The sequence below is a fragment of the Schistocerca nitens genome, chromosome 2 (assembly GCF_023898315.1).
Source record: "Schistocerca nitens isolate TAMUIC-IGC-003100 chromosome 2, iqSchNite1.1, whole genome shotgun sequence".
Lineage (NCBI taxonomy): Eukaryota > Metazoa > Arthropoda > Insecta > Orthoptera > Acrididae > Schistocerca > Schistocerca nitens.
Window position 1 is genome coordinate 720,881,934 of NC_064615.1, and position 132,934 is coordinate 721,014,867.

The window sequence follows — 132,934 nt, forward strand, 5'->3', positions numbered from 1 at the left end:
GAGCCATTTGAACCATGCAATCCATATCCATACTTCTAAATGTTCCCACACTAAATCCTACTACATAGCTCGTTAAACAATTACCTTCATATTAACCTTAAACCACACTTACGCATCATTCATACTGCTAAAACACATTTATAACATTTTACATACACAAAAAGAAATAATAACACTTTATGAAAATACTACAACAGTTTATGAAAAACATTCTATTACTGTAGTGCACTCTAGTGGTCACAATCGAAACTAAAATCACAGTCCCCCTATCCAATATTGTCCTCTATCGGCTGATACATGATGCGAAGGTTACTTTCGTTCGTAAGTTATGCAGCCCAGAGTATTTGTCGAATATATTCCATTCTATGTCTTTCCCTACATGTTCCATACCCTACAGCTCCGTCTAATGCCACAGAAGCTCTTCCCTGATGTCTAACACACGCCTAACATCCTGTCCCTTCTTCTTGTCAATGGTTTTTACATGTTTCTCTCATCCCTGATTCTGCGGAGAACTTCCTCATTTCTTATCTTATCTGTGCACCTAATTTGAAACATTCTTCACTTCAAGTTCTCTTCTACTCCAGTTTCCCCACATCCGATCCCAGTTCCAAGTAATTATCAGTACATAAAATTGTCACTTCTACAGATGAAGAATGGTGTGAGTACGTGTTGGCTAGCAAGAGTAACGTTGCTGAAACTTTTCAAATCGAGATCGCAACACAGCATGCCCAGATGACGTGCACGTGCTGCTTATCGCCACCTTTCTGACCCTGAGAAAAGGTCGAATTACTGGCGTAATGGACATGGGAGGCCTAGCCGACAGGTCGCGCAGACAGGTGGCTGCAGTGTAATAACTGCAGAGCGAGTCGTAGCGAGGATTCAGGACAACAGAGGGGCTAGAACAATAGGCACTGATCCTTCTGAAAGGACTACACCACGGAAAGTTAGTAGGATTTTTCCGTTAGCTCAGACGAATGGATGGACGGCAAAAGCTGAAATACGGGCAGATATTAAAAGTGTCAGCACGAACCGTCGTAAAGCGACTACTGGAAGCTGGGTTGAGGTCTCGAGTTGTGATAAGTAGATGACACCAATCATCCTGCGGCAGCCTACTTACAAGGTTTCAATACCCAGTAATAAGTGAAGAATGCAGAAACATATTTCAGTCCGCTACGTATTGCTCTCGTCTTATCGACGATATGAAACTCATCACACACGTTGCATTAAACAGCAAATTTTTGCTGGTGTTCATCACGTGTAAGGTACTGAATGATTAAACTGTTCATTTTTATTTTATCTATAAAACCGTCTAGATTGCTAAATTATGTATTACAACGTTCCGCCATCTACTGTCATCAGATTTCAGACAACTTTGTACTTGCGAAACAAGGTTCAGTATCAGTTTTAAATTACACTGACGGAAAAAAACGCCACACCAAAAAGTAATTAACGCAGAGTATTTAAATTTCGGGCATACATTTATCCAGGTAACGTATTTAAGTGATTAATATTACAAGAGTACAAGATTATGTATGCACGAGGTATGTCATTGCAAATGTGAAGTGCTGGTACATTAATAACCATTGTAACTGCCAGAATGTTGAAAACAAGCTTGAAACCTTGAATGCATTGGGTTGTACAGGTGCCGGATGTCAGTTTGTGGGATGGAGTTCCATGCCTGTTGTTCTTGGTTGATCAATACAGGGACAGTTGGTGGAAGACGCTGGAGATCCCATGATGTCCCACACGTGCTCCATTGGAGACAGATCTGGTGATCGATCAGGCCAAGGGAACATGTCGAATTCTGTACAGAATGTTGGGTTACAACAGCGGTAAGTGGACGAGCGTTATCCTGTTGAAAACATTCCCTGGAATTCTGTTCATGAATGGCGGCACAACAAGTCGAATCAGGAGACTTCCGTACAAATTTGCAGTCAGGGTGCGTGGGATAACCGCGAGCGTGCTCCTCCTTTCATACGAAATCGCACCCAGACTGTAACTCCAGGTGAGTTGCAGGCCTGTAACTGGCCACACGGCCATCGCTGGCACCGACGTAGAAGCAACATTAATCAGCAAAGACAATAACCTCCACCCTGTCCTTCAATGAGCTCTCGCTTGACACCACAGAAGTCGCAAATGTCCGAGGCTTGGGATCAGCCGAATGCACGCTACAGGCCGTCTGACTCGGAGCTGTTCTTGAAGTGAGCGATGCAACAGTTCGTTGTGTAACTGTGGTGTGAGCGATTTGCAACAGTTCGTTGTGTAACTGTGGTGCCAACTGTTGCTCAGACTGCTGCTGCAGAGGCAGTACGATGCGCCAGAATCATACGCGGAACACGGCGGTCTTTCGTCTCAGTAGTGCCACGTGGCCGTCTGTAGTCAGGTCTTCTTGCGACTGCACACTCTCGTGACCACCGCTGCCAGTAGTGGCTACTTGCTGCCAAGTCTTTCCGTAGTATCACAGAAAGAACATCCAGCTTCTCGCAGCCCTGTTACACGATCTCGTTCAAACTCAGTGAGGTCTTGATAACGGCAACTTTGCCGTCTTAAATGCGTTATTGACTAACTTCAACTCACTATGTCCTATCTCAAAGGTAAATAACGCTCACGATCTTTACAGCTTTCATTTAAAGCAAACATGACTTGAATCCTCATAGTGGCGCTACTAGCTCCACTCTTATGCGATTAGCGCGAAAATTTTAATAGGTGTCATTTTCAGGTGTCTGCCAACCTTCATTTACGTCTCACAACTTCGTCTTGGTGCTGCGATTCTTTTTTTTTTTTTTTTTTTTTCGTCAGCGTATATACCTATTTGTGGCGTCAACTAACACCTACGTACAGATTTTAATATGGACACTGGACCGTGTATCGAAAGTCAGTAACGACAGTGTGAGGTATGATCAGCACGATCGTGAAAATACTCTTTTCTTCGTTGTGGTGTGGAAGGAAACAGACTTCGAATCTCACCTTGAAGAATTTCTTTCAGTGCCTGGAACACATGAAGCTGGCTGACTTGAGGCCGGTATGACAGTACACGGCCTTCCCTCGCATGCTTGACATGCTCTGTATGTGACCATCAGGGGACTGGGTGCGCTAGGACCCGTACATTCCTCAAGTCATTTGTGGGGTCTTGCTCTATCCAACTAGAATGCATCATTTCATAGCTTGTCCTTGATTGGTATGACAGCAGGATCCACGGTTCTTGCCACATAAGCCTACCTTCAATTATTACCAAATGACTTCTATAGTTATATGCTGTAGCTGCCCACACCATGGCTCCGAGAGATGTAAAGATGTGGGTCTCGAGAATTGCTGCTTCCGGTGGCCTCTCAGCAGGTTCTCTATGGACAAGTTGTTGTCGATGTGACAAATGTATTCCCGAAATGTCATTACTCTACATTAATTACTTTTTAGTGTTGCGATTTTTTACCTTCGTCGTATTATAATACTGACACTGAACCCTGTTTTGAAATTTCAAAGTTTTATTTTTTTAATCTGATAATGATGGACAACGAAACGTTATAATAAATAAAGATATTTTATTTAAGGATGTAGACAATTTTATAGATAAAATAAGAATGACAGTTAATCATTCACTACCTGATATACACTACTGGTCATTAAAATTGCTACACCACGAAGATGACGTGCTACAGACGTGAAATTTAACCGACAGGAAGAAGATGCTGTCATATGCAAATGATTAGCTTTTCAGAGCATTCACACAAGGTTGGCGCCGGTGGCGACACCTACAACGTGCTGACATGAGGAAAGTTTTCAACCGATTTCTCATACACAAATAGCAGTTGACCGGCGTTACCTGGTGAAACGTTGGCGTGATGCCTCGTGTAAGGAGGAGAAATGCGTACCATCACGTTTCCGACATTGATAAAGGTCGGATTGTAGCCTATCGCGATTGCGATTTATCGCATCACGACATTTGCTGCTCGTGTTGGTCGAGATCCAATGACTGTTAGCAGAATATGGAATCGGTTGGTTCAGGAGGGTAATGTGGAACACCGTGCTGGATCCCAAAGGGCCTCGTATCACTAGCAGTCGAGATGACAGGCATCTTATCCGCATGGCTATAACGGATCGTGCAGCCACGTCTCGATCTCTGAGTCAACAGATGGGGACGTTTGCAAGACAACAACCATCTGCACGAACTGTTCGACGACGTTTGCAGCAGTATGGACTATCTGCTCGGAGACCATCGCTGCGGTTACCCTTGACGCTACATCACAGCCAGGAGCGCCTGCGATGGTGTACTCAACGACGAACCTGGGTGCACGAATAGCAAAACGTCATTTTTCCGGATGAATCCAGGTTCTGTTTACAGCATCATGATCGTCGCATCCGTGTTTGGCGACATTGCGGTGAACGCACATTGGAAGCGCGTATTCGTCATCGCCATATTGGCGTATCACCCGGCGTGATGGTATGGGGTGCCATTGGTTACACGTCTCGGTCATCTTTTGTTCGCATTGACGGCACTTTGAACAGTGCACGTTACATTTCAGATGTGTTACGACCCGTGGCTCTACCCTTCATTCGATCCCTGCGAAACTCTACATTTCAACAGGATAATGCACGACCGCAGGTTGCAGGTCGTGTACGTTCCTTTCTGGGTACAGAAAATTTTCGACCGCTGCCCTGGCCAGCAAATTCTCCATATCTCTCCCCAATTGAAAACGTCTGGTCAATGGTGGCCGAACAACTGGCTCGTCACAACACGCCAGTCACTACTCTTCATGAACTGTGGTATCGTGTTGAGGCTGCATGGGCAGCTGTACCTGTGAACGCCATCCAAGCTCTGTTTGACTCAATGCCCAGGCGTATCAAAGCCGTTATTACGGCCAGAGGTGGTTGTTCTGGGTACTGATTTCTCAGGATCTATGCACCCAAATTGCATGAAAATGTAATCACATGTCATTTCTAGTAAGTTTATCATCTGCATTTCTTATTGGTGTAGCGATTTTAATGGCCAGTAGTGTATGTTGAACAGCCACGAGGTCTAATGCGGGCTGTGACGGTTCGCGCGCCTACCCTCGTCGGAGGTTCGAGTCCTCCCTCGGGCGTGGGTGTGTGTGTTGTCGTTAGCGTAAGTTAGGTTAAGTTAGATTAATCAGTGTGTAAGCCTATGGACCGATGACAGCAGTTTGGTCCTATAGTTAACACAAATTTCCGATATGATGAACATCTGGACAAATTTCCTGCTTAAATGCAACGTGTGTGATGAGTTTAACCGTGAATTTCGTGGAATTATTGCTTCTGTTTGGCATGTCTTACCCGTTTCTTTCCACTTATTGAGTGATGTTCGACTGCATTTTGGCAAATTTTGGGAACACTCCAGATACCAGTAACTCTATCTTCACATGCAATGCACTGAAGATGTTTGATTTATGAAATACTTATACAGTGGTAGGAGCGAGTGCCTTGAAGAACATACTAGAAATCCTAACAGGTGGGCAGTTGAATGTGAGTGTGGGGATGCATTTGAAGGACACTTTTGAACTTTTTTTCTTGAATAACTAGAAAACAACGGCCTCTACTACAAAATTTAACTAGACTAAATTTCCTACAAAAAGGTTTTGTTCATTTTTGCTGTAGGACTAAAAGAAAAGCTTACAAAAATTTTTTGAGAGAAAGTCAAATGTTTTGTGTAATGATTTGTCTAAAAGGAGGAAATAAAAAATAGTATTGAAACGTTTGGTGCGCCTCATTTTCTGCTCATGATTTCGAGCATCAATCGAAGGAACATAGAACGTTTCTCTGATCTACTTATTTCTTTTATACAATCATTTCATAAAAATATTTGACTGATTTCTTTCATTTTTTAATTTCAAGTTTTACTCAGGTAGCATGATCTTACTGACTCCTCGTTTGCTTACTCACGTACTTGATTCGAAGGAAGCATTTTTGACATTTAAATACCGCACCAATATATCTTTTTATGTGCAAAATGGCTAGGTCTTGAACGGATGAAATTTTTGACACCTCATTTACATAGCTTGGCGGCAGCTTTTCGTGAAATATTTCAATTTTTCCTCGGCTTATTAATTAAGATGTCGTTAATTACCCCGATTACTTTCAAGCAGTTAAATATTTTCATACCAAACTAGACCTCATGCTGGTCACTTTGATACCCCGTTTACCTGTTTCTCTCCCTCTGTTTGGCTGTGAAAATTTGGACACAACCTCATGATGTAATTTATAGGGAGTCTTGCTTTCGCTCTGCTCACGCGTTTACAAAAACGTATGAGTGTTAATCCTATGATAAAATAGTCCTTTCTGTGTGCTGTCATTTCCAAAATTCGTCATTTCGATATCTTGAACCTTTTATGAGATACGACGTTTTTTACGACCACTTGATTCCCGAAGCGCAGGAAAGGTTCGGACGCGCTGCAAGCGACCAGTCCGCGGATGTAACAACCAATATCTAAAGAATGAAAAGAGATATCACTCCGGTCTCAACTTTAAATAAAATTTAGATATATTGGTTACATTTCATACGCAATAATGTATGGCCTCAAATGAACTATACGGAAAGTCTACACAATGTGATCTTGTTGTTGTTGTTGTGGTCTTCAGTCCTGAGACTGGTTTGATGCAGCTCTCCATGCTACTCTATCCTGTGCAAGCTTCTTCATCTCCCAGTACCTACTGCAACCTACATCCTTCTGAATCTGCTTAGTGTATTCATCTCTTGGTCTCCCTCTACGATTTTTACCCTCCACGCTGCCCTCCAATGCTAAATTTGTGATCCCTTGATGCCTCAAAACATGTCCTACCAACCGATCCCTTCTTCTAGTCAAGTTGTGCCACAAACTTCTCTTCTCCCCAATCCTATTCAGTACCTCCTCATTAGTTACGTGATCTACCCACCTTATCTTCAGCATTCTTCTGTAGCACCACATTTCGAAAGCTTCTATTCTCTTCTTGTCCAAACTATTTATCGTCCATGTTTCACTTCCATACATGGCTACACTCCATACAAATACTTTCAGAGACGACTTCCTGACACTTAAATCTATACTCGATGTTAACAAATTTCTCTTCTTCAGAAACGATTTCCTTGCCATTGCCAGTCTACATTTTATATCCTCTCTACTTCGACCATCATCAGTTATTTTACTCCCTAAATAGCAAAACTCCTTTACTACTTTAAGTGTCTCATTTCCTAATCTAATCCCCTCAGCATCACCCGATTTAATTTGACTACATTCCATTATCCTCGTTTTGCTTTTGTTGATGTTCATCTTATATCCTCCTTTCAAGACACTGTCCATTCCGTTCAACTGCTCTTCCAAGTCCTTTGCTGTCTCTGACAGAATTACAATGTCATCGGCGAACCTCAAAGTTTTTACTTCTTCTCCATGAATTTTAATACCTACTCCGAATTTTTCTTTTGTTTCCTTTACTGCTTGCTCAATATACAGATTGAATAACATCGGGGAGAGGCTACAACCCTGTCTCACTCCTTTCCCAACCACTGCTTCCCTTTCATGCCCCTCGACTCTTATAACTGCCATCTGGTTTCTGTACAAATTGTAAATAGCCTTTCGCTCCTTGTGTTTTACCCCTGCCACCTTCAGAATTTGAAAGAGAGTATTCCAGTTAACGTTGTCAAAAGCTTTCTCTAAGTCTACAAATGCTAGAAACGTAGGTTTGCCTTTTCTTAATCTTTCTTCTAAGATAAGTCGTAAGGTTAGTATTGCCTCACGTGTTCCAACATTTCTACGGAATCCAAACTGATCTTCCCCGAGGTCCGCTTCTACCAGTTTTTCCATTCGTCTGTAAAGAATTTGCGTTAGTATTTTGCAGCTGTGACTTATTAAACTGATAGTTCGGTAATTTTCACATCTGTCAACACCTGCTTTCTTTGGGATAAGAATTACACTCCTGGAAATGGAAAAAAGAACACATTGACACCGGTGTGTCAGACCCACCATACTTGCTCCGGACACTGCGAGAGGGCTTTACAAGCAATGATCACACGCACGGCACAGCGGTCACACCAGGAACCGCGGTGTTGGCCGTCGAATGGCGCTAGCTGCGCAGCATTTGTGCACCGCCGCCGTCAGTGTCAGCCAGTTTGCCGTGGCATACGGAGCTCCATCGCAGTCTTTAACACTGGTAGCATGCCGCGACAGCGTGGACGTGAACCGTATGTGCAGTTGACGGACTTTGAGCGAGGGCGTATAGTGGGCATGCGGGAGGCCGGGTGGACGTATCGCCGAATTGCTCAACACGTGGGGCGTGAGGTCTCCACAGTACATCGATGTTGTCGCCAGTGGTCGGCGGAAGGTGCACGTGCCCGTCGACCTGGGACCGGACCGCAGCGACGCACGGATGCACGCCAAGACCGTAGGATCCTACGCAGTGCCGTAGGGGACCGCACCGCCACTTCCCAGCAAATTAGGGACACTGTTGCTCCTGGGGTATCGGCGAGGACCATTCGCAACCGTCTCCATGAAGCTGGGCTACGGTCCCGCACACCGTTAGGCCGTCTTCCGCTCACGCCCCAACATCGTGCAGCCCGCCTCCAGTGGTGTCGCGACAGGCGTGAATGGAGGGACGAATGGAGACGTGTCGTCTTCAGCGATGAGAGTCGCTTCTGCCTTGGTGCCAATGATGGTCGTATGCGTGTTTGGCGCCGTGCAGGTAAGCGCCACAATCAGGACTGCATACGACCGAGGCACACAGGGCCAACACCCGGCATCATGGTGTGGGGAGCGATCTCCTACACTGGCCGTACACCACTGGTGATCGTCGAGGGGACACTGAATAGTGCACGGTACATCCAAACCGTCATCGAACCCATCGTTCTACCATTCCTAGAGCGGCAAGGGAACTTGCTGTTCCAACAGGACAATGCACGTCCGCATGTATCCCGTGCCACCCAACGTGCTCTAGAAGGTGTAAGTCAACTACCCTGGCCAGCAAGATCTCCGGATCAGTCCCCCATTGAGCATGTTTGGGACTGGATGAAGCGTCGTCTTACGCGGTCTGCACGTCCAGCACGAACGCTGGTCGAACTGAGGCGCCAGGTGGAAATGGCATGGCAAGCCGTTCCACAGGACTACATCCAGCATCTCTACGATCGTCTCCATGGGAGAATAACAGCCTGCATTGCTGCGAAAGGTGGATATACACTGTACTAGTGCCGACATTGTGCATGCTCTGTTGCCTGTGTCTATGTGCCTGTGGTTCTGTCAGTGTGATCATGTGATGTATCTGACCCCAGGAATGTGTCAATAAAGTTTCCCCTTCCTGGGACAGTGACTTCACGGTGTTCTTATTTCAATTTCCAGGAGTGTATTATATTCTTCTTGAAGTCTGTGGGTATTTCGCCTGTCTCATACATCTTGCTCACCAGATGGTAGAGTTTTGTCATGACTGGCTCGCCCAAGGCCATCAGTAGTTCTAATGGAATGTTGTCTACTCCCGGGGCCTTGTTTCGACTCAGGTCTTTCAGTGATCTGTCAAACTCTTCACGCAGTATCTTATCTCCCATTTCATCTTCATCTACATCCTCTTCCATTTCCATAATATTGTCCTCAAGTACATCGCCCTTGTATAAACCCTCTATATACTCCTTCCACCTTTCTGCCTTCCCTTGTTTGCTTAGAACTGGGTTGCCATCTGAGCTCTTGATATTCATACAAGTGGTTCTCTTTTCTCCAAAGGTCTCTTTAATTTTCCTGTAGGCAGTATCTATCTTAACCCTAGTGAGACAAGCCTCTACATCCTTACATTTGTCCTCTAGCCATCCCTGCTTAGCCATTTTGCACTTCCTGTTGATCTCATTTTTGAGACGTTTGTATTCCTTTTTGCCTGCTTCATTTACTGCATTTTTATATTTTCTCCTTTCATCAATTAAATTCAATATTTCTTCTGTTACCCAAGGATTTCTATGAGCCCTCGTCTTTTTACCTACTTGACCCTCTGCGCCTTCACTACTTCATCCCTCAGAGCTACCCATTCTTCTTCTACTGTATTTCTTTCCCCCATTCCTGTCCATTGTTCCCTTATGCTCTCCCTGAAACTCTCTACAACCTCTGGTTCTTTCAGTTTATCCAGGTCCCATCTCCTTAAATTCCCACCTTTTTGCAGTTTCTTCAGTTTCAATCTGCAGTTCATAACCAATAGATTGTGGTCAGAATCCACATCTGCCCCTGGAAATGTCTTACAATTTAAAACCTGGTTCCTAAATCTCTGTCTTACCATTATATAATCTATCTGATACCTTTTAGTATCTCCAGGATTCTTCCAGGTATACAACCTTCTTTTATGATGTGATCTTATCTCTGCAAATTCTTAAAGATTTCGTGCAGCCAAATACTCAATTTCATGCAGCACAGTAACTATGACGAATAACGAAAATAAATTCAATTCAAACGTCGCCGGTTGCAGCTAGAGACAGGCAGCGACGCAGATGTCGCTCACGTGGGACACTTCCGTAACTACACGTGTGGTTGTGTTTTGTCGCTTGAAGATGTCGCGCACTGTCGCTCGCTTCTGTCGCTCACATAGGACACGGCCTAATAGTTAGTTGCGCGTAGGGAGCGACAGAATATGAGATTCTCCCGCGTGGTTTATGAAGGCTAGCTGTAACACTATGGGTTGCATAAAACGATACCGCTAGGGGCAACTGAATCATCCTATACAGGGTGTTACAAAAAGGTATGGCCAAATTTTCAGGAAACATTCCGTACACACAAAGAAAGAAAAGATGTTATGTGTATATGTGTCCGGAAACGCTTAATTTCCATGTTAGAGCTCATTTTAGTTTCATCAGTATGTACTGTACTTCCTCGATTCACCGCCAGTTGGCCCAATTGAAGGAAGGTAATGTTGACTTCGGTGCTTGTGTTGACATGCGACTCATTGCTCTACAGTACTAGCATCAAGCACATCAGTACGTAGCATCAACAGGTTAGTGTTCATCACGAACGTGGTTTTGCAGTCAGTGCAATGTTTACAAATGCGTAGTTGGCAGATGCACATTTGATGTATGGATTAGCACGGGGCAATAGCCGTGGCGCGGTACGTTTGTATCGAGACAGGTTTCCAGAACGAAGGTGCCCGACAGGAAGACGTTCGAAGCAATTGATCGGCGGCTTAGGGAGCACGGAACATTCCAGACTATGACTAGCGACTGGGGAAGACCCCAAACGACGAGGACACCTGCAATGGATGAGACAATTCTTCGTGCAGTTGACGATAACCCTAATGTCAGCGTCAAAGAAGTTGCTGCTGTACAAGGTAACGTTGACCACGTCACTATATGGAGAGTGCTACGGGAGAACCAGTTGTTTCCGTACCATGTACAGCGTGTGCAGGCACTATCAGCAGCTGATTGGCCTCCACGGGTACACTTCTGCGAATGATTCATCCAACAATGTGTCAATCCTCATTTCAGTGCAAATGTTCTCTTTACGGATGAGGCTTCATTCCAACGTGATCAAATTGTAAACTTTCACAATCTACATGTGTGGGCTGACGAGAATCCGCACGCAATTGTGCAATCACGTCATCAATACAGATTTTCTGTGAACATTTGGGCAGGAATTGTTGGTAATGTCTTGATTGGGCCCCATGTTCTTCCACCTACGCTCAATGGAGCACGTTATCATGATTTCATGCGGGATGCTCTACCTGTGCTGCTAGAACATGTGCCTTTACAAGTACGACACAACATGTGGTTCATGCACGATGGAGCTCCTGCACATTTCAGTCGAAGTGTTCGTACGCTTCTCAACAACAGATTCGGTGACCGATGGATTGGTAGAGGTGGACCAATTCCATGGCCTCCACTCTCTCCTGACCTCAACCCTCTTGACTTTCATTTATGGGGGCATTTGAAAGCTCTTGTCTACGCAATCCCGGTACCAAATGTAGAGACTCTTCGTGCTCGTATTGTGGACGGCTGTGACACAATACGCCATTCTCCAGGGCTGCATCAGCGCATCAGGGATTCCATGCAACGGAGGGTGGATGCATGTATCCTCGCTAACGGAGGACATTTTGAACATTTCCTGTAACAAAGTGTTTGAAGTCACGCTGGTACGTTCTGTTGCTGTGTGTTTCCATTCCATGGTTAATGTGATTTGAAGAGAAGTAATAAAATGAGCTCTAATATGGAAAGTAAGCGTTTCTGGACACATGTCCACATAACATATTTTCTTTCTTTGTGTGTGAGGAATGTTTCCTGAAAGTTTGGCCATACCTTTTTGTAACACCTTGTATATCTATTAGCGCACAGGACCTAATTTTGCAATGATGAAAGTTGTTAGCTTGTCGATAGATTGATTCCTCAAAAGAGCTGACTTACGGGCAAGTGCGAAAGATGGAGGAGGAACTCTTTTCCGTTAGAATGGAATGGGACAGAAATTCCGGATATTATTTTCACGATTCGCCGGCTTAACGAGCGTAGGAAAGTCGTAAATTGCCTCCAGCGTTCGACGAGGCAGCTCTGATAAAGGCGAGAGCTAAGGAAGCATCGCTGCCGAAAGCGGAGTGCGAATGCCTTCCGGTTCCGGTCCGTGCGTGCTGCTATCTGCTGGTACGGAAGCGGGCCGGGGCACGAAGCAGAAAACGTATTTCTGTTCGGCACTTCTTAGAGATTTCTTATTCATTGATAATACATTACCTCGTAAATCACAAAGGAAAAAAAGTCGATTTTCCATATTATGAGTCGCATCTACAAGCCAACTAGTACAAATACTTGGGTGTGACAGTTTGCATGGATATGAAACGGAACAATCATTTGGGCTCAGTAATAGGTAACGCAGGACGCAGATTTGGATTCATCAGCAGAAAACTGGCAAAAAGCAGTCAGTCTAAAAAGTAAACTGAGTACAAAACACTTCTGCGCCCCATCTTAAAATATTGCTTAAATGTGTGGGACCCATACCAAATAGGACTAACAGGGGATACTGAAAGTATTCAAAGAAGAGCAGCACGAATTGTCACAGGTTTGTTTCAGTCAGGGGAGAGCTGAACAGAGATGCTGGAAACTCTAAATTGGCTGACGCTTGAACATTTACACCAATTATCCTGCAACAGCCTGCTTAGCAAGTTTCAATACGCAGTACTACGTGAAGAATCCAGAAAAATATTTCAGCCCCTACATATTGCTGGTTGTGATAATACAGAGGCCGACCGATGTGGCCGTGCGGTTCTAGGCGCTTCAGTCTGGAACCGCGAGACCGCTTCGGTCGCAGGTTCGAATCCTGCCTCGGGCATGGATGTGTGTGATGTCCTTAGGTTAGTTAGGTTTAAGTAGTTCTAAGTTCTAGGGCACTGATGGCTACAGATGTTAAGTCCCATAGTGCTCAGAGCCATTTGATAATACAGAGGTGTTACACTGATCACGTATACAGGGTGGTCCATTGGTAGTGACTGGGCCAAATAGCTCGCGAAATAAGCATCAAACGAAAAAACTATAAAGAACGAAACTCGTCTAGCTTGAAGGGGGAAACCAGATGGCGCTATGGTTGGCCCACTAGATGGCGCTGCCATAGGTCAAACGGATATCAACCGCGTTTTTTTAAACAGGAGCCCCCATTGTTATCACATATTCATGTAGTACATTAAGAAATATGAATGTTTTAGTTGAATCACTGTTTTCGCTTTGTGATAGATGGCGCTGTAATAGTCACAAACGTATAAGTACGTGGTATCACGTAACATTCCGCCAGTGCGGACGGTATTTGCTTCGTGATACTTTATCCGTGTCAAAATGGACCGTTTGCCAATTGCGGAAAAGGTCAACATCGTGTTTATGTATGGTTACTGTGGTCAAAATGCCCAACAGGCGTGTGCTATGTATGCTGCTCGGTATCCTGAACGACATCATCCAACTGTCCGGACGGTTCGCCTGACAGTTACGTTATTTAAGGAAACAGGAAGTGTTCGGACACATGTGAAACGTCAATCACGTCTTGCAACAAAAGCTGATGATGCCCAAGTAGGTGTTTTAGCTGCTGTCGCGGCTAATCCGCACATCAGTAGCAGACAAATTGCGCGAGAATCGGTAATCTCAAAAACGTCGGTGTTGAGAATGCTACATTAACATCGATTGCACCCGTACCATATTTCTATGCACCAGGAATTGCAAGACGACGACTTTGAACGTCGTGTACAGTTCTGCCACTGGGCACAAGAGAAATTACGGGACGATGACAGATTTTTTGCACGCGTTCTATTTAGCGAGGAAGCGTCATTCACTCACAGCGGTAACGTAAACCGGCATAATATGCACTATTGGGCAACGGAAAATCCACGATGGTTGCGACAAGTGGAACATCAGCGACCTTGGCGTGTTAATGTATGGTGCGGCATTATGGGAGGAAGGATAATTGGCCCCCATTTATCGATGGCAATTTAAATGGTGCAATGTATGCTGATGTCCTATGTAATGTTCTACCGATGTTACTACAAGATGTTTCACTGCATGACTGAATGGCGATATACTTCCAATATGATGGATGTCCGGCACATAGCTGGCGTGCGGTTGAAGCGGTATTGAATAGCGTATTTCATGACAGGTGGATTGGTCGTCGAAGCACCATACTATAGCCCGAACGTTCACCTGATCTGACGTCCCTGGATTTCTTTCTGTGGGGAAAGTTGAAGGATATTTGCTATCGTGATCCACCGACAACGCCTGACAGCATGCGTCAGCGCATTGCCAATGCATGTGCGAACATTACGGAAGGCGAACTGCTCGCTGTTGAGAGGAATGTCGTTACGCGTATTGCAAAATGCATTGAGGTTGACGGACATCATTTCGAGCATTTATGTGGTATTTACATGTAATCACGCTGTAACAGCATGCGTTCTCAGAAATGATAAGTTCACAAAGGTACATGTATCACATTGGAACAACCAAAATAAAATGTTCAAACGTACCTACGTTCCGTATTTTAATTTAAAAAACCTACCTGTTACCAACTGTTCGTCTAAAATTGTGAGGCATATGTTTGTGACTATTAGAGCGCCGTCTATCACAAAGCGAAAAAAAGTGGTCCAACTAAAACATTCATATTTTTTACGTACTACACGAATATGTAATAAAAAATGGGGGATTCGTATTTAAAAAACGCAGTTGATATGCGTTCGACCTATGGCAGCGCCATCTAGCGGGCCCACCATAGTGCCACTGCCATCTGATTTACCCCTTCAAGCCAGACAAGTTTCGTTCTTTGTAGTTTTTTCGTTTGACGCTTATTTCGTGAGATATTTGGCCCGGTCACGATCAATGTACCACCCTGTATATAGGTGTGGCGCAGGTGACTGAGGAATTTCACAGCACCAGGACGGAAAAACTTAATCACAACTCGCATATCTTTATATTTTAGCCTGGAAAGTGGAAGGAGATCCAGAATAAAGAACAGAATTGTTCGATTTAGATTACAGTAAACAGAAGATAAGTACAACACCATTGTGCACTAAACAAGTAAGGTATTCTGTAGTTAAATATACTATTATAAGCAGGTGTGGCCAGTTCAAACAGACCATCCGTTCGTTGGCATTGGCGCGGGGTCTTTGTTATGTCATTTTGCATTCGTTTCTGAGAAGTCTGACATTTCAGCATACAGCTGTGACTGGATTTAGATGATATTCCACATCTGAAGATAATAATCTTAAGAGACTGAATTCTGAAAGGTCAGTTTGCAGTGTACTTTGAATTCTACAGTAATTTCCATTTCTTGATCAACACTGATCACAGTCAAAGGAGATGGTTTACATCTGGATGCTTTGACTATTTCCTTGATATCTTCAGGTGTTTCATAATCTGATATTTCTATCACACTCTAAGTACAAATGACTATGCAAAGGGAACGTAATTTTTATCTTCTTCAGGCCACTAATCTGATTAACAGTTACATAAAATGAATGAAGATGACGATAGTGAAGCTTTTATTTTGATCACCAGCAGAATCACAAAATATTCAGGACGTTCCAGGTGGAACGGTCAGTTTTCTGGGATATGAACGGAACGATTATCTGGAGTAAAAAAAGAAAAAAGTAATGAATATATGCTCTAAAATGCATACCTGGAAACCTATGAACAAAGTTACGCCTTCGATAGTGCGATACAAATTTCTTCGACTGAAAGATATTTGCTTTCCATATTTTGTGAGGTGACAGCATTGACGACAAAAAAAATTGTCCATTAATCTTGGTCTTCAAAATGCATACGTTAAGAGATATTAGCTCTTGTTCATCTTTACTACGTTAAAAATGTCTCCTCTAATATACTACTTCCTACCAAAAACGGAAATCAAAGACCCTTCAGTGAAAGAGATTTATTTTACAGTAGGGATCGTGATACTAATATGTGAACACGTAATTGTAGTACCAACTTTTAATGTTCATTGTACAATGGCCAATGACCCTTATATAATTCGAAAGGTTCTTGGCCATAGATGTCCACAAAGATAAAACAATATGTGTATGTAGCCGTTAAGAGTGGTAAAAGGAAAGAGAAGCTTTCACATTCGTAACACTGATGTTACATTCTCTATCAGGCATTAAAATCTCCAATACTTGAACTTCGAAAATAGAAGAGCTATCAACCTCTGCCCTTCGCACCGATCAGGTGCTACGGTAGGAATGACACACAAAAGGAACATTTTGTGGAATCGTGTTCTAGGGGCTCTTATGTTCACATGGTTCATCTGCAGTAAAACATGCTTACCGGGCAGCTACAATGCGACAATTCCTAGATCGATGGTGTTGAAACTAAATTAAAGTCGGAGACAGTATTGTGGTGAGATAATTGGATGTTTGTTATATTAAAAGGCAGAGAAATATTTAACATGGAGTTCTTTTAAACATAGTGCTGGCAGCATGCATCAGATAATTTGCTACTTGATTGTTCAGATTCCTGGTGTTATGGGTCAGAGATAATGACAATAAGTTTTCTTAATAATGTTACATTCATTGTTGTTTCATAATTCCTCTATTGGCAAATACTGAATAATAGTTCCATCTGTTCAAGATAGTACAAAGTAGAATCATAACGAATTTGCAGCTGATGAAAATTGATATAAATCCCAGTTTATTACGTGCAAAGTGTCTAAAAACTGGTGGCGACAAAGACAATTTGTGCTACTCGTGTGCTGCTAAAGTAAATAACTGTAAAGGTATGTCTATGCAATCGAAAGTGAAGAACTGTATACTGGTGCCACATGGCAATCAAAAACTCATAACGGATTCAGCATCGAAAGACGAAATAATTAAAGTAATCATAACAGCCCCAAGCTAGTGGAACTTCTAAATGAAAGCAATGAATACATCTGCTATAATTTAAGGTCAAGACATTAGCTCAAACTAAAAAATCATCAACCTACAAGTAAATAACTTGTTGACAAAACTGAACTTTCTAAATTCTCCTGGTCAAAAGTAACCGGTAACCCTCTCTTCAGTTGATCTAGGTCTACTGTGTATTTCTGATACCAGTCACAGCCCTGAAAACTGCATTTTTCTATACTATCCAACAATTTTTTCTTCGTGTCATTTCTTGCTATACCCTTGCATGTGTTATCGAGTCCCACTGGAAGATAAAAATTGCAGCCCTTCCACAACCACTCAGAAACCAACATTGATAAAGGTATTGAACAATTAAACAAATTTAACGCTTGATCTGTGGTCTAAAATTGGTCCTGTTCTGAACATAATTAGGTAAAGTCACAAACTTGCAGCATTAGTCTAATTTTGTTTGTAATATGCATATGGTAAGCACTAACTTGGGAATGATCAATTCTGATGAAACTTGTCACAGCAAAGGTACATGGTTAAAGGTAAAAAAATAGTTGTACTCCAATATATTCTGAGAAAAAGTTCCTTTAGTAATGTGAGAAGTTACACTTTTTTGTAATGATGTAGTACATTACCATTTACTCATACAGCAATAAATTCTTAATTTGCTTTCAAGAGAAAGAATAAAAGATTTAATATTAATTTCTTGGGAGGAATAATAACTTCCTCATTTTGCCTTTATGTTGAGAATTCTCTTAGGGGCGATCAAGAGAAGGTAGAAAAGATTTAATAGTAATTTCTCGAGAACAATAATGATTTTCTCATATTTAGTCTTTTTGTTCAGAATTCTCTTAGAGGTAAATGACTCAATGATTGATTAGGTACACTACCTTTGGTACTGTAGGAAAGGTGACAAAAACCGGGTGTGGACTTCTTGAATGCGTACTTGGAAATCAGCCATAATGATTTACAGAATCCATTAAAATTGCAATTATGAGTTCTGAATATTAGTTTGGATCATTCTTCTCTAGAATATCAGTTCAGAGTTTTACTACTGCACCACTTTGCTTCTAAGGGGCAGAAACAAATAAAGAAGGGAAAAGGGAAGCAAATAGGTGAAAAAGGAAGCAGAAGCCATTTCACCAAACAAAGAGGAAAACATTTCCTCTGGATCTGAGGTAACAATCTAATCCTCTGTGAGGGAGGTACATGGTCAACAACTGAGAAACTTGTCTTGATGTACCGCCAGGGCTTCTACCACACCCATGGCTCAGATAGCACTGACACAGTGGTGAACAGACACCTGTGATGCATGCTGTCAACGTGAAACAGTAGAAATGAAACTATACTTTCAGTAAAGTCTAAGAAATATCAAGTTAATGTTCCACTTTCAGAGCAACAAATCACATATCTCACCTTTAATTTCAAGATAACAGTGGCACAGATGTAATGTCTCATTCTGTAATAAGTATTCACTATTCAAATATTTATGGCAAGTTAACACTGAAAGGTACACTAGATATCTGCCTTTTTCAATTGACGCATCTGGACAAAATACATCGTCTCAACAGTTGAGCTTGGCACTATTTGCTCACCATTCTTGACTATAATTGTTCAACTAGTAAAACATTGTTTCCCAAAGTTAAGTTCCAGTGTCCAGTCATAGTCAAGTACACAGTTATAACTTCTAACAAATATTCAAAACTTAGAATTTACATATCAGGTGTAAATAATAATAATAATAATAATAATAATGGCTAATTTTCCTCTTAGTTTTAATCCTAAAGTTGTAGCCAAGTCAAAAGTATTCATTGTTCCTCTCTACATATACTACTTGTCTGTCAGATGGAAGAGCTGTCTCAGTGAATTTTGGAAAGACAAGAGGAACTAGAGTGAAGTTAAAGTTTCAAGTCAACCTGTGAGCACCATCTGTGACTCATATTTCTGCAGTCTGTTAGATATACTGTGGCTTGTGAAGTGGCAGAAAGTGATAGTTGCAAAATGCATAAAATACAGTTTGTCAGCATAACAATGTTCAAAAAATGTGGAAGGGCTAAGATGCCTATGAGACGACAACAAGTAGATAATGCATCATTTGATCCTTTTGCAAATGTTATTGTCAGCCATCATGGACAAAAAAAAATAACCTGCTGCTGTTGGGATGTTGATACTCCATTCAGTTTGGTAAGTGTGATGTGTGAGTATTTTTGGCACTGTGGTCTAGTTACCACAAAGTAAAGAATAGTTTGTTAAAAACCTTCATTAAAGATTCTGGGAATTGATTGAAACTTCTATAATCAAATCCATATTAAAGTTTTGTGTGTGTGTGTGTGTGTGTGTGTGTGTGTGTGTGTGTGTGTGTGTGTGTGTGTGTTTTGCTCTGAGCAGGAATACAGATAAATTACATCCTGATGGAATTATTTGTGACTAGTTATAGTTATGTTGCTGAGCAGCTTTAGAAATATTTTTAGTTTGACTACTTTCAAGAAGGAACCTGTGAACTCCAAAACACACACACACACACACACACACACAGCAGGTAATCTGGATTTGGTTTAAGCCATTCCCAGGACACATGTCTTGTGCACAGTGCTCCTCTCCCTATCATACTGACCCACCATGTATCTGTATCTCTAGCTTCCATTACATCTTGCAGTCAGAGAATTTCATCATCCAGTTGCCATTATAAAGCTACATTTATTTTTCAGTAACAAATATAAAACAATATCCACAAATATATGTTTTGTCACATTGAATTACATCTACAAATCACACCATTGGCACAAACTCATTTGTGATTTAAACATAAAGATCTTTCAAAATAAACAATTATAAATGCATCATATTAAAACATAACTAAAAAATTAACATTTGTCATCTTGCTTAATGCTTGTAAACAGATACTGAGATAACACTTCAACATCTGAAAAGTAAGTACACACAAGTTTACAATATCTCTCCATATTAAGTTCACCTATTGTAACACAAAACATTATATTACATATTATATGTTAAAGATGTTCCTTTCACAAAACCCTTATAAAGAAGATCACTGAAAAGTAAACAACACACAGCTTCCTCTGTGAAAGAAATCAAAATTAAAAAAAGCATGCATTTGACAAAATTACTAAAACAAAAATTATAGTTGGAATGTTTTGGACCTATTTCTCTGAGGCTGCCAAATTGACTTAGGTTCATTTTTTTCCACAATTAGTGGCATTTGTGATGGCATCACTCTTCACTTATTATCAGGCAATTTTTACTCCTTTCCCTCGCCCTCCCCCTTTTACCAAATTCTTCTCTCTCAGTGATTATGCTCACGGAAAAATCTGCTTCAGAGCACCATCTGTGACTCATATTTCTGCAGTCTGTTAGGTACACTGTAACACACTGTTTACAAACCTCATGGAAGTGGGAGTAAATTGTGACATTTGTGAAACACTGCTACAATTTTGGTGGAATTTTTGTCCCACTGTGAAGCTGATGCAACTAAGTTTTCCTAAGTTTACCACAGTTGGCTTGAGGTAGTTTCTCAGCACCAATTGGAATCCCCAAACTGAGGCAAAAGCCAAACTATGGTGGTGATACTGGCTGTAAAGCTGTTTAATACTTTTTTGGAGTTGTCCTGGACTTGATTTTGGAGGGAGTTGAGCACATGTTTGTGCAATGTGAATTAGTAAAATAGGGAGTATCCTAAGAGGTTTGTAACTAAGAAGATGGCGATCAGCAGTTCTGTAGACATTTTGAAGATTCTACTCAATGTCCACAGGAATGAGAGTTTTTGGTGTCAGATCTTTGTAAAGGGAGGGTATTAACTGACTGGATGAGGCTACAGTCAAAAAGTAGTTTTGGTCTTGTGGGATTAAACTGCATTATCTGTGATGATCCAGTGAAAATCAAAAGTGTTTATTTTGAATTGACTGACTGGTTCCCATAACTTTTAACAATAAACCAGAGATTTTGCTCCTGAGAATTACAACACTATTATGTGAGCCACTAATAAGCATCTATGCCATATGGGACGTACAGATGGGAGGTGATAAGTAGCATTTTTTCTTCTGCTCCTGTGGTTAAGTCTGTGAGATTTACTGAGAGTGCTACAGGATTCATATTAATGGAATAAGATTTGTAACTATTTAACCTCACAGCACAAGTCAAAATGATGCTGGCAAAACACATCTAAAAACAATTTAACAAGTGGAAGAGAGTTGGAAATTGATCCAATTCCTCTGATGAATACTTCATTCACTAATGCTGGCACACACACATTGTATAGCAAACTCACATATCCCACATCTCCTCTGGTACATATAGAAACTTCCTTTGCAACCAAGTTGAGGAGTGAACATTTTAAAACACTATAAAAAGACCATACAAATTCATGAAAATATACACACTCTAATAAAATTTGAGATATAGAGAGCATGCAAGGTTTGTGATAGAACAGCCACTTTTTCACATAAAAAAAGCGTAAAAAGACCAGTTTTGTAGTCCATACAAAGGTTTTCAACTACAGGAATGAACTGTCAACTCTTTTAGACTTTCTTATCTCCTTTGGAAATTCAAGTTAATTATTTTCTGACCAGTACAAAGAAAGGACTGGACTGAAGCTGATCAATACAATACAAGTGAAGTTGTATGATGTTTCTCCAGTCAATATATATTAAAAAAAAAAAAAAAAAAAAAAAAAAAAAAAGCTTTCACAATTAGGCATTGTGCTTCATAATGTTCATATTTAAACCTTCACCTTAAGCTGATATACTTGACATAATGTAGAGTTATTATACAGTTAACATATAGAGACATTACACAAGTCAGCAACATTATGTCACATGGGAATGAACAATTCTACATTGGTACTTTCTCAAACCTGCAACTCCTGGGTGGAAATGGTGAAAGATTCCGTCTGACCAGATTCAACAGTATGATTCACTGATTGACAGAAAACTGTTTGTGGCTTCAACAGAGCAAAGTTCCCCTAAATAATGAAGTAATTAAAGGTTGAAAAAATTCAAATTTTCAATATTTCATGATCCCAACATAACAAAGCATTTAGTCCCTTTGTTACTTCCACACTCAGTATAAGTGCTATTTTGTATATTAAGAATTTATATTAAAATATGTTAATCTGATAAAATCATTTCTTTTTTAAGTCTTGTTTAAGTCTGTTTGGTCTCTCAACTTTCTTGCATTGATTTCATGAACTACAACATAAAAATATACATAAAACAACGAGTTACAAGTACCTAATCTTACATTTTTAACAAGGAACATAAATTATTACAAAAGTAACTGGTAAGTACAGACTATTATGACTTACTGATTTCCTGCTTACAACAACAATGAAAGTTTTGGTATTTTGCATCACAGAAGTCAAGATATTCCCAGCAGGAATATGTTAAGTCTTAATTATGATGCATCACATTTATAAAACACAAAAGTTAAAATAACATGAGCAAAAACACACAACTTTGTACTATTGTTTTGCATTTCAGAAACTGCAGAAAGAGTATTTCTTACTGTTTAAGTGAAAATGTATGAAAATTCTAATAAAAATAACGATCAGTTTTGTTTAAGTACCACTTAGTAAAACAGTGACATACATACAGACTGACATAAAACACATCATACAGACATTTCCCTTCAACATACTATGTTGTGCTCCAACATGAAAGACTTGTTGGCCTCACAAAAATCAGCTAGCAGCAATTTCACGCAGAGGAACATCAGCAATATTGGTTTCTTCTTCTATAGGTGAACTATATTTTGCTTTCACCCTGTTTAAAAGTTTTGGCCCAGATATATAAATAGCAACAGCTCCAGTAGGAGCAGTTAACAAAATCGATAGCACAGCAACGGTTAGCAACTTTGATGCTAAATCTTCTGAAGCATCTCCTCTTTTTCTTGCTATATCTAGAGCTACAGGTCCAAGAGCAGCCTGAAAAGTGAAAAGTAACACATTCAGAAACCTTCAACATATTCAAGAGAGGAGGTATGAAACATTAACAATTTGTGAAAAATTTAATGATAGTTGTTAAACGTGTTGTGAGCCACCTTTGCCATAGCATAAGACTTTTTTTTAAATTACAGGACAAGTCATTGACCTAAGGGCATTAAGCTGAGTGTTAGGCAATAGGCTTGGTGCATAAGTCGGTAGCATTTTTGATTTGCATGTTGGTATTCTGACTACTATGGGTCTATTTATCAATTGTCACTTTTTATTTGTATTAGCTTGGTGCATACGTCAGTAGTGCTTGTAATTAGCATGTTGGTATCTGGTTGCTAAGGATCTATTTATCAATTGTCATTTTTTATTTGTAGTTTGCTGTTTGAGTTTACATACAGTTATTTTGTCATTTGGAGATATGAGTGGATCAGTGGACCCTAGTAAATGGCGTGCCAACTGGGGAAATCGGAACATTTCTTCTGTTTGAGTTCAACAGAGGGGAGACAGCTGCTAAGGCAGCCAGAAACATTTTCACTGTGTATGGGGATAACACCACTGGACAGAGCATGACAAGAAAATTATTTTCACTCTTTATGGAGAATCTTTTTGACATCAGTGGCACACACCACATTCAGGAAGGGCTTCAAATTGAAGAAGATCATTAGTATGCGCATTACGGTTTGGTTTAGCAATGAAGCCCACTTTCATCTGGATGGGTTCGTAAGTAAGCTGACTCTCATAAGCTAATGAAACTTCTTGCATATGTGCACACAAGCAAAAATACAACCTTTCTCTACATGACAGTTTCAAAGACTAACCAAGAACAGTAATTACAACAATTCTGATGCAAGGATATTACTCTTTGACTCTTTCTGATACAGCCATTTGATATTAACAAACGAGACTTAAGCTTAATAATAAATTTAGATTGTGTCATATCAAGAATCCAACCTAGATCCCTGTCTACTGCAGCAAGTACTCACCCATGTGCACAATTTAAGCATTCTTCTTGGCCTAATTCAAAGCTAAGCACTGAGCAGGCTCTTCTTAATGCTAGGGGGCTATTATCTCCTTTCCAACACCAGTTTACGAAAAAGACATTCTCCTATTAACATAAGTAATGCTGATTCAGATCTTAGCACAAAGAAGAGATACTCCAGCAAGAAATTTCAAACCGGGCAAGCAAGGTATTAAGAAGAGCATTTGTGAAGTTCGGAAAACTGCAAAGAGATAATGGCAAAATCAAATCTGGTAGTTTTGGCTAGCTCATTTGGTGACAGTATTGCCTACCAAATGTAAGGTTCCATGTTGAAGTCCCAGGCTGGCACAGAGATTTAATCTACCACGCCTTAAATCAGTCCATGAAGCTTGTCTCTAAGACTCAACTGAAAGATGTTAACTGAAATATGCCAGCTGAAAGAAGTTAAAAGACATGCTTCAGCATTCTAGTAACACCCTAAAGTACAAAGCAACATACTGTATGTCCAAAATCAGAACATTGCATCTGAAATAGCATTTACAAGAAATAAAGCAGCATTTACCTTTTCAAAGGTGGAACTTCTGACAGTTTTAAGCACAGCAATGAATAACTTTTAAACAGAATGATGGGGATTTTATATATTTTTCCTACATGGAATGTTTCCCGGAAACATTCCACGTGGGAAAAATACAGGGTGATTCAAAAAGAATACCACAACTTTAGGAATTTAAAACTCTGCAACGACAAAAGGCAGAGCTAAGCACTATCTGTCGGTGAATTAAGGGAGCTATAAAGTTTCATTTAGTTGTACATTTGTTCGCTTGAGGCGCTGTTGACTAGGCGTCAGCGTCAGTTGATGCTAAGATAGCGACCGCTCAACAGAAAGCTTTTTGTGTTATTGAGTACGGCAGAAGTGAATCGACGACAGTTGTTCAGCGTGCATTTCGAACGAAGTATGGTGTTAAACCTCCTGATAGGTGGTGTATTAAACGTTGGTATAAACAGTTTACAGAGAATGGGTGTTTGCGCAAAGGGAAAAGTTCTGGACGGCCGAGAACGAGTGATGAAAATGTAGCACGCATCCAGCAAGCATTTGTTCGCAGCCCAGGAAAATCGACTCGCAGAGCTAGCAGAGAGCTGCAAATTTCACAATCAACTGTATGGAGAGTCCTACGAAAAAGGTTAGTTATGAAACCTGAACGTCAACTACCCGAGGCGATGGATCGGCCGCCAGGCAGCCCGTGACAGAGCACTTCATCACTGGCCTCCAAGAAGCCCTGATCTTCCCCTGCGATTTTTTCTTATGGGGGTATGTTAAGGATATGGTGTTTCGGCCACCTCTCCCAGCCACCATTGATGATTTGAAACGAGAAATAACAGCAGCTATCCAAACTGTTACGCCTGATATGCTACAGAGAGTGTGGAACGAGTTGGAGTATCGGGTTGATATTGCTCGTGTGTCTGGAGGGGGCCATATTGAACATCTCTGAACTTGTTTTTGAGTGAAAAAAAAAAACCTTTTTAAATACTCTTTGTAATGATGTATAACAGAAGGTTATATTATGTTTCTTTCATTAAATACACATTTTTAAAGTTGTGGTATTCTTTTTGAATCACCCTGTATATCTAAAAACACAGATGATGTGACTTACCGAACGAAAGTGCTGGCAGGTCGATAGACACACAAACAAACACACAAAATTCAAGCTTTCGCAACAAACTGTTGCCTCGTCAGGAAAGAGGGAAGGAGAGGGAAAGACGAAAGGATGTGGGTTTTAAGGGAGAGGGTAAGGAGTCATTCCAATCCCAGGAGCGGAAAGACTTACCTTAGGGGGCAAAAAGGAAAAAAGGACAGGTATACACATATCCATCTGCACATACACAGACACCAAGTGTGTCTGTGTATGTGCGGATGGATATGTGTGTGTGCGCACGAGTGTATACCTGTCCTTTTTTCCTTTTTTCCCCCTAAGGTAAGTCTTTCCGCTCCTGGGATTGGAATGACTCCTTACCCTCTCCCTTAAAACCCACATCCTTTCATCTTTCCCTCTCCTTCCCTCTTTCCTGATGAGGCAACAGTTTGTTGCGAAAGCTTGAATTTTGTGTGTATGTTTGTGTGTCTATCGACCTGCCAGCACTTTCGTTCGGTAAGTCACATCATCTGTTTTTTTAGATATATATATAACAAAGATGATGTGACTTACCAAACGAAGCACTGGCAGGTCGATAGACACACAAACTAACACAAACAAACACAATATTGCCTCATCAGGAAAGAGGGAAGGAGAGGGAAAGACGAAAGGATGTAGGTTTTAAGGGAGAGGGTCAGGAGTCATTCCAATCCCGGGAGCGGAAAGACTTATCTTAGGGGGGAAAAAAGGACAGGTATACACTCGCACACACACACATATCCATCCACACATATACAGACACAAGCACACATATTTAAAGACAAAGAGTTTGGGCAGAGATGTCAGTCGAGGCGGAAGTGCAGAGGCAAAGATGTTGTTGAATGACAGGTGAGGTATGAGTGGCAGCAACTTGAAATTAGCGGAGATTGAGGCCTGGTGGGTAACGGGAAGAGAGGATATATTGAAGAGCAAGTTCCCATCTCCGGAGTTCGGATAGGTTGGTGTTAGTGGGAAGTATCCAGATAACCCGGACGGTGTAACACTGTGCCAAGATGTGCTGGCCGTGCACCAAGGCATGTTTAGCCACAGGGTGATCCTCATTACCAACAAACACTGTCTGCCTGTGTCCATTCATGCGAATGGACAGTTTGTTGCTGGTCATTCCCACATAGAATGAGTCACAGTGTAGGCAGGTCAGTTGGTAAATCACATGGGTGCTTTCACACGTGGCTCTGCCTTTGATTGTGTACACCTTCCAGGTTACAGGACTGGAGTAGGTGGTGGTGGGAGGGTGCATGGGACAGGTTTTACACCGGGGGCAGTTACAAGGGTAGGAGCCAGAGGGTGGGAAGGTGGTTTGGGGATTTCATAGGGATGAATTAAGAGGTTACGAAGGTTAGGTGGACGGCGGAAAGACACTCTTGGTGGAGTGGGGAGGATTTCATGAAGGATGGATCTCATTTCAGGTATCTTTGACGAGGGCTGTTTGGTTGAATCTGGGAGTGGGGCTGAAGGGATCCATCCTTCATGAAATCCTCCCCACTCCACCAAGAGTGTCTTTCCGCCGTCCACCTAACCTTTGTAACCTCTTAGTTCATCCCTATGAAATCCCCAAACCACCTTCCCACCCTCTGGCTCCTACCCTTGTAACCACCCCCGGTGTAAAACCTGTCCCATGCACCCTCCCACCACCACCTACTCCAGTCCTGTAACCCGGAAGGTGTACACAATCAAAGGCAGAGCCACGTGTGAAAGCACCCACGTGATCTACCAACTGACCTGCCTACACTGTGATGCATTCTATGTGGGAATGACCAGCAACAAACTGTCCATTCGCATGAATGGACACAGGCAGACAGTGTTTGTTGGTAATGAGGATCACCCTGTGGCTAAACATGCCTTGGTGCACGGCCAGCACATCTTGGCACAGTGTTACACCGTCCGGGTTATCTGGATACTTCCCACTAACACCAACCTATCCGAACTCCGGAGATGGGAACTTGCTCTTCAATATATCCTCTCTTCCCGTTATCCACCAGGCCTCAATCTCCGCTAATTTCAAGTTGCCGCCACTCATACCTCACCTGTCATTCAACATCTTTGCCTCTGCACTTCTGCCTCGACTGACATCTCTGCCCAAACTCTTTGTCTTTAAATATGTCTGCTTGTGTCTGTATATGTGTGGATGGATATGTGTGTGTGTGCGAGTGTATACCCGTCCTTTTTTCCCCCTAAGGTAAGTCTTTCCGCTCCCGGGATTGGAATGACTCCTTACCCTCTCCCTTAAAACCCACATCCTTTCGTCTTTCTCCCTCTTTCCTGATGAGGCAACAGTTTGTTGTGAAAGCTTGAATTCTGTGTGTATGTTTGTGTGTCTGTCGACCTGCCAGCACTTTCATTTGGTAGGTCACATCATCGTTGTTTTTAGAGATATATATATATATAAGAAGAAAGCTAATTAGCTGTTTCACTCAAAATAAAATTCTTTCCATAGCTTTTTATGCCTGACAACAAGAAATCATTTTAAAAATTGTTGTACAAGTTACCAAAAACACTCTTTGATGGTTTTCACTGTCTCTTCAACATTTATATTTCCCAAAAACTGCATATCTAAATCCACACTCATCTTAAACCTCCAACAAAATGTCCTAAAAAAAAAAACGGTTGTTAGAATGTTACTATTACTATGCCGTTTTGCGTTGGTACTATTATTTTAGCTCTGTTTACTAAATTTTAGCAAGTTTATGTTCAGTTTGCCACTGTCTTCTGAATTATAATGTTGTTAAGTGCTTGGGTGCATAATCAAATGAAGAACCACCACCCGGCACAAAATTTCTTTATTAACGACTACTGGTGTTGATCCACCCTGCATATCACCCTCAGGTCTGGCCCCACAAGAAGTAGTTTGTCAAAAATGGCATGAATGTAATAAAATTACTTTTCTGTCATTCAAACCACTGTTGCCAAACTGCACCTTGCATGGCTAGACCTGAAGATGATCTGCACAACAGACCAAAACTAGTAGTCCTTAATGAAAGAAATTGAGATATGTGCAGTTGTTTTTAGTTTGTTGTAACAACTGAGATCATGGTACCTAACACATGGCATCAATTATGCTTGGGTAAAGTAATGATCTTAATGATAGAACATGCCATTATCTTGAATAAAACCCATACACTTCTTTTTCTTATTCTGTACATGCAAAGATAAATATAACTTCTGGAAGCAAATGTCTTTTCCAGACATTTCAAATCCATTGGCACACTTTCCCTATCACATAGTCCTCACTATGTGCATCAGCAGAATGAGATAAAAAAATTTTCTGTCCTGGATGATGCCAGCTCATTGCTGATAGATACAAAACGGTGAGAGTGAGTTTTCTGTATATCCTACATCCCAAGGTGCTCTCGGGTTTAATCTGGATGTGGACATCCAAAGAAGGTTACGCTATTGCAATCCAGTATTATTACAAGCAGAGTACACATTACTCAAGTAAAAGAACACTCAAATGACTATTAAATTGGTACATGGGAACAAACAGGACTTCATTTTTTTTCTTCTCTATCGGTCAGATTTTGTAGTCAGTATTAAAGATGGAGCAGAAGCTCAGATCAGGGAAGGATAGAGAGGCACCTGACCAATGCCCTTTCAGAGAAACCATCCCAGCATTTGCTTTTGGTGATATAAAGAAGTCACAGAAAACTTAAATTTGGGTAGCAGAAAGAGGATTTCAATGGCCATCCTCACAGACATGAATCCAATGTGACGAATCTGTGCCAATAGCTCACAGACACATTAAACAGCATCTAACAAGCAATTCAGCAGCAGTCAGTTGGTGAAGTTAGATTGTTACATTGCTGCATCAAAATCCTCTGATTATCTCGGAAAGCACTTTGTGCTTTAGCACTTTTATTTGTTATAACTGCTTTACTCCATCCATGAAACTGGTTCTATTGGTATTTAATTGCACTTTAATTCATTCTTAATCATTGCAGATCATTACTTTTTCTTTCAGACATATTTATTTTCATACTGCATCAGTTCATTTTGGTTAAAATAGCACAAACCCTTCAAAAACCAAAAATCAGGAGATTCAGATTTAAAAATCAGGAAGAACCACTGATCAAAAATTGCAGCTGATTTTCAGTGTAATCCTGAGAAAAAGATGATAGTCTTTCTCTTGTCATGCCACGAAGCTTTATAGCAACCATAAAAACAAATAAAAGCACTAGAACTGTCAAAAATGTCAGTTCCATACCCACATATCCATCCGCACATACACAGACACAAGCAGACATTTGGCCTTTACAAACGTCTGCTTGTGTCTGTGTATGTGCGAGTGTATACCTGTCCTTTTTTCCCCCTAAGGTAAGTCTTTCCGCTCCCGGGATTGGAATGACTCCTCACCCTCTCCCTTAAAACCCACATCCTTTCGTCTTTCCCTCTCCTTCCCTCTTTCCTGATGAGGCAACAGTTTGTTGCGAAAGCTTGAATTTCGTGTGTATGTTTGTGTGTCTATCGACCTGCCAGCACTTTCGTTCGGTAAGTCACATCGTCTGTGTTTTTAGATATACTTTTCCCACGTGGAATGTTTCCCTCTGTTATATAAATATCAAGTAGCATTGAAATGATCACACAAACATTTACAGCACCCCACTTGTTACAGATGAAGTAGAAGCTTCTTCAATAGGAGTAATAGAATAGTAGCTATATCATAGCATCTAAGTTTTCTTTACTCACATCTGGAACAGCAACACCACTGGTACATTTCAATGTACATATTTTTAAGCATATGACTGCAGTTTTTCTCTGATTTACAGAGGTTCCTCTGCTTTATGACTAAAGATTCCACATTATTCATTGATTTCTTAAGCCTATTTCTGCTATTTTCTTACGTCATCTAATTCCTCAATATTTACCTAATGACAGCTCTGCCGCCAGCCGGTGTGGCTGTGCGGTTCTAGGCGCTTCAGTCTGGAACCGCGTGACCGCTACGGTCGCAGATTCGAATCCTGCCTCGGGCATGGATGTGTGTGATGTCCTTAGGTTGGTTAGGTTTAAGTAGGTCTAAGTTCTAGGGGTTGATGACCTCAGCCGTTAAGTCCCATAGTGCTCAGAGCCACAGCTCTGCCTCTACTTCCTGTTCTATTCATTGTGGAAAAAATGTTGTGTAATTTTTATACATGTGTAACTAAATTCACAGTCATGTAATATTCTTAATCCAAAGAGGCTGCTAGAGAAATTTCTTTCCTTTCTACATATTATCTTTTCACACATTATTGATAGGAAACAACTGTAATCTTGCCTATGAGTCCTTTTTCATTCTACCTCATATCTTTCCAGCAACACCTTGTCACTGGCCTTAAATATTTCCCCTATCTTGACATGGAAAAGAGAGTGACCTTCTGGTATGATAAATTTAGTGTAGTCACAATTATGATAAGAGAGTAAACTTGTATCAATTTAATCTCCAACTGCAAGTATACAACTGTCGCATCATGTCAACACTGGATCAGAACTTACACTGAGTGTAATGGATCTTCCACTATTCCCTGTAAGTACAGTAATACGAAATAAAGACAAATGTCAACCAAAGTTCTCACATTATGTTAACTTACTTGAACTGTTGCCTTTGGTAGCCACGCTATGGCAACAAAAAGCTGCTCCTTCAGGGTCAGTGCTCCTCCTAGAGTTGCAATGCAGCTAGCACATACACGAACCTGAAACATGAAAAAATAAAAATGTCACTTACTGTGAATCTATATTCAGTTTACCTGTAGATATATAACTGAGTTATGCAGCAATGAATAACAACTCTGATTATATAATAGCTATTTAAATTGGTTTCTATTACTTACATACATAGATCAATCCCAACAACAAACTAAGATCAGTATTTAATGTCCCGTCAACAACAAGCTCATTAGAATCGGAGGACAAACTTGGATTGTTTGAAGGATGGGAAAGAAAATTGACCATGCCCTCTCAAATGAACCACCCCGACATTTGCCTTAAGTAATTTAGGAAAATCACAGAAAACATAAATCTGGATGGCAGGGTGGGGATTTGAACTCATGATCATCTTGAATGCATGTCCAGTGTACTAACCAGTGCACCACCTCATTTGGTTTCCAACAACAAAAGAGCATTGATGAAGAAAATCACTGGCTCTTACATAAGAAGTCAACATTTAAGCAAAGTGAAGGATAACCAAGGAATGAAATAAAGTATGTTTATGTGATATGTTGTCATCTACTGCTGGATACAGACCATCTCTAGACCTTCTGTACTTATAGTCCTTAGCTATATGCATCCATGTTACTCATATTTGTTTTCAGATGTCATGTATTCAGCTTCCACTAAGCCCTCACCTTGAGCTTCTCTTGTGTCTTGGAATCCAGTAAAGAAATCATTGCTCCATTTATGGTCCATTTGCCTGTCATTGTGTTATTTACCTCCAGTTTATTTTCGTTACAGTCATAATTACTGCTTTCACTCCAGTATGTTCACTGATGCACTTGTATTCTCTCTCTCTCTCTCTCTCTCTCTCTCTCTCTCTCTCTCTCTCCCCACTGCTCAGTAAGCTATCATTGACATCCCCCCCCCTTTTTTTCGTTTTTTTACAGTGCACATAGTAACTCACATGTAGAATAAGAAGACTGCCCAGACATTTTTCCAACCTATGAGTTAGCAACCAAATAGTGTTCACAATTCAATTCACTGAAAGGGCATACCTGTATTGTGTATTTTGGGCAGTCTGTGCAGGACATATTTAGTTTGCAAACAAGGTCTGAAGGTCCCATTTTTTTAGTCATTTGGTCCCAAGAAGGGCCATTTGCTAGTGTTTGATTGCCTACGTTAACCTGCATACTTGTAGCTATAAAGTGCAGTAAAGGTCTGGCTTCTGAGGAACTCTAGTTCATGTAGACCCAGGGTCTAAATGCAGTATTTTACTGCAGATGCGAGCTTAGTTGTACATATAAGCTCTTGGAGAGACTTATTTACAGCAAGTTAGTGGATGTATTTTAGAACTCATTCCAATAGAACCAGAGGGATTTAGACCTCACTGAAGCTGCAACAACCAAGAACTAGCTATGAAAACTTTCTTATGTGCCTATTTCCAAAAGAAACCAAAAACATTTGTGGCCTTAATCAATCTTATGGCAGCATTGACCATCCAGCGGGAAGAAATGATTTGCAAATTTCTAAAAATAATTAAATGCCAAACAAAAGCATGTCTTAATATGATAAGCAATCAATACTTTCTGGTTTGTTTGGGTGAAAATAGAAGCTCAATAAGGCAACTAAATAATAGCCTGCCACAGGGGTCAGTTCTAGGCCCTCTCCTGTTCAGCCTTTATATTTCTGACCTTCCAAAAACATCTTCAAGGAAATTTTGCTATGCGGACAATATCATGCTGACTTGTCAATCAAAAGAGCTCAGTCAGTCAGAGGGAAGGACTCAGCAGCCCTTAAGTCATATTTAAAAAAATTGAGACTGAAGCCCTGTACCAGCAACAGCAAGATTTGCCTGCTTCACCTCAACAAAGAAACAAGCTAACACTGAGCTCGAGGTGCAATTTGATGGCAATATTCTCCATCACAACAAGTGCCCCAAGTATCTTGGCATCATACTCAGCTGCACCCTATCTTTTAAAAAACATCTGGAAAACACATCAGCCAAGACAAAGAAAAACAAAAAAACAAAAACAAAACAAAATGCAAAACATCATTCAGAGGCTGAGTGGCACAACCTGGGGGTTTGAATGGAGACTGTGTTCGTTGGCTCTTGAACTGGTTTTTTCAGCTGCAGAGTATAGTGCTTCAGTGTGACGTAATAGTTGTCATACCAGCCTCATTGATGCACAGCTCAATAACATGATGCGCATCACCACTTGTACAATCTGATCAACTCCTGTCTACTGGCTTCCCTTACTATGCAATATCTTCCCACCACAGATTCACAGAACAGAAACCCTGCTTACAGATTAGCACTATATACAAGTGAATATATATGCTGAACAGCTGGCTACAAATATGACCAAAGCAAGAGGTCTCTGGAACAATAATTGTCAGCACATCGGAAATTACCAAGAACGGGAATGGTTCGAGACATATAACTGTGATATTGTGGGTGCAAACCTGACAGAAAACTGAAGGTCAAATTAAATACCACTCTGACTCACTCTATAATGGGGTATTGTGTGGGAGTCTCTGGGTTGTGATTGTGGTGCACTGAAACAATCTATCAGACATATAAGAGAGGAGTGCATCCTAAGATGCTATAAGGCCACATGGAATGATTTTACGAATGCTAGTGTCACAGCGGTGAAATGGATTAGAAACCTATGTTTTAATATTTAGTCATGTTATTTTTGTTTTATGCAATAACATCATTACACACTATAAATATACTGCATTCCTGTGCCATACAGACAATGAATCATGATAATATACTGTATATGAGATTTAGGCACCTGAAGGAAAATATTCTTAATTAGAACTTCTTCCAGCAATGACTGCTTCAGAATCTCTGACATCTTTATCATTATTCTTGATGTCAGGTCCAGTGGCAATGTCAAACAGGTGTCCTCGAACATCAGTCAATTTCTGCACTGCAGTCACCTTGTTTCAGTTGCTGTGTAGCCTGTGTCAGCTGGCGTCATCATGGTTATAAGATGACTACAGAATAGGTGGAGTTTACCAAGTTCAACCCCAGATCATTAAGACAAAAAGGAATCAATGACATTACCTGCCAGTGGATGTTGATTTAAATCAATGGGGAAAGTTTAAAATTTGTACCAGACCTGAATTCAAACTCAGATCCTATGCTTACTACACAGATGCACTGACCACTACGCCATCTGGACACTGTGGTCGTTGCATCTGCACAGACTACCCTAGCATGCCTCCCATTGGGCTCAAATTTACTGTTGTAGTGCCCCTTGCACATTATCTTCATTACTCATGGCATTTTGCTGATTTCCATGAGAATTTGATCTTGGTATGCATTCGCACTGAAGTGATTAATTGGTCATCGTTGCCTTAATTATATATTTGGTGTCTGCCCTTCCAGACATGTTTGCATTTTGAAAACATTGATTTGTGATAAAATTCATATGTATACTCATTGGGCAACTTGCAAACAACCTGATCAGCACTACTTAATTTTTCGCGCACAGAAGGGAATTCTCTGTGGTTTCAGTGTGAAATCAATTCCTTTCTTAAGAGCCGAGCTGGCACCCACATCAATATCTCTCCCTGTCATGTTGACGGAGGTACATTCTACTGATATTTGTTCTCCACTATGTTGTTGTTACAGCTGGCTGAATTTCCCTTTCAGTTTTTCTGTAGTCCTCTATGATGACCTCAATTATGTAATGATAGCCATGTTGATCCTGTCACAATATAATTGTGTGCAGGACTCAGCTACAGGTGGGAACCAACTCCTGTGGCTGTTTCAGTCTAGCTGCTTCTTGGCAAAATGATCCTCTGCTGCAGCAGGGCAAAACTGACACAATGAAAGCTACCACTCTACAGAAGTGTCGGCGTGATGACTTACCACAACTAACACAGAATAATTTTCTCATCATGATGACGGTATAGCATGAAGGCCAGGAAGCATCACACAAATAGCCAGCTTAATCTGCAGTTCGCTTTAAGGTATTTTTACAAACAGAAATTCCATATTGCCAACAATATATCCAGGCAATGTTGCTAGGCACACAACAAGCAGCCACATGTCAACAACATTACTAACCACTGTTGCCTGGCAGTGTTTGCAGCTAGACATTTCTGGGCCAGATGTGTTAACACAGGCCACTTTACTGCTGCAAAATAGATGAAAGAAAACTATTGGAAGTGAGAGCAGCTCTCTTGCTTTTGAATTCCACTGGGAGGGGGGGGGGGGGGGGGAGGGAGGGAGGGAGGGAGAGAGAGAGAGAGAGAGAGATAGATAGAGAGAGAGAGAGAGGGGGGGGGGTGGAAAAATAAACTGGCCTTTGTAGATGCATTATTTTTTTTCTTTTCGAAGTAAGTTAACTGCTTCCAAAACTCCAACTGGTGAAGTGATGCCTCTTCTGAAATGCTAAGTCAGGATTTTGAATTTATAAAAGCAACTGGTTAGATAACTGGTAATGGCAACAACGATAAGAAAGTCTGTATACCAGTTTACAAACAGACTGGTGATCACTCTTCAGGTTTTGGCTACTGCTGGGTCATACAGAAGCTTGATGTACTACTTCTGAGTGGACTTCTTACCAATATGACACTTGGTACCAGACATCTGCTACACTTTGGTGGCAGGACTCAAGAAATTAATGAAGTCTGAAATAAAAATCAAATTTTTTTCCTAATGTCTTATTGTGGTTCACCGGTACAACCGAGATGCTCATACAGTCATATAGAAATTATGTAAAGAGTCCAGTGAGTGGAATTTTTTAACCCTTTCAAACTGTAATCTGATTAAACATACCATGTATTATACTCAGTGGGTCTTCTTTTTTTTTGTGGGAAAAGTCCAAGATTTTGACAGCACTTGTAAGGGAGACATTACATACTGTGCCACAAACATCCTCTTTCCTTATATTTGAAACATCCCTTACTGAAAAAATTTTGAGACAGCAAAACTATTAGAACTTTTTACACTGTCATGCATATATGATAGAAATATATGTCAGTAGACTGCATGGTCTACATAATCCACAAGCCAAATATCCTCTGATGCTTTTTAAAACTCTAAGATGCTAAGTTAACATTTAACTTTAAGTTCCCAATTGGTACCTCAGTTGCGGAACATGATTTACAGCATCATTCATAGACGCATCAAACTTTTCTCTGATCTATTTTATGTGTTACTTTTAAACAAATCATTTTATAAAAGATTTGACCTTCTTTCCTAATTTTTTTTATTTATTTTAGTATTTTGTCCATAACACGAAATATAACATATGCAAATATCAATAAGTATTCTATTATTAATCTATATTTATATATAGAGGGGAAATGGTATTAGCAAAAATCTCAAAAAGTTCTTGGCTAATTCATTTCAAATTTTTATATGATGTTCTAATAAACATTCGGAAAATCCAGAATGGAATAATGGCAGCATTATGAGAACAACAGATTGCTACTGACCATATACAGGATGTGTTGAGTTGCAGACAGGCACAACCGAAGGACTGCTAAACATATGACCTTTTGGCCAAAAGGCTGTCTTCTAAAGAAAACACCACACACATTCAATGCAAGCATAGGTCAAACACACATGACCACTGACTCTGGCCTCACAGATAATGTTCATGTGTGTTTGAGTTATACTTCCATGAATGTGTGTGTGTGTGTGTTGTCTACTTTATACGAAGGCCTTTTAGTCGAAACCTCACATGTTTAGCAGTCTTTTTATTGTGACTGTCTATGACTCAACTTATCCTCTGTATGCTGAATATCAATCTACCCTATTCATAATACTGCTAACAAGCATTTGAAAATACACAGGCTATATCTTTTTGAAACAACTATGTACACGTTTTCAGTTAAACCTGATTGTGAGAAGGGAAATGGCATTCTGTGCCGTGAAAATGTGTTTTTTCATTTTACTTCTCACTAATGGTATGAAGTGAAACTGTAAAGAATTTAAAACCATTAGACAAATTGTTTCCCGTACATATATTGTTTCTCTGTACATATAACTTTAAACCAAAATTGTACACACAACAATGTGCTGTTTTGCTTTCTTCCTTGTAGTTGGGCTTATCAGAAAACCTGTATATTAGAAAAGTTCTATTGATGCATTATGGGCTTATGATTAGAATACTACTACGCAATCTCAGTCCTTCAAGACTCGATAATGGTAAATTAATACTGCGAGACATAATGTCATAAAAGCTTGTATTCTCACCGGTTCAGTAGCTGTTGAGCTCACTCTCATGCCCCATATACCAGTGACCCCAACCAATTTACCCATTTATTTTAAGTAACTCCAATTCCCAGTTAGTGTTTTGTTTGCAGTAACAATAAACAAGGTCAAGGTCAAGGTCAGACGTTCAAGTAGTTTGGAATTGATTTATGATCAGAATGTTTTTAGCATGGTTAAATGTATGTTGCCCTTTCACAAACTGTTAGTTCAGAAAACCATGACATACTTCTACCATCATTCTGAAATTTTGTAACTGTATTGTCCGCAAAAAATTTAAAAACCTCAAAAACAATAACACCCAAAATCAAATACATAGGAGTCTTTTTCATTCAAATTCTACACGATTTATTATAACTTTGAGTTTCACACCTTCAAAGAGAGGGAAGTGGCAGCAAACAGCCAAAATTTATGTCCTGACACAATTTCAAGGGATATCCCACATTTGGATGTATATCCCATTCCTGTACATATTTAGCAATTGCAAAGCATTGTTGGGTTGCCCTCTAAGATCATATAGATCAAGAGAAACAAGGGAAATTCTAATTTATGCTGTGATGTGGGAGAAAAAGCAAGGCACTGCCATTCTGGCCACAGATGGGTCAATTGGGACCAACTGACAGCTGTGTCATACTCAGCCAATGGCAAAATTTGGTGCAGTTTGGAGGGACAAGAGGGGTGAAAAACTGCTCTCTCTACCACTCTCGTTCAAGTAGCTCCTCAACCCACATCATAAGGCTGAGTGAACCTTGATCCAGTCCTCCCACCAATGAAAAATACTTGGAAACACTGGGAATAAAACCTGGGTCCCCCACATGTCAGTCAGCCACACCGATGACTCAGGTGTGGAGAGGGGCTGCTGCAATTTGACATCTATTTTATTTTCCCCACATGAAAGAAAGACTTCACAATTTATTTTTGACAGTGAAATATCACACCACCATAACATTTTATTTATAACATTTTATTCACAGAAAAGCTATGTCTTTAAGAGATGAATTTTTTGAAACTTCATTTACATAGTTAGCAGTGGCTGTTCGTGAAATATTTCAATTTTCCCTCAAATCACTAATTAACTTTTTCTTAATTACAGTAATTACTTTCAAGCAAATAAACCCTTTACTGCAGAACTAGATCTCACACTGGTCAATTTCCTACCCCATTTGTCCCTTTCCCACTTTTCGTTTGGCTATGAAAATTCGGACAAATATTCATTCTTAAATTTACAGGACATCTTGTTTTTGCTCCACTCACGCATTTGAATAAATGCTTTCATTGTATATGTTACTTCCTACACACACACACACACACACACACACACACACACATGCAAATGCAACTCACAAACACATGACCACTGTCTGACAATATTGTAGCCAGCAAACAAAACTCATGCCCCTTGTTCACATGTCAGCTTTTGAACTGAAGCAAAATAATTTTGTTTCACCATTCAGATTATGTGACTTGGCACTGCAGCACTGTTGGTGTGAAAAAATGGAATTAAGGCTGAGAGCAGGGTGAAAATATTTACAGACAGTGACTGGGATAGAGACAGCCTGACCAACCAAAATATTCTCCACCCCTCTAGGAAAGCACTGGCAATACTTTGGCTGTACCTCAGCAACTGCAACAGCCTGCTCTGTCAGTAATATTGCCAGGCCATACCACATGATTGCCTTGTATTACAGTAAGGTTGGTGGCAAAATAATTGCAACCACACTTTGCAGTAAAATATGGTCCATGCAAACATGTATTTAGATGTTTAATCCTGTGCAATGTTTCCTCACTACAAGGGTATGTAACAGATGACTCTAAGGTTCTGTGGCAGTATGAACTCATAATAATCAGAAAGAGCTGTCTTGGTGCACCATGTGATTAAAATCCCATGAGCTTTAGCTTCTTTTGATCTAGTGTGCACTCTTATTTCCAAATGTGTTCTCAAAATTGACATATCTGATTTTCTGGAATTAGGATAAGTTATTTTTCTTATTTATGGTTACTAAGTTTAGTTGAGTGGGACAGACAAATGTAAGTGCAAGGAAGATAACTTTAAAAAAATCATAGGGTAACAGAAGAAATACTTCAAACTGATCCGTGAAAGAAGGAAGTACAAAAATATTGAAGGAAAGACACAAACACATCAATAAAATTCACTTAGAGATGTAATAAGTATGAAGTACAGGAAAGCCAGTATGAAATGGCTAAAGTAAAGATGCGAAGATATTGAAAAGAAAATAATCACTGGAGTCACTGATTCAGTATTTAAAAAAGTCAAACCAAACTTCAGTGGAATTAAACACAAAGCCATCAACATTAAGAGTGCAAGACGAATTCCACTGTTAAATGCAGAGGAGACACTGGATCAGCAGAAAGAGTACATTGTCCAGGGGATGAACTGTCTGATGACTTGAGAGAAGAAGAAATGAGAGTCAGTATGGAAGACAGAAGGGATCCAGATTAGAGTCAGAGTTTAACAGAACTTTGGAAGACTTGTGATCAAATGAGGCAGAAGGTATAAACATAATTTCCTTGGAATTTGTGAAAGCATTAGGGAAAATAGCAACCAAACTACTATTCAATTTGGTGCACAGAATCTATGAGACACACCATCAGACTTTCAGAAAAATATCATCCACACAATTCCAAAGATAGCAATGGTAAAGAAGTTTGAGAGTTACTGCACAATCTGCTTAACAGCTCATGGACCCAAATTGCTGACAAGAACAACTTAGAGAAGAATGGAAAAGAAAACTGATGATCTGTTGGATGTCAATCAATGCAATTTTTGATATTCTTTTAAAATCACTTTCTCAATTTCATTTAAATATTTTTTACTTTAAAGTCACAATGTAGCCAAAACAAGCCAACCCTGACAAATAAGTGTTTTCAAGTTAAATAAAAAGTGCCTTCCAAGCATAAAGAAAAATATTGTACATGTATTCACTTACAGTATAAAAAATATAGTGAGGAAAAACTTAACAGCAGCAGTAAATAATTTATATTAAAGCATCTGTGAATCATTCACTTGTCCATACATAGTTTTCATACTCACCAAAAGGCCTACAAAAAGAACACCCATTCCACGTAGCACAGTGCCACCATCTAGCTGACTTATGAGAATTTCAGTGCCAATAAGTCCAAACAGTATGGGTTGAAATATTTCCCATATGACTGAAAATATATTGGAAACTGGATTCTGAAAAATAAGCCACATAAAGGACCATACCTAAGCTCACATACCATTTTTTCATTTTTTTTTTTTTTTTTTCAGTAGCAGGTAGAATCTACCACACTGGTGAAAGTTACTGTACTGACAAAATAATGAAATTATGACAAATCACATACTTAACTGCTACATGTTAGTAGCCTTATAGACACTACACAATTATGACAGAAAATACATAAAATTTACATTAATTAACGTATTCTGTTGACAGTTTCGGTGTAGAATTGACATGTCTCAAAACAAAAAGGGTCTAACTATTTTAGAGCATGTCAAAGACAAAATGCTTCACAGATATCACCACCACACTGATTTATTTCCATAATATCATTTTTGTAAGAGCAATTAGATCAGTTTCAACATTTTATGATCAAATCCATCTTTCAGTCAATCATATCAGTGCAAACTCATAACAGGAATCTAGTGATCATGATAGCTGTCAACAGCAATTACATTTAGAAAAGAGATTACATTAGATATACTGTTTGCTACATAGGTCCATAATAGGGAGATCCTCAAGAATGTAGAACTTTTCATTAAACATGAATACATAATACGAATTTTTTAAAAAAAGGGAGAGAGAGATAATGAAGGCTTTTCCATCCATCCCAAGTGAAAGAGTCTTCATAGATGTAGAGTAAGTCCAACAATTCTTAAGCATATTTTTATTTAATAAGCAATAACAAACCTTTCACAAAATAACATACTGTACACTGAGGTGCATAAGATAATTCTTAGGCAATGCAGCCATCATGTAGCATCCCATAGAAAAATAATGTACAAGATTTATTTCACAGTTCCTGGAATATTAAATTTGTGTGACAGAACAGGACTCGTAACTGGAACCATTGCCTTTTGTGGGAAAGTGCTGTGAAATTAGTTATTTTTCCAACTTGAAAGGTTACGAGCAGGAAGCCATCTTCACAAAAATGTTCACATAATACGAATACTGTTGGTCAAAAACATCTTAGATACATCATCCGCTATAGAACAATAACAGCAGTATTATTTTGAGTGATAAACGCTTATTTTTCTCTTTGGACAGTGAGATCAATGGCCTAAGAACATCAAGCCACAGACTTCTCTGACCACCATAAGATGGAGTAAGAAGGCTGTCTGTGGGTTGAACTACTGTCTGTAAATCATTATAACTTTGGATCAAGCAGTGCTACACTTAAAACTCTTGCTGATATCATGCTCTGTTCTGTTTAGCTGTGATCTGGGAATTTCTTGTCATTATTTCTTTGGACTTGGTAGCTGATACGACTCTGCCATGACTACAGACTTTCATGGTGGCTCTTTAGGCTGGCTATCCATTATATTTACTATGTCAAAGCACAGAGGGATGCTAACAGATTTCAATGTATTTTGGTGTTGTGATGTGTTACATGCAAAGACCAAGAACTTATCAAAATGTGAATATAATAATATTCTTTAACTCAAGGGAATAACTGCCTCCTGTCTGTAGAAAGGCCATTTATGAATTACTAGTCCCACACATTCTTTAATATTCTACAAGCGTGCTAACAGCAATATGAAAAGGATAGATTGTTAATCACCACATACCAGTAGAGATGTTGAATTCAGAAGCACAATGAAAAATACTGCTAAAATATTAATCTTATTGGTTAAGTCCTTCTTTTGAGGTAGAAAGCAAACACACAGATTCACACAAGCACAACTCACATACATCTACATCTACATCTATACTCTGTAAGCCACCTTGTAGTGTGTGGTGAAGGGTACTTTGCGTTCCATTGTCACTTGCCCCTCTTTCCTGTTTCAGTTGAGAATAGTTCACAAGACGAATGATTGCAAGAAAGCCCCTGTGTGGGCTCAAATTAAACTCTCTAATTTTGTCTTCATAGTCTTTTTGTGAGATATGTGTAGGAAGAAGCATTGTACTTGTCGACTCTTCTAGGAACATATCCTCTCAGAACTTTTACCAGTAAACCATACTGTGATACAGAATGCCTCTCTTGCAACATCTGACAGTGGAATTGGTTGATCATCTCTGTGACATATTCATGCTTACTAAATGAACCTGTAGTGAAATGTGCAGCTCTTCCTTGAATCTTCTCTATTCCCTCTATCTATCCCATCTGGTACAGATCCCGTACTGATGAGAAATATTCAAGTATTGGTCAAATGAGGGTTTTGTAAGTTACCTCTTTTGTTGATGGCCTAAAGTTCCTCAGGATTCTTCTGATGAATCTCAGGCTGCCATCTGCCTTTCCTGCAATTACTTTTATGTGGTCATTCCATTTTCAATTGCTCTTTAAGCATAGTCTAGATATTTTATGGAAGAAACTGCTTCCAGTGATTGTTCTGCAATCATTTAGTCACTTATGAAGAGATCTTTCTGGGTATGTATATGCAATTTATTACATTTGTTTTAGCCATGTATGGAAGTGAAACATGGACGATAACCAGTTTGGACAAGAAGAGAATAGAAGCTTTCGAAATGTGGTGCTACAGAAGAATGCTGAAGATAAGGTGGGTAGATCACGTAACTAATGAGGAGGTATTGAATAGGATTGGGGAGAAGAGAAGTTTGTGGCACAACTTGACTAGAAGAAGGGATCGGTTGGTAGGACATGTTTTGAGGCATCAAGGGATCACAAATTTAGCATTGGAGGGCAGCGTGGAGGGTAAAAATCGTAGAGGGAGACCAGGAGATGAATACACTAAGCAGATTCAGAAGGATGTAGGTTGCAGTAGGTACTGGGAGATGAAGAAGCTTGCACAGGATAGAGTAGCATGGAGAGCTGCATCAAACCAGTCTCAGGACTGAAGACCACAACAACAACAACATGTTGAAGGTCAATTGCCACTTTCTGCAACAAGCATCAACCCTCTGCAGGTCTTCCTGCATTTCTCTATAATTTTCTAGCATTGCAATTTCTTTGTATACAATAGCATCATCTATGAAAATCCTCAAGGAACTTCTAATGTTGTCTGCTACATCATTTATATCTTGTGGAAAGTAATGGACCCACTGAAGTATGCCTGAAGTCATTTTTACGTCTGAAAAGTTTTCTCCATTGACAATAACATGCTGTCTTCAGTTTGCTAGAAACGCTTAAATCCAATCACACAATTGGTTTTGATAATCCACAGGCTTATATTTTGTTCATTTGTTGGCAATACGGGAGTGTATCAAATGCCTTATAGAAGTCTAGGAACACAGCATCGGGGCACTGGTATCTGCCACCTCATGGGTCTCGTGGACAAACAAGGCAAGCTGGGCCTCATACAATCATTGCTTTTGGAACCCATATTGATTCCTATTGAGGAGATTTTCAATCTCAAAAGGGTCACAATACACAAGCATAAAACATGTTAGCAAATTCTACAACTGACTGATGTCAGAGATATAGGCCTGCAGCTTTGAGCATCTGTTCAAAGACACTTACTGAAAATGGGAATGACCTGTGCTATCTCTCCATCATCGGAACACTTCACACCTCCAAAGACTTACGATATACTGCTGCTAGAAAGGAGCAAGTTCTTTCGCATGCTCTATGTAGAATTGTACTGATATCTCATCGGGTCCAGTGGCCTTCCCCCTATTTAATGATTTCAGTCATTCTTCTATCCCATGGTGACTTATTTTGACATCAGCCATTTTGTCATTTATGTGATGATGTAATGGAGCCACTATAATCTGATCTTCCTCTCTCAAACAGTTTTGGACAAAGATGTTTGATATTTTGGCCTTTTTGTGTTGTCCTCTGTCTCAATGCAATTATGGTCCCAAGTGCCTGAACAGATGGCTTCAATCAATTTACTTATATAACATAAGACCAAAACTTCTTAGAACTTTCTGTGTAGCCAGTAGACAGAATTCTACTTTCAAATTTGTTGAACATTTCATGAATGACTCTCTTTATGCTTACTTTTCATTTGATTTTTGTGTGTGAGGCTTTGGCTATGTTTAAATTTGCAGTGGAGCACTCTTTGTTTTTGTAGCTACTTTCTAACACCACTGTTGAACCATGGCTGGTCTTTTTCATCCCTCACAACTTGGTTCACACATACCAGCCTAAAGCACTAATGCCCTTGAACTTTGTCCATGGAGACTCAACATTGTTAGTGCCAGAGATGAAATTTTCGTACTGGCCACTTAGGTAATCTGAAATCTGCTTCTTGTCACTCTTGTTACACAGAAAGATCTTCCTATTTATGGCTGTATTCAGTCATGCTGTAACAGCCTTATGATCACTGGTTCCCTGCTCTGAGCTAACTATGTCAAAAAGTTCTGGTCTGTTTGTCATCAGCAGGTTTAAGCTGTTGCCTTCATGTGTTGGTTCTCTGATTAACTGCTCAAGGTAATTTTTGGATAAGGCCAGTCTCCAAGTGCTGGAGTCCGACAAGTCTGGCTCCAGCAGCCAGAGATGGTGGTCATGTGTGTGCGAGTTGTGATTGTCAGAATGTACATGAAGTTTCTATTTCAGAAGAAAGACTGTATCCAAAAGCTTAATATTTTAGGAATCTTTTTCATTGTGCCAGTCTGGGCTACAATGCCACCTCTGTGTGGTGAGTAACAATCTATCCTTCCATATTGTTGGAATAGGAATTAAAATTGAAGGAGAAGAAATATAAACTTTGAGGTTCGCCGATGACATTGTAATTCTGTCAGAGACAGTAAAGGACTTGGAAGGGCAGTTGAACAGAATGGACAGTATCTTGAAAGAATGATATCAGATGAACACTTAAAGTAGATTCTTAAAATAGTAAATGAGTTTTTCTATTTGGACAGCAAAATAACTGATGATGGCTGAAGTGGAGAGGTTATAAACTGTACACTGGCAATGGCAAGAAAAGTGTTTCTGAAGAAGAGAAATTTGTTAACATCGAATACAGATTTTAGTGTTATGAAGTATTTTCTCGAGGAATTTGTCTGGAGTGTAGCCTTATATGAAACTGAAACATGGATGACAAACAGTTTAGACAAGAAGAGAATAGATGCTTTTGATATGTGGTGGTACAGAAGATTGCAGAAGATGAGATGGGTAGATGACTTAACTAATGACGAGGTACTTAATGCAATGGGGAGAAAAGAAATTTGTGGCACAACTTGACTAGAATATGGGATCGTTTGATAGTACACATTCCAAGATGTCAAGGGATCAGAAATTTAGAACTCAAGGGAAGTGGGGGGAATAAAAATCATAGAAGTAGACCAACAGATGAATAAAATAAGCAGACTCAGAAAGATTTAGGTTACAGTAGTTATTTGGAGATGATGAGGTTTGCACAGAATAGAGTATGAAGGAGAGCTATATCAAAACAGTCTTCAGACTGAAGACCACAACAACAAGAATAACTGAGAGAAGTATTGCATAATTAATTGCACACTTCCTCAGCGTTCTAGTTACAGGGGAGTTAAATGGGAATATCAGTATTAGGCCCCAAAAATTATGTGTACATTTCACCACAAGTCACCATAAAATTATTTTGCCTTGTAATATTAGTTCTGTTTGAGAACAGCATCTGTCGAGATTAAACCATTAATGTATTTGATCGCAGTGAACGTCCTGCTTCATTGCACACAGAGTACTTACATATTCTGCACTCCAGCCTTGAGCCTTCCAACCACAACATGCTACAAATGCAGCTGTAATACATGCAAGAGCTCCTGCTCCATCATAACCAAGAATCTGACTTCCAAAAACTGCAAATATTCCTCCTCCAGCAATCATTGCAGCTCGATAGTAAACTACATATGGCTGAAACCAAAATCAATGATTGCTTACAATATTGGTAAAATTTTTTGTTGAGAAAAGACTAATTGTAAATACTGCACTTACATCTTTCCTGTGCGGTATGTACGTTGACACCACACCCCATGCAATACCAAATCCCAAACCGAGAACAACTTCCAGTGGACCCTGAAGTAATTGCTGAGTTACATTACCTGCAGCACGTGAAAAAACAAGTGTCACAAAACACTGTAAATAATTTATAATTAATATAAACTATTCAGTCAAGAGGATAAATAAATATTACTATAGCAATAAATTTAAAATTGATCTTTGAAATAAGTAAGTAGAAAAATGAACATAAAAGTCTTCTCTTGTTTTGTGAGTGTAATTCTCCATGAAATACTAGACTGCTGAGTTCTTCTTTACAGGCACTAAAGCCAAGTTTAGAGGTTATAGGTTTGTATCAGCACATTGAAGGAATTAATAGATGTGATATTCATTCCACATATGATGTTTAAGTGATTAAAGTTTAACTGATGCAGCCTCATTACTAACACTAAAATAAGGACTTTGTGGAGCCACTTTAATTTTCCTGTTATCTGCATGCAGTATGGTGTAGGAAATGGGAAACGGTGACAGTATTCCTGCTTGCTGCCTTACCTGAACAGTGAATGATTACCACAAAAATGGATCTGGGTTCAATCTTTCAAAATTTCTAGGTCTTTTCTCTATTCAACAATTGGAAAAGAGTACGCACAGCCTTAAAAGCATAATTAAAGGTAAAGCTATCATCAACCCATAGGTGGATCTGAACTAGGTAAGGCCCTATTGGAGGAGTATGCCAATGCCTTCCCCTCCAGCCTTTGAACTGTGTTATCCAGCCACTTAAAATATTTGATCAAATGAACATCTGCAGCCGAGGAACATATTTATAGAATAAAAATCTGCTTCAGTTGCCAATAATTTCTTAATTTATTCCACGACCATCAGTACTGGTCACTTCCGTGTCATGCTGTCTGAGTGGTTGCTGGTCCTATACCCCTAAGTGTTTGTTTGACATGGGTGTGACCCCTCAACCCCACCCCCACCACCACCCATAACTGAGACTGGCATGACCACTGTACAATTATGTTGCCATCATTATTTGGTGGCACCTGAAGATGAAGCTTTATGCTTTTAAATTGGTCATGGGATAAATTAAGAAATTGCTGGAAACTGAAGCAGATTTTTATCCGATAAACTGCCAGTTAAACACAGACTTTGAACCAGGGCACAACTTGACATTGTTCACATTAATAATTCATTGACATAGATGAAACAGGTGATACATGACAAAAAAAATTATTTGTAATGACTGGGGATCAGAGCCCAGCCTTTTAGATTTGTAGTCTGGCAATTATTCACTGTCCCATCAATAGATATTTTAAACAAAGGAAAATGTCCATTAATTCCTGGAAGAGTAATCTGCATAGTCCATACCTCTCCTGTGTAAGCATTCAGCATCACCTCTGGCATGACATGAAGTAGTTTACTGACCGAACTGTATGCTCCCATGAGTATGACTAGAGAATTATATTAAATTTTCATTACATTCCCATGAGGCTCTCTCTCAAAATAATTCCAGTTTGAAAAAACAATGATGTGGCAATAATGCTAGACAAAATCCGATATGTAAATGAATGTCACCATCATATTAGCTATGAGCTGATGGTAAAGATAATAGCAGTAATTCTTCAGTTTTTCTGACCTATATTCTAAAGGAAAAGTTTTCGGGTAAACAAACAGATCATCAGGTCAGTATTTGCAGTTCTGTTAAAGCTTTAAAGACTGTTGGTAATGAGTACTTTAATGATAATTCATTGGATTATAATAACAAATATGAAAAGAAAGATAGTATAGGCATTTACAATTTCCTTAATGTACCACTTGCTATTTACAGCACAAACAATTTATCCTCTTGGATTAAAATAATTTTCTGATTGATATTTCTACAAGTTAGCTGGTAGCAGTCATCCATCAGCTGTGTTGTATTTTTTAAGTGCACCTTATTAGTCACAGTTTGTTACAAAAGGAGGAGAAGGGAACACTTTTGTCCCGTGTTACATTTACAGCTGGGGCAACATAAGCCAAATCTCTGCAGGGCAGAACAGAGTGATGAGTGGGTACAGAGAAGTTGCTACTTGATAGTGTTTCAGTAGCCAGTGGATGGAAAGCAGAGAGACAAATATGGAGTGATTTCAAGTCATTTGCACCCTTGTATGTTAAGCAAAACTACATCCAAATCTAATGTTAGTTAAATTGGTACACAAATATGAAACACAGATTTCGGAAAGTGTGTGTTTACTTCACTTTGAAGCCTTCAATCAAGCAATTTTATGAAACAATTATTTTGGTCAAATTTATTTATTTATTTATTTATTTTCTATCATGATGCCTCAAAATTAAGTCACCTATAACACTGAACTTCCAGAGTTTGATGTGAATATGTGGGTGCTGATATTTTTATGTTTGATGCATATGAAATATAACAAACATATCAGAAAAGTATTTATATCTCTCCAATTTGAAGTGTCAGTATATAAATTTTATATAGGCGATGTGCACATAATTTTCGTTCCATTTCTGGGTCAGAGAGAGACTCTGCAAATCAATTAGCATGTTTGTGCATACAACAGTCAGTGCAGTAAGTTCATTTTATTGTCTGTAGTGAGAAAGTTTTGTTCAGAAATGGACACCCTAAGACATTACTTTTAAAAATGTATTAATGTATCCATTGTTGAAATAAGCTGTGTGCATCCATTCATAGTATAACCTGCATTCACAATCATTATCACTGCTGTTACTGCATTCCTCAAGAACCTATCTCCCAAAGACATCAGCAGCAACTCTAAGAACATGTTTTATTTTCTTTGTAGTGCACATACAATTGTCAAATGCATGATTATGTGGAATCATGTGTGGCAGCAGGCAATGCCAACCCAGCTTCCATCCTTCTTGCCACTACAAACTGTCAGTCACAAAGTAGTAATAATCAAACTGTAGCAGACAAATGTAACAATAAATGCCCTCTGTGAGAACAGATCATGTACTGCAGTATTATAAACCAAGACCAGTAAGACAGGCTGAAATATAATTTGTGTAAAGAACCTGTTGGCAACCTACAAACCTTTGCCTTTACTTACAGGCTTTTGTAGGCAGTGAAAGGGCTATCAGACACAACTTAGTAACTTCTCTCCAGTTCACTTTTCTCTGTGAATTTCACAGAACCAGCATCATGACTCCTACTAGTAAAAACAAAATAGTACAAAAAGCTTTCTCCTTGTAGACAACTCATTCATTTCCATTAAAATTATGTATTTTGCTTGTATACTTGCCTATGGCATGAATGAGCCACAGTTATTGCCAGTAGAGACATCAAACCTGATTGACAGAGTAAGGCACTTGTCCCATTCATCAAGTACTCATTTATACACCTCTGCAACCAATCAAACCATGTTTTTGAACACTAAACCTGCACATAATCTCCTCTAATCCTTCAAGGAAAACCAAAGAAAACATAATTCAAGAATAACATTAAAAGGACAGAACATATTAATTAAGCCACAAACCTTTTCACAACTTGACAAACCATCACCAGGTATGTTGATGTATCACTAGGCCAATGTTTGTTAAAATATTTTCCTGATGTTCTGCCAGCACAGATTGCTGACATTGTCAGAAGTTAACATTGGGGGTTTAGTCGGCAGCCAGGGGTTACATGTGCCTGTCGCACCAATGTCTGAGGGCTTTGCCCTGGTCATTACCACTGTGGTTCTCTGCGTGCTAACTGCATGAGCATCCAGGACCCATTTACTTCTTTCTTATTGAAGCTATTGCCATGTTTGTGAATTTCTACAGTTTCTGTGAACAAGTAGATATGTTAGCTCTTCTCTGCAGTAAGAACACCTGTGATGGCAAATTTTGTTATGAGGTCAGTCTCACACAGCACGAGCTCCAGCACAGGGTGGATTGTCCAGTCACTCCAAAATAGACTTCTCCACATGTAAGCAGCATATGCCTGACATACTGAGTGGGTCCTTTCTGTCCCTTGTCAATTTGTGACACTCTCTGATCTTGTCAGCTAATTTATAAATAGTTTGATGTCATATTCATGCAATGTATGGCCAGTTCTGTCCTTCACCATGGGGATGTATGGCTCAAAGGTGTTACTGGGCCATTTTTCTTTTGACGTGTCACTTTGTCCAATGTTAGGTTTTGTGGGACTTCTTATGCAAATGATGGAGAACCCACTGGTCCTCAGAACACACTCCAGGTGTTGCATGTCAAACCTGATGTGCTTTGGCTCCACATATTCATCTTGCATACATTATGAGCTTATTAGTCATTTGTCTTTTCTGGTTCAAATAGTGATCTGACAGTTTGTGCACATGTATCAATTTTTTATGCACACTGTGAACTAGGTTCTCACCATTCATTATAAGCAGCACATCTGAAATGGCTAGTTTTTGGTCCATTTCGACCTCTATAGTAAATTCACCTCTATAGTAAATTTTATGTTTGCACAGAAATTGTTCAGATGTCTTACGAAGTCACCAAGCTGTTCCTCATCATGACTCCACATACTGAATGTATTATCAACATATCTGTAACACATCTTAAGTTTACAAGGTGCCAAGTCCAGTACATGCCTTTTGAAATACACCATGAAGAAACTGGCAACCACTGGACTAAATGGTCTATCCATAGTGACACCTTCCAGCTGTTTATAGAAATAGCCATTCCACATAAAGTAGCTCATGGTAAGAAATGTATGAGAGGGTTTGGTGATGTCCTTAGGGAACATGGAACCACTATGTTTGAGAGAGTCATTGACTGATATTTGAGTAAACAAAGAAAGAACATTAAAGCTGACCAGGATATCGTGTGGGCATAATTTCAGTTTCTTCAGTTTCTCAATAAAATTTCCTGAGCCCCTTGTATACATGTTAGTGTTTCCTAGGTGCATCAGAAGCAGAGAGGTCAAGGCTATGTAAACTGCACTACATTGGTCTGCTGAACAAACCTGTTTCATTCTCTGCCTTACGTGCCACTGGATGGCTGCACAGGAGAGGCATACGGTCAGGACACTCTCCAAGATATAGTTTGACTTTGCAAACGAGACCTCATACTTTTCATTTGAAAAGATTTAGTGGTTCTCAGAGGGTTAAATGAGGCTTTCTCCAGGCCTCAAAGCATGACAGTCCTCCATATAAGAGACAAAATACCTACTGATACCTACTGCTAAGCCATATAGATACACACAATACATTTTCTAACTGTATACTTTCATACCAATGGCACTTTCTGTCCAATATATGTAACACCAGGGATACAGACATCCGCCTTTATCACTCTAAATGTTATTAGATTACGCTTAATAAGGTGTCATAGTCTTGCTTAGATTTACACTGTATGTTTAAAGATATCGTTCAGCATTCGCATATTATTTAGCTCTGGAACAGTAACTATTCCTCTTAGCAGATCCTAACATGCTGGGATGGGAATTCAGTATTAAAAATTGAGATCACAGGAAAAAATAATGTCTCTTTAACTGATTTTGTATCTGAGTGGCACAATTTCTAAACAAATGTAACATCATACAGTTTTTTCTCATTTTACTATGAAAATTTTTTTTCTCTTCCATTGTTTTTAAAGTAATTTAGTGAAAGTCCATTAAATGAATAAAGTAGAAGAAAACCATGCTGTAATAAAATACAATGCAGTTGCATACTCATCTTACAAGACACACATGTAGAAGTCCAATCCATACATTTATTTACCAATTTATTTTTTAAAGTTGTCAGACATTAAGGAAGTAAATCTACTCAGATAAGGGCACTTACAGCAGGAAGACTTTATCCATGTTCATATCAGATCCATACAATTTTGATGAGATTCAAAGAGTGAAAGACAATGTTAAGCTCACATTAAGTTTAATACTATACATAAATTATGGACCAAGTATTAGCTTCATCATCAGACCATACCTTCAGAGAAAATGAATCCCAAAATAACGCCAAAACCAGTGATAGCAGCTATATCATCAATACTAGAAGCTGCGATAACCAGTGTAGCTACACCTTTATCTTCTCCATAACCTCTTTCTTGCAGGTGTAATAATGAAGGAACAACAACAGCAGGTGAGACAGCACCCAGAACAAACCTGTAGAGCAAATCAAAATCCCATACATATTTTATAATTTTTGTGAAGAAAAAAAAATATGCCAAAGGATGTTCACAGTTTCAATACAGCTACAGTGCCAAATGATTTCACAATCAAAAATATTGATTACTTCAATAATGACACAGTAGTCTGAAAACAGAATAATCCTAGACCCCAATTCCAATAAGGAAACTACTTTTCTGTCAAACTAAAAGTAGGCTATTACATTGCATTATCTCCACTGTCATTAAACTAGGTCAGTTTTGTAAAATATTTATAATTCTGGGCATGGAACTGCAGATACCCAGAGGCAGAATAATGGTTATGCTCACAGTGGACTAGAAATACTGGCCCGAGTACTGGAAGCTATCTTGTTTGTGACATACACAAAGTAATTCCTTGCCTGTAGAGATTGTGATCTATTCCATGTGAGTTCACTGGTTCATTTGTGTATGTGACTCAGGACTTTCGCAAGGACTTGTCTGTTATTTGTTTATCTTCAGTTGGTAAAGTGAGATTTATGAATTTGCAGTTCTATTAACAATAAGTGCTTGTTAACCGCTTGTTTAGATAGTAATTGTAGTTTCTTAACAATCATTGTGAACGAATATTTTCAAGATTCTTTCAGGTTATGCTTTGAAGTTATGTCACCTTGTGTATATTTATATCGTAATAAATACACTGAAGCGCCAAAGAAACTTGTAGGGGCATGCATATTCAAATACAGAGATATGTTAACAGGAAGAATATGGCATTCCGGTCAGCAACACCTATATAAGACGACAAGTGTCTGGCACAGCTGTTAGATCGGTAACAATAGCAAGCCATCAAGATTTAAGTAAGTTTGAACATGGTGTTACAGTTTGTTCATGAGCGATGGGACACAGCATCTCTGAGGTAGCGATGAAGTGGGGCTTTCTCCTTACGACCATTTCACGAATGTACCATGAATACAAGGAATCCAGTAAAACATCAAATCTCCAACATTACTGTGGCCAGAAAAATATCCTGCAAGAATGGGACTACCAATGATTGAATAGACTCGTCCAACATGACAGAAATGCAACCCTTCTGCAGACTGCTGCAGATTTCAATGCTGGGCCGTCAACAAGTGTCAGCTTGCAAACTATTCAACAAAACATCATCAATATGTGCTTTTGGAGCTGAAGGCCCACTCGTGTACCCTTGACGACTGCACAACACAAAGCTTTACACCTTGCCTCGGCCCTTCAATACCAACTTTGGACTGTTGATGACTGGAAACATGTTGCCTGGCCGGACTTGTCTCGTTTCAAATTACATTGAGTGGATTGACGTGTACAGGTATGGAGACAACCACATGAGTCCATGGACCCTGCATGTCAGCAAAGGACTGTTGAAGCTAGTGGAGGTTCTGTAATGGCGTGAGGCGTGTGCAGTTGGAGTTATATGGGACCCCTGATACATCTAGATATGACTCTGACAGGTGACACGTACGTAAGCATCCTGCCTGATTACCTGCATCTGTTCATGTCCATTGTGCATTCTGCTGGATTTGGGCAAGTCCAGCAGGACAATGTGACACACCACACATCCAGAATTGCTACAGAGGGTCTCCAGGGACACTCTTCTGTGTTTAAACACTTCCACTGACCACCAAACTCCCCAGACATGAAATTTTTGAGCATATCTGGGATGCATTGAACATGCTGTCCAGAAGAGATCTCCACCCCCTCATCCTCTTACGGATTTATGGGCAGTCCTGCAGGATTCATGGTTTCAATTCCGTCCAACACTATTTCAGACATAAGTAGAGTTCATGCCATATCGTGTTGGGGCACTTCCGTGTGCTGACGGGGGCCCTACACAATATTACGCTGGTGTATCAGTTTCTTTGGCTGTTCAGTGTATATTGAACATCCGTTTTCAAATACTAAAAATGCGGAGGTGCTGTAATATGCTTGGTTGTAAAAGTAACTGCAAATCACAAAATGAAAAAGTCAGCACGTCTTCTTTACCCAGTGATGAAGAACTAAAGGTAAAAAGGGAACAGTTTATAGCTTACAGTAAAGCAAAGACATTTGTAAGGAGTTAACAAAGGATGAAACCAGATGCAGTGCCATCAATTTTCCCTGATTTTCCATTATACTTGACAATAGCAGAAGATTATGTGATGCAGAAAGTGAAAATTTCAAAAAGTGATGTAAAATTCCTCAGCATAATGTGCTTGTGTGCTTGTGGTTGTGCTTGTGGTTGTGTGTCAGTAAAATGTAAGCATGCCTTGGATAGTCTAATTACATATGTCAAATCAACAGAGTCTACAGAAGATATCTTAAACAAGAATTTTGTGATTCAGCACATAACATGTATGTTGGAATAGGTTTTCTTTCATGCAATTTGCCACATCCGAGTAATGTAAGAAAGCTGACAGAAAAGTTTGAGTTAGATATTTTAAACGCAGATGGTAGTACAGAATATCTGCAGATTAAAAAAGAATTTCTGAAAGATCATGAATGTGCGGTAAATAGGCTTCTGGATGAAATTTACATTGAGCCTCATTTGCTCTTTAAGGGAGATACAATATACAGGGTGATCTTTTCCACCATGTACAAACTCTTGGGATTGATCAATGGGAAGATATGGAACAAAAAAGGTCTAATGAACTTATGTCCGGAAATGCACAAGACCATTTATTTGACCATACATTGTTACAGAGACGGCAGTCTAATAAGTGCTGTACCACGCAAAAACAGTTACAGTATGTGCTGAAAAAGGTTTCCCATATGCCTCAATGCATGTACGTATGTGCTGTACCATGATCTGTCTCACACGTTCACATTGCCCAGGCTGCATCCAATCAGTGTCAAAGGCAGCATGAATATGGTACTCCAGTGTCTCAACATCTGGAATGAGCTCTGCATACACAATAGTTTTGAGATGGCCCCATAACCAGAAATCACACAGATTGAGATCCGGTGAACGAGTAGACCATGCAACTGGACCCCCTAGTCCGATCCGTTGACCAGGGAAGACACAAATGAGATACGTCTGAATGTTACTGGCAAATTGGGGTGGAGCACCATCATGTAGCAGCCACATAACCCTTTGAATCATCAATGGCACTTCTTCCAGCAGAGGAGGCAAAGTCGCCCACAAGAAATGCTGATAGTTACAGCCTGTTAGGTGATGTGGAAGGAAGACTGGTCCCAAAACACAGTCGCCAATTATCCCAGCCCACACATTCAGGCTGCACCAATGTTAATGGTTTGCTGTCATCATACCATGGGGGGCGGGGGGTGTTCTGCATACTATCCCACAGATGACTGTTATGAAAGTTGAAGATACCACTGTGCATAAAGGTGGCATCATCTGTGAATAGGATGGTCAACACTAATCCCAAAATTGTGGTTGTCTGGTGAAGAAACCAGTGACAAAACTGCTCCTGTTGTGGAAAGTCTATCGCTAGTAAGCCCTGCACATGCTGTAAGTGATAAGGGTAGTAACAACTGTGATGGAGGATGTTCCACACAGTCGTCTGGCTTACCCTGTGCTGGCACGCCAACTGCTTAGTAGTGACATGGCGGTCGCCTTTCACAGAGTTAATCACGTTTTCCTCCAAGTCTGGTGTCTGAACAATTTGAGTATGTCCTTCATGATTTCCTGCTTCCTGAAACAATCTTGTCTCAGACAAATGACAAAACACTGTTGCAAACAATGAATGGTGGAGTTGTTGTCAGTGGGGATATGTTTCCTGATACAACCTTGCTGCCCACCGCCCATTGCCATTTGGCTTTGCGTAAGTAAACATCATGTCAGCAAGCTCTCCATTTGAATACAAAACCATTGTGTACAATGCTGTATGAGATCCACTACAAGGTGAATCAGCAAGAGAAGTGAATCGGACACATTATTACCAATTACTATGGCAGAAGAAGGCACTAGGACGTTACATGTGAGGAACAATAACACCCTCTAGGAGGAAACAATGCATACTGTAACTATGGTTGCATGGTACAGCACATATTAGACAGCAGTTTCTGTAACAAAATATGACTGACTAAATGGTATCTATAATGGAAACCATGCATTTCCAGACATAAATTCAGTAGACCTTTTTTGTTCGGTATCCTCTCATCTATCAATTCCTGGAGTTTGAACACAGTGAAAAAAATCACCCTGCATATTGCCAGTAAAACTGATAATGATGTAACTAAAACAGCTCAGGTTTTCATGCAATCAAAATTTAAAGATGATGTGACTATTATACCTATTAGCAATTTAACTGCTCCACACCTAAAAAGTATGCTATTACATGTATTAATGAAGTAGAGAAAATTAGATTTACTGTGTTAGCTTCAGTATCAGACAATAATGGCAGTAAATAGAAAATCTTATGAGCTACTTACTCCTAATGATCTACTACAGCCTTGTATTGCACTTCCTGTTCATAGTAGTAGAAAGTTATTCCTAATTTTTTACATTGTACATATACTAAAATGTATCCGTAACAACTGGATTGCTAAACCTGAGTGTGTTGAAGTTTTCTGATTTTGACAATGTTGATCTTACTGCAACTTCTGAGTGTTTGGAGCTGATGCACAATAAATGTTAATTTAGCGCTGAAAGTTTCTGATGAAAGTTCAGTAGCTGCTTTAATGGTCTTACCTTCTAGGGACACAGACTTTCCAGGGTCCGAACATACAGCATCACTCATACAAATCATTTGTGATTAGTTGCACATAGTGAATGTTAAAGGTTCATATGAAGGTGAAAGTCAGTATAAGCAACCTATTAGGGTAAATAGTTCCTTACAATTAGATTTTTTAAAAAAAGTAATTATGTTTGAAAAGCTGGAGGCAGAGTGTTCCTAGCTCCCAATCTTTAATCCCTCAGACTTTTCAAATACTCTTGAAGCATTTTTAGTCTTGATTCAATATGTATTTAAATATTCCAAAACAGATTGCACATTGCTTAGCAAGACTCAGAATGACAATCTGGAAGGTAGATTTAGCTGTTACTGTCAATTCAGTGGGGCAAATTACTGTGTAAGCTATGTCCAAATACTTGAGAGTGAGAAAAAAATCAAGATTGAAAGATATGGTGCTAATTCTTTGAATAAAAATGTATCCCTGAGGACTCTGCTTCCATGTGTAAATGTTAACAAATATTCTGAGGTGTTAAGGAAGACTTTTGAAATATCAGAGGCATCAGTACTGATGTACATATCTGATTATGCTGTAAATAAGGAACTTTTTCTAAAAGACTGTGAGCCTTGCACCTCTTGGGCGCAATCTCATAAGAAAGTTATATTATCCATCCCAGATGACTTCATCGCAGAATATGACCATGGAAGGTTGACAGTTCCCACTGAGAATGCTGTTATGGTGATTACTCTTTCTTCATTCATGTTGAAACATATATTGCCTTTCATGTGCACTAAATCAGGCATAAATAATTTAGCTGTCTGTGAGTTATTATTTACTCTTGAAGCGAGAAGTACAGCAGTTTCATTAACGGCTTAGGCTGTGAAGTAACTGAAATCTGTGTCCTCAATGGCACAAATGACGATACTGCTTCATTTGTAATAATAATAATAATAATAATAATAATAATAATAAAAGACTTACAGCACAGTGTGTTATGTGGCAATCAGGAATTTGCTACTTCTGCCCAATCAAAACACACACACACACACACACACACACACACACACACACACACACACACACACACACTTAATCAAATATTCGGGAAATAAAGAATTTCCGTATATTTTTTACAAAATATTTTGTGATGTTCTCAGTTATTTTAACTGCCTACCACTTTGTTTGCTTAACAATCATTAAAACCCAGCATTTGTAAAAGAACGCTTTCATAGAAATGTATATTAGGTAGATAACATAAAATGATATGCACAAATTCATGCTGCCACTATATTTAGGCAATTGCTGTCTAAATGTATCTTTACAACAGAAGAATAAAAAGAATAAGAACATTTTTATGCTGCATCAGCCACTTTCCAAACCATTAAATACTTTGTTTCAGACAAAGCACAGTTTAAACAGAGTTTGAAGAACTTTTTGGTAGGCAACTCCATCTGCTCTATAGATGTATATCTTAACAGGGCCAGCTTAAGTAAACCTCTCTGTTACATTTCAGTTTTGACAGCACTTGGTCACAATAGTCAAAATTAGGTATTTTGTGTATGACAAATTTATTAAAAGTGCATAACTATGATTCATTCTGACAGTGTATTAATTCTGTAAATATTAGCAATTCCAGTTTACTGTAATGTATTTACATATCTTGACAATCTCATGACAAGTGACCACAGAAGTGAGTATTATGTTATACTTTCTGACATGTTCCACACCCACAATAATCATAAATCAACTGTTTGTTTGATACATTTTATGTGCTGTTGTGTGAAATTAGGCCTAACTGACTAATCAGGAATCAATAACACAATATAATTGGATATATCTAAAAACAAAGATGATGAGAGCCAGTGACTCCTCCTTCTCACAGAAAATGTCTTCTGTACTGCCCTGTAACTCTCCCTTCATCTAAGGTTCTGGGTGACTTTTCCATTAACTCTCCCCATTTTCTACGCCTCACCAGTCCTTTTCCTTCATCCCTTTTTCTTCCCTTTCAATACTTCTGCTGTTAGAAGGCATTGGCTCGGAAAGCTAGGATAAATTGCACCTTTCCTTAACCATTTCACTGCTACAACTGTTGCATTCCATGCTGAGGCTGCTTTTGTTATGGCCGTACTGCTGGTGCATGTGCTGAGAGACAGCATTCCAGCTAATATGAAATACATATCATCCAATTTTTCGGAAACTGTTGGTGAGAAAAACTGATTTTTGCACCTCTTACAGTCTGATTCTTCGCTCAATGAAGAACTGAAATCCTTTTCATTACCCATCATACTTACTGTGCTTCATCAGATTATGTACAATGTTGTCTGCTGAGAGAAGGCTTTCTGACCAATAAGAAATCCTTATCATCCAATTTTTCAAAACCTACGAAGTGATAAAAAATTTGATGTTTGCACACCTACAGTCTGATATCTTTTCTCGATAAAGAACTAATTTCTTTGATGTGTGTCGTACTTACTGCACTGCATCAAATTAAATAAAACATAGCACGAAATTTTAAAGAGTTTCCAGAGGTAAACACACATTGTGTAAACTTTGCATATGGTTGATTTTTGCTCATACATTGCAGTGAATGAAACATGGTCAAGCTATCAAAATTTTATTTAAAATGGAGAGTAGAAGGATATCCCATTTCATTCTCAAGATATTGGATTTTATCTCTTACCAATGGTTGGATGTGATGTTCCCAGTTCTGTCCATGTGGACTTGTTGGCAGTTAAGAAACACCAATCATTTGTTTTTAAGAAAATTTTTATGTGCTCTTTCTGAGCTGGCAGTCAACTTATAGTGTTATTATACAGGGTGTATTTGCCGGCCGCGGTGGTCTCGCGGTTCTAGGCGCTCAGTCCGGAACCGCGCGACTGCTACGGTCGCAGGTTTGAATCCTGCCTCGGGCATGGATGTGTGTGATGTCCTTAGGTTAGTTAGGTTTAAGTAGTTCTAAGTTCTAGGGGACTGATGATCACAGATGTTAAGTCCCATAGTGCTCAGAGCCATTTGAACCATTTGAACAGGGTGTATCAAAAATAATCATCCAATTTTAAAAAATCATAACTATTATGTTATTTGAGATATGTGCATGAACAACGTACTGTTGGAAGAGCGAACTCTCAAGTTTTACATGGCTCCCACTAGGTAGCAGCAGTGAGTGTCCACTTCAGTTCTAGTAAAAATGGTGTCGGGAAACACAAAGTGTTTTGTGGTCTACGTCTTGTGCAGTGCAGATCAGTAATAACTATTAAGTATGACCTTCGTATCAGGTATGGTGTGGATCCTCCTACAGCACAGAGCATTTGACAATGGCGCGAACAATTCCAAGAAACAGGTTTTTTATGTACAGGCAAATTGCCGGGCTGTCCCCGAGTGCCTGACACAGACGTAGAACACATCTGCCACAGTTTCACAAGGAGTCCACAGAAATCAGTTCACCATGCAACTCAACAGCACAACATGCCCCCTGATGTCCATCTGGCGTGTGTTGCGTTGACTTCTACATGTGAAACCATACATAATTCAGCTGCTGCAAGCTCTTTGTGAAGGTGACAAACAACGATGTGTGGAGTTCTGTAATTTCGTTCTTGGCACACTGGAGGATAACAGTTTTCTTTGTGAACTGTCACAATGTGAAAATACGGGGGTATGGAAGAACCACATGAAGTTTTACAACATGAGAGGGACTTTCCAAAATTTAATGTGGGTTTTTGCAATTTCATGCAAAAAGGTGTTTGGTCCATTTTACTTTGCTGAGAACACTTTTACAGGAAGTACATGTCTCGATATGCTTGAGAACTTTCTTTTCCCACTGTTGGAGACTGATTTGAACAACCTTATTTACCAGCTGGAAGGGTCACCATCCCACTGGCATCTGGAAGTGTGGGAATTTTTAGATCTATAAAGGATTACTGAACAATGGGTCCGTCACACTGGACAAAATGATTAAGCCTTACATTACTGGCCTACACGGTCACCAGACTGACTGTGTATGGTTATTTCTTGTGGGTGCTTATAAGAAGAGACTCCGTTTATGTGCCTCTGTTACCAACAACAATGAATAAACTCAGACACTGCATAACAGCAGCTGTGGAAGCTGTTGCTCAAGATATGCTCGCTGCAGTGTGGGAATAATTTGAACACCACATTAACATATTCTGTGCATCTCAAGGGTGGGCATTTTGAACACCTATAAAAAGGTATGAAAAAAAAACTTTTTGAGTTTCCTGTTCATCAAGAACAAAATTCACTGTAGTTCTTTATTAGTTTCAGAACAACTGGATGATTCTTTTTGATACACCCTGTATTATATTAATATTATAATAATATGATTGGACAGATAAATTTCCCCACCAAACGGTGGCAGGAAAAAACACATATAAAAGTTAATGAAATGTGCAAGCTTTCATAGCCAGTGGCTCCTTCTTCTGGCAGAAAGCACCTTTCCTTCTCAACCCATCTGGTAAGTCACTCCTGACCGGGGTTCTGAGTGACTTTACCGTAACTCTCCCCATTTCCTAAACATTTCCCAATCCTTTTCCTTCATCCCTCTTCCTTCGCCTTCGACCCTTCTGCCAGAAGAACGTGCTTCTGGGTCCAGAAGCTTCACATTTCTTTAACTCTTATACAGTATGTGTTTAGCACTGCTGCTGCTTGGCGAGTAGATTTTTTATCCACCCAGTTTATTATCTTTTCAGAACCTGATTATTTTCATTAATCGTCAATTCCTTCATCTCTTTGTTAGATGAAGATATATTTTCCCTAATAGCTATTGTTTATATGAGCTTCTGTTTGCATCTGATGAATATAATATCTTATATTTACTTTGTTGTAGTTTACTACATAAAATGTCAGACTTTATGTCAAGTGTATAATACTGCATAAACAACGGAATGAGTAAAGGCAACCATCTACCATAAAGCAATGTCATGAACTGTAAGGTGAACTGATTTATTCTTCAAAGCACACAGACACACAAAGCAACATTACTGTGACATATTGGCAGCTCTAAGGAACAACTTATTTTCTGTGTTGTACTACAGAGGTTCTTTTTTGAGTAACCACCAACCTGTTACTGAGTGCTCAACTATACAGCCCTCTTTACTTATTCCATTGTTTGTAACCCACCCAATACTTTCTAGTTTCATGATATTAATATATAATACTTATAAATATATACAATTTTATATCATACCCCAGCAGAAAACCCCAAAGCCATGGAAAGTCAAGCAGGTAGTGAGAAACCAGACCAACAGTGGATGCTTCAAACAGACATGGTATAAATGCTAGCCTTATAACAACTAAACTGAGACGTTTCAAGGCTTCAGCATCCAAACCAAGACCAGCTTTGATGAGAATGACAGTCATAGCAATTTTCCTGCAACAAAAATATCATGAGAAAGTGTATCTAGTAGCACTTCCTTGTAAAGTAAGGCAATATAATATGACGAACAGCATTTGCAATCATACCTCAGTGAAGAAACAACTTCCATATATACCCCTGACAAATTGAAGAGATGAAGATTGCGAATTGCTATGCCTGTCAGTAGCATTCCTAGTAGAGGAGGCAACCGTATCAATGACACAAGTTGCCCCACAATGTAAGCTAATAAGAAAAGCATCAGTAAGGTGAAAATATTTCCTCCTGGTGCTATCTCATTTCTAATTAAAGTATATGTTGCCCCCCAAAACAGCAGTAAAAGAATTAAAGCTGTTAGTTTTTTAAGTGGCCATATTAGTACAGGGCATAAGTTGACTGGATGTAATGACTCTGTCAGCCATTCCAAATATCTTCTACAACATCCCCTGCAACAAAGCAGAATAAATTAAATGATATGTGAATTAAATTTATGACTCAAATTCATTTTGCTAATTATACTGTAGAGCAATATTTTAGACGTGTCAACTATTTATGAAGTTGCAGCACAGTATTAAAAATATACACAATTAAACTATTTATTTAAAATTATAGACAGTTAGGAGGGGACATCTCATTAGAAAAAATGTACACTGAGAACTTGACGAAATAAGTGGGTTGTGAGACACAGATAACTGTTAATTCACATTACAATGTAATCAAAAGGATTTGTTTCAGTTAGGTAAAAGGAAAAGAGATAGAAGTTACTAAAAAAACTTCAGAAATGGCCACAGGAATGGGGTACCTTGTGAGACGGCATTGCAAACAAATATGACCAGGGAGCAAAGGAAAGCTGAACAGATAGTAGGTGAGAGAGAGTGAATGAAACAGGGGTGGCATAAATGTAGAGACAGTGATGATAATGTGGAGAATAGGTGATAGAGCGGGTGGCAGGTTAATGAAAAAAATAGGGACAGTGTGGGGTAGCAATGAGATGGGGAGAAGAGTCAGCAATGGGACTGAGGGTAAGGCAAGTGAACAGATGGAATGGAGGATCTGGGTAGGACATTATAAATTGTCTAAATGGCCAAATAATGACAGGGGTGGAGATTCACCGCTTGGTCTTTGAAGTTTATGGAGATGAAATGCTGACATATTCATTGGTTCACAAATGTGTGTGTGAAGGATCAGTAGAAATGTGAGACTGTTCAAAATTAACTGTCAACAGCTACTGAAATAGTGATGGAAAGGATTAATGCACGAATTAGATAAGGCATATATTCTATGATGATGATGATGATGATGATGATGATGATGATGATGTCTACAGGAAAGTTACAATGCCACAAAACTGCAGCAAAATGTAGGAAGAGCTGCTGAAGATTGATGATTGGTGTAAGGACTGGAAATTGAGTATAAATAAATGTCGCATATTGCATATAAATAGGCTAAGATATCTATTATCATTTGATTACACTATTGGTGAAAAACTGGGAATAATATCAACCATTAAATTGACCTAAAGTGGAATGACCCCATAAAACTCATTGTAGGAAATGCAGATGCCATGCTGAGATCTGCCAGAAGCCTCATGGAGCGTCTGTCATTATCTGCTAGATCATTTACATATATTGCACATAGTGACAGCCCCACAATACTCATCTTAGGTTGCCTACTCCCAAAATTACCTTTACATCTGTCAATTTCTTCCAGTTAACAAAAACGTGTTGAGTTCTGTCTGCTAAGAAGTACTACATTCCATCACAAATCTGATCCAATACTCAGTAAGTTCATATTTTGTTCAATAAATGACAGTGCAGAATTACATCGAATGGCTTCTGGAAGTCAAGATACATGTTATCAATCTGGGTGCCTTTATCCACAGGAACAATTCTTAAATTGAGGCTCTGTGGAGACAACTCAAGTGTTTCACTAAATCTATGTACATTCAAGAAAGTGGATCAACCCTATCAATGTCAACACATTTTTCATAAAGTGTAATATCAATAGCATGGGCAGTTGCCACAACAAAAATATTTTTTTGTAATACAAATTTTGTTAATTTATTGGTTTTGACTTTCATTAAAAACATACTTTACAAGAAGACACTGATGTGTAAGTTGGGTCGAGAACTTGAAAATATTTAACATAAAATTCGTTGTGAAAAGTCACATCTTCTACTACTTCAGAGCACTGGGAGGGAGGGAGGGAGGGGGGGGGGGGACGAGACAACATTATGACTACCATAATTTCACCTAAGTTTCTTGATTAAGTTCAACTGAAAATGTTTAAATCGATTATAGAACCTGACAGAGGAATTCATTAAAAGTACTTTTTTTAATTTTAAAATATAAAGTGCAAGACTAGAGAACAATGTTTACAAAAGGTAGGCTTAAAGGGGTTAAAAAAGAAACATTTTTATGACATTAAAAAAAAGCTAACCCATAATTACACCAACCAATTTGAGGAATAGCTATGAATGTTACACCAACACCTAACTAGGCTGAACTACCAGGGACCAGACAGCTGTCGTGCACATGGCAAACTCAACAATTAGAGAACAACTACATAAAGCTTTATTGTACCAGGCAATTCAAACTACTACCACAGTCAATCTCACAGTGCATCTACATACATATCAGCCTGTATAAGTCTGTCATCTATCATCATTCTTTGTGGCCTTAACATGTACACATAAAGAAGAGTGGCTGTGTGTAGAGAAGGACACTCTCCACATAACATCTCAACATCCACCCACCCCTATGTTCCCCATTTAAGCAAATTACATAAAAGGCAATGTTTATTTGTATTAATAATTTGAGTTTTATACCTCTGCTGGTAATATTACCAAAGTAAGTAACCATTTAATTTTTACTCAGTCATAAAAAGTTAAAATCATTTTTTTATATTTTGTTGCAGGATGAAGTGGGTAGAAAGGGAATGAACAGGGAGCAGTGAAAGACTGAAAGGACAGTTGGTGATGGGACAGATCAATCCCCCCCCCCCCGTCTCCCAATCCCCCCCCCCAAACACCCACCCCCCTCTCTCTCTCTGGCAAACACACACACACACACACACACACACACACACACACACACACACACACACACACACACACATTTTTACTAATGCAAACAATTTTGAGGCCAAAAATATTAGTAAAGGTGAGTTCTTATGTTGTTGTTGTTGTTGTTGTTGTTGTGGTCTTCAGTCCACAGACTGGTTTGATGCAGCTCTCCATGCTACTCTATCCTGAGCAAGCTTCTTCATCTCCCAGTACCTACTGCACCCTACATCCTTCTGAATGTATTTAGTGTATTCATCTCTTGGTCTACGTCTACGATTTTTACCCCCCACGCTGCCCTCCAGTACTAAATTGGTGATCCCTTGATGCCTCAGAATATGCCCTACCAACCAATCCCTTCTTCTAGTCAAGTTATGCCACAAATTTCTCTTCTCTCCAATTCTATTCAATACCTCCTCATTAGTTAGTGATCTACCCATCTACTTTTCAGCATTCTTCTGTAGCACCACATTTTGAAAGCTTCTATTCTCTTCTTGTCTAAACTATTTATCATCCACGTTTCACTTCCATACATGGCTACACTCCATACAAATACTTTCAGAAACGACTTCCTAACACTTCAATCTATACTCAATGTTAACAAATTTTTCTTCTTCAGAAACGCTTTCCTCGCCATTGCCAGTCTACATTTTATATCCTCTCTACTTCGACCATCATCAGTTATTTTGCTCCCCAAATAGCAAAACTCATTTACTACTTTAAGCGTCTCATTTCCTAATCTAATTCCCACAGCATCACCCGATTTAATTCGACTACATTTAATTATCCTCATTTTGCTTTTGTTGATGTTCATCTTATATCCTCCTTTCAAGACACTGTCCGTTCCGTTCAACTGCTCTTCCAGGTCCTTTGCTGTCTCTGACAGAATTACCATGTCATTGGTGAACCTCAAAGTTTTTATTTCTTCTCCTTGGATTTTAATTCATTTACTGCTTGCTCAATATACAGATTGGGGATAGGCTACAATCCTGTCTCACTCCCTTTCCAACCACTGCTTCCCTTTCATGCCCCTTGACTCTTATAACTGCCATCTGGTTTCTGTACAAATTGTAAATAGCCTCTCTCTCCCTGTATATGACCTCTGACACCTTCAGCATTTGAAAGAGAGTATTCCAGTCAACACTGTCAAAAGCTTTCTCTAAGCCTACAAATGCTAGAAACGTAGGTTTGCCTTTCCTCAATCTATTTTCTAAGATAAGTCGTAGGGTCAGTATTGCCTCACGTGTTCCAACATTTCCACGGATTCCAAACTGATCTTTCCTGAGGTCGGCTTCTACCAGTTTTTCCATTTATCTGTAAAGAATTCGTGTTAGTATTTTGCAGCCATGGCTTATTAAACTGATAGTTCGGTAATTCTCCCATCCGTCAACACCTGCTTTCTTTGGGATTGGAAAATTCAAGGCAAAACTTGTGTGCTACATCAAGCAACAATGTGGTGCACTTTTCAGTTAAAACCATTAAGAAGATTTCAAACATTGGAGATCAAACTTGAGTCAACACTAAAGTAAACTATAATTATCAGTTACATAAGTACATGAAAACAAAAATCTACTTGCTGTTATTATTATCACCACCACCACCATTAACAAAAGAGTCTGAACATATAACATTCTGACATTACCTTGTTTGTTTATCAGAAGTAACAGCTCCTCTTTCTCTGTCAGTTTTATCACTAGGGCCTTCAGCATAAGGCTCATTAATTCCTGCAACAATAAAATTTCACTGATGAACATTTTTGCATTTATTTTCGATGTGCATAAGAAGCTTGTTGTTAGGAAGTACATGCAGTAAATTCACCTGAGCCCTCACAGAACAATTAGGTTTCATTTTACGCATTCAATCTATGTTATACAAATTTCATGTAAGCTGACAGAAGTTCTTAAAAATCAACATATACTTACAAAACAATGTAAATGGAAAACTTGTCTCACAAATGTTTCTATTAAACCTGTAATAATGATGTGCTCTTTCACTCTGCAGTTAGATTTTTGCATGTCTGTTTCTCCCGTGCACATCTTTCAAACTATGCTGATCACTAAATTTTGGTAGATATCTAACACAGAATTTCTGGCTAGTACTTCAGCTCATGAGGCAAAATATTAGTACTGCTGATAGATGCATATAAATGTTTGTGACATTATCATAGCTTTTGGAACTATTAGTTTCTTCCTGAGGGAGGACAGAAGGATAACTTGGAAAATGTTAGAAAAGTAGAGCAGGTCACTCAGTCTCAGAATGAGAGGGAATCACCTTACAGTTAAGCTCAGAATATGTTCTAAGATTCTACAACAAATGGATGTCAATGATTTTGGATGGTACTTTTATCAGTCACTCCTGCTAGCCTACTTGCAGACGGACAAATACTGGGCAGCTTTTTCGTTTGAGGATCTGTGGTACATAATAGTGAAAAGAAACAGCAGTATTTTTTCCAGTGAACTCAAAAAAAGTTGTTTGTTGCAAAGTGCTGCATTCTTTTTTGAACAATAACTAAGAATGTGTGCATAACATGGAGATTATGGACATTTTTGAGTTCACTAGAAAAAATACTGCTGTTTCTTTTAAATAAGTCCTTGCTATAAAATACAAATTGTGATTTATTGAAATTAAGAGCCTTTCTGTTAGCCATGAACCAAGAATGGGAGAACAGATTCTCTCAAGAAAATGATTTGCTATACTATCCAGTTCCTGTTGTAAATATGTAACAATCTTATATCATCTGCATATAAAAAGATATTGAAGTTATCTGATAATGTTGAAGCGCAAGTCATTATAGTATATTCTAGTACTAAATCTTGTTACGTGACAGTGTTTAAACAACCATCGACTTCCAGCTGCTCAGATTAGACTGAAACCAATCCACTTTCTTTTCATTTCTTTTTTTACCAGCACTTATTATCTTGTGCATAGAGGAATGTATTGCCAAGTCACATCGTGTGTGTGTGTGTGTGTGTGTGTGTGTGTGTGTGTGTGTGTTCCGACAAAGGCCTTTTTGGCCAAAAATTCATTTTGGGACAGTATGTTTGTTGTGCCTATGTGTGAATCAGCATCTCCGCTATATGGTGAGTAGCAACTATCCTTTTCATAATATTGTTATTTGACAGGAGATTCATTTCTCAAATTTTAGATCATCTTGTTGCTCACTCATCATAATTTCCTCGTTTTTATTATTCCACTTGGTTTTTATAGCCATTATGAGCAGCAAGGCATTAGTTTCCTTCCCCTCCCCCCCCCCCTGCCCCCCCCCCCACACACACACACACTTCAAATCACCCATCTTTGGGGTACGTCAGATCAATCACTTCTTAGATGCTTGTGCTCTCCTTTTCTCCCAATAGTTCTTCATTCTATTCTTTCTTTCCTCCTCTGATATCTGAATCGGTTTCCTGGTGTTGATCTTAACTTGGAATCTCTTAGTTTTGTCTTTGGTCACGGTCTTTGCTTTACCATGACTTCGGTAATCTGGAGTTATCTCAAATCATTTTCCACTTCCTTGAACCAATTGGATTTAGTCTTTTTTTTGTAAAAGATTTGTTTAGTTAGTCTACCAGGATTCATCCAGAGTATGTGTCCATAGAAATCAATCCACCTTTTCCTCATGGTTTCAGAGAGTCTCTCCAACTTTGCATAGAGGGCTTCGTTTCTATAGAAAACTTGTTTGTTACTTTGAAATTTGGGACCCATGATCTTCCTCAAATTTTCCTCTCCTTGACTTCCAATTTCTCCATTTGCCCTTTCCTCCCCATGACTAGTGTCTCTGCTGCATAGAGTGCTTCCAGCTTAATTACTATGTTACAATACCTTATTTTGGTGTTCCAAGACAGGGCTTTCTCATCGTATGTGTTTTTGGTTTTCTGGGAAGCTAGTTCCATTTTGCTCCTTCTTGCTTCCATTGCTTTCCCTTCAAGGTTGTTCCATTCAATCCATTACCCTAGGTACTTTAAACTCCTAACCACCTCTATATTTTGAGCTCCTACTTTAATTCTGTTAGGAGTATCTAGTATATTTGTCATAATCTTCATTTTTTCATAAGAAATCTTAAGTCCTATCTTCCTTGCTTGCTCTTGTAACTCGACGATTTGTTCTTTAGCCTCCTCCCACATTTCTGAAAAACAGCGCCATGTTGTCAGCAAATGCCAAACATGTAACTGTGATTCCTTTGTTTTTTGTTCTAAGTCTTATTCCCCCTCTCGTTCTTGCATTCCATTCCCTCACAACCTTTTTGAGTGCACAGTTAAACAACAGAGATGAGAGACCATCCCCTTGTCGGACCCCTGTACTGATCTCAAAAGGTTCCAATAGTTCACCCATGAATCTAAATTTAGAGGACGTATTCATGAGCATCTTCTTTATGATGTTTAGAATTTTCCCATCCAAGCTAAACTACTCCAAAATATTGAACAACGACTCTCTGTCTATGGAGTCTTAAGCTTTTTGGAAGTCTACAAAAGTCACTATATACTGTTTTGCTCTCTGCTTCTGATATGCTAAAATGTTTCTGAGTTTTAAGATCTGTTCAGGGCAGGATCTTCCTTTCCTAAACCCTGCTTGATACTCCCTAACCTGGCAACCCAACTGGGATTCTCCTCTGTTTAGTAAAGCTCTGGACAGTATCTTCCACCAGGGAAATCCCTCTATAGTTATTGGGATCAGATTTAGGACCTTTCTTGTGAAGAGGTTGTATCAGGGCCATTTTCCATTCCTCTGGAATGATTCCTTTCTTCCATATCTCCTCAAAAAGTTTCTGGAGTAAGACAATTGCATTTTTGATAGCATACTTCCCTAATTCAGCTGTTTCTGGTTTTCCACTGATGCCTTGAAATTTTCCATATGATTTAATATTGTCTGGACCTCACTTACAGATGGGGTTTAGAGTCTAGTTTGGGAGTTTAATAAGTTTCCTTATTTAAAAAAAAAAAGAGCCTTTGAAAAGTCATGGATATCTCAACTATTCTTCATTCAATTCACAACCTATATTCAGAACAGCTTCTCCACCATAATTTTCTTTCCATGAAATAGCCTGTTGAACAACCATTAACATTAGTTCCTTAACCTTTTTTTCAATAACAATATGGAATGATGAGATATTAAACTTATCACATAATAGTGCTTCCTGATAATGAAAATGCTTTTCTGAATGTCTAATGAGAATATATTTTGGGTTGTAGAATGATTAATATTCTAGGCCTTAGATACCATAACAATTTAGTAATTACAAATATCTTTCATCAGCTGTACTGTGTCCCTTATTTTCCAGCAACTCTTTAGGTTCATCATAGACAATTCATCTTTCACTCTTCATTTCCCCAGAAAAATCTTCTACAAATACAACTGACTTATTTATGTTGTCATAACTTGTTTTGTGTCTAAAGTCACATAATCAAACGCTTATCATCAAACAGCTTATACTGTTGTAAAAAGGCCACAAAATTTGGAAATGAAGGCCAAAATTACATACGCTCATTGAAACCAAGCCATAAGTTGACATGACACTGACCATTACATGCTAGAGTCGGTCCACATGTAAAATTGAAAGCTTCCATCACTGGCCAAATGCTGTTGTCAAATGGATCAGGGAACAGACAGAATAAGATGCTGTAATTCTGACTGTTATGAAAGTAAGTGATGGTGAGCAAAACACAAAACAGGGGGAGTGGATAAGAGTGGACTAAGGAAGTTATTCGATGGATTCTAATCGATAAGGAAAGCCCAAGATTATGAACCAATAAAAGGTGGGTAAATGACAATACAAAATGTGTAGGAGCAACATAGATACATACAGCTGAAGACCATAATGCATGAGAAAACCTAGAGCAGGTCTTTGTCCATCTGTGGATTACAAGTTTGGCATTTAAGTTGGTATATGCACCTTCCTGGAATTTCTCTCTCTTGGATGTTAGGTCATAAGGTGTTCCAGTTACGTTGACCACTCAAATAACTTTTTGTCAGAAGCAAACTAAAAACTGTACCAAACAAATGTGGTTTAACTACCAGTGGGACATTAACCAGCACAATTGCCTTTCTCGTAACTTTGTTCATTATGAAGATATGAACAGCAGTAAGTCTTCATATTCCAGATGGACATTTTCTCGTCTTCTTATGACAATTGAGGAAATGGGAAGTTTCGAACCAAGGCAACACAATCATTGTAGAATTTGCATTCATAAAGCTGTCAAAGTTACTGCTCCAGCTTCATTTGCAATTATTGCACAAATGACCAGTATGCATCTTCCTTGTGTTCCCATTTGTTTACTAGAAAACAATATATCCCACTGAAAATTTTTGTAGCCCCAAATTGAAAGGGCATCAATTTTGCACAGAAATACCTTCTTAGAAGTTAAAAATAATTTCAGCCGTTTAGCCAGAATCGGTCGTTAAGGATCAGCAATGTTTATCAACTTGATGGAAAAGTGAGTTATGTTCATGTTCCAATGGTTGCAACTCAAAAATGGCTACTCAAAGTGAAAAGTGTGAAGCATGAAAATTGTAGAGCATCAAATTTTGTGTAAAATAATGAGATACTAAATTTTAAAATTCACTCACTCATTTGCAAAGATACAAATAAAAACGTGAAAGTATTCATTGTGCTAAAATCCTACTAAGACTTTTTGTGAAGTCATATTAAATTTGAACTCCAAATCATCCACATTCATCCAAATGTTCAAATTTAATTGCAATTACAGTAGGTACCATTCTTCATAGGTATAAGCTCTCTGAGCACTATGGGACTTAACATCTATGGTCATCAGTCTAGGTATAAGCTCTCTGTATTAACACCAATTACCATTCCACTCCACAATGATGATAAATAGGTTCAAAAAAATCAAATGAAAGTTTTATTAACAGAAAAATACTTCAGCTACAATAAAAAACTGATGAGAGATACTTTCTTACATTCTTTAAGCAGTTCCGTATTTACATTAATTTGCAGTTTATTTTTTTATATTTTCTCCATTTCAGGGAAGATGGTTCCAAGGAGGAAATGTCATCCTCCAACTCGCCTCCTTCTGGCACAGGATCTACACTGCTTTCCTCCTCGATGACGTCAATCTCATCATTGATTTGTGTCGAATCAAGGAAGATGTCCTCTTGTGTTGGATAATTGAGGCATGAGAGCTCCTACAATTGTTGCATACAGCCAAGCACTTTTTAGACACTTGCCTGCATACCGAACCAAGCTGCTTGGCACCCTTTCTTGCACATACAGGATATCGTGTTCAGCAGTTCCAGCGCAGTAGTGGGTGGGTCATTGCAAGGGGGCTCAGACCGCTTTTTGGGGTCTTCCATCCCCATTTCAATGGATCCCACTAATTGTTGCTCCAAATCTGAATCTGCAGGTATATCCTGAGAGAGTGCTCATGAGCAATGGCTTTGGAGGGAGGCAAACAAGCTAAACTGAATGTAGCTTGTTGGCAGATGCCACACCAAGACTTGAACTCAATACCTTTGACTTTTGCGGGCAATTGCCCTACCAACTGAGCTACCCCAGTGTGACTCTGACTCATCCTTACAACTTCACTTCTGCCGGTACCTCAACCTTCCAAACATCACTGAAGTTCTCTCATGAAACTTGTAGAACTAGCACTCGTGAAATAAAGGATATTTTAGAGACGTGGTTTAGCTATAGCTACAGCCACAATATCCTTTCTTCCAGGTGAGTTAACCCACACGTTTCGCGGAAGAACTTCTGTGAAATTTGGAAGGCAGGGGACGAGGTACAGGTGGAAGTAAGGCTGTGAGGATGGGTCATGAGTTGTACTTGGGTGGCTCAGTTGGTAAAGCACTTGCCCGTGAAAGGTAAAGGACTCAATTTCGAGTCTCGCTCTGGCACTCAGTTTTAATCTACCAGGAAGTCTCATATCAGTACGCATACCTCTTCAGTGTGAAAAATTCTTTCTTGGAACATCCCCCAGGGGTTTTGGTTAAACTATGTCTCCACAATATCTTTTCTTCCAGGAGTGCCAGGACCGCACGTTTTGCTGGAGAACTTCTGCAAAGTTTGGGAGGTAGGGGACGAGGTACAGGTGAAAGTAATGCTGTGAGCATAGTTAATGTGTTGTGCTTGGGTAGCTCAGTTGGTACAGCACTTGCCCGCAAAAGACAGAGGTCTCAAGTTTGAGCCTCAGGCCAGCACACATTTTTAATCTGCCAGAAAGTTTCATATCTGCACACACTGTACTGCAGAGTGAAAATTTCATTGGAGAAATCAAATTATAGTTATTAATTTTTTATATAGCTCTCTGGAAGAGTTGCAGACAAATTTCCTCAAAAGGTCTGGAGCTGCCAGCCTTGTACAGGTGCACAATGAACTTCACTCTTATGTCAGTGACCTTATCAAAAGTGGCACTGGGAACCATGAAGTCTGAGGTGAAGGGTTGGATGTTTGCATTCTTTTGAAATGTGTTTATAAATTTGATTTTGCTCTGTTGAAAAAATGCAGAGGTGGAGAGACAGTCACTGAAGGCATGATGAAATGACACATTATTTTTGGCTTCTCCAGAGTGTTTAGAATTGTTGGAGGTGAAAATGTATGTGTCTTGGTTCCATTTTTCCAGGTTTAATAAGGAAGATATTGGTGACAGGTTCTTCCTGCTCACTGCTATTAGCTATGTGATCATTCAGCAGCACCAAAAAAATCAATATCTTCCCCAACCATGAAGACACTGTCTCACTGTCTTGACTTTTCTATGGATGTGCCAACAGTCAAGGTGTCTGCCACCTCAATGGCCTGCTTGACTTGATACCCTTCACCACATAAATCTACTGTCAACATTGAGATAAGACATTCCTTATTGAATTTGTTTGCTAAGAAATTTTCTTTTGGCATACTTTGTGACATTGTCCCATCAAATAAAACAAAAGTGGATGACATAATGCAGGCTCTTTAGGCACATTCAGCAGATTTTATCCTCTTCTCAGCTCCCTTCTCAGGGCATCCATCAAACACTGTGGTGCAACTGGACCCAAAGTGGTTTTTGATAGAGTGTTGTGTACATAGTTCCGCGTAGTCAGCGTGTACACAACTTTCCCACTAGAGTGCACCCCGCTAAGCACAACAGCGCAGGTGCAGTGCTCTTCCGTCTCCACACTACGAGATGGCGCTGTCTTAGAGACGGACCAAATTCTGCTTCCGTCAATCCGCGTATTAATATGTAACACAGCCAATGAGATTGCTGCTAACGTAGAACCTTTTCTCCTCGCGGATCACACTCACGCAGTGATACCTGAACGCTCGAGGTATTATAACGAGTGCACAGACCTCCGATTAGTCAGTCTGCATTTGTCTGCCTTAGTCTGTATTAGTCTGCATTAGTCTATAGTCAAGTTTCAGTCTGCACCTAATAAGATTACCATATTCCTGTACATAGCCATGAAGATAAATGTATAGACACTTTGTCAAGTATCAGAGATATGTGAGAATAAGATAAACATACGAAGACCAAAGGAACTTCAGATTGTCAATTGTAAATAGCATCCAGAATCCAGTTAAGTAATTTTATGCTTGTTATTATTTTATTAAATGTGTGTGAAAATTAATCAAGTTCTGTTTAAAGTTGGTCACCGTCAATCTGCTACTCCAAGTGTGCAAGTGGCATTTCTATCATCTGACCTAACGGCAGAAGATAAACACGCCACAATAAGACCACGAGACATATTGCTGACACTCGCCTACTTCGTTAGAGCGACAAGTCAAATACTCTGATGGTGAGTGTACCGAAGGTCTTACAGTACGCACACCACACATAGTTTGTACTTTTCAAAGATGGAGGAAAACATTTCATTAGTATTCCACAATACTTGGTGCAAGACAAACCTACCATCAAGAATTAAGACTGTGTTGCTTCTGATTTTAACACTGACTGAATTGGACAGTTTAAAGACGTTTGATGTTCTTTTCCTTCACATTGGTCTCTCATCACCAAAAAAGAGTTCGTTGATATTGAGCTAACTCTGAGGTGAAGTGTAGGGATAGGGGGTGCCATAACAGTATGATGTCGTAGCTGTAGGTTTTGTGTGGACATTGAAAGAATAATTACCAGTTCCCTTTTGTTATTTTTTTTTTCCTTTTGCACTGTGAATTTTATGTTATTCTGGGACTTGTTTATTTCTATATGAAATTTATCTGTTCTTTCTTTTGGTTCATCTGGTAGACAGATAGTGCAATGTATCTGTGCAAGTGTACAGTTTTGTATTTTTCTTCTACATACAAATAAGTAAAGCAGTCATCAATCTGAAGACTGTTTTGAATACCACAATGATTTAATAGGCATGGTCCTGTTGGAGGTGACATGTGGTTGCCTTTCTGAACTGACTTAGCCAACCAGTTATAGAGGGGCCTACAGTTTAACTTAGATTCCAAACAAAGGTGTAACTTGGCATTTTTCACATCAACAAACATTGCCAGACGTGAAAGATGTGATAAATGGCAGATAAAAATCCTAGACTGTCCAATCAAATCCGAGACTATCGGTTTTTTAATGTGGCATTTCACCACTGAGCCACCAATAACTACTGTACAGTAAGTTTGGAGTTCACTGAGTGCGATGCGAGTCAAAATCTCGTGTCAAAAGTAATGGTGCTGTAAACCAATTTCATCAAAACATGAGGCTCCTACCAAGAACTGTGTAGTGGGTTCACCTGAAAAGGACCTGGAAATAATCAGATAAATGTGACCACACTAAATTAACTGACAGGCTGAAAACAAAAATGAAAAGTAACAGAGCAGTAGAAAAAGACTGTGTGTTTGTTGGCCCATAAATTCATTCAAGAAGGAAGGATCTTAGATAAATTCTTTACAGTGAATAGATTAGAACTGTTGACATCTGGGAACAAGAGGATAGAAATGAAACAAACTTGAATAGACCTGTAGAGTATAAGCATTGGCTGTATATAATTTTTGGCAAACAAAATGAAAGTAAACAGGTGGGTGAGAAGCAGACAAACAGCATGATTGATGAATTATGCATTGTGTTGGGCAGTCATGGAAAGGGTTTCATGCATAAACAGCCATACAAATATGAAATAATGATGAAATCTTGCATAAAACAGAAAATAACTGAAAATGAAAAGTAAAGTTAAAATAAAGTTTATTGTCGTAATAATGCATGGAGATAAGTTCCTAAAGCGAGGACTGCACAGAAAAAAGTATGGGAGAGGAAAACATCTAGAGCAATATTACAGATGTGAATGTTAAAAATACTCCAATAACACTGCCTGCACAGACACTACCTGTTGTGATAAATCAATATATGACATGGGAACCAAACACTGAAAAAACGTACTTGAAAACAAGCTTATGGATATCTAATGATGAAAATAGCCACCACTACAAATGAAGGTGTTTTACAGCAATTGTACTACTGTGGGTAGATCTTTTTCCACATATCTTAGTGTATTCAGGTATGAAATTGTATTACAAACTTTCATGCAAAGAGACTCCTAATTCTACAAATGCCATCAGATACACTGCTGAAATCTCCTCAAGACAATTCTACAGAAACACATTTAAAGAATTTATTATATTATACATACATTACACAATTTTGTTTGTGAAGAAAACTGCAGTGAGCAATTAAAATGTTATGTGCATGAGTACAATATAAGGAAAAGGAATGACCACTGCACAGAAAGCAAAGCTATACAACTAATGGATAACGATCCTGTAAATGCCACTGAATTATTTTCAGTAAGATATCTCAGCCCTTTAAAGCAGAGATTAAAAAGATAATTTGAGAAAGAAAGTAAAGTGTTTTCTAAATTTCTGCCTGTCCAACAAATAGCACAAAGGAATATTGGGAAATCAGTAGGATGGCTACATCTTACCAAATGGTAAGCTGGGACACAAGGACAGAAAAATACATGAAGTACTGTTTTAAACGCGAGAAAGTTCCTGCTGCTGAAGTATTTTTATGATATTGTACAGGGTGAGGAAATCAAAACCGACTAAGAAAATATTTACAAGAATGACGTGGAACTGACCCTTGTTAATGAACAGATCTGCCCGTTACAGAAAATGCTGGAAACTGTGATTTCAATGCACGAATCTGTTGCTGTGAGTCATCTGCACATGTGTAACTCCTGTGTGCTCAGTACCTAGTACTCTACTGTGTGATTACATCTGACAATGAGTGAGAGAAACAGATGCATTAAGCAACCAGCAGAGTGCAACTCAAAATAGTGTTTGCAAGAAGACAATGCAAGTTCATTGTGAGCATTATGCAAAGTACAACTCATGGAAGATGTGTGCACATCTGTATGCACAAAAGTTTTAAGGCTAGAAGCGTTTTTGTGAAACCTCCGGCAAAGTCTGCAATGCACAGCACTGCAACAATGTCAATTGTGGCCATGGCCAGCCGCATGTCAACCTTATTATAAATATTTTCTGTGACAGTTTTACTTTGCCCAATCTGTATATTTAAATCTTTGTTCTGTTTTAATATAAATAAATGCTTGTGGTATATGCAGGGTGTCGTATTTATCATAACCACCCCAAAGAACTTTTTGTTCAGAAGCATAATAAAAAATGTATCAAGCAAATGATGTTTAGCTACCAGGGGGACATTAACTATAATGATTGCCTTTCTTGCAACTTCATTCATTACAAAGATATAAATAGCAGTCTTTTTTTAAACAGCAAATAATAGTTTTTATTCAGTCATCTACTTCCTCTCCTGAAGATCTGTCCAAAAATGTATCCCAGTGTGCCATTCACATAAACCTGATTTTGTTAAGAAGCTGACTTTGAGACTCCTGTACAGTGTATGTACCCTGCCTAACATAACTTGTCCACTTACTGGAGCTTACAATAAATAAATGGAAAACAGGGGTAATGCACACCACACATTCAGTCAACTGTCTTCAGTTGCAAATTTGTGTGAGTACAATGCACACCAAGGAAGAGAAAGTAGAAATTCTACTCATCCATGGAGAATGTAAGTTAGCAGAGCAGCAATTGCAATGATGTTTCCATATTTACAGTATGGATAATTGTAGTACTTTTAAACAATATGGTCCTTCTTATGCCGAAACCACGGATGTGCAAAAACTGCGGTTTTGACCTATATATTGGCAAGTTTCAACTTTCTTCTTCCATGTTACGACAAAATGTCGAATGAGTTGCCTCGGTGCAGAGCTGTTCTGCAGTGATCTGGCACACCCCTGCCAGACCTGCCAAATCCGTGCTTCAAGGGCAGAGAGAAAAAAGTGCCACAGCAAGTGCCAAGGGAAAAAAAACCTCTGCAACAGTCTGGTCAGGTAGTAAGAACAGTAGCAGTTTCTTGCTATCTGCAACAGATCATGCAAGGGCAAGATGGTTGTTAGTTTTGGGTATCGTGCAGTGCTCGGTACCATTGTCATAGCTTAAGTCGTCATGAAAAGAGTCAGTCCTTTCAAGGAAGGGTAATGCTGGGCTAGGCACCTGCAAAATCTCCAGGGCCAACTGCAGTGTCTGTACGAGGTGCATTCAAGTTCTAAGGCCTCCGATTTTTTTTCTCCGGACTGGAAAGAGATAGAAACATGCGCATTGTTTTAAAATGAGGCCGCGTTCATTGTCAATACGTCCCAGAGATGGCAGCACCGTACGGCAGATGGAATTTTACCGCCAGCGGCGGGAATGAGAACTGTTTTAAATACTTAAAATGGCGACGTTTTCCTTACTTGAACAGCATGCAATCATTCGTTTTCTGAATTTGCGTGGTGTGAAACCAATTGAAATTCATCGACAGTTGAAGGAGACGTGGTGGTGGAGTTATAGATGTGTCGAAAGTGTGTTCGTGGGTGCGACTGTTTAATGAAGGCAGAACATCGTGTGACAACAAACCGAAACAACCTCGGGCTCGCACAAGCCGGTTTGACAACATGATCGAGAAAGTGGTGAGAATTGTTTTGGGGGATCGCCGAATGACTGTTGAACAGATCGCCTCCAGAGTTGGCATTTCTGTGGGTTCTGTGCATACAATCCTGCATGACGACCTGAAAATGCGAAAAGTGTCGTCCAGGTGGGAGCCACGAATGCTGATGGATGACCACATGGCTGCCCGTGTGGTATGTTGCCAAGCAATGTTGACGCGCAACGACAGCATGAATGGGACTTTCTTTTCGTCAGTTGTGACAATGGATGAGACGTGGATGCCATTTTTCAATCCAGAAACAAAGCTCCAGTCAGCTCAATGGAAGCACACAGATTCACCGCCACCAAAAAAATTTCGGGTAACCGCCAGTGCTGAAAAAATGATGGTGTCCATGTTCTGGGACAGCAAGGGCGTAATCCTTACCCACTGTGTTCCAAAGGGCACTACGGTAACAGGTGCATCCTACGAAAATGTTTTGATGAACAAATTCCTTCCTGCACTGCAACAAAAACGTCCGGGAAGGGCTGCGTGTGTGCTGTTTCACCAAGACAACGCACCCGCACATCGAGCTAACGTTATGCAACAGTTTCTTCGTGATAGCAACTTTGAAGTGATTCCTCATGCTCCCTACTCACCTGACCTGGCTCCTAGTGACTTTTGGCTTTTTCCAACAATGAAAGACACTCTCCGTGGCCGCACATTCACCAGCCGTGCTGCTATTGCCTCAGCGATTTTCCAGTGGTCAAAACAGACTCCTAAAGAAGCCTTCACCGCTGCCATGGAATCATGGTGTCAGCGTTGTGAAAAATGTGTACGTCTGCAGGGCGATTACGTCGAGAAGTAATGCCAGTTTCATCGATTTCGGGTAAGTAGTTAATTATAAAAAAAAAAAAAAAAAAACGGAGGCCTTAGAACTTGAATGCACCTCGTACCTGCAACAGCAGGCTCCTCCTAGTATAACAGCAAAATACATAAGGAAGGCCTACTTCCACAGGTCTCTCTCTAAATGCTTCAATCATGCTGCCGATGACTGATAGCAGAACACACATTTATTTGTACAAGGATTCCGCTTAGATGAACAGGGCCAGTTCAAGAACGTCATTTGGTGCCCTCTCCCTTCCTCCTTTTCCCCTTGTTCACTCTCATCCATATCAGTTTTCACTACTAATTGTGAAACACACTGCATACAAATCTTACAAGAGTGCCCCTTTCAGCTTGGCACCCCCTATACGCCTTTACTAGTTGTGATATACCATGTAAACAAATTTCGCAGTTGTGCACCCTTGGTGCCCCTCTCAGCTTGCCGCCCTAACTGGCCATTAAGAACTGTAATATGTCGTGTATACAAATATAACAGTTGTAGCGTCCATGGTCATGGTGCCCCTCTCAGCTCGGCACCCCAAGTTGTAGCTTGTGTTGCCTGTGCCTTAAACCGGTCCTGTAGATCCGTGGTCATCAATCTTTTCTGCATAAGAACTAACACTGACATTGTAGGGTGACATCTCGGGTCGCATAGAAAAGAGGGGTAAGGAGCGAGAGGGGGGGGACAGGGGGGGGGGGGGGGAGGAAGAGGCTGCTGAAATAGAAATTGAATTTTCACCAAAATATGGTTATTGATATAAGCCTTCAACTGACACATTTTGAATCTACATATTATAATGTATAACCCAAATATTTTTAAGTGAAAAAGAAAACAATACAGGAAGAAAATATTGTACTAGAACCATATGCAACTTTCTGAAGGCTTACATAGTGACCAATTTTCCATACTGAAGTGGTAACTGTGGCTAATGCCATCACAACAGGATTCAATGTTCATTTTTCTGATTCCCAGACACATTTTCTCACTCCGTCTTCAGGCCACGAGTGGCCTACCGGGACCATCCGGCCACCGTGTCATCCTCAGTGGGGGATGCGGATAGGAGGGGCGTGGGGTCAGCACACCGCTCTCCCAGCCATTATGATAGTATTCTTGACCGAAGCCGCTACTATTCAGTCGAGTAGCTCCTCAACTGGCAACAGCGCATGACGGCCTGGATGGTCACCCATCCAAGTGCCAACCACACCCGATAGCACTTAACTTTGGTGATCTCACAGGAACCGGTGTAGCCACTGCGGCAAGGCCGTTGCCCCCAAGACACATTTTCTAGGTGTCTTATTGCCGTGCTATCTGAAAGTACACCAGGCAGCGACAACAGAGCATTTTCAATTAAAGATTTTTGTGTTAGGCCAAATATAACAGGACAGAGATGGTTTTAAATAATATAAGTTAGTTAATTTAAAATTTTCACAAGCCATGGAATGGGGATGATAGCTTTGGACACAGAAGGGTTTTATAAGTCAATTTTATCTGTTGTATTATGTGTGTTTTTTGGAGATTACTAACTCTTATTGGAGTGATACCTTGGCCACTTTGCCGGACAAGTAGTGCGGCCAATTCTCCCGATCGGACTCCATGTCGGTATTAGTGATCCACATAATAAACTATCAAACTGAAATAAATAACAAGAACTATAGTTGTAGGCAAAACACTGGTATTGTAAAAAATCATTACTCTTCAGGCAAGTGAGGTAACAAGAATTATATAAATGACTTAACTTACATTAAATAACTCAAAAACAAAAAAGAAGTGTTTACTATAACGTAACAGAACAAGCTTCCTCTGTCAATCTCACTGACAACTATGGCGATTTACATCGGAACTAGTGTGATCACTTCTCGGTGGGAAGCAGCGGCGTTCAGGGCAAAAAATAAGCAATGGTCACTTTTATCGTCCTGGCCACTTTACCACACCTTGCCCTAACGATCTTCTTATATGAATTATTATTGCTATATGAGACACGATCACTGATCTCTGCTAAATGTTTTGAACGTAATTTTCCTTTTACTCATTCCATCGTATTACAACAGCCTTCATTTTATTGCATATTACGTGCTAGGAACAGTACCACATTTGAAGATGACCGTTTCTATAATGTGCATTCACGATCCCGTTTGACATTGTACCACAGCAGCTGATCGGTGCTAGTTGCGCACTCTCGTGACCTGTCAACGTTGCAAGACAAACAATAAAATATTCACCCTCTCACTTCCATTAACTCTGCAGTGCCTACGCTACATACCACTCCGCCTCTTACATAAGCGACAAAGCTTACTTGGCCCGCAGCCGAATTCACCAACCTCAATTAAAATTAAGCAGATCTTAAAATATTACTGACTCAGTAGGTATTTTTTATTGTTATTGAGCAAGGAAAATACACTCTCAAGATTTTAAATTCGGCTATTAATTGCTTATTATTGTAAAATACGGCTAAGAACATCGAGATGCACTAATACAGTACTGATAGGGGCCGTATGCGGCCCGCGGTTTGACGACCGGTGCTATAGATGAACCGATCATATCAACAACTCCCCTAATATTATTAACCGTACATTAAATGCGTGGGTAACATGTGTCTCTCAGTGATGTCTGTTGCAAGCTTGCAACACTGTGAGTTGATTTTCGGAGTCGCGCCTTTCAGTAGCTGAACATTTATTGTTGGTGTTCGTAGTGTTTGTTACGGCGGCAATAGCATACTTTTGTTTCTGTCAGCAGTAGCGTGTTTGGATATAGTTTCAACTGTATGTCAAAACGGTGGAAGACTGGGACGACAAAAGATACGACTTGATATAAAATTATTTAAAAATATTTTCGTTGATTTCTTTGAATATCATGTATGACAAAATTCACTTCTGAACAAATTGTGAGTAGTGCGTACTTTTTGCACAATTTGAAATGAACTAGCACATTTTTGTAATGTCTGCTTGTCTCGGAAAAAAAATAAACGCGAAGTACAAAGAAAACAATAACAGCTATCCAAACAATAAAACCATGTTTTTACTGCTGCACATAACTTCTTCAAAGTATTTCAAATTCGTTAACACATCTTGTCAATCTTCAGTTTTTGCAGAGTTGCACTGGATCACAAGTTGCATTTTTCAGGTTTTCCGTTTTCAAAGATCTACGGTTGTCACCAAGTATAGATTTCTGCGAGGAAAAGCTCCTCTAATCACAGGACGCCACAGAAGCACATTTTAAGGCAACGAGAAACCTGCAGGTCAGTTTTAGTTAACTGTATTCAAATGTTGCTTTCCCAGAAAGACTGTCACTGATTTTGCGCATTGTAGAATATCCAGGATTCGCTGGAGAAAATTTTGCAACTTCTTGTTAATGTTGTCTGTCACATGACTGCGAGCTCGACACAACTCCCTCTGTATGTTGAACAATATCCACGGTGTCGAACAGTTGAGTACCAGCAGCTTCCCATCTTGATACCACTGAAAAGTTGGCGTTGATGTCCATGTTTCCAGACAAGGTATCTTAATTTCTGCATCCGTAGCGGTACTTTCCAATACATTTCCTTATCACTGGGAAGTAATTTGTCCACATCAGAGTCATTTGATCGTACCTCTTCTGTGTAAAGCATGTGCGAGGTAAGTGACAGCCACCATACTGGAGAAGAGAATCTGAAGCACCTTGGCTGTTTTAGCTACGTATGGAACACCATATGTTACTAGCAGCAAAACGTTGTCTCTCTTCAGGCAATCCGGCCACATCGGCTTCACAAAGTGTCAAACAAAATCGTAATTGTCGAACTGTTTACTCTCCAGGCCCATCAACTTTTAGGACACCGACAATTACAGTTGCAACTGAACGCACACCCACATCGGTGGTTTTCAGCTACGGACACCGATTTTTTTTATTAACAACACTAATCCGTATTTTGTCGAGCAACTCCTGGTAGCACACGGATAAATAGTTCTTTCTCAGAGTAAATTCACTTGGAACTGGATATGTTGTGTACTTCTCCAAGAACTGTCTGAAGAGAGGATTCTTCAGCTTCTCCAATGGGACGTTGCAAGACACCATCATTTCATGCAAATCCTTGAATAATGATTGCACAAATGAAAGTGGACCTATCTGCTGTCGCTTTCATCACTTTCCTTCACACAGCTGCTTTGTTTGGCGACATTACAGTGTTGTTGCACATTAGATTGCTTTTCTGCATTAACTAGTAAGTTCACATAGTTTACTAAATATTTCCCCGTCAATGCTGAAGACCTTCACACCATGCTTTTGAAGCACTTCACTTTCGGCATGTTGAGCCAGACTGAATTTGTTTTCAAACTGAATAGTGTGACCTTGTGTGCGATGTTTATTACGTCGGAAACCGTTTTTGTTGGTTTCGAGAGCGTTTTGTTGACTCCGCGTAACTGTCTTACATTAGCAGCCTTACTAATGTGTTACGCTGTCATGCGAGCGGCATTTTCATGTTTTTATTCTTGTGCTCTTTAAGATACGACAAATATATGCATTTTTGGCAAAAGCTGGTCGAAATATTACCTTATACTAAAGGTGTATGTATGACTTTATATGCATAATAAAAGTCATTTTTCTACATTAAAATACCTTGATTGGTGCATAAATTGTTGTAAATTCACCCTAAAGTTCGGTAAAAAGCATGACTCATCATTAAAATCATGATTCTAGTGATAGCGATGCATACAGATCATCTAAATTTTATTACCAGTACTGAAAGGATTGTGAATCAAGATGGTACATAACAGTTCCTCTAAAAATGTGCGTAGGTACTCCAGCAAGTAACATAATTATTCATCTTCCTGGAAGTAAACGTAGGGTTTATTCGGTAGGGTTTATTCGGTCAAAACTTCGATGAACACTGAATTTGTATCTTGACGATGACATAATGCAAATTATTGTTTCCTGTACTAACATGTACAGTGAAAACGTTCTTTCAAGATTTACTAGAGAAAGAGATGAAAGACTGACAGATAGTGCAGAAAAAAAGAGCTTTCATTGGCATCCTTTATGTCACTGGTACGGAGTGTTGTTCAAGAAAAAAATGGACGCAACTGTGTGATAAGTCTAAAGGCAGTGGGTTGGTGTGTTCTTTCTGCGCAGTCCTAAAGCATCCATTGCACATCGACCACCGCAGCGCCATGAAACGGCATCAAGAAGGTGCTGACCTGCGTGCCAATGGAAAGAGCAAGCAGCGCCAAGTCTCCAGGAAGGAAGAGTTCAGCGCCCCCTGTCAACGCTGCCTTGATCAGCCGCCCATCCCTGGTCGGGCCCCAGTTCAGTCGCAGACTTCGAGAACATCAGTACTGAGTAATAGAACAATACTTAGCCACAGTTCTGCGAGTAGTAATAAAGAGTAAATTTAACTGCATGTGGGAGGGACACACGAAGCCACTTCTTAACGAGAAGTTATGTTTCTTTCCTTTTTAGAAACAAAGACTTATATTAATCTGCAAGTGTATGTACAGATCAATTTGGATTTGTGCCACCGGCCATTGCCGCTTCTCTCCTTTTTTGTGTCAGTACTGACTCCCACAGTAGTCAACAACTCTTTCCTTACTATGTACCGATATTTGCGTTTTTACAATGTAAATAAGAGCAATTTTCGGCAGGTGGGTGATAAACTAGATCCTCCCCCCTCCTTTTTTACCGCCTGTAGCACTACATCTCAAATGCTTCGATTCTCTTCTGCTCCCGTTTTCCCATAGCTCATGTTTCACTACCATACAATGTTGTACTCCAAACGTACATTCTCAGAAATTTCTTCCTCAGATGAAGGTATATGTTTCATACTAGTAGACTTCTGTTGGCCAGAAGTGCCCTCTTTGCCAGTGCTAATCTGCTTTTGATGTCCTCCGTCTGTCATGTGTATTTTACTGTCTAGGTAGCGGAATTCCTTAACTTCGTCTGGCAATGTCATCAGCGAACTTATCATTCTTATCCTTTCATCTTCAATTTCAATTCGATTATTGCACCTCTCTTTTACTTCTGTCATAGCTTCTACTATGTATACATTGAACTGCAGGAGCAAAATACTATATTCCTGTTTTACACCCTTTCTGAACCGAGCACTTCGTTCGTAACATTCTATTCTTATTATTCCCTCTGTTGTAAATTCTGCATCTCTCCCTATAGCTTAACCCTCTTTTGCACAGAATTTCGAACATCTTGCACCATCTGACATTGTCGAACGTTTTTTCGACGCCTACAAATCTTATGAACTTGTCTTGATTTTTCTTTGGTCTTGCTTCCACTAGCAACTGCAACGTCAGAACTGCCTCCCTGATGACCCTTCCGAAATCCAAACTGATCGTCCGCTAATAGAGTCTCAACTTTCTTTTCTATTCTTCTGTATATTATTCTTGTCAACAACTTGGATGCATGAATCGTTAGCTGACTGTGCGATAATTCTCGTACTTGTCAGCTCTTGCAGTATTCGGAACTGGGTGGATGATATTTTCCAGAAAGTCAGGTGGTATATCGCCAGACTCGTACATTCCACACACCAACATGCATACTTGTTTTGTTGCCACTTCCCTCAGCGATTTTAGAAATTCTGATGGAATGATTATAAAGAGTCCGCCTCGATTGCAAATAGAGCCCGGATGTTGACCTAGGTTTCGGCGCGGATAACCACGGTTTCTTCGGAACACACTAAAACTACAAACTGACTAAAGAGGCATGGTCCAATATTAATTAGGCAGTTTGTAGTTTTAGTGTGTTCCGAAGAAGGCGTGGTTATCCGCGCCGAAACCTAGGTCAACATCTGGGTTCTATTTGCAACCTAGGCGAATTCTTTATAATCATTAAATTATTCACGATTGCTGACGCGCTGCAATGTTAAAAGTTCTCACATACTGATGGAATGTTATCTATCCTTTATGCCTTATTTGATCTTAAGTCTTCCAATGCTCTTTTAAATTCTGATTCTAATACTGGTTCCCTTATCTCTTCCCTAACAACTCATGTTTCTTCTTCAATCACATCAGACAAGTCTTCCCCCTCACAGAGGCCTTCAAAGTACTCGTTCCACCTAATTTGCAGTGGAATTACCATTGCACTCTTAATGTTACCACCCTTGCTTTTATTGACACTGTAGATTGTTTTGACTTTTCTGTAAGCTAGTCAGTCCTTCGAACACTCATTTCTTTTTCGACTTCTTCATTTTTAATGCAGCCATTTCGCCTATGCTTTCGTGCACTTCCGATTTACTTCATTCCTAAGCGACTTTTATTTCTGTACGCCTGAATTTCCCTGAACATTTTTGCACTTTCTTCTTTCATTGATCAACTGACGTATTTCATCAGTTATCCATGCTTTCTTCACAGCTACCTTCTTTGCAACTATGTTTCTCTTCCCAAATTCTGTGATAGCCCTTCTTAGATATGTCCATTTCTCTTCAACTGAACTGCCTACTGGGCTGTTCCTCGTTGCGTTATCTATAGCTTTATAAAGCTCGAAATGCACTTCTTCATTTCTTACAAGGGAACATACCCATCGCACCCCCCTCAGATTTAGTTATAAGTTGGCACAGTGGATAGGCCTTGAAAAACTGAACACAGATCAATCGAGAAAACAGGAAGAAGTTGTGTGGAACTATGAAAAAATAAGCAAAATATACAAACTGGGTCGTCCATGCGTAAGATAGGCAACATTAAGGGCAATGTGAGGCGAGGAGCGCCGTGGTCCCGTGGTTAGCGTGAACAGCTGCGGAACGAGAGGTCCTTGGTTCAAATCTGCCCTCGACTGAAAATTTTGCTTTCTTTATTTTCGCAAAGTTATGATCTGTCCGTTCGTTCATTGAGGTCTCTGTTCACTGTAATAAGTTTAGTGTCTGTGTTTTGCGACCGCACCGCAAAACCGTGTGATTAGTTTACGAAAGGACGTGCCTCTCCAATGGGAACCGAAAACATTTGATCGCAAGGTCATAGGTCAACCGATTCCTCCACAGGAAAACACGTCTGATATTTTGTATACGACACTGGTGACAGCATGTGCGTCACATGACAGGAATATGTTGTCGACCCACCTAACTAGTACACTTGGCGAATGGGTGAAAAGATCCTTCTACCTTGCCCGATTTAGGTTTTCTTGTGGATGTAATAATCACTCCAAAAAAAGTGATGAAAACATAAGAGTTTTTCACATAAACTGAAAATAAAAAGTTAAAATTTTCGGTCGAGGGAAGATTTGAACTGAAGACCTCTCGTTCTGCAGCTGTTTACACTAACCACGGGACCACGGCGCTCCTCGTCTCATACTGCCCTTAATATTGCCTATACTACACATGGACGACCCAGTTTGTATATTTTGCTTATTTTTTCATAGTTCCACACAACTTCTTCCTGTTTTCTCGATCGATCTGTGTTCAGTTTTTCAAGGCCTATCCACTGTGCCAACTTATAACTAAATCTGAGGGGGTTGCGATGGGGATGTTCCCTTGTTAGTACATCCATATCCCACTTCTTTGTGCACTGATTCTTCCTGACTCGTCTCTTAAACTCCAACGTACTCTTCATCATTACTAAATTGTGAGCTGAGTGTATATCTGCTCCTTAGTACACCTTAGTATCCTGTGTCTGATTTTGGAATCTCTGCCCGACCATGATGTAATCTAAATGAACTCTTCCTCCATCTCCTGGGCTTTTCCAGGTAAACCTCCTTCCCTTGTGATCCTTGAACAGAGTATTCCCTATTACTAGATGGAATTTATTGCAGAACTCAACCAGTCTTTCTACTCTCTCATTCCTATACCACACCCACATTACACCCATTCTTCTACTCCATAACCCTTTCTTCTACTCTTTCCCCTACAACAGCATTCCAGTCCTCCATGACTATCAGATTTTCATCTTCCTTTACTACTGAATTACCCATTTAATACCCTCATATACTTTATCTCTTCAGCTCGCAACGTTGGCATTTATACCTGAAATATTGTTGTCGATGCTGGTTTGCTGTCGATTATAATGAGAACATCCCTATCACTGAACCGTTCACAGTAACACACACTCTGTCCTACCCTCCTATGCAAAACAAACCCTACTCCCGTTATACTATTCTCTGCTGCTGTTGATATTAGCCTATGCTCATCTGACCAAAAATACTTGTCTTTTTCCATTTCACTTCACTGACCTCCACTATATCTAGACTGAGCGTTTGCATTTCTCTTTTCATATTTTCTGGCTCCTCTACCAAGTTGGAACTTCTGTCTTTCCACGCCTCAGCTCATAGAATGTTATCCTTTCCTTTTTCTCATGATCATCTCCCCCTTGGCAGTCCCCTCCCGGAGATCCGAATGGGGGACTATTCTGGAACTTTTGGCCAATGGAGAGGTAATTATGACACTTTTTCAATTACAGGCCACATCTGTGGATATACCTTGTGTGTCTTTAATGCAATGGTTTCTATTGCCTTCTGCATCTACATGTCCTTCATCACTGTCGATTCTTCCGCGTTTAGGAGCAGTTTCCTATCCGATGGGCAAGAGAGTGCCCTGAACCTACATCCGCTCATCCGCCCTCTTTGACGTGGCTTATCAGATAGGTATTTCAACCTGTGGTTAATAGTTTACTGATCTCTTCTCTCAAAGCGAGTGTGCAGAAGCATCGAACAGGTTCTATCTTTCAGGGAGAGCTGCTCCTTTATGCAGTACATATCCAGTAAAGTTGAAAAATATAGATTAAAATGTTTGTTCTTGTTGACGCTAAGACAGGTTATGCAATTAATTTAGAACCACATGTCAGACAACACACTGAAGGAAAGTTTCGGACGGTAATGGTGCTAGCTATATGACGACGTTAATGGAACCTATTTCTGGAACAAATAGGAATGTAACTGGGGACAACTGATTCAGCAGAGTGAAGTTAGCTCAGACATTGTTGGAAGAAAAGAAATGTACACGAGGATGACGATAAAAAAAAAAAACCAAGAAGAGATTCCAAAAGAATTGCTCCCAAATAAGACACATTCCTCAACGTTTGCTTTCAGTGACAAATGCACTCTTGTGTCATACTGCCCAAAGAAAGATGAAGCTGTACTCACTGTATTAGCTATTCATTTTGATGATACATTTTTTGAAGGTATTGGTGATGAGCGAAAACTAGAAACATTTTAAAATTGCACAAAAATTGGAGTAAGTCTGGTGGAACAGTTGTCAAAAAAAATGTTGCCAGGACCACAGGGATATGGACTGGACCACAGGGATGTTTTTTGATTCTCTGAATACAATTATCAGCAACTAATGCACTTTGCATTCTGAAAGTCAATAAAAGCTCATCTCAGTTGTAACGAACGAGTCTTTTCTTGGACGAAATTACATGGGAAATGATAAAATCCTCAGATACAACGCCGACGCACTATTCCCCTAAGTTCTAGCTGAAGTAAGGAGGTGCCTACTAATACTTAGCATTGAGGAAGTGATCGATCTTGAGAAGCTATCAGGCTGCAGAGAATTCTGTCATGCCTGTGGAAGAGATATAACTACAAGGAAGTTGCCATGTTCTTAGCTGCCTCCTCTGAGACAGCCACTGTTTATGCAATCAGATGGCATCTCTGAAGAGAGGAGTGCAGTGTATGGCTGGTGCCTGATGACCCAGCACACATGTGGACAGCATTGCCTTGGGGGTTGCCGTCCCACCAGATGCCTGCAACTGACGCACCCCAAATTCATTGCGACATTCGCTGCAGTAACGAGGGTGCCACAATTACCAGACACAGCCGGTACTACCTCGCATCCACGACGCCATGTCGCCGACCACTTCTTGCAGTACATACCCTCAGCAGCCTTATAAGACTGCCGTCTGCAGCTCTGCGACAATCTGATGCTGTACCTGAAAGTGACCATGAATCAAAGTGACATCGACGAATCTACAATACTGCTCACCGGCAACAGGACCAGGACTACACCAGTGCAGCCACCGATTGCAACTACGACCGATTCCGACCTTGCAGAGTAACCTATAGTGACATACTGTGTGTTTTTTCTTGCACCTTCTTGGAATATGTTCAAATCGTGACAATTCTTCTTATAATCAGGATAGGTTCTCATTTTCCTATCTTACAGAATCTTATTTCTGTTGTTCATGTTTTTTCTTGCTTGCTTTTTTGTAAAAAAACTTTCATTGTTCAGTGCTACCTGGACATCGTCTTGTTTCCTCCGTGCACCACCCCACAACAGGACACTCTATAAGTGGTGCTTCAAATGTAAGAGACGGACGTGTGAAGAACATCTACTAGACATCTATATAACGTGCTTGGAATTGGTCCAGTGGACAAGGAAAAAAGTCCCTTATACTCAGTAGAACACTGAATACAATCAAAAGTATAGCCTGAAATTAACGTTTTGTCAAATAAATGACGCAATCAATCATCTTTTAAATATGATTTCCCTTATTCTGGATAGATTTTAGGAAGTTGTTGACCTGTAAAACGTACGCACATAACACATGATTAATCAACAACATCAGGCTTACTCTCTATGTTTTTTTAACTATCACTTGATCTTGCCAACCAAATTTTGGTGGCATCAAAAGTACTGGCTGGAGGAGGAAGTATTAAATATCCCCCTACCACCTTTTTTATTTGCTCCCTCCAGCGTTTTCTCTCTCTCCAGTCCTCAGTTGGCAGAAATGAAAAAAGTCGGACGCCTTCTGTCAAGTAGCATGTTTGCATCAACTGTTTGCCAGGCTTTGAGGATCTACAATACAACAGTAAAGTTTGAGGGGTGTTCAATATGTAATACAACACATTTTTTTCTTGGCCACTTTAGATTGAAAAAACGCGGAATTTGTTGCAGGACATTGTGGAATATTCCCACATCGGCCCCTACGTTTTCATGAACACCTGTCAGGTGGCAACGCTATACATAGCTTTCAAAATGACGTCTGTAATGGAGGTGCATTCCAAGCAGAGAGCTGTCATTGAGATTCTTTTGGTGGAAAATCAGAGCATCACATGTGTTCACAGGCACTTGTAGAATGTCTACGGAGACCTGACAGCAAAGAAAAGTGTAGTGCGTCATCGGACGAGGTGTCTTGACATCATCGCAACAAAGTCGTGCAAAGCTGCCTATCTCACGCGTGCTGGCCGGCTACACACAGCTGTGACTCCTGCAGTGCTGGAATGTGTGGAATCTCTCATTCATCTGTTATGCTCAATGAAGGACGCATTCCGCACGAAGCAGTATGTGAATGATGGGAAGGTTATTGACACAGCAGGACGTTGACTCCAATATTGACCGGTAGTGTGTTACCACATGGGCATACTGGCCCTCCCAGTAAGGTGGCGTAAAGCCGTCACATTGAACGAATATTATGTTGCAAAACAAGGCTTTGGCAGTACCTGAATGAAATGGCACTGCAGACGACACCATGACAGCAACACACGTTTCTAGTGCCAAGCCAATGGGAAGCCTCTTCTCGTAGGTAAAAAAGAACATGACAGGTAGGCGAGCTCTTTTCCCTTTCCCAGTTTTTTCACCCTTTCTATGTCCGCACCCTTGGCAAGGGCTTTTATTTCGTCACCCGTTCGGTACAGCCCAGCCTTTAAACAAGTACCAGTACACGATGGAGCTTACTTCCACTCAATGTAGAAGTTATCAGTGCACCGGTACATACTCACAGTTTTAAATGAAAAATTATTTGTTCTTCAAATGATTCTAGTTTTAGTGGAAGCTTACTTGCTTCAGTTTCACGTTTCATCTATCAAATTCCAGCCTTCAAGCTGTACTGGGATAACCATCTCTGATGACTGTGTTGTTAAACTTGGCATTGACACAGATACTAGCAATCAGGATGAAGGGAAACCAATACTGCACTTGTTACTTGTGGAATGAGAAATACAGCAAAACGGGTTGAAATTTCCATATGTGTGATTATATATCATGCTGCTACCAAAAGTTACACAAGTTTAAACAATGTCAGACAGATGTAGGTCAGCAGAAGAACTTTGCATTTGTGCCTATGCAAGAAATATCCAAATTTACAGTCAATTGATCACATATTTGTTTTAAACAGTTCACACGGAAATGAACTGCAGCTCCATTCACTCCAAGATGGATAAGAAAATTAAGTACACCGAGGTGACAAAAGTCATGGGATACCTCCTCATATTGTGTTAGATACTGTCGTAGTGCCGAAACTCGACATGACATGGACACAACAAGTCACTGCAAATCACCTACAGAAAAACTGAGCTGTATTGCCTCTACTGCCATCCATAATTGCAGATGTGTTACTGGTGCAGGATTTTGTGCACAAACTGACTTCTCGATTATATCCCATAAATGTATAATGGGATTCATGTCTGGTGATCTGGTTGGCCACATCATTTACTCAAACTGCCCAGAATGTTCTTTGAAACAACCATGAACAATGATGGCCTGGTGACATGTTTGGAAACATGAAGTCCGTCAATGGCCGAAAATGATCTTCAATAGCCAAACATAACCATTTCCAGTCAATGATTGGTTCAGTTGGACCAGAGGACCCAACACATTCCAGGCAACACTACTCTCTTACCAACTGAAATTGGGACTCATCTGACCAGGCCACAGTTGTATAGGGTCCAACCGATACAGTCACGAGCCCAGAAGCAGCACTGCAGGCAATGTCGTGCTGTTAGCAAATACTCTCGCATCGATTGTCTGCTGCGATACAACTTTAATGCCACATTTCACCACACTCTCTTAACAGATATGTTCATCATACATCCCACATTGATTTCTATGGTCATTTCAAACAGTGCTGCTTGTCTGTTATTGAACCAAAATCTCAGCTGCTCTTAATCATTATGTTAAAGCCATCAGCCAGTGTGCTGTCCATGGTGAGAGGTAATACTTGCAATTTAGTATTCTCGGCACACTCTTGACACTGTGGATCAAGGAATGTTGAATTCGCTAACAATATTCAAAATGGAATGTCCCATACGTCTAGCTTCAACTACCATTCTGCATTCAAAGTCGCAATTCCTGTTGTGTGGCCATAATCATGTGACACCTTTCTGCAAGAATCAACTGAGTAAAGATGGCAGCTCTGCCTATGCACTACCCTTTTATACCTTACATACTCTATACTACCGCCATCAGTGTAGGTGCATATTGCTATCCCATCACTTTCGTCACCTTAGTGTATGTGAATGCAGTGCACCACCCTGAAGGATGAGCACAGAAATCTTTGTCCTTTCCTGATCTTCACTATGCTGTATGGCGAATTTCTAAACTTTAAAAATGACCAGAAAGACATCCCCAAAATTTCAATGTACAAATTTTGCTTACTATGTTCTAAGGAAAACAAAGCTCTTTCAGTGTTTTATATATTGAATTTGAAGGAGCCTTTAGAGAAACAACCTCAAAAAAAGAAAAGAACAACCTTTGGCAAATGTGTGTGTCCCTACAGCATACACAAATAACTTCCAATAGCAGTGGCAAAACTTCAGGGTTGTTCTTATTACAGAAGTTTATTCGTCAAGAGCACATAAAAATACAAATGATCACAAGTTTCAGCAAAATTATACCATCTTCAGATCATTTGTATATAAAAAAAATTACAGGGCCAATCCTTTAATTGGACACAACTTACAGAGACAACTTTTCATAGTCCCATCTCTCGTCCTACAATATGACAATAGCTGTGTGAACAGTGCACAATAGTTCAACAAAACACATAAGACACCTATAAAATGTTTAAACATTGTGTCCTTGTTGACATATAAAGTGTCTCATATTGTATGACAAGAGACTGTAACATGGAATGTCATCCTTGGAAGTTGTGTCCAGTTAATGTGAACAGTAACAACATTGATTGACCCTATAAAAATATATTTTTCTACACAAACAATCCGAAGATGGCCATTTAAATTCACTGACTAGCAATCATTGTGTATCTTTATGTGATCTGGGTGAATAAACGTCTGTAAAAAGGACAACTGTGTTTTAATATCATGAATATTAACCCTCGCAAAACCAATGTTGGGGGAGGGAGGGTTCTTCATGCCCACCTTTTTAAAATATTGAAACCTAGTCAGGTACTTTTTTTTTAATTTTGTAAAAAATATTTATTGTCTTTAATGAAGTCTTCTTCCAGATTCTATGACTCTTTTGCATTTTTTGTTTAAACTTCATCAGAAAATTTAAGTTTAAGTCTCCACCCCTTTGGTATTACAAGTGACTTCCCACAACGGTCATCTTTCTTCGCAAATACTTGCATTATATGACCTTAGAACTTATGAACATTATATTTCTCTAGGTTGACAACAACAATGGTCTCAACAATGATTCATTTCCCTTTGGTTCTTTAATGTTTCCTGTTAAGTGGCACTTAGTCTAGTGTTAGATACAACTGTGATTGAAAATGTAATGACAGTCACTTACTCATGGAGACATATCACAGATTTTGGAAGAATCTACAGATTCTCAAATTGAATTTGATGACACTGAAGATGTAGTGAGTGAACCTGAAGGGGAATGTTTTGTGCACAAGGATATGGACAGTGATAGAATACCTACAGATTTTGAAGTATATTACAAGCACTGGAAAAATTTATAGCTTCAAACCTCATCACATAAGACGACGAGTAGCACAAAACATAGCGACAGAAACAGAAGGCATAAGAGACGGAGGTAAAGCAGGAACAACAACAGAATCATCTGAAAAGTTTTTGTCTCCAGAAATTATCATCATAATAAAGCTTACCAATAAAGAGGTACTAAGGCAGAAAATGCCCAAGACACACAGACTTTAATTCTTGGCATATATTTGACTACATATTATTATGTGGAAGGAAACCGACAATAAATCATGTTACAGATTTATGGTCCTACCTTCAGGAAGGTTTGTTTATATTGCTACCATGGGCTGAACCAGATTCCAGCAGCTTACTAAAACAGTACGATTTGATGACAGAGAGTCGCAAAACGATTACAGGAAACATGATAAGTCTGTTGCAATACGAGAAATTTTTGATAAAATAAATAAATTGCTACCAAAATATTATTCTGTTGTAATGCACACTGTCATTGTTCTGTGGGGCAAATGCCCCTTCAAGGTCTTCATGATGGAAAAACCTGGTAAATACGGTATACTTACACTTGCTCACAGAAGCTAAAACCAGCTTATGTTTGGAAAAGAAATTATGGTACACAACAATCAAATTCCACTGCAGCTGTGGTCAAACGCCTGGTGGCTCCCATTTATAATTCAGGGCGAATTGTCACCACAGGCAGATATTACACTTAAACTGATTTGGCCAAAGATCTATGGAGGAATCGGAAGATAACTCTCGTGGGAACATTACAAACTAATAGGAAACTATATCTCAAGAACTGAAAGATATCTCAAGATGAGAATTATATTCTAGTAAATTTGCTTTCAGAGATACTAGCAATGGAAATATTCCAATCACAACTGTTTCTTATATCCCCCATAAAAACCCAAAAGAACTCTGCAGTTTCTATCATCTCAACATTGTTGTTGTTTTTGTTGTGGTCTTCAGCCCACAGACTGGTTTGATGCAGCTCTCCACACTACTATATCCTGTGCAAGCTTCTTCATCTCCCACTACCTCCTGCAACCTACATCCTTCTGAATCTGCTTAATGTATTCATCTCTTGGTCTCCCTCTGCACTTTTTACCTTCCACGATGCCCTCCAATACTAAATTGGTGATCCCTTGATGCCTCAGAATATGCCCAACCAACCAATCCCTTCTTCTAGTCAAGTTGTGCCACAAATTTCTCTTCTCCCCAATTCTATTCAATACCCCCTCATTAGTTACGTGATCTATCCATCTAATCTTCAGCATTCTTCTGTGGCACCACATTTCGAAAGCTTCTGTTCTCTTCTTCTCCAAACTATTTATCATCCCTGTTTAACTTCCATACATACTACACTCCATACAAATACGTTCAGAAACGACTTCCTGACACTTAAATCTACACTTGATGTTAACAAATTTCTCTTCTTCAGAAACGCTTTCTTTGCCATTACCAGTCTACATTTTACAACTTCTCTACTTCGACCATCATCAGTTATTTTGAAACTTCCTGGCAGATTAAAACTGTGTGCCGGACTGAGACCCGAACTCGGGACCTTTGCCTTTCACGGGCAAGTGCTCTACCAACTGAGCTAACCAAGCACGATTCGGCCTCACAGCTTCCATTCTGCCAGTACCTCGTCTCCTACCATCCAAACTTCAGTTATTTTGTTCCCCAAATAGGAAAACTCCTTTAATACTTTAAGTGTCTCATTTCCTAATCTAATTCCCTCAGCATCACCCGACTTAATTCGACTACATTCTATTATCCTTGTTTTGCTTTTGTTGATGTTCATCTTATATTCTCCTCTCAAGACACTGTCCATTCCGTTCAACTGCCCTTCCAGGTCCTTTGCTGTCTCTGACAGAATTACAATGTCATCGGCAAACCTCAAATTTTTCATTTCTTGTCCATGGATTTTAATTCCTACTCCGAATTTTTCTTATGTTTCCTTTACTACTTGCTCAATATACAGATTGAATAACATCGGGGATAGGCTACAATCCTGTCTCACTCCCTTCCCAACCACTGCTTCCCTTTCATGCCCCTCGACTCTTATAACTGCCATCTGCTTTCTGCACAAATTGTAAATAGCCTTTCACTCTCTGTATTTTACCCCAGCCACCTTCAGAATTTGAAAGAGAGTATTCCTGTCAACAATGTCAAATGCTTTCTCTAAGTCTACAAATGCTAGAAACGTAGGTTTGCCTTTCCTTAATCTATCTTCTAAGGTAAGTCGTAGGGTCAGTATTGCCTCTCGTGTTCCAACATTTCTATGGAATCCAAACTGATCTTCCCTGAGGTCAGCGTCTACCAGTTTTTCCATTTGTCTGTAAAGAACTCGCATTAGTATTTCACAGCCGTGAATTGTTTAACTGATAGTTCAGTAATTTTCAAATCTGTCAACACCTGTTTTCTTTGGGATTGGAATTATTATATTCTTCTTGAAGTCTGAGGTATTTCACCTGTCTCATACATCTTGCTCACCAGATGGTAGATCTTTGTTAGGGCTGGCTCTGCCAAGGCTGTCAGCAGTTTTACTGGAATGTTGTCTACTGCCGGGGCCTTGTTTCGAATTAGGTCTTTCAGTGCTGTCAAACTCTTCACGCAGTATCGTATCTCCCATTTCATCTTCATCCTCTTCCATTTCCATAATATTGTCCTCAAGTACATCGTCCTTGTATGACCCTCTATATACTCCTTCCACCTTTCTGCTTTCCCTTCTTTGTATAAAACTGGTTTCCCTCTGAGCTCTTGATATTCATGCAAGTGGTTCTCTTTTCTCCAAAGATCTCTTTAATTTTCCTGTAGGCAGTAATTATCTTACCCCTAGTGAGATAAGCCTCTACATCCTTACATTTGTCCTCTAGCCATCCCTGCTTAGCCATTTTGCACTTCCTGTCCATCTCATTTTTGAGACATTTGTATTCCTTTTTGCCTGCTTCATTTACTGCATTTTCATATTTTCTCCTTTCATCAATTAAATTCAATATATCTTCTGTTACCCAAGAACTTCTACTAGCCCTCATCTTTTTACCTACTTTATCCTCTGCTGTCTTCACTATTTCATCCCGCAAAGCTACCCATTCTTCTTCTTCTTCTTCTTCTTCTTCTTCTCCTTTATCTCTTTCCCCCATTCGTTCCCTAATGCTCTCCCTGAAACCCTCTACAACTTCTGGTTCTGTTTATACAGGTCTCATCTCCATAAATTCCCACCATTTTGCAGTTTCTTTAGTTTTAATCTACAGTTCATAACCAATAAATTGTGGTCAGAGTTCACATCTCCCCGTGGAAATGTCTTACAATTTAAAACCTGGTTCCTAAATCCCTGTCTTACCATTATATAATCTATCTGAAACCTTCCAGTATCTCCAGACCTCTTCCATGTACACAACCTTCTTTCATGATTCTTGAACCAAGTGTTAGCTATGATTAAGTTATGCTCTGTGCAAAATTCTACCAGGCGGCTTTCTCTTTCATTTCTTCCCCCATTCCATATTCACCTACAACATTTCCTTTCTTCCTTTTCCTACTATTGAATTCCAGTCACCCATGACTATTAAATTTTTTGTCTCCCTTCACTATCTGAATAATTTCTTTTATCTCATCATATATTTCATCACTCTCTTCGCCATCTGTGGAGCTAGTTGGCATATCCACTTGTACTACTGTAGTAGGTGTGGGCTTCGTGTCTATCTTGGCCACAATAATGAGTTCACTATGCTGTTTGTAGTAGCTTACCCGTACTCCTATTTTTTTTATTCATTATTAAATCTACTCCAGCATTATCCATATTTGATTTTGTATTTATAACCCTTTATTCACCTGACCAAAAGTCTTGTTCCTCCTGCCACCAAACTTCACTAGTTCCCATTATATCTAACTTCAACCTATCCATTTCCCTTTTTAAATTTTCTAACCTACCTGCCCGATTAAGGGAGCTGGCATTCCACTTTCCAATACATAGAATGCCAGTTTTCTTTCTCCTAATAACCTCGTCCTCCTGAGTAGTCCCCGCCCAGAGATCAGAATGGGGGACTATTTTACCTCCGGAATATTTTACCCGAGAGGACCCCATCATCATTAACCATACAGTAAAGGTGCATGCTCTTGGGAAAAATTACGGCTATAGTTTCTGTGGTGTCACCGCCAGACACCACACTTGCTAGGTGGTAGTTTAAATCGGCCGCGGTCCATTAGTACATGTCGGACCCGCGTGTCGCCACTGGCAGTGATCGCAGACCGAGCGCCACCACACGGCAGGTCTCGAGAGACTTACTAGCACTCGCCCCAGTTTTACGGACGACATTGCTAGCGACTACACATACGAAGCCTTTCTCTCATTTGCCGAGAGACAGTTAGAATAGCCTTCAGCTAAGTCCATGGCTACGACCTAGCAAGGCGCCATTAGTTACTTCATGTATCTCAAGATAGTCTCACTTGTATCATCAAGAATGCTGTATACCAAAGGACGATATAAAAGTTAAGTGTTCTAGTAGCTACGTTCTTTTCTTTATCACATTCATCACGTATCCTGTTCCAGACTTCGCGCCAGTCGGCGTGTGTGTACGTGTGCCCTTTCGGCTACCCGTCTCTGTGGACTGGCTGCCTTGTCAGTCCACTAAAGTTTCCCCTTGCTTTCAGCCGTTCGCAGTACCAGCACAGCAAGGTCATTTTGGTTAGTGTTAAAAGACCAGATCAGTAAAAAATCCAGACTGTTGCCCCTGCAACTACTGAAAAGGCTGCTGCCCCTCTTTAGGAACCAAGCGTTTGTCTCGCCTCTCAACAGATACCCCTCCTTTGTGATTGCACCTATGGTACAGCTATCTGTGTCGCTGAGGCACGCAAGCCTCCCCACCAGCGACAAGGTCTGTGGTTCATGGGGGGAGGGGGAGGGGAAGGGGAAGGGGGGGATGAGATCTCAACATTGTGATGCCGCAATTGGTTCACCTACTGACACTAAGAAAAAAACAGTTATAAATTTACTGACATGATGGACCAAATGGTGAGGAAATATTCAACTAAGAGGGCTACAAGAAGATGGCCACTGTCTGTTTTCTATACTGTTGTGGACACAGCAATGGTAACTAGTTGTTGAACTTCCTGGACTGGAATAAGAAAAAACCTAATAAGCGACGACTTTTTCTTTGAGAACTGGGACATTTGTGTGTTAGTGAAAGCCATTAAAAAGAAGTACAAAAAAGTGAACAAAACAACAATAATCTGGAACACTTGTAAGAGATACACATGTGGTAAGTGCAGCACACAAAAACACCCCCCCCCCCACACACACACACACACACAAAAAAAACTGTTGCATGTTCCAAGTGTGAAGTAGATTCCGAAGAAAGTGGTGAATAATTCTTCTCACAAAACTATGTTATGTATTTAAGTTATTTGTATATTACCTCAAATTTTTGTAATACTTTTTAATTATAGTAAAGTGTACTTGAATAGAAGTATGACAACATTTACTACAATTTCTCTCAAGATAATTAGGCTTAGTAAACTTAAGTGATGAAGTAAGTGAAAGATATAAAATGAATTTTTGAATACAGTTTTAAAAGGAATATTCTGGATCCTGATTAAGCATAAATAGATCTTTCAAAAGTATGTTATTAATGTAATTGAAGAACAATTAACGAATTTTATTTATTTAAAAAAAATTTTTTATGGTGGGTATAAAGTACCCCCCCCCCCCTTTTGGTAATACACATTATTGAAAATGGCTTAGTATCGTGAGGGTTAATGCAGTTTGTTGAGCAATGAAACTGCATGTGCTGCCCGAACCAGATATTAAAGAGAAGTGGCGCAGATCAAAGGTCTCTGTAGCTAAGCTTGATTAGAGTTTTATTAAGGACTCAATATTTGATTTGCAATTTATTTTCAAGCAATTTGATTGGATTTGGCATCCAATATGTCTGATTTGCTTCTAGAACATATGTGAAAATAGAGTATGATTTGGTACTTCCAAAACAGCGAATGTGCAATTACCACCTCCACCTCCAAGGGGAGGGAGGTATGATTGTGCAACTCATATCCTAGAATCTGCAAATGTGGTAACAATAAATCAGACACAGATAGATTTCTTAAATAATCATAGCCAATTTTTAAAACTGTGAAACATTAGTCAGTCGGTTGGTTGATTTGGTGGGGAGGGGTGGGGGGGGGGGGACAAACAGCAAGGTCATATCCCGTCTGATTAGGGAAGGAGGGAGACGAAGTCAACCATGCCCTTTCAAAGGAACCATGGCGGCATTTGCCTGAAGCGATGTAAGGAAATCATGGGAAATCTAAATCAGGATGACTGAACACAGGTTTGAATCACTGCCCTCCCAAATGCGAGTCCAGTGTGCTGACCACTGCACCATCTCACTCAGTAGGAATCGTTCAGTTGCCCCTAGTTCATAAACAATACAATGCACATTTCTTGTTTTAGAATAAAGGGGATGATATGTTGTGTACAATAAAGGCAGTCCTTGATTAAAAACTGCATCATCATTACTTTATTTTTATTGTGTTGAAGGTAGATGTAATACTACTAAGGCAGAGTAACTCTGAGAACCTATGGATGTTTTATCCCTTTTTGTGCCCATAGTGGATTAAAGTAGTAAAAAATGTTACTAAAGATTGCCGTTTCAGTTTCATATTAATCTGAACATCATGTTTTTGGGAATACACAACACAATTTTGACAAGTCTGAGTCGATTAAGTGCATTACTAAATAAAAAAATAAAGGGCGCTATTTAAAACAAAGTAGTACCACTATTCTGTTCATATCTTTGTAATGAACAGAATTACAAGAAAGATAATTATACTAGTTAATGTCCCCTGGTAGCTAAAGTAACATTTCCTAGATACTTTTTTTTTTTTTTTAATTTTGATTCTGCACAAAAAATCATTTAGAGTGGTCAGGGTAAATGGGACATAAGTGGTGTGACTCAACTACAATGTAGTGCAGGAAGTTAGTGATTATTTTCTGTATTTAATATTATTCTGTACATAAGGTAATGTAAACACATCTATCTTTATACTTAACAGAGACTGTAGTGCAAGTCATGCATAGGTCTTTCAGAGCATACAAAGATACACGTTTGTGCTTTTGTATTGCACGACCATTAAAAACAAATACATACACTAGATGATATCCACACAGTGTTAATTGTCTACAAATGATTGAATAAAAAATTGAAATTAAACATTTCTAAGTGGTTTATGAGAACACCGAAACCAATGACTGCAGGCATCGAATAAATATAGCCAAATACACTCCTGGAAATGGAAAAAAGAACACATTGACACCGGTGTGTCAGACCCACCATACTTGCTCCGGACACTGCGAGAGGGCTGTACAAGCAATGATCACACGCACGGCACAGCGGACACACCAGGAACCGCGGTGTTGGCCGTCGAATGGCGCTAGCTGCGCAGCATTTGTGCACCGCCGCCGTCAGTGTCAGCCAGTTTGCCGTGGCATACGGAGCTCCATCGCAGTCTTTAACACTGGTAGCATGCCGCGACAGCGTGGACGTGAACCGTATGTGCAGTTGACGGACTTTGAGCGAGGGCGTATAGTGGGCATGCGGGAGGCCGGGTGGACGTACCACCGATTTGCTCAACACGTGGGGCGTGAGGTCTCCACAGTACATCGATGTTGTCGCCAGTGGTCGGCGGAAGGTGCACGTGCCCGTCGACCTGGGACCGGACCGCAGCGACGCACGGATGCACGCCAAGACCGTAGGATCCTACGCAGTGCCGTAGGGGACCGCACCGCCACTTCCCAGCAAATTAGGGACACTGTTGCTCCTGGGGTATCGGCGAGGACCATTCGCAACCATCTCCATGAAGCTGGGCTACGGTCCCGCACACCGTTAGGCCGTCTTCCGCTCACGCCCCAACATCGTGCAGCCCGCCTCCAGTGGTGTCGCGACAGGCGTGAATGGAGGGACGAATGGAGACGTGTCGTCTTCAGCGATGAGAGTCGCTTCTGCCTTGGTGCCAATGATGGTCGTATGCGTGTTTGGCGCCGTGCAGGTGAGCGCCACAATCAGGACTGCATACGACCGAGGCACACAGGGCCAACACCCGGCATCATGGTGTGGGGAGCGATCTCCTACACTGGCCGTACACCACTGGTGATCGTCGAGGGGACACTGAATAGTGCACGGTACATCCAAACCGTCATCGAACCCATCGTTCTACCATTCCTAGACCGGCAAGGGAACTTGCTGTTCCAACAGGACAATGCACGTCCGCATGTATCCCGTGCCACCCAACGTGCTCTAGAAGGTGTAAGTCAACTACCCTGGCCAGCAAGATCTCCGGATCTGTCCCCCATTGAGCATGTTTGGGACTGGATGAAGCGTCGTCTCACGCGGTCTGCACGTCCAGCACGAACGCTGGTCCAACTGAGGCGCCAGGTGGAAATGGCATGGCAAGCTGTTCCACAGGACTACATCCAGCATCTCTACGATCGTCTCCAAGGGAGAATAGCAGCCTGCATTACTGCGAAAGGTGGATATACACTGTACTAGTGCCGACATTGTGCATGCTCTGTTGCCTGTGTCTATGTGCCTGTGGTTCTGTCAGTGTGATCATGTGATGTATCTGACCCCAGGAATGTGTCAATAAAGTTTCCCCTTCCTGGGACAATGAATTCACGGTGTTCTTATTTCAATTTCCAGGAGTGTAGTTGGACACATTATCGAAAATGAAACACAATAATATAGTTACTTGGGTAAACAGGTCGTGTGCTGGACAACTATTTATAATGCTAGAAATACAAGAACAGATTCACAAGCAGAAAGACGAGCACACTTCCAGTGCTAAATCAAGACACACAGCAAGTAATAAAACATATTGAGCAAGAAAGTGTCAGAGCCAGAGTTATCTGTAACTTTTAACTATTTTACAATGTCAAAATATGCTTATAAGTGAAAGTGTGTATAAATTTAAGGCCACTGAAGATGTTTCAAATCATCTAACACAAAACACATATGGCAAAACATGCTTTCCATCTATTCAGTTATCTTCTCTTTACCCTTTTCCACAGCCAAGCTGTATTTTAGAAATGAAAACATGCACTTCCTGTGTTGTTAACAAATTTATTAACTACTGCAATTTCAATAACATTCTCATATCAACCCTGTTTCCACACTTCATCTAAGATGCCTAAGAAATGTGTGACACAAGAGGAACATCCTTAATGATAATGACTGTTGTTGACACACTTCATAGTTACATATAGATATAACCTCAAAATCATTAACATATATTAATGACACTGGCAATTCAGAAGTTATTAATGTAGTCTTCTATTTCTTCACACTTCTTTCATTTTTACATTGCCTCCTTATATCCTTCTTCCTCTACCTTGTGCACATCATCATTAATTTAAAAAATCTTTTTTCAGTTCTGAAACGCTCTTGCATTATTACTTCTGTCATGCCTAAGTTTTTCTTTCTTGCTTTCATTACTTCCTCATTTAATTCACCAAATGCTAACAGTCTCTGAGAATTTCAAATTCAGGTACTGACCTTTATTTACTTAATTCAGAGAGTGAGAGCAAAAGAGTGAGTGAGTGAGTGAGTGAGTGAGTGAGTGTGTGTCACACTGTGCATATGCCACTGGGTCTACTTACTCAAATTACCAGTTAACAATGATGTATCTTGATTTGTATAGTTGTATCATTTTGTCTTTTACAATGTGCAATCAAGATCTACATTCTAATTTTGTTCTTTGTGGTTCATGCACATATAAAAGCATGACTGAGCTTAAAGTGTATGGACTCTCTTAGCATATCCGAGCAGGCAGCAGAAGCTTACAGTACAATGAACTCTTGCAGCTGTCACTCGAGAGAGAAGTGTTTCCATATATAACTTTATGGCATTCTGTGTACAAAAACAGCATATAACCATCTATTACCTACAAAAACCAGTTGTAAAGCACTAAAATTGAGGCTTCCATGACCATTTGCTGATTTATTTCCTAAACAATCATCATCTCTAGACGAAGCCAACTGGAAATGCATTACATTCGGTTCATTACCAGTTGAGTGAGGTGTATAGAGATCATGGTGTCACTGAAATGAAAAAAGTCTGTTTGATGTGACTGTTCAAAAATGATAAAGTATCCTGTGCAAACACATCAACACAGGCTTCAGTGGTTCTCCCAGACAAACTTTGTGTGTCAGAGCACATGGTAACAGGTGTGACATACATCAGCCTGAACAGTTATTTCTCTATATGTGCACAGTATCCTGCAGTAAGATCTGAAGTTTGGAAAATTTCTTTGTGGTACATGCCATAAATGCTACTTGTGGTTAAAAGGTTGTGCCATTGACATTTTCTCAGGAGATTTTTTTAACTTTTTTATTTCTCATATCAAAGACAATGAATTAATTACAGTAATTACAAATATACAACAAAGTCATAACAAAAACTAAAGCTAATCAATTTAAAAAACCAAGTACAACACAAAAAACTGAGACAATATAATTATACATGAGAACTTTCCTACTTCAACAGATGATGATCTTGTGAATATTGAAGCACACTTGGTGGAAGATGATGGACACTGACTACAATTCATGATGGGGTTATACCAACTGCCTTCCAGTGGGGCAGTGTACAACAGTGATTGCACATGGAAGGTCAGGTATTGTGCCCAATTGTGCTTACGACAAACGGCCAATGGAATATTTATCACATTCTATGTAATGAGACTTATCTACCATAACAGTTCCCTATTAAAACTCTCATGATTAACACGCCAAAGAAAACTGACAGTTCTAAATTATTCAATTTAAATTGCTATTCATCTTGGTTTTTTTATCTTTCCTTCACTTGCACATTATCATTAAATATTGTTATGCTGTTGACATGAACTGCATTAATTACTGTCACTTCCATTATTATTGTGATCAACACAATGGATCCACTGTACATATTTTAAAGCTCAAGCTTAACAGCACTTTATCTAGCTTAATATTATCATTGCAACTAAATTGTTTTAAACCACAATTTTTCTTCAAAAGCTCCATGATACTTTTAACAGTTTTATTGATACAGTCAAGTTTCGGGATTTAAATTAAAATGTGTTCTTTTATGTCGCTTTATTGGCTTACTGGAGACATAAATTTTTTCATAGTGCATACCTTTTGTTTGTGTGCACTCACTGACTACTAGATGTTCCTTGCACCTGGTAATGTGCTGTAGATTCTTTTAAGTTTTAAAAATCCACTTGGAGCCTATTACTTCTTTTCTCGTGTAAGAACTATTTCAGATGTTCAATTTTATAATCTGGGCTGTATTTGTACTTTAAATTCCTGCAGTCACTTGTACAAAATTTGCAAAAAAAAACTGCTGCTTCTAAGAATGGCATATGAATCTTGTGTGTCTGGAGTAATAAGACATACAACAAGATATCCTTGGTGGTTTTGGAATTCTTTATAAGCTTCTAAGTGTTCAAATTTGCTGCGAAGATAAAGTATTTTTGTGTGTCTTGGGAGAACTTCATAAATACAATTATTAACCTTTCCAGTTCTACAAAGTTTTTAAAAGTTCTTACTGCACCATTATTCTTTCGAATTACATTATTTATTAAACAGCACATCTTTTGCATTTATTAACTTTTTGTTGGGTGGGTTGAAATAGCCGATATGGCCTGGTCTCTTCAAAATACTGGTAATCATTGATTTTTTTTTATCTTGTTTACATCTGCTGCTTTTGGTGAACAGACATAGGTCTCGCTATGAAACACTTTGGTGCCAATGGCAGGTTTCTTTCTGGTAAATGATTGGTCCAGTGTCATGTCCTTTTAGGCTTTTTTTATTTATGAAATACAGCTTTACCCACAGTACGTTTTTCACAATCCTGCAGCAAACCATAAGCATCTAGTTTTTCTTACACAGTGACTGCAATATACCTTTCTGCCACTCCATTTTATTTTTGTGCAAACATACCATTTTTTGATGTATTATTTCTTCATTCTTTATGTTACTTTTTATCACACACTGTGTACAAAAATTACTTTTTCAGGCTGTCACCTACCACTCTCAGAAAACATTTAGTGTCTGCAACTGATCTGCCTCCTTCAGTCCACACAAATTAGAACACAAACATTCATATTGAAAAGATAATCTTGTCTCTACTGTCCAAGAACAAAACTCATAAAAAATCAATAGTTTCCACATATTTAATGCCACAGACATGTTTTTTTCTGAGATTTTTTAGCAAATGTGACCATATTTATTACAGCTATAGTGCGTCAATCCCCTGGGTACAATTCGTATTTCTGTATCTTCTTGCTCTTCCTCCAATTCCTGTGAAAACTTCATCTCTTGTTATTGCTATACTGTAGTTCACAATGCCATGATCATTAGTCTATAGTCATCAAATTGCCCTGCCAGTAAAATGCATAGTGCCCACTCATCTTTCACTTTAAAGTGTGTTTCATTTATTCCATGCAGAAAGGATTTTAGAGACTTTTCTTCTATTGAAGTGCAGCTCTCCAGTCAAGTTGTGAGGAGAGTTTTCAGCAAACCAAATTATCTACAATGTTGTATAAGTCTTTATATATATGTTTTAACTTGTCTCGGGCTACTTTGGCAGTGTGTTGTTGTGTTCGTGCATGTAAGTTGCTAGATTAACTCTCAATAGCAGTTTGGCTCTTGCAGGTTACACTTTCACATCTCCTATTATTTCTTACAAGACACATTCCCATAACTTTTTGTGTTTATTTGTTTCTTAGCACACTCCCATGTATTGCAGCTCTTCCATTGTTTCATTTTTGATATAAGCAGTAATGAATTAAAGGTAAAAGAAGCCATAAATCATGCATTCTGATGGTGTATCTTGTTAACAGAGATCCAAGCATTTTTCTTTCTTGCAGTAGATCACAGAACTTGTGGTATCTTTATTACTGTTTAAATTCAAGTGTGTCTTCTAAGGCCGTTGACCGCTGTGTTAAATAAAATTGTTAACAAATATACATTCAGAAAAATACATTTAAAGAAGTGGAGTCACAGATTCTCAATCCCATCTTCAGATATTATGCTTTCATCATTACATTTCAAAACATACCTTTTAAATTAACTTATTCAAACACTTTACTGACTTCAACGTTTCAGACATATCTAGTTCCTTCACTAGTTTTCCCTACTTATTTAGTTGCACTTGTGGCAGTACATCTATGAGTTCTTTTCTCGTCCATGTTGTGCGTTTGTCTGAGAGACGCTGTTCCTCTAGTCTATCACCGGAAGACAAAAGCGTAAGTACCCATATTCTAAATGAAGTCTGGAATATACTGCTGCCTGCATCTGCTTCAGATTGTTTTGAATCTGTGAGAAAAACTGTTTGGTGAGGTTTCTGTGGCTTGAATTTATATCTCAAATGTTTGCAAAAATGTTTTAGTTTGCAGTTCTGAAGATATATCTCCTCGTAAAACCATTCTGCATGGGGCAGCAACATAACCATTGTGCTTGGTACATACGAGCAACTAGCTTACATTAGTCATCTTTCATTCACGAAGGAAGGAAAGACTGATTATTCATGTCTTCTCCACTTCCTTTATTTTGTTCCCTCTCTCATTTTAGCTCACAGCAATTAAAATTAGCTATAACTAGCAACATTTGGTGGATTAGTAATTATTTGGTAAGTTAAAAGACAGAATTTGCTGTACACACTTAGTAATGTTACTCATGTTCTACAGTTAAGATTGCAACAACTCCTCTTCTAATCCATTTCTGATGACCGTGTCAACGGGAGTTTCCATTCTGGTGTTATCCATAAAATTCACAATCACTGTCAGTAACATGGAACTTGCTTGAATGTTTCTCACTGAACCATTCAGTTATAAAATGCACATCAGGTTATGAGCCCATTACAGCTTCGTACCTCTACAAGTGTGTCACACACAAAAAAATGTCAGACAGTTGTCCTGGCAGATGACATACAGTGGTTCTATCTCGTCTGTCATTCTATTCAGATCAGGCTCCAAGAAGAGCTTATACCTTAACATCTTTGATATCGACAAGTGATGATTTGAATAGTGACAGTTCTCTTTTCACTGTTATTACAATGGACACACCATGGACACATTTTATAATTCTCAATCAACTTAGCAGCTGGCACAATGGTAACTTACAGCTCACTGACAGTGAACAAATTTCCAACTACCAACAGAGATGAGAAATCACTGGTGGCCATCATTTCAACCAGATGCAGTATTATCATAATTTAAGTTCCAATGGGTACAACAGTGAAGTTCCTTCCAGCAGTGCATGCTAAATGACTGGGAAATGTTGAAAATATACTTATCCAAAAAGAATTTCCTTACTCACCAAGAATTCCTAACTCAGGAGTCTATGTCTACATGGAGAGTTTGTTGAAGAGTGGTGGACTGACACCTTTCTGGGGTAATCTGTTCGACAGAGAAAAGTAATCTAAAAATAATACTCTAAAGAACATGTTAGTACTGCTATTAATATATTTGCAGGAAAATGTTAAGATGTCCTGAAGAACCTCCTGCTTCCATCTGCACCATTTCTTATCACCATACTGCGTAACATTGGTTTTTCGTTTCTGATACTTTTAAAGGTTTGTTCAAAATGTTCAAATTGCAAACTAACAGTTAGTTGGCACTCGTCAGGATGAAATCTCAGTAACTCCCTTTCCTATTCAGTAATGGCCTTTTCAATACTGAGCTACAACAGTATTCATGACCTGTGTGCAAGTGCAACCACAAGGAGCAGTGCACTGCATGATGATTTTTAAAAAATCTGTGAGACCACTGCACAATCTTACAAGCAGCTAAATGCTACTTAATGTGTCCCCCCAGTTCCTGAATATTCTTCATGCAGCACCTAAACTACAATCATTGCAATGTTAGTTGTTATATACAGGGTGTTACAAAAAGGTATGGCCAAACTTTCAGGAAACATTCCTCACGCACAAAGAAAGAAAATATGTCATGTGGCCATGTGTCCGGAAATGCTTACTTTCCATGTTAGAGCTCATTTTATTACTTCTCTTCGAACCACATTAATCATGGAATGGAAACACACAGCAACAGAACGTACCAGCGTGACTTCAAACACTTTGTTACAGGAAATGTTCAAAATGTCCTCCGTTAGCGAGGATACATGCATCCACCCTCCGTCCCATGGAATCCCTGATGCGCTGATGCAGCCCTGGGGAATGGCGTATTGTATCACAGCCGTCCACAATACGAGCACGAAGAGTCTCTACATTCGGTACAGGGGTTGCGTAGACAAGAGCTTTCAAATGCCCCCATAAATGAAAGTCAAGAGGGTTGAGGTCAGGAGAGAGTGGAGACCATGGAATTGGTCCGCCTCTACCAATCCATTGGTCACCGAATCTGTTGTTGAAAAGCATATGAACACTTCGACTGAAATGTGCAGGAGCTCCATCGTGCATGAACCACATGTTGTGTCGTACTTGTAAAGGCACATGTTCTAGCAGCACAGGTAGAGTATCCCGTATGAAATCATGGCGGTGAATCGAGGAAGTACAGTACATACTGACGAAACTAAAATGAGCTCTAACATGGAAATTAAGCGTTTACGGACACATGTCCACATAACATCTTTTCTTTATTTGTGTGTGAGGAATGTTTCCTGAAAGTTTGGCCGTACCTTTTTGTAACACCCTGTATATCACTGATATCTTATATTCTTTTGCTAAGTGAAGGTTCTCCTATAAACTAACCAGCGGAAGTGTTAGACAACTTACAAAAGAATTCAGTATCACCACCAGCTCATGTAACCACATTCTAATATTCTCATAGGCAGATTAAGATTATCTTTCATGAAATATCAGAGGTTATGCCAACTCTTGGGATAACCATAAGTGTAGCAGCCCTTATCACAATAGGTAATCCAAACATTAAGACTGCAAATGATGATGTGCGGGGAAAATATTATGCAAATAATTTTCCTGCAATGCAGCACTGAGTATTAATACATTTCTGACAGAAGAAAAACCAGGTGACCAAAGCACTACCCTTATTTGATGCTGAAAAGATTTCTCCGTGAAAATCGAGAAAAAACAATTCTAACGAAGAATCAATTTTTGCAGCAAAATAACACATCTGCTCATTCTTTCATCGAATGTATAATGCTGAAACAAAGAAAATGGGACAGCAGCCAATTTTACTCTCAGTAACTGACTTTCTTGATTTCATTCCCACTTCTCAAACAAATTAACACCAAAAGAGAAACAGTTATCACCAATGAACACATTATACAAAATTCAGTGCAGCCACTATTGGTAAATGCTGTAGTACACACATTTAAAACTGCACACAGAAGTGGAAAGAGTGCTGCAAAAATATTTACCTATCAAATAGAAACTGTCAACAGGAGACCTAATCGAAGAAGTATTAAGTAATATTAAACAAATTTTATGAAAGTAGGCCTTAAATATTTTCAACATGACTTTATCATTCAAACTGTCTGACTGGCAATGTAATAGCCATAAATGATTTGAAGAATTCGGTAACATTTGACAGCACTTACATCTTCAACCAATTTCTAAAATTTTGCTCAGAGTTTTGGGAATACAAAGCTGAGCAATCATACAGGTTTCATCGCAATTAGGCTTTAATTTACAGATACATTTTGAAAAAATGTTATTTGTCTACAAAATATACTGCCAACAAAACATTTTTTCAACTTTAAGGTCTAGTGAGTGGGATATGTATCAGATTGGACTAAAATGGACATCATGTTAAAATTCAAGAACAGCTTGAACAGGGGCATGCTAGTAGCCACTCTTCCCACACTCCATCTGTGAGTGGACCACAAAAGAACCCTAATATACGTTCAACAATAAAGATGAAGTTAAATTGATACTAGAAACTTCAATAATGTGTACACAGTCAAGATCTACGGAACCAGATATAGCTGCTGTGTTGCAAAAGAGCTACTTCTGTTGCCACAGCAAATAGAACAATTCAGCATGCCACACAACTTAGAATGTAACTGAACCTTATACTAGAAGGTGACCAGTAGCTGCACATTTAGCTGCAGAAGATCAGATGGTCGGCTTGTTGGAATTAAAGGAGTCAAACTCTGAGGTTCATACCACATAAGTTAATAAGAGACGGGACTGATCCACCATGGTACATAAAACACGTCAGAACACTGTTGCAGAAGCAACGAAAAAGGCATGCCAAATTCAGAAGAACGTAAAATCTCCAAGACTGGCTAAGTTTCATGGAAGCTCGAAATTTAGTGCAGACGTCAATGTGAGATGCTTTTAATAGTTTCCACAATGAAATTGTCTCAAAATATGGTAGAAAACCCAAAGAGATTCTGGTCGTATGTAAAGTACACCAGTGGCAAAAGACAGTCAATACCGTCACTCCACGATAGCGATGGAAATGTTACCGATGATGGTGCCTCTAATGTGGAGTTACTAAATACGGTTTTCCCTAATTCCTTCACGAAAGAAGACAAAGTAAATATTCCAGAATTCGAAATCAGAACAGCTGTTAGCATGAGTGACATAAAAGTAGATATCTTAGATGTTGTTAAACAACTAACATCACTTAAGAAAGGCAAGTCTTCCAGTCCAGATGGTATAACAATCAGGTGCCTCTCAGAGTATGCAGACACAATAGCGCCTTTCTTAGCAATCTCATAGAACTGCTCAATTGATGAAAGGTCTGTTCCTAAAGACTGGAAAGTAGCAAAGGCCACACCAATATTCAAGAAATGAAATAGGAGTAACCCATTGAATTACAGACCCATATCACTGACCTCAATTTGCAGTAGGATTTTGGAGCATACACTGTACTCTAACATTATGAATCACCTTGAAGAATATGACTTATTGATACATACCCAACACGGATTCAGAAAATATCGTTCTTGTGCAACACAGCTAGCTCTTTATTCCCATGAAGTACTGAGTGCTGTCGACATTGGATATCAAATCGATTCCATATTTCTACATTTCCAGAAGGCTTCTGATACCGTTCCTCACAAGTGACTATTAATCAAATTGCGTGCATATGGAGTATCGTCTCAGTTGTGTGACTGGATTCATGATTTCCTCTCCGAGAGGTCACAGTTCGTAGTGATAGACGGTAAATCATCGAATAGAACAGAAGTGATATCTGGCATTCCGCAAGGTAGTGTCATAGGCCCTCTGCTGTTCCTGATTTACATAAATGATGTAGGTGATAATCCGAGCAGCCCCCTTACATTGTTTGCAGGTGACGCTGTAATTTACAGTCTAGTAAAATCATCAGACGATCAATTCCAATTACAAAATGATCTAGAGAGAATTTCTGTATGGTGCAAAAAGTGGCAATTGGCACTAAACAAAGAAAAGTGCGAGGTCATCCACATGGGTACTAAAAGAAATACAATAAATTGCACAAATCTAAGAGCTGTCAATTCGACTACCTAGGAATTACAATTACGAGCAAATTAAATTGGAAAGACCACATAGATAATATTGTGAAACAAAAACTGCGGTTTGTTGGCAGAACACTTAGAAGATGCAACAAACCCACTAAAGAGACAGCCTACATTACAATTGTCCGTCCTCTGCTGTAATATTGCTGCGTGGTGTGCGATCCTTACCAGGTAGGGTTGACGGAGGACATCGAAAAAATGCAAAGAAGGGCAGCCTGTTTTGTGTTATCGCGCAATAGTGGTAAGTGTGTCACTGATATTATACGTGAGTTGGAGTGGCAGTCACTGAAACAAAGGCAGTTTTCTTTGCAGCAAGATTTATTTACAAAATTTCAATCACCAACTTTCTCTTCCAAATACGTAAATATTTTGTTGACGCCCACCTATGTAGGGAGAAATGGTCATCATAATAAAATAAGAGAAATCAGAGCTTGAACAGAAAGATTTACGTGTTCCTTTTTCCCATGCGCCATTCGAGAGTGGAATGACAGAAGTAGTATGAAAATGGTTCGATGAACTCTCTGCCAGGCACGTAAGTGTGAATTGCAGAGTACCCATGTAGATGTAGATGTCATCAACCCCTTAATCCTATGTGTGTCAAACCAAGAATAACCCTCAGAAGGAGGATACAAAAGGCAAATCCTGGGAAGCCCAACTACACAAGATACAATAAGAATGAGTTAAAATCAAGGAGAAATTGGAGGGGAATGAAGGGGTAACGTGGGCGTACCACTCTGCCCAGAATGCAGGCGGTGGTCCCCGAAGCACAGTATGCAATTGGAGATATACACTCTGCATCCCACCGGCACAGAAGATCAGTAATGAAAATATACCCTAACAGATCAAGAGCCACAACAGGACTGGCTACTTGATGACAAACGTCAAAACTGGGCATGGCTATAAAAGCCGGGGTTTAGAACTGAAAATTAAATTATTTTATTTACTGTTACAAGCCGTATTGCTGACAGTTGAGCCCAGTATGGGCAAGACGTAATTTCAGCATTTAATCATGGCCCATTGTGAGTGCCTGATCTAACTGTGCAAGCGTTAGGCTTTTCATTTGCCACCGTCTTAAAGTTACACCACAAGCCTTCGATTCAAGTGATACCACCACCTCAAGAGTTAACTGCTATAGCCAATATGTTGACAACAGGGCTCACCAAAGTCACAATTTATGAGAGCATCATTTAATAATTTGAAGTCTGAAACTAACTGCAAATTTTGGGCAGCAATACCATCTTGAACCGCCTCACTATGAGGTACAGCAGCCACACTTCTAGTGAACAAATCATGCCGTGTGTGTGTGTGTGTGTGTGTGTGTGTGTGTGTGTGTGTGTGTGTTAGGTTAGGTGTGTGTGTGTGTGTGTGTGGTCTACATTAGGTTGGAAGATGATAATTTGGTTGTGAGCTGCAAAGTCAACAAATGTGCATTATGATAATCTTTATTTAGTTACAATTACACGTCTGGCAAAAATCTCAATCCTTCTACTGTGGTCCTTATTTTGAAGTTTTTAATATATTATATATCTGCAAAAACACCAAACACAAATGCTGGATAAATGAAGGTCATTGTAATGAAATCTTGCATATCAGAGGAAATATTCCAGCTGATTGGCTAAAGAAAGAAGTAAAAAAAATTACAGGAAAAGAGCAATGTAAGTCACTTAGAAATGAAATAAATAGGAAGTGAGGAAAGCGAAAGCAAAATCACTGCAGGAGTAATGAGAAGACAAAACAAAATGGTTACTGGAAGTGTTGAGTTAGCATATAGAAAAGTCAAAATAACCTTTGGTGAAACTAAAAGCATAGCTGTCAACACTAAGCGTGCAAGAGGAAGAGCATCGTTAACTGCAGAGGAGACAGCTGATGGGTGGAAACAGTACACTGAAGGTATGTGGGAAAGGTACTGTGTGATGATGTAACAGAAGAAGATCCAACATGGAAAACTAAGAGATTCAGTATTTAAGTCAGAGTTTACAAGAACTTTGGAAGATTTGCTATCAGATAAGTTGGATGTAGATAACACTCCTGCAGAATGGGTAAAATCATTCAGAAAAGTGGAAGCTGAATTACTATTCAAGTTCATTTGGAAACTTAACAGACTTTCAGAAAATATTATCCACACAATGCCAAAGAGAGAAGGGCAGATAAGTGTGAGAACTCTCTCACAATCAGCTTAAAAGCACATGCACCCAGAATAACAAACAGAAGCATGGAAAAGTATACTGAGAATGACTTAGATGACTACCAGTTTGGTTGCTTTGCTTTAGCAAAAATAATATAATGGCAATTTTGACATTCCATTTACAAGCTTGAGGAAAAGCGACTTAAGACACATTCATTGAATTTGTTAACCTGGAAAAATGTTTGGCAGTTAAAATGGTGTGTGATGTACAAAATTCTCAGGGAATTAGATGTAAGTTATAGGGGAAGACAAGAAGGAAAAATTAGAATGGAAGGCCACGGAGACAGTGCTCTGATTACAAATGGAATAGGACACACATGCTGAATTTGACCCCCACCATTCAATCTATGCATCCAAGAAGCAATGATAAAAAAAAGGTAAAGTAAATTCTTAAGGCATGACTGGCTGGGAGCCCCTCAAGAGGGATCTTCAGCTGCCATATTGCAATTTATTTCAATTGGACACCACTTTGGTAACATGCGTGCCCTTGAACTTCACCAGTAATACTACCAGGAAAAGAGAATATCTTCACAATGTTGAGAGGTGAAGGCTAGTGTACAGGCAGACTGAAAAATTTGTGTCTGACAGACATTCGATCCCATAACCATACTGTTTCCAGGCTCCTACTTTATCATCAGACCAACAAGCCCAACCAAAGGTTCAGTGACGAGATTAAAATTTAGGGTAAAAGTAAATCATCAACAACAACACTTGCTGACAACATTGCACCCTCATCAAAAGTGAGGAAGAACTGCAAGACATGCTCCACACTAGGAATTGAGGGTAATCCAAAGGAGTACTGAAGTAATGAGGCATAGCGGGAATTAGGTTGGCAATAAACTTAACATCAAAATTGGGGACCACGAAGAAGAAGAAGAAGAAGAAGAAGAAGAAGAAGAAGTAGTAGTAGTAAAGCGATTCTGCAACCTGGGAAGCAAAAGTAACACACGATGGTCAATACTAGGAGGGCAAAGAACAGCCTAACAGAGGCAAAGAGGGCATTTCTTTGCAACACAGGTCTACTAGTATCAGACATCTGTCTTAATCTGAAGGAGAAATTTCAGAGAGTGCACATCTGGAGCAGAGAATTTTGAGGAAATGAATAATGGATTGTAGGAAAACCAGAAAAGAAGAGAATCAAAGTATTTGAGACATGGTGCTACAGAAGGATACTCAAAATTAGATGGACCGATAATGTAAGAAATGAGTTTCTTAACAGACCTTGCAAGGAAAGAAATACATGGAAAACACTCACAAGAAGAAGGAACTGTGTTCCGTGTGTTAAGACATCAAGGATAACTTCTGCAGTACTTGCGGTACCTGTACAGGATAAAAACTGTAGCTGTAGAGGATGGACAAAAAACACTGTAGACATTGGGTGGAAGTCCTACTCTGAGATGAACTGGTTGGGACAGGAGAGGAATTCATGGCAGATTACAGCGAATTAATCAGAAGATTGATGACCAAAAAAAGAATGGTGTTTCAAGGCAGAAATAATTTCGCCATCAAAAACTCCCTATTCCCGTGGAGGTCACACCCATTTGCTAATACTTCTGAATCATCCATTAGTTATCCATTTGTCATTTTCTAAGTCTCTTATTCTGACATGTTAATGAGTCATCAGCTTGTGAGCTTGGTATCACATTGTTTGCTAATCCTGCAATCACAACCCCAGAAGTGTACGTTTGCTCGTTTCACATTGCAGGCCACAAATTAGTTTGGGCACAGGAATAAAGTGACTAGATGTTAAAAAAACACACACACATGATTTGACAGGTTGTATAATATGTCTATGCACACAAATAAGAATATGCGTTCCTCCAATGAAGGGCACTGTCAAAAAAGTTCACGGAGGAGGAGGAGGTTAGTGTGTAATGTCCCATTGTCAACAAGGTCATTAAGAGATGAAGCACAAGTTTGGATTAGGGAAGGATGGCGAAAGAAATTGGCTGTGCCCTTTCAAGGGAACCATCCCAGCATCTACCTTACGCCCAGTTCCGTAAAAGATCATGGACTATCTCACGATCTGACATATCTAAATGACAAAGCAACACATCACTATCACTACTGAATCACCACAATGGTTTGCTAACACTCTAGGGCCACGAGGGTTCCCTGTGGACCCCTCAAGTCACCTTACCAAACAGAGCACTTTTCGAGTAATATTGCACCAGGTGTACATTTCCCGGAACCAGCTCCAATCTGTGTTCATGAAATGCAAGCCTGAGTTTGGAAGTCTTGGTCAGGATGGCTCCCAAATGCTTTCCAATGTCTGTGGAAGGCATATGCCAAAAAAACACTGCTACTGTCACAAGGTAAAAATAAGCTGTTACCTGGTACCAGATGGGAGTGTGTAATTCAATTGCTCAACTATGTTGAACAAACTGGCAATATTATCACTATTAATTTAAAACCAGACATGCAAAAAGTGCTAGGAAATTTTTTCTACTCTACGTACCAGGGAGGCAAAACACACTCTTCTGTGCATGTTTACACTGTAGCCAAGAGCTCTAACTTCTCCTAGAAGTTTTCTTGTACGAGTTGATCATATGGTTTGAGAGATGTACACAGCAGAACAAGTAAGAGTGGTGGACAAAAAACTGTAATGTTCAGATTATTCACTGTTTTTCAGAACTTCAGCCTCATGGGAATTTTATATTCATATTGACTTCCTTCATTAATCAATTTAGAGAATTCTATTGCAGTACAGAAAAAAATAAAGAAAACTAGTGTGTGTTGTAATCAAACAAAGGTATGATTGACCCTTTCAGCTTGAGTAATTCATATGATCCTGCAAAATAACATTAAACTGAGGAAAATTTGTTCTTTCAAGGTGCCCCAATCACTAAACAAAAAGCAGATACACAATTGTGTTATTTCGTCCCATTTTTGAACTGGAAATGAAACCGGAGTTTGATACTCCAAATCTATTACAAAATGTACATTGAACCACAGCTCCGGGAGAAAGTGAGAGAAGATAAAAAGTCAACTCAGTATTTTAATATTTGACCAGAAATGTCATTGTTGGTACTTTTAGGTCACATCGTGGGTTTTTCTCCCCTCCAATCTCTACTGGGGTTGAAATAACGAGGTTACTATAGATCTTCCCAGCTGCATCTGCAGTACTAGCTGCCTTCAGATCACCATTTAAATTAAGCAGCCAGGTCAGTATACAACAAGAAACATACTGTTAAATAAGATACTACATGGCAGTATGTGTGAAAAAACATTCCAGAAACTTCTAAAAAAATTAAGTAATGGAAAAATATTTTTAGTGTGTGGTGTGTAAAGTGAGGAAAGCTATTATTAATTGTAATGTATTTACTGTAAACACATGAAAATATTGTTGTATGTAAATAACTTTTAAGACATGAATTAATCAAGAGTAAAATTATGCAGCAACATTATCAGCAGCAGGCCCATTGCCAATTTGATGTTTTATATTGTACTAATATGTAGTTAAGTTGACTTGCCATATATCACACACTGTGCATAATGTAATCAAATGGGGCCAAATTAAAATCAATTGGTAGACTGATACATAGAAGAAAACACGGCACAGCTGATAATTTGTTGACTCTTCCCAAAGAGTCTCTATACACAATGGGGCTCAGCTCCAGGTACACACTGCATAAGTACATAGAAGCAAAGTATGATATAACATCATTCAAGAGAATTCAGAAATTGCATCAAAATATGTGGTATTGGAAGATAGCCGTCATCTATCAACAAAACTGCAAGTGTGGCTTGAATTTATACTATAATTCTTAGATTCAAACATGATGAAGTATCCATAGAGAAGATGGAACTAATTTATTCATACATAAAAAAGATGCATCTGTTGGAATAATCTTATTTAACATGTTTTTATGTATGCAATGATAGTGCCAACTTTGATTTGTGTCACTGATGTGTGATGAGCACTAAAATTCACTTTAAACAAGTTTCACTTGAAGATCAACTGCAAGTCTACTCCATTGTGCTAGAAGGATCGTTCAAAACGAAGCTGCCAAGCAGCATTGACTTATTCTCTGTGCCTTTCACTCCCTCCCTTATATATGAAAAGGTTTATTTCGGTGTTTGGGTATCAGCAAGAACAAACTGTAGTGACAATTCGAAAGGCCAATAGCTATCTATAGGCAGGAAAGAGAAGAACTTCGTGAAAGTTTTATGAAGAACTTTAGAAAGATTATACTTGCCATAATAAATTTGAATGAACCAATCCTCAATCACGCATAAATATCATCAACATACTGAACTGCATGTATATATTTTGTTTTACGTAAAACTGGAGAAAAACTACCGACTGTAAAGTAACATTCCGATTCCGAACATCGTTTAAGTTTCAGCTACTCTGGAGACGTAATATCTGCAGATATTAAACCTTTGTTTACAAATAGTGAACACTAATTGGTGCCATGGGTTAGTTCCATTCGTAAAAATTAGGTACCACAATAACTAGGTACCACTACAATACACGCAGTCAGCGAATGAAACAGTTAAGATTTTCATGAACTTAGTTGCAAATATCTGCGCTTCTAATGGTGAAAATGACGCTGTTCTGAATTAATGACACAGGAACAATTTCACATTTAAAGGTCTACTCAACTTCACAAACATGCTGTTGCACAATATAAAAGAAAGCCTAACAAAGTGGGGACTCAAATAAAAATGAAGTGTAGTCAGTCTGTGGACAAACACACAAAATGTAAACTTCAGTTACCGACAGAAAGTAAGCTATCTTGGACACGTTCGATCCCATCGAAGTCTGCGTCAGTGTACTTCTGCTTGGGGTTTCGGTCGGAAATTTTATCGGCTGTAGGTACCATGTTCCATGTGGATTTCACTTCAACTTAGAACGATTGTGCCAACTTACCAAACAAATCTTCTTTCTCGTACAAATAAGTTGCTTTCTTATGTGCTCATTCCACAACAAATTCTTAAATCCAAAGTTGCCCTAAAAAAAAATCCGACAAAACTAATGATTGATCGATTATATATCGAGCGACTGATTATGAACTAGGAGCGATCAAAAACACCTGGTGTTATTTAGCACTCTAATTTATTAACTTCATCATTGACACTAGAATTACTATCATCATTGAACATTAGGCCTAAATAAAGTATGCAGACTTTTTTTATATATACTGGCAGGTGGCATCAGTATGCACAATGCTTCTCCAAATTTTATTCTTATTACGCCTCTCGAGAAGTCTGCCTAGGACCGTAATGGCATTTTATTTATTTGTTTGTGTGACGGCTTGCTACCTCCTTCAGGTTTTAAAGGAGGCCGCGCAACTTGTACTTGGATGAGGCTTCACGGTTGTCATCCAATCAATATTTCTGAAATAGGGCAACAGTTTTACTGTAATGCCTACCAATAATACAAATGACTGACTCCATTATTTAAAAAGAGATAATGAGTGTATTACGCTTTTCTCATTTAGCTTGTTCGCCATCGTCAGGTGCCGGGTGAAATGGTTTACAAAGATAATGTTCTGTGGAACGAAACTGAGTGTGCGAGAGACCCCGTTTTGCAGTCGGAGGAATCTTCAAAAGACGCCCTATGTGTACCCTAATTTGGCATTAATCTTATCCCTGGACTGATGTCAATAACGAGGGCTGCATTCATCTCAAGCTAGGTGAGTAGAGCCCTACGTCACAGTGACGTAGGCAAGCGTCATCAAAAGTTTTACTAGTCGTCCTGTCGACTGTTGTGTGAATTCTATAGGGTTCTCCTCATCTAGCACGAGATGAATGCTACCTGATGATGAGTCTTGGTGAAGGACTGCACAGGCGGCACTATGGCTTTTCATTCCGTCAAAAGCCACTCCTGCTCCTCCTTCCCTATATGTGGAGTGATATATCCATTTCCTATCCCACGGAGAAAATACCTGAAAATGAGAATAAATAAGATTACTGGCAGCTACTTACTTCAGGCATTTTGACTTCTCTGAAAACAATAATTCATGGAAGTATGACATGAAGTGACAAATAAAAAATTCCAGTACCATTATTATTTCGAGGCACAGAGAATGAAATCAAAGTGAATGTGAAACATGGCAAATAAACAGAAATTTCAGTAAAACGTTAAACGCGAGTAGAATGTATCAGAGGGAAAGTGTAGGCCTAATAATTAGATACCCAAAAATTTGTGAAACAGAAAATGTAAAGCACATTTACACAGTTAACGAAAACTTTCACATGCGTCACCACCAGCACCTCGCAGGCCAGTCTACTGATGTGTGGAAACTTATCGTAATAAATAAGTAACGAAAACGATATGGCGCATCATGTTATGCTCCCTGCATATAGGCCTACAGATAGCTGTGATTTTGCCAAGTGGCCGGCGAAGATTTTCAGTGTCCTTGTCATGTTCCAGAATGTGTATTGCAGCATTAGATACAGTAAGGCGATTAGATTTTTTGAGAATTAGTTATGAGAATTAGTTATGAAGACTGTTGTTGACCACTGCGATTTGCCCACAGACGTGGGATCTACGAAACGATCAGCTGTGTACCATGAAATGATCTGCATCCATTGGTTTGTGTAGTAGTAGTGATAGTAACAACATTAAAAACAGTAATGTTAAGACGGGTTTCCATAGGCATGACTTTCTGAAGGATGCCATACACAAGCAATGGATCGCAGCAATCCATCACATGGGCAACCAATTGCTTCATAGATTGCAAGTGTGTGGGCAAATCACAGCGATTGGTCGTTGATGTCTGGTCGCCTGGTTGGTTGGTTGGTTGATTTGGGGGAGGGGGACCAAACAGTGAGGTCATCGGTACCATTGGATTAGGGAAGCATGGGGAAGGAAATTGGCTGTGCCCTTTCAAAGGAACTATCCTGGCATTTGCCTGAAACAATTTAGAGAAATGACAAGAAACCTAAAACAGGGTGGCCGGACACGGGTTTGAACCACCATCCTCCCAAATGCGAGTCTGGTATGCTGACCACTGCGCCACCTCGCACGGTGCTGGTCACATGGAAATCCCAGGCAATCTGGTGGATTGAATGCGATCCATGAGCACAGTATGGCTGCCAGGCTGGTTAGCAGCAGTGTGTGGCAACATAGCTACGACCAGTTTCTCTAGTTATTAAGCATGGTGATGCAGTTACATTTCGTGTCACTTTGCCCACGTTGAGTAGCATTTATTGATATCCAGGGACAACAAACTACTCTGACAAGTGAAGTGGAAGCCAGAGTTGTCACTTATATTAAGGAGTAATACAAAAGACGCACCCCGATTTTTCAGTAATTAGCATTATGAAGCTTGTGCTGTGGCAGTAGACTTGGTGGCAAGTTCGTAATCACCATTCAGTGGACTCCATCTTATGATTTTAAGTTATTTACGAAATAATAATATGCATTATTAAAAACTTCAACTTCAAAGTAGACTGACATATTATGTCCTTGAAAAACAATGAAATGAGGTCCCATGCTTCTTTATAGAGCGTAGGGGAACAATGCGGGAGACCCACACCGCCTTACTAGGCAAGGTCCTAATGGAGGTGGTTTGCCGTTGCCTTCCTCCGACCGTAATGGGGATGAATGATGATGATGAAGACGACACAACAACACCCAGTCATCTCGAGGCAGGAAAAATCCGTGACCCCGCCGGGAATCGAACCCGGGACCCTGTGCTCGGGAAGCGAGAACGCTGCCACGAGACCAAGAGGGGCGGACATTATGTCCTTATTGTACTGTAATGTTAAGAGGATATTTCAGTTTAAATGTTAAGTGAGAATCTATTATACAGTTGTTCTCAAATTACGTATCGTTTCATAAGATCTAATTCTCCTCCATACAATTTATAACAACGGTTATGGTAATCAAAAGAGCTGCTAATGACAACATTTCTAATGACACACTGAGTAATTTGTGTAAACATTTGCAGTTAAAGTATAAGATTAATGAATAAATAAGGAAATTAAGGACTAATAAATGTAAAACGAATTGTACTGACACACTGAAAAGCAGTACACAACCCATTTGGCGTCACTGAGAAATGTAATATATTCTGTGAAGTAGCCTACAGTTCTCAAGAAAAGCATTTCAAAGTAAGTTTAATAAATTATAATTCTCATTTATTTTAAATTAATGTTTGGCAAATATTTGTATGGACATGGAAATCAATTGTGACTGCTGCTAAACACTGTAGTTCATTTTCCATAGCCAAAGTGATGTTCATAATACTGACTAAAACCACCTGGCAAATCACTCTGAGGGACATTGAGGCGAGCGACGGAGTGCAAGCGATATCGCATGCAGTGGGTCGCTGCGATCTGTCGCTCATGTGTGGGGTTATTTACACGTTCATCCCCCCACCGCCACACTTACGTCATAACCGTTTCCACTCATCAGAAGTTGGAAGTGCTACTTACGCGACTTTCAAGATGGCGACGAGTGAAATTATTCATGCAGTAGTTTAGCAGCTTCTAGCCAAAGAGCTTATAGTGAAGCCGGTGAACAACAATCAGCCATAATGAATGTTGGGTGTGGGAAAGAGCACTCGTAGGGTATGTTTGGGAACATACAGGACACTAGTAAGGAAGTTATCTGTTGAGGACGACGTTTCGTTCGAAAATCACTTTCGAATTAATATAGTCAATATGGAAATCTGTTTGACACATATTTCTGGCATGCTAGCTCGAATTAAATTACAAGTAACATTGAAATGTCTGTCAACTGGAGACAGTGCAATATGTATTGTATTCCAAAATTGTAAATTTTTATTTATCTACAATACACTGAAGTTACACCAGAAAGTAAGGTTTTTGTTTCAACAGTTCAGCTTTGTTTTCATTTTCAGTATTAGCCAAATTTTTTATATGTCATAGGTGCAATAAATACTGATGTGGTACTTAATTTTGTAACCAAACTTTGTATTACTGTACAGAAAAATCGTTACCCAATGATAGTGTCAATATGAACACTGTTTATACTTCATCAATTTTAATGAGGGTCATGAGTAGTTTTAAATCTGTAAAGTCACAAATACATTTTCATTTGACCATAATATTTACACTCAATAACTACAGCAAAAAATTATTATCATTACACTAAATTAAAAAATATCTTTGTGGTATCGACTGTTGTGAAGAAACAAGGCTACACTCTCAGTTACAACACTTTTTAATCCATTTTGTCACTTCAAACGATGCTGGCTTACTCTATTACAAATATGTGATTATAAAGATTTGCTGAACGCTAGAAAGATGTTCTTGTCATGCTACTGGAGAACAATTTACCACTTTAGAAAGTATTTTCTTACTTAGTTGAAGACTTTACCTATTATTCTGGCATGACACTAATTTTTCACAGAAACAAAAACATGATTCTAGATATGTGCTGTCGAATGCACCAGAGCAGATCACCCTATGACCAGTTGCTGAAGCTCATAGGGGACAGTGGGAGGAAGCTACATTTTGAAATGAAGTAGAATGTCTTTCAACTTTCATGACTACATGTGGAAGTTGGCATGTCAGTGTGTAAGTTTGTTGTTTCCACATGTAAGATGACCTACACGAGTGGAGATGCTGGTGAGGGGGATGCAAATGTAAGAAATTATGTCTATGGAAACCGAGGTTTAAGGGTGGCAGTAAGGAATAAAAATGGCTAGCACAAGAGATATGATATGCAATAATAATACATGAACGCTTATAAATCTGTAATTAAACTCAGGAAAATAAAGACATAGAATATCTCATTTAAGTATTCACTTCAGCTGTCACACAGTTATAACATCTGCATTTCTATACTGGGAAAAGTAATATGCTAACTTCCAAATCAGTTCGCCTCACTGATTAATTCATCCCCAAATAAATCTCTACACAATTTAAAACATTTTAATAAATACTGTGCTGCTACAGTTACATTGTTCCAGTTATGGTAATGAAATTTGTCCAGATACATACTTTTGTCTTTAGTTAATTAACAGTTGTTTCTTGAACAGAATATAGATTAGATATTGAATAAAATAAATCATAAAATGTATAAATGTCTATGGCTGCTGAGACAATGACTCCCATCCCAATATATGAAAATAAAGAGCAAGTTAATAAGAAATATTAATGTCTATTCTCTTTAAGGAAATTCGAGACTGTTCTCATTATAAATTAATAACAATTATACCTTATCGCTTGATGAACAAAATATAAACTTAGGGGCTATTGGACCAACATTGCAACTAGACTGAATCCATCCTAGTGAACAGAAACTGGTATCAGGAAAGACATCATTCTACTGGGCTATATTTTAAAACATTTTATTCAGCACTACTATTTTCAAGGTATGGCCCATTTTCATTTCCATCTACAACAGTTGTGGATACATGGTTTTCATCTCATCATTTTAAAATGCAGTCCGTTGGAATGATATGTTTCTTGTGTTGCCTACCCAGAAGAAAATGAGAAATCAAATAGTTGTTCTTAAAAGACAGAAATTAAAATTAGCCTTTGGTGTTCCCTGAGGGAGTCTTATGTGAATATTACTGTTCATATACCTCTGGATCCCTTCATATATCAAAGCTTGGTGCAGCAACTGATTGTTAACCCTCAGCACATGAAGATGTAAAACGCTGCACATTATTATTTGGTTACAAGATTGGAGATAAAACAGTGGAAACAATCACAAACATTAAAAATTTACTTGTATGCCTCTGGACATGTTTAAAGGGTAACTATCACATGAGGCAAGTCGTTTAGAAGATAGATGCTGGACTGAGACACATTGAAAGAACCCTAAGGAAATGTAACTTGCCTCTAATGGAGGTTTGACCACTTCTTGGGTATTGCTCATAAGTCTACAACCCTTATCTGATAGGGTTAATAGAGGAGTTCACAAAAGAACTGCGCTTTTCGTCGTTGGTTGTTGATGATGTGTGATAATATCACTTAGAGCAGGAGCGGGCAGGAATCCTGCACGTGTGCACTGCACTTGAACGCATGCAGTTAACAGGTGTACTGCGTGCACACAGGGGCAAGCTGGCCACCCGCTTCTCTCCCCTCCCCACCATACCTTCTGTCCACTCCTTCCTCTGTAATGCGTTTTGTTTCCTAGTTTGCTTTATTGAATGATGGAATAAGGTTAGTAGGAGTGCTTGAAAGAAATCATGGTTTTAAAGAGTACCTATTAACTACGGTACGTTTTATTTAATTATCACAGGTGGAGTTTACAATACGTTTAATATCTGGAACAAAATTTCTACATACAGACAAGCGCAAACAGTTACGTAAATTTTCATCACTTATGTTTGCTCTTAACTGAGGCTTATTAATTCAGCAAATGGTTTTCCAGCTCTTGCAATATTAAGCGCAATTTTATAACTTGCACGTACCGCTGGGCTATTATTGTTATCGTCCTGAAAAATTGAAAACAGTGCTCCATAAAATGTTAAATCAGTTAGATGAGAGACATGACGAAAGAAAGTCGCAGATCTCTCGTAACAACAGCAACTAGGACAGATTCATCAAATATCGTCAGATCGCTCTTCTTAAGCTCAGTCAATTTCCCCATCCGCTCAGAATCCGACAATAAATTGTACTCGTCCTTGTGATATTTATTATAATGGCCTTCAATACTAAACTTCCGCTGACCAGCGAGAATACTGCCACATATCAAACATTTCGAATTTTCACATTTTTGCACAAAAATGATTCTCCCATTACTTTTTAAAAGATAGCAAATCTCCACTTCTCCGTTTCCTTGTTTCACTCTGCATTTTCCGGTTCTTGAAATACAACTTTCACTACGTAGTGGTCGCTTCGCATCAGCGTCCGCGACTTAGCCTGGCACTACACTGCCGCAACCTGACTGCTGTCGCCACTGTCCCATTCGACAGTTGCACGCGAGCAGCACACGTGCAGCACTGTGCGCTCACGAGCCGGGTGCAACGTTTGCCCGCCCCTGACTTAGAGGATCACCTGAGTCCAATGACAAATGGTACAAGAGAAGCATTGTGCATTATGGACAGATTTACTGTTAAAATTCTGAACATGTGTGTTCCAAACACAGCCACATCTTACTCCAATTTATTGTGGTATTATTTCATCCCATATATATATATATATATATATATATATATATATATATATATATATATATATATATATATATATATATATCATGAATTGTCCATGATGGCAATATCAGAGAAATCCGAGCTCTTACACAGATTTACCAACAGTCGCTCTTCACTTGTGCCATACACAGATAGAACAGGAAAGGAGAGAAAAGAGAGTCATACATGAAATACACTGTACAACACATAGTAATATGATTTAAAAGCAAAAATGTCTTGATCACTGGATGGAATTAAACTGGATGTGTAGCCTCAAATGACTCATAATTTGAAGACAACCAACATTAACTGAATAATATTTTGGGAAGTTACAAAATATGCAGCATCAGTCATGTGTCTCATTAGCCAGACATATGTTACAAAGGAGTATGTAGTAAATTACTGATCCTCTGCCACTGAGCTGATTGATTTTACTGAAGCCTGACAAAGCATAAAAACACAGTTTTAGGTTGTAAATGTACTTTCTCCCTGATATGTTATGACCAATAGATTAACTGTAGTGAGAGTACCCTCATATATTTTATGCTGAGACTATATTTCCACAGATTTCAGTATATATTAGGCAATTCAAATGCATGTTACATGTTACACTTTGAGAACAGTATTTGCAATATGCTTAAAAGCTTCTAAATATGTGTATAGTAAGTCACTAAATGCAAATGTGTGCTCCAGCACAACAGTCTAGTCAAATGGTGCTCAAAAACGTCAAATAGCGGAAAGTTTTGCAGAAGTTTTTTTAACAAGCTCCCTATATGTTTTCAAGGGTTCTGAGCCTGAATTTTCAAAGTCTCACAACAATTTCGGATCGTAAATAGGTCAGGAATGGAAAAACTAAGAAAAATGGGAGTTATTTTGGATTTTTCGCCTATGACTCGGAAAAGACGTAATTTTCTGCAAAGATCTTCACTTATGAAAAGAAAGTGGGTAACCTTCCCACAAAATAGTTCTCAGTGATATTCCTCATCAGACCAACTGAATGGCATGTAGTGCGTTTTGACATTAGCGTGATTCAAAGCTGAGATGGACCACTCAGGACCCTGTCCCCTCCCCTCCCCCCGCTTTGTGCCCTTACCATAAATTTTATCCTTGGCATTGTTGGTAGTTAAAGCTTGCCACAGTGGAGGATGGAGATGTTTGTGAGATGGCATGGACTTCCCCCTCCTGTTGGGGGTACCTGTTGCATCGAGATACTTGGCAGTGGGCAATCACTTGCGGATATCTGTGACAGCTAAGTTTCCTTCAGTCAGTCGAAAAGTTGTAGTGTTCAACAGTTTTCCTAACTAGCTGAGCACTAGCACCAAGGTGAATGAGCGAGCAAGAAGGTCCTACAAACATAGCGCTGTAGAAATAATCTTCACTGGAATGATGATAATACATGTTACTCAGTCAAATTCCTCTCTGAATCTAAGTTCAAAGACCACTAAATATGATTGTTAATGGACAGATTCGCCTAAACAGACATAGCTTCCCAGCAATCTGTGGAAGATGCTAATACCTTGACTATCAATACTGCACTATCTTTGCCCTCACCCACATTCAACTAGTGTAGTTGTTAGAGAAGACATGGAATTTCTTGTCATTCTAACAGGCTTCCATCAACAAAGTACTGTATTATTGATGAAACCAGTGAGAGGCAACATTCAACAGCAGTTTTGCTCTTGTTAGGGAATTGGCCTCTATTTGAGAGAATATCCTGTTCTTGCAATCAGTCAATGCCTGTGACCCTACTTCCGCTCCATACAATCAGGGCAAAGTGAAATGCACTATACTGAAGAAAAATCCTGAATTGCAAAGGGGCATACAAATATTTTAAGATCTGACTGCCATAGTGGGGACGTGGTGACATCCTCATCAAGTTATATGGTGGCGCAAGTGTAAGCTGACAAGATTTAAAAGAGAAAAACCCAGGAGAACTGTGTTACTACTTTATACATAACTTAATTATTTTGTTTACACTTACCTTTCTTGTCAGTTATAGTGATATTTTGAAACTGATGATAGGGTTATGACGATGCAGCATCTGAAAAACCCATACTAAGTATGTATCTTCATTTTGTAAATTGGAAAGAAACATGTAGGTAAATTACACATAAATAAAATTCTTTTCTTAAGAAATAAAGAAGACTGTCATATATACTTTCTTATTGTAATAATTTGGATATATTTTCTGTAACATTTAGTCACTTACTAGGCACTTATTATTGAGATACAATTTGTTAATCCTAAAAACTCTATAATATTGGTAATCAGTAATCAGATACAAATCATACATTTCATACTAAAATTTAAGGTTTAGTTTGACAGCAGACTGTTGGAACAAGTATGCATATATGACAAGCAATATTCAATAAGGACTGCTAACACGTGCCACATCATTCACATTCTTCACAATATTAACTTCCACATAGCTACAGTCATGTTAGGAGAAATCATTTAAGTGATACTGCTTTAAAACGTATTTGGTTTTGGTTTACTTGTCTTGAGTACCATAAACTCAGAAGTTTACAAGTTAGAGGCAGGGGTAGGTAATGCCAGCTTTTATTTTCAACATATATTTTATTCTTTATTAAGGCAAGAGACGAGTTAAACCAAATGTGGTGGGCTTATAGAGGGTACTGTGAAAATATATGTTCTAGGAAACTTGTTTTCCACAAGTATTTAATTAAACAAGAAATATTATTGCACACATTTTATTTCTTGTTTAAAAATCAGGACAATTATGTGTCCCAAATGACTTCCTCAGGACAGTAGGAGATGTACGTGAAAATCGGGATTGTCCCAGAAAAACTGGGACATTTGGTCAGCCTGCATAAGTGGGCAGTCAATGAACTACCTCAGATACAGAAGCTACATAAAATCAGCATTCAGAACAGATCTCAGCATCGAGTCTCTGCCACCAACTGAGGATTCTGCTTGCCAGCATATTCTCTGACCGTATCACAGTATACAACAGTGGGGTGGACAGGAGTAAAAGCTGAGAGATGTGTCGTTGGAAAAGATCCAAGGATCACCTGTTTCAAACCACTATGCTTCAACTGTTACCATCCGATATTATTCTGACTTCAATGGCATGCAAGTGCAGAATTGGGTGTCATGGCTGCTCTTGTAGCTGCTGAAAAACAGATATCCACTTGTAACATAATCTGAATGTATATGCGGTGGTTTTTATAATTTTTTCGCATTTTGTAAGAGAAATTTATCATACCAGTGATGCACGGTAATTCTTGACAGCTAGAAAGTGATGTCATTTAAATGCACACATACCCTCCACTAATTATTAGCAGTTTTAAGTTGATTTTCAATTGAAACTGACTGAAACTCTCTCATATTTAATAGTTTTCAGTTAACAGAAATAAATAAATGCCATTTGGGAGGGTATACATTTTGGTTTTTCTTTTTGGTTTACAAGGGGACCATGCACAGGCAAATCATGTGCAAAGCGAGAGAAAAGACAGTTGCTCACAGAAAGGCAGAGGGCGCGGTCGTGAGTCGCATTTCACTAGTGATTTTGAGAATGGTGAATCAGTGTAGCCAGTGCTAATAGTTGAAAGTGGTAGTAGCAAATGATGTGGAAAAGTGTTCTCCACCATTTAAGTTGTGGAATGCAAGAGATTCTTAATTAATATGGATGGCGGCCGTGGGTGCAGCTGCCAAGGGCATAATAGCAGCCAGAGGCACAGTGGCTCGTTTCAATAAATGCAACCGTACTGCAACATGAAGAATCGTTTATCTGCCACATCCTCTCAACAGCAACTCACCATCTAAACATTCAGGGCAAGTGGAAGACCTTACATTTAGTACAGATAGTTCAGTGAGTATTGCCAAATATGTGATGCAGATCTGAATAATAGAGTAATTCAAACTAATGGTTTGAAATTGTTATTTACCTAAACAATTTCCTGATTCCAATATATATATATATATATATATATATATATATATATATATCCTTCTTTAAATTCTGCACTTACAACAATTACTTTTCGTCACAAATATTTTAAGAACATGACACAGAATAGTCTCTCAGA

General features: G+C 39.3%; 1 protein-coding gene across 1 annotated transcript; it reads right to left on the reverse strand.

Annotated features, from left to right (window-relative positions):
• Positions 1-21,949: 21,949 nt before the first annotated feature.
• Positions 21,950-121,648, reverse strand: LOC126236897 (sodium/hydrogen exchanger 9B2-like). Its single transcript, XM_049946540.1, has 10 exons — positions 121,541-121,648; positions 67,572-67,653; positions 62,979-63,314; positions 62,704-62,886; positions 52,703-52,878; positions 46,782-46,888; positions 46,536-46,700; positions 40,798-40,941; positions 31,450-31,551; positions 21,950-23,212 (listed from the first exon to the last, which is right to left on the reverse strand). Exons 1-10 carry the CDS (start codon positions 121,644-121,646, stop codon positions 22,970-22,972), a joined length of 1,644 nt encoding a protein of 547 aa, XP_049802497.1. The 5' UTR covers positions 121,647-121,648; the 3' UTR covers positions 21,950-22,969.
• Positions 121,649-132,934: the final 11,286 nt, after the last annotated feature.

Coding starts and splice junctions, on each gene's coding strand:
- LOC126236897 (XM_049946540.1), bottom strand. CDS start 121,646: ATGGTACCTACAGCCGATAAAATTTCCGACCGAAACCCCAAGCAGAAG. Junction 52,879..62,703: donor CTTTGGGGTTTTCTGCTGGG/GTATGATATAAA, acceptor TTTGCTCTACAG/GTTTGTTCTGGGTGCTGTCT. Junction 46,701..46,781: donor ACATACCGCACAGGAAAGAT/GTAAGTGCAGTA, acceptor TTTTGGTTTCAG/CCATATGTAGTTTACTATCG.